This window comes from Bos javanicus, chromosome 25 (assembly GCF_032452875.1).
Source record: "Bos javanicus breed banteng chromosome 25, ARS-OSU_banteng_1.0, whole genome shotgun sequence".
Classification (NCBI taxonomy): domain Eukaryota; kingdom Metazoa; phylum Chordata; class Mammalia; order Artiodactyla; family Bovidae; genus Bos; species Bos javanicus.
Genome location: NC_083892.1, coordinates 33,578,416 through 33,714,104, shown reverse-complemented (window position 1 = coordinate 33,714,104; position 135,689 = coordinate 33,578,416). Strand labels below are relative to the sequence as shown.

General features: G+C 46.5%; 4 protein-coding genes, 1 long non-coding RNA gene and 1 pseudogene across 10 annotated transcripts; 3 read left to right on the top strand and 3 right to left on the bottom strand.

Annotated features, from left to right (window-relative positions):
• The first annotated feature begins 35,907 nt into the window (after positions 1 to 35,907).
• Positions 35,908 to 38,027, top strand: FZD9 (frizzled class receptor 9). Its single transcript, XM_061401921.1, has one exon. The coding sequence runs from the start codon at positions 36,127 to 36,129 to the stop codon at positions 37,894 to 37,896; it is 1,770 nt and encodes a 589-aa protein (XP_061257905.1). The 5' UTR covers positions 35,908 to 36,126; the 3' UTR covers positions 37,897 to 38,027.
• Positions 38,028 to 42,048: 4,021 nt separating this feature from the next.
• Positions 42,049 to 98,395, bottom strand: BAZ1B (bromodomain adjacent to zinc finger domain 1B). The gene is made up of 19 exons (XM_061401920.1): positions 97,919 to 98,395; positions 87,253 to 87,369; positions 84,753 to 84,897; positions 81,072 to 81,273; positions 77,748 to 77,869; positions 75,561 to 75,758; positions 65,817 to 67,518; positions 63,793 to 63,931; positions 63,169 to 63,302; positions 61,446 to 61,551; positions 60,626 to 60,724; positions 59,486 to 59,663; positions 57,441 to 57,623; positions 51,137 to 51,284; positions 49,956 to 50,103; positions 48,046 to 48,158; positions 45,668 to 45,813; positions 44,429 to 44,532; positions 42,049 to 44,174 (listed from the first exon to the last, which is right to left on the bottom strand). The coding sequence occupies exons 1-19, from the start codon at positions 98,023 to 98,025 to the stop codon at positions 43,817 to 43,819; spliced, it is 4,449 nt and encodes a 1,482-aa protein (XP_061257904.1). The 5' UTR covers positions 98,026 to 98,395; the 3' UTR covers positions 42,049 to 43,816.
• On the top strand, positions 51,280 to 62,326 carry LOC133238620 (uncharacterized). Its single transcript, XR_009733581.1, has 2 exons — positions 51,280 to 51,390; positions 62,130 to 62,326. It is a non-coding gene; the product is annotated as an uncharacterized LOC133238620 (long non-coding RNA).
• On the top strand, positions 70,197 to 72,406 carry LOC133238619 (large ribosomal subunit protein eL42-like; annotated as a pseudogene).
• A 3,890-nt stretch (positions 98,396 to 102,285) lies between the features above and the next one.
• On the bottom strand, positions 102,286 to 120,126 carry BCL7B (BAF chromatin remodeling complex subunit BCL7B). Of its 4 annotated transcripts, none has more exons than XM_061401914.1 (7): positions 119,868 to 120,083; positions 116,704 to 116,779; positions 107,117 to 107,212; positions 106,801 to 106,897; positions 104,452 to 104,622; positions 103,598 to 103,677; positions 102,286 to 103,352 (listed from the first exon to the last, which is right to left on the bottom strand). In XM_061401914.1, the coding sequence occupies exons 1-7, from the start codon at positions 119,957 to 119,959 to the stop codon at positions 103,260 to 103,262; spliced, it is 705 nt and encodes a 234-aa protein (XP_061257898.1). In that variant the 5' UTR covers positions 119,960 to 120,083; the 3' UTR covers positions 102,286 to 103,259. The 4 variants fall into 4 exon arrangements, with proteins under 4 accessions (XP_061257898.1, XP_061257899.1, XP_061257900.1 ...); XM_061401915.1 differs by lacking the exon at positions 119,868 to 120,083 and adding an exon at positions 119,433 to 119,680; XM_061401916.1 differs by lacking the exon at positions 107,117 to 107,212 and having other exon boundaries at positions 119,868 to 120,126.
• Positions 120,127 to 124,372: 4,246 nt separating this feature from the next.
• Positions 124,373 to 132,061, bottom strand: TBL2 (transducin beta like 2). 3 transcript variants are annotated; one of them, XM_061401911.1, is made up of 7 exons: positions 131,854 to 132,061; positions 130,208 to 130,338; positions 129,765 to 129,949; positions 128,987 to 129,138; positions 128,541 to 128,667; positions 128,042 to 128,194; positions 124,373 to 127,805 (listed from the first exon to the last, which is right to left on the bottom strand). In XM_061401911.1, the coding sequence occupies exons 1-7, from the start codon at positions 131,981 to 131,983 to the stop codon at positions 127,343 to 127,345; spliced, it is 1,341 nt and encodes a 446-aa protein (XP_061257895.1). In that variant the 5' UTR covers positions 131,984 to 132,061; the 3' UTR covers positions 124,373 to 127,342. The 3 variants fall into 3 exon arrangements, with proteins under 3 accessions (XP_061257895.1, XP_061257896.1, XP_061257897.1); XM_061401912.1 differs by lacking the exon at positions 131,854 to 132,061 and adding an exon at positions 131,379 to 131,823; XM_061401913.1 differs by lacking the exons at positions 130,208 to 130,338; positions 131,854 to 132,061 and having other exon boundaries at positions 129,788 to 129,877.
• Positions 132,062 to 135,689: the final 3,628 nt, after the last annotated feature.

The following is a 135,689-nucleotide window of genomic DNA, read 5'->3' as shown; positions in this document are numbered from 1 at the left end:
GATCACATTCAAGCCAGAAACAAACCTCGGGGTCACCGTGTTTGACTGTCCCCTCTTGCCCTCACTTCCCAAATCTCACCCATCATCACATCCTTTGGTTTCTGCCCCCTCAGTATTCTAAAGGCACATCTAGAGCCGCATAGAGCAGACTCCTGCCTTCAGCCTTGACTCCGTGCCTGGGGGAGCAGAGTGGGAATGCAACCACCTACCCACAGCATCGGAAGCAGGAATGCCACATGGCGGATGCAGGCTGCAGGCTCAGAGGAGGGGGAAGGGAGGCGGGCGCACACTGAGCTGTGACAGATGGAGGTCAGCAGAGGAGGAGGGAAGACCACGCCCGAGTGTGGGGTTCAGGAGCAAGTCAGTCCTAGGTGAGGAAGGAGGGAGGGCGCAGGAGGGCAGAGGGAGGCTGGCCAGTGTGGCTGGGGGGCTGGCTGTGGTCAGACACAGCGAGGCTGTAATTCATCCTTATTATGCCCCTGTGACTCTGGATGCTGCACTCAGCAACGAAGCCTCAGCTTCCTTACCCGACACCTGGGGTATGGTGAGGATCACCCCCGATCACGCTTGTGCAAATCCTCCATAAACAGTAAGGAGGCCAGACAGGCGTAAGGCAGCCCAAGGCCAGAAAGGGAAGCAGTGAAGGTCACAAGGACCAGGTGCAGGGCTCAGGCTTCACTGTTGAGGTGTGGTGAGGATATTAGGTGGGAACTCTCAATTCCAGCAGACAGAGGCCAAAAGAGAAGAGATTGGTTGTTGTCATGGGTGGCTCTGTCTGCAGCAGAGCTGGGCCCTGTGGGGACCCAGGAGGATGCCTGTGTCTCTCTGGGTTTTCCTGTTTCTCTCTCCCCATCCCCCACCCACTGCATCTCTCACCTCCACTTCCCTCTTGGCACTGGGGAGCCTGTGGCCACCACAGCCTCACTTCTCTCAGGCCCCAAGACCCAGAGCCTCCCTGCTGGCTTTCACAGCAAAGCTTTGACTTCGGTCAGATGGGTCACTGCCCATCCAAGAACCAATCAGGCAGGTGGGTGGCGTTCTTTGATTGGCCAACAGCAGTCTGCCCTCCTCCTGTGTTGGGGTGGGAGCCAAGTGGTGGGGTGGGTTTGGGAGGGAAGGTTCACAGGAGCCAGGCTGTAGGCCAACATAACCTCTCCCCCTGCAGGGTGTCTTGGGGCTTCTGAATAGAGTTGATTAATCCTCCTGTGAAGGTCCGGGAGGGATGAGGAGGGCAGACCTGGGCAGTGGCCAAGGGGGCCTGTCTCATAGAGGAAGGCCCAGGCACCCCGCAGTTCTCAAGCTGTTCTTGCCTCTCCACAGAGCCTCTGTCTTCAAGCTCACAGGAGTCTTGAGAAGTAGGGAGGGCTGACGTGGCTGTGACCGAGGTCAGGGTGAGCAGCTTTCCCAGCATCCAGGGGAGTAACGGTCCTGGACTCGCAAACCATTAGGCTGTCCTCCAGGGAGAGACCTGTGTGGGAAGCACACAGCAGCAGCCCTGGGGCCAGTAGCAGGCATGGACCCTCTCTCCCCACGCCAGAAAGAGATGGGATGGGAGAGGCTCACACTGGGTGAGGGGCTGCAGGAGCAACACGCAGAGTCTGCTCGGGCCCAAGAGGGGCGTCGAGGAAGGACCAGGTACCAGTCGTGGGAGGCTGGCGCAGGGATGATCCCAGGGGGCTTCACGGAGGCGGCTGCCTGGAGTCCACTGAGCGCCCAGGATGCGCTTGGGGCTGGGATGAAGACGCGCAGCCCGGGAACCAGAGGGGCGGCCCCAGCGAGGGCGGCGGGCCGTGGTGTGGACCAGAGCGCTCGGACGGGAATCCCCGGGCCCCACCTGGGGTCTCCGGGCGCGCAGGTGAGGTTCCGGCCAGCAAGCGCGCCGCCTGCCCGGCCCGGCCCGGCCTCCTCCGGCGCTCTCCCTGCGCGCGGCCCCGGGATCCCCGCCGCCGCCGGGCGATTTGGGCGCGTCAGCAGAGCGGAAACGGGGAGCGGCGCCAGCCCGGGGCGGCGGGGACGCGGCCTGGCAGCGGCCGGCGGCCCCGCAGGTTCTGTTCCGCCCGCGTTTGTGTTGGCAGCTGCCCGCGGCGCGCGGCCGGGCCGATGAAAGGGCCCTCTGTCTGCGCCCCAGCGGCCCCGCTCGCCTTTCATTCTTAATATAATCTTCACTTCATTTTTAACCGAGCAGAGGTTCTCTTGGAATTCTTCCCCTTCTTCCAAAAATACATGTGCGTGTGCCTGTGCGTGTGCGTGTGTGTGTGTGTGTGTGTGAAGTTCCTTCACGGTGAAGGTCGGGATTGTCCCGGGGAAGGGAAGTGCGAAACCCGAGGCGGATTCAGAGCGAGACACAGAAATGCCTTTCTTCCCGAGCAGGGGCCTCTCTGGGGATCGCCGCCTCCGCTGGGGTGTCCCCCGTCCCGGCCCTGGGGTCTGGAGCGAGAGGATGCGGTTCCTTCTCCCACGACTGTCCACACCCCAGCCCGAAAGAAAATGGGCTGTTTGGAGGCGAAGGACAGTGGGCAGGGGGTGGGGTGCTTCTCCAGGGGTCCCTGCCCAGAGCTGGCCGGAAATCACCGTGGTCAGGGGTAGCCAACACGGACTATCCTCCCAGAAATGGGTTCAAAGGAGACAGGGCCCCTGGGTTCGGGGTTCTGGTTGGGCAGACTTTACTCTGCACTGAGGTCTGCGGAGAAACCGAACAATGACTGGAAAGCTGTCTCCAGCCAGCCCTCCATTCACCTGGCTGGGCAGATGGGGAACATTCTAGATTTTTCCTAAGGGAACATTCTAGACTTCACCAAGGACTGCCATTTGGAGAGGCTCCCACTTGAAGCAGCACAGGGCCAGGGCTTTTGATGCATGTGTCCAGGTTCTGGGCATTAGGGATGGTCATCCATACAGAAGAGAGACTGAAGGCTTAGAGAAGCCAGGTGACTTACCCTAGGGCCAGGAGCGTGAGCCTGCGACGGCCAGAACTGTGGGAGCAGGTGGCAAGGATCCTGGGTTCGCCCTTCTGTGTCAGTGTTTTGAGGGCCAGGAAATTTTTATTCCAATTCTTAAAAAAAAATTAATTTGTGCTTATATTTGGACTTGTGATTTGAGCAGTATAGCAGATTATATAACCTGAAAACTAGCCTGCCTTAAACATCTAGGAAATCTCAAACAAAAACAGAAAAAAAAAAAAAAAAAAAACCCACCACCAGTATCCTTTTAAGTCCAAGAAATTAAGAACCAAAAGGAAATCTCCAAGAGCTAGAAATGAAGAGGGTGACAAAGGTAAATTGAGCAGAGCTACCCTAATGGAGGGATACAGGAGCAGGGAGGGCACAGGCAGAACGCGGGCGGGCGGGCGGGCATTCAGAGAAGGTGATGCTGGGGGTCTCCCCAAAGTGGGCTTTGAAACAGAGACCTCAACTAAAGCTGGGCCTGCCTGGGGCTATGCCTGCAGTGAAACAATGTGCTGGGCCAAAAAGGAAAGGGAAAACAAGACCTTTAGGCACAAAAGGACAAGAGGAAGTTGGTCTGTGTCATCGTGGCTGGTAGAATATTTTTAAATCAGCCTCCTGAGAGTTTGTCACCAAAAGCCAGTGCTCTCGCAAGTTTTAGATTCGGAGTGATTCTGCCTGTTAGCCTAAAACTAAGAGAGTAACTTATGTTACATGTAACCAATGTTTATACATTGGTCCGAGGCTTAGTAACATCTGTGGGGTACTTAACAGAAACAAATACAAGACCTGCTCTAAAGAGCAGGTCCTCAAATGAGGTCCGCAGGACTCTCACAGATAAAGCCCTGATGAAGATGAGTGCATAGTGCATAGGAGAAAACTCAACCCCAGTTACAAGTCTGGAGATGCAAAAACAGCAAGATTAAACACCCAAAACCAATCTGATAGACACTTTAAGCATATTTTGTTTGTTTTTTTGACCATGCCATGTGGCATGTGGGATCTTAGTTCCCGGACCAGGGATCAAACTGGTGCCTCCTGCAGTGGAAGCATGGAGTCTTAACCACTGGAGCTCCAGGGAAGTACAAAATAAACATGTTTAAAATGATAAAAGAGTAAAAAACATGAGCAAAAATTATACAAACATAGAAGTATAATATTACTTCTTGTTTAGTTGCTCAGTTGTATCTGACTCTTTGCAACTCCATGGGCTGTAGCACACCAGGCTTCCTTGTCTTTCAGTATTTCCCAGAGTTTGCTCAAACTCATGTCCATTGAGTTGATAATGCCATCCAGCCATCTCATCCTCTGTCACCCCTTCTCCTCCTGCCCTCAATCTTTCCCAGCATCAGGGTCTTTTCCAGTGAGTTGGCTCTTCACATCAGGTGGCCAAAGTTTTGGAGCTTCAGTCCTTACAATGAATATTCAGGACTGATTTCCATTAGGATTGACTGGTTTGCTCTCCTTGCCATCCAAGGGACGCTCAAGAGTCTTCTCCAGCACCACAATTTGAAAGCATCCATTCTTCGGCGCCCAGCCTTCTTTATCACTTTCTTACTTTTATTATAAAATTCCGTTTTCCTCCACGTGGTCTTGCCGCTGCATCTCCCATCATCAACAAGTAGAGTCTTTTCCTCCACCCCTTTAATCTAGGCTTCCTTTGCAACTTCATTTGACCAATAAAATGTGGCAAAGTGATGTTGGTTCTGAGCTTTGACCCCAAGAGGCCTCGGGCACTTCCATTCACTCTTTTGAAAACCTTTGTGAATAAGCCCAGAGTAGTCTGCTGGAGGACGAGGGGCAATGTGAAGCAAAGAAGTGCAATCCTAACTGAAGCCATCCCAGACCAGCGAGTCCCTAGCTGACAACATATGCATGAGTGAGCTCGGCCAAGACCAGAAGAACCACCCAACTGAGCATGGCCCAAACTGGTAGCACAAAGAATCATGAGCTAAATAAATGGTTGTTATTTTAAACTCATATATTTGGGGGTGATTTGTTATTTACACAACAGAAACTTACTGATACCGAGAGTGTAAGAGACATGAATAGAATGAGAGGCTCTGTCCCACATCTGAAAGGAGTTTCACAGTGGAGGAGAATAGGCAGATGGTGGAGAGGATGTACTCAAAGAGATAATGTCTACAAAATTCCGTTTGTGGAAAATATAAATCCTCAGTTTCAGAAAGCACTGGTTCCAGTAAGATGAATAAATTCAGAATTGCATACATCACTATGACACTGCCACACACAATAAAGAAGATCTTAAAGACAATCAGAGAGAAAGACAGATTTCATTCAAAGGAATGACAGGGACACTGCCAGGAGATGTGTTAATGGCAGCATTAGAAGTCTGAAGACTGTTTCAAAGAGTATCTTCAAACTACTGAGAGAAAATAAGAGTGTATCTAGAAATTCTCTAGCTAAATCATTATTGAAGAGCAAGGATAAAAATAAGATATTTTTTTACAGAGACCAAAAGAGTTTACTATTAACAAACTTTTTACAGACTGACTATATATCTATATAAAAATCTGTGTCCTATATATCCTGTGTAGCATATACATATCTCCTGTATACGGTGTATAACCCAGGATGAAATGGTAATAAGAAAGAAGCAATGATAAACAAAAACACAAATAAAACTTAGTGTGAGTAAATTTATTGATAACAGTAACCAATCTGAGGGTATAAAAAGATGTGATTGAAGTATTAAACACCATTTAGGTGACTAAATATTCAAACACTTGGAAATAAACCAGCTTGAATAATTTATGGGCCTGAAATGCCCACTTCATTCTGTGAGGCCAGTATTACCCTGATATCAAAGTCAAACAAAGGCATACAAAAAGGAAAACTGCAAACTAATATCCTTTATGAATGTAAATGAAAAAAATTCTCAGTAAAATGCAAGCAAACAATGTAGCATCATATAAAAAAGATTATACACCATGACCAAGTGGGATTTATCCTAGAAATACAAGAGGGGTTCAACAAACAAAAATCGGTCAAAATAACTCAAATGTATAAAAATATATGAACTAAATTGATAAAACTCTTATAAGAAAACAGGTAATTTTTTTGACAATGGTTTCTAAGAATGACACCAAAATCATGAGCAGCAAAAGAAAAGAAAAATAGATGAATCGGACTTTATCAAAAGTAAAACCTTGTGCTGCAAAGGATACCATCAAAGTGAAAAGATAACCAACAGCATGGAGAAAACATTTACAAATCGTATCTCTGATAAAGGATCCATATGCAGAATATATGAAGACCTCTAAGGAATACCCTGCCGCTGCAGTGATCAAGACTGCATTTTCACTGCCGTGGCCCCAGGTTCAATCCCTCACTGGGGAACTAAGAGCCCACGAGCCACATGGTGCAGCAAAAAAAAAAAAAAAAAAAAACAACAATGAATAAATCAACAACCCAGTTTAAAACAGGCAAAGGATCTAAATGGATATTTCTCCAAAGCAGACATACAGATGGCCAGTAAACACGTGAAAAGATGCTCAACATCATCAGTCGCTAGGGAAATGCAAACCAAAACCACAAAAACCGCTTCACACCCACCAGAATGGCTATGATTTTTTTAAAAAAGAAAAAAACAGTAAAAGGATATGGAGAAATTGGACCGTCATACATGACTGTATGGGAATGTAACACGGGGCAGCTTCTGTGGTTACAGTGACCTGTTACCTATGATCTAGAAATCCCACTTTTAAGTGTGTTACCAAGAGAACCGAAAACGTGTTCACACAAAAGTACATACATAAATATTCATAGCAACATTACTCATGATAGCCAAAACCCAGAGGCAAAACTGATGCCTGAAGAAATAGAAAGGCTCAATAGACCTAGAGTCATGAAATAAATTGAGCTGGTAGTTTCACATCTTCAGAAATAAAATGCTAGGTCTAGGTGGCTCTAGGCGATTTCTTACAGGTATTCAAGGAACGTAAAGGACAAGTCATGAACAAAATACTCTGGAGAAGAGAAGAAAATGGGGTGCTCAACTGACTCTTTTTACAAGGCTGTTATAGTATTGAACCCAACATCAAACAAAAACTGTAGGAAAAAAAGGAAATTATAAATCAGCCTGTCTTAATAACATAGATGCAAAAATCCTGAGCAACTTTAGCAAATTAAATCCAAGTAAAGACATTATGACCAAGTTGGAAATTATACCAGATATACAAAGGTTGTTCAGCATTCAGTTCAGTTCAATTCAGTTCAGTCGCTCAGTCGTGTCCGACTCTTTGTGACCCCATGAATCGCAGCACGCCAGGCCTCCCTGTCCATCACCAACTCCCGGAGTTCACCCAGACTCACGTCCATCGAGTCAGTGATGCCATCCAGCCATCTCATCCTCTGTCGTCCCCTTCTCCTCCTGCCCCCAATCCATCCCAGCATCAGAGTCTTTTCCAATGACTCTACTCTTCACATGAGGTGGCCAAAGTACTGGAGTTTCAGCTTTAGCATCATTCCTTCCAAAGAAATCCCAGGGCTAATCTCCTTCAGAATGGACTGGTTGGATCTCCTTGCAGTCCAAGGGACTCTCAAGAGTCTTCCCCAACACCACAGTTCAAAAGCATCAATTCTTCAGCGTTCAGCCTTCTTCACAGTCCAACTCTCACATCCATACATGACCACTGGAAAAACCATAGCCTTGACTAGACGGACCTTTGTTGGCAAAGTAATGTCTCTGCTTTTCAATACGCTGTCTAGGTTGGTCATAACTTCCCTTCCAAGGAGTAAGCGTCTTTTAATTTCATGGCTGTAGTCACCATCTGCAGTGATTTTGGAGCCCCCAAAAATAAAGTATGACACTGTTTCCCCATCTATTTCCCATGAAGTGATGGGACCAGATGCCATTAGAAAGATCTATTAATATAATTCACCATGTAACCAGATTATAGGAGAAAAACCAAATGAATGTGATAAATGCAGAGAAAGCGACTGATAAAATAATACCCAGTTATGTTTAAGAAACAAAAACAAAAAGAACCCTCTCAATAAACCACAAACACAAGAGCATTTCCTTAATCTGAATCCCTGTTTTTGGTGAAAATGTGGAATCAACCTAAGCATCCATAAATAAGTCAGTGAGTAAAGAAATTCAAGTATTTTCCCCGTGTGACAAAATTTTACATCACAGTTAACATGACAGAGTAGAGCTACATGTGCCAACATGGATAAATGTAAAATACACTACTGGTTTTTTTAAAAGTGTCTTTATCTTTTAAAGATACACATTGCAGTTTCTACAGATGAAATTGCACGATTTCTGTTTTGCTTTAAAATAATTGAGGGGAGTAACAGAAAGTGATAGGGGTTTTTATGAAGTACATGTAGCCATAACTGATCGTGTGGAAGCCAGGGTATTGTGTCCATGGGGGTTTTTCTATTTTCATGGGGGTTCTTTAGCATACATTTGCAAAAAAGTGTGAAAAGAAAGCAAGTTGGAAAAATGATATATTCAAAATTACAGTATTTACACAGTTTAAAAGCAAGCAAAACCATACTTTATAGTGATACATATTTATATAGTTAGAAAGAAATTCATGGGAGTAACACAAAATTCAGGAGGAGAAGAGGGAAAATGAGATGGAGAGATTTATACAGAGAACTTCAACTGGTTTTGTTTTATTTCTGAAGCAAATAATACAAAATGTGCAGATTTAACAAAGCTGGATTGTATTAACTGTTGGTTATATAATTTTTTTCTGAATCCTTTTCTGAATGCCTAACACATTAGTTAAAAAAAAATTTGGCTATTTACAAAGAGCAACATGAATACTCAGATGTACTTTATTACTAATGTTTGCACAAAGCAAAACTTATTCCTAAAGGTTAAGTCAATAAATGATTGTTATTGTAATTAAATAAATTTGACACTATAAAAAGTATACTAATAAAGTACCACTTCCATCTGTTCTGCGTATTGAGAAGCTCACACAAACTTTAAAAAAATCTTAACTAAGGGGAGTTCCCTGGTGGTCCAGTTTTTAGGACTTGGCACTTCTCACTGGTGGGGCCCAGGTTCAATCCTTGGTGGGGGAACTAGTATCCTGCAAGCCATGCAAAAAAAGAAATCTTACTAGGGAGTATATCATAAAACAGCTGAGATATAATTGACAAAATATACAATTTAGAGTATTCAACTTGGTAATTTTTAGTATATTCATTGTATTTGTGTATGTCAAATATGTACAATCATCACAGTCAACTTTAAAACATTTTGAACACCACACAAAAACCCAAAACAACCTTTTAACCTTTAGCTGCTGCTGCTGCTAAGTCGCTTCAGTCGTGTCTGACTCTGTGTGACCCCATAGACAGCAGCCCACCAGGCTCCCGTCCCTGGGATTCTCCAGGCAAGAACACTTGAGTGGGTTGCCATTTCCTCCTCCAGTGCATGAAAGTGAAAAGTGAAAGTGAAGTCGCTCAGTCGTGTCCGACTCCTAGTGACCCCATGGACTGCAGCCTACCAGGCTCCTCGAGGCATCCATGGGATTTTCCAGGCAAGAGTACTGGAGTGGGTTGCCATTGCCTTTTCCTAACCTTTAGCTATCTCTCCCTTAACCCACATCTCTCCCAAACTTAAGTAAAAATTAATCTACTTTGTGTTTCCTATACATTTGTCTGTATTAGACATTTTATATAATGGTATCACACCTCATGCATCTTTTTTGTAACTGGCTTCTTTCACTGAGCATGTTTTCAAGATTCATCCATGTTGTAGCATGTATTAGTACTTCTTTCCTTTTTATGTGTGTGCAAGCACTCGGTCGTGTCTGATACTTGGCGACTCCATGGACTGTAACCCACCAGGCTCCTCTACTAGAGTGGATTGCCATTTCCTTCTCCAGTGGATCTTCCTGATCCAGGGACTGAACTGTCTCCTATGTCTTCTGCATCAGCAGGTGGGTTCTTTACCAGCTGAGCCATCGGGGAAGCCTTTTTATAGCTGAACGGTAATATCCTTATGTATGAATCGCTCAAATTTTGTTCATCCATTCATCATTTGATCTGTTTCCATCTTTTGCTTACTATATAAGGCTGCTATAAACATTCATATACAGATATTTCTGTGGACATATTTTTTCATTTCTCTTGGTTCCATACCTAGAAATGGAATTGCTGGATCATACGGTAACTGAATGTTTTAACTGTTTGAAGAACTACCAGGTTGCTTTCCAAAGTGACTGTACCATTTTATATTCCCTCCAACAGTACCTGAGGGTTCTGATTCCTGTAGAGCCTCATTCAGACTTACCTGATTTTTTGGTTATAGCCATGCTGGTGGTGTGAAGCGGTACCTTGTTGTGTTTGGGGTTTGCATTTCCTGATGACTAATGATGTTGACCGTCTTTTCATGTGCTTCTTGCCATTTGTATATCTTTTGAGAAATGTCATTTCAGAGTCTTTGCCCATTTTAAGATTGGGCTATTTGTCTTTTTATTGTTGACTTGTAAGAGTTCTTTATAATTGTACATACAACTCCCTTTTCAGATATGTGCTTTGCAGAAACTGTCCCATTCTGTCATTTATTTGCTAGTGAAGCACAGATTTTTAAAAATTTTGATAAAGAACAATTTTCTTTGTTGTTGTTCATGCTTTAATTGTTATATCTAAGAAACTGTTGCCTAATCAAAGTCATGAGGGTATATCCCTATGTCTTCTTCAATTCTGAAAGAGGTGGGAATACCAGACCACCTGACCTGCTTCTTGAGAAACCTGTATGCAGGTCAAGAAGCAACAGTTAGAACTGGACATGGAACAACAGACTGGTTCCAAATAGGAAAAGGAGTACGTCAAGGCTATATACTGTCACCCTGCTTATTTAACTTATATGCAGAGTACATCATGAGAAATGCTGGGCTGGAAGAAGCACAAGCTGGAATCAAGATTGATAGGAGAAATATCAATAACCTCAGATATGCAGATGACACCACCCTTATGGCAGAAAGTGAAGAGGAACTGAAAAGCCTCTTGATGAAAATGAAAGAGGAGAGTGAAAAAGTTGGCTTAAAGCTCAACATTCAGAAAACTAAGGTCATGGCATCTGGTCCCATCACTTCATGGCAAATAGATGGGGAAACAGTGGAAACAGTGTCAGACTTTATTTTTGGGGGGCTCCAAAATCACTGCAGATGGTGATTGCAGTCATGAAATTAAAAGACACTTACTCCTTGGAAGGAAAGTTATGACCAACCTAGATAGCATATTGAAAAGCAGAGACATTACTTTGCCAACAAAGGTCCGTCTAGTCAAGGCTATGGTTTTTCCAGTGGTCATGTATGCATGTGAGAGTTGGACTGTGAAAAAAGCTGAGCACCAAAGAATTGATGCTTTTGAACTGTGGTGTTGGAGAAGACTCTTGAGAGTCCCTTGACAGCAAGGAGATCCAACCAGTCCATTCTAAAGGAGATCAATCCTGGGTGTTCATTGGAGGGACTGATGGTAAAGCTGAAACTCCAACACTCTGGCCACCTCATGCAAAGAGTTGACTCACTGGAAAAGATTCTGATGCTGGGAGGGATTGGGGGCAGGAGGAGAAGGGGACAACAGAGGATGAGATGGCTGGATGGCATCACCGATTCGATGGACATGAGTTTGAGTGAACTCCAGGAGTTGGTGATGGACAGGGAGGCCTGGCATGCTGCGATTCATGGGGTCACAAAGAGTTGGACACGACTGAGCTACTGAACTGAACTGAACTGAAGAGATTTATCCTTTAGCTCTCATATTTTGACCCATTTTGATTTAAGTTTTATATATGGTGTGAGGTAAGGCTCCCCCTTCAATCTTTTGCATGTGGCTCTCCAGTTGTCCCAATACAAGTTGTTCAAAGTCCATACTTTCCCTGTTGCATTGTCTTGGCGTTCTTGTTAACAGTTGACCATGGATACATGGGTTTGTTTCCAGACTCTCAATTATGTTCTGCTAACCTACATAATTATTCTTGATTACTTTGCTTTGTAGGAATTTTCATAATCAGGAAGGAAGGAAGTTCCCCAACTTTTTTCTTTTTGAAGTATTTTGGCTATTCTGAGTCCCTTGTATTTCCATATAATTTTAGGATCAGCTTGTTCATTTCTGAAAAGGCAGTTAAAATTTTTATAAGGATTGCATTGCATTTTTACAGTATTTTAACAATATTGTCTTCCAATCTATGACTTAACACTGTTATTCTGAATATCTTCATTTGCTCTGTGGATATAAGTTTCTATTCTGAGTCATTTCCTCAGCCCAATACAGTTTTGCTCCCACCCATCTCCTATATGCTGTTATTGGCAAAAATATTGCATTTCTGTATAGCCCCAACAATGTATTATATACGTATTATTTTATATTATTGCTTTTTAAGTCAACTCAGAGGAGGCACATTCCCTTACACTTCCATAGTTTCGTAATTGCCTTTACTCGTGTGCTTTTTCATGTGAGTTACTGCCACTTGTTTCGGTGTCACTTGCTTTCAGCCTTAAGAACTTCCTTTAGTACTGCTCATAAGGCCGTCTGCTAGCAACAAATTATCTCAATTTTTATTTATTATGAAATGTCTCTATTTTGCCTTGAATTTTGAAAGAAAGTTTTGCTGAGCGTTTTGAATGTTGTTCCAGCACCTTCTGACCCTCATCATTTCTGATGCGAGTCAGCTGTTGATCTTGTTGCCGGTCCCTTGAGTGAAGAGCTGTTTCATCTTGCAGTTTTCAAGATTTTCCTCTTGTATTTGGCTTTCAGCACTTACACTATCACGTGTCTGTTTGTGAATCTACTTATGTTTGTCCTACTTGGAGTTTGTTGAGATTTCCTGAATCTATAGATTAATGTTTTCAATATAGTTGTAAACATTTCAGCCATTATTTCTTTGAAAAAAATTTCCTGCTCCTTTTTCTCTCTCTTTTCCTTCTGACATTCCCGTTACACGTATGTTGGTGTATTTAATGATGCCCTACATTCCTCTGAGGTTCTGTTCACTTTTCTTCATTCTTTTTTACCTCTGTCCTTCAGACTGTGGAATCTCGATCATCCAAGTTTACTAATTCTTCTTACAGCACAAATCTACTGTGGTGCCTCTCTTCTGAATTTTTTCCTTCTAGTTTCTGTACTTTTCAGCTCCAGAATTTCCAGTTGGTTCTTTTTATAATTTCTGTCTCTTCATTGATATTCTTTATGTGATGGCTCATCATAGCTGCTTTACTTCTTTTATTGTGGTTTCTTTTAGTTCTTTGAACATATTTATAATGGCCACTTTGAAGTTTTGTCTGTCAAATTCAACATCTGGTCGTTCTCATAGGCAGTTTCTGTTACTTGTCTTTTTCCTGGCGTATGAATCATACTTTCCCATTTCTTTGTATGTCTCATATTTTTTGTTGGAAACTGGGCATTTTAGATAATATTGATATATTGTAGCAATTATGATCCCCCTCCCCTGGGTTTCATTCCTGTTATTTGCTTGTTTATTTCTTTAGCGACTGGACGGATTATTTAGCAAAGTCCATTCTACTCTCTGCCATTAATGTGGAGGCGCTGATATTGTTCCTCAGGGAGTGCAGCCTTGGGCGTGCCCACCGTCACCCTGGAATGACAGTGGTTTGGGCAGGGCTCTCCTTAACTCTCTCTTTCCCTGACCAAGCCCATCTGCTGAGCACCACTAATTGCCACTTAATTGCACCATTGTTTTCAACAGTGCCCTGTGGCATAAACTGGTCCTAGACCAATCCAATCAAATGTGGACTCCTTTGAAGGGATCCTTCCTGAGGTCAGGGTTTGAGATTTTGCTTTGAACCCAGAAAGGCTCCTTACAGTTCTCTCTCTCTCTGGTTCTCTCTGACAAACTAACTAGCCTACATCTCCAATGAATCTACCAATACCCTCCCAGTTGCCTTCCACCACCACCTCCACAGGTCGGGAAGCAAGAGTTAGAACTGGACATGGAACAACAGACTGGTTCCAAATAGGAAAAGGAGTCCATCAAGGCTGTATATTGTCACCCTGCTTATTTAACTTATATGCAGAGTACATCATGAGAAACGCTGGACTGGAGGAAGCACAAGCTGGAATCAAGATTGCCAGGAGAAATATCAATAACCTCGGATATGCAGATGACACCACCCTTATGGCAGAAGGTGAAGGAGAACTAAAGAGCCTCTTGATGAAAGTCAAAGAGGAGAGTGAAAAAGTTGGCTTAAAGCTCAACATTCAGAAAACTAAGATCATGGCATCTGGTCCTTTTACTTTATGGCAAATAGATGGGAAAACAATGGAAACAGTGACAGACTTTATTTTCTTGGGCTCCAAAATCACTGCAGATGGTGATTGCAGCCATGAAATTAAAAGACACTTGCTCCTTGGAAGGAAAGTTATGACCAACCTAGATAGCATATTGAAAAGCAGAGACATTACTTTGCCAACAAAGGTCTGTCTAGTCCAAGCTATGGTCTTTCCAGTAGTCAAGAAAGCTGAGCACTGAAGAACTGATGCTTTTGAACTGTGGTGTTGGAGAAGACCCTTGAGAGTCCCTTGACAGCAAGGAGATCCAACCAATCCATCTTAAAGGAAATCAGTCCTGAATGTTCATTGGAAGGACTGGTGTTGAAGCTGAAATTCAATACTTTGGCCACCTGATGCAAAGAACTGACTCATTTGAAAAGACCCTGATGCTGGGAAAGATTTAAGGCAGGAGGAGAAGGGGATGACAGAGGATCAGATGGTTGGATGGCATCACTGACTCAAAGGACATGAGTTTGAGTAAACTCCAGGTGTTGGTGATGGACAGGGAGGCCTGGCTGCCGTCCACTGGGTGGCAAAGAGTCAGCTACGACTGAATGACTGAACTGAACCACCTCCACTACTGTTGAAGGCACCTCTAGGCTCGAACTTCTCCACACTTTGTTGTAAATGAGGTCAGTTCCTTTGGGAAGACATTGGGAGCTCTCCATTCTGTAGCCTGCATCTTACCAGCAGAATCTCTTTGCCATAAACTCTGAAGCTGGGACTAGGGACAAGGGTGTACTCCTCTCTGAATGACACCCATGCTTTAGGGGCTGAGTGCCCAGTGGAGGAGGGAAGGCAATAACCTCAGGCTTTCTTGGCTTGCCTTTCCCGGGTTGGAACCTCTGCCTAGCCAGGGCAAGGGGACTGGGGCCTAGTATTCTCAGTGGTGCCATGCCCATGGTAGAGTAGGGGCTGAGAAGAAGGGAGCTCCCATTTCTCGGCAACATTTGCCCAGAACAAAACCTCAAAAACAAGTAACTGGGGACAGGCTGAGAAATGCTGAATTTTCAGCCTCTTCTGGGAAGATGACCTCTGACTTGGAGCTGAAGGGAAAGGACCTCTGTGTGCTATGTTGCATCAGCCTGGAGTAGAATTTCCATCCTGCTGAGCTGGGGGGTGGGGGTAGGGGGAGATCTTATTCAAATACCACAAACTCTGCTCTTAGCAAGTTTTAGTAGAGTTTCTTGAATAAATGTTTATTCATTTGTTATAGGCCTTTAGGGCCATTTCCAAAGGGTGCCTGAGTGTTGTGATAAGCAAAGGCCTCCTCCTACCGGCAGTGGATAGGTAGCATTAGGGAGACATATTCCTTTACTCTCTGAAGCCTCTGAGTTTTTGTTAGGGAGTTTTTGTTACTGCAGCAGACCTAGCTTAATGGTTTTCAAGTTTGGGCGTGCGTTAGACTCCCCCCAGAGGGCTTGTTAAAGTACAGAGTGCTGGGCCTCATGCCCCGAGTTTCTGATTCAGCATATCTGGGTTGGTGCCAGAGAATTCACATGTCTAGTAAGTTCCCAGGTAAAGGCGAGGCTGCCGGTTCAGGCACCACACTTTAAGAACTGCTGTTCCAGCTATCCTTCCTGATGAACAGGGATAAATAGTAGCACGATACAGCAGTATTTACCCCACTGCGGAGTTGTCAGGAGCATTGCGTTAACATCTGTGAAGCACTGAGAATAGTGTCTGGCTTCCAAACAGCCTTAGTCTTATGATTAATATGTCCCAAGGTTTTTCTCAATATAAGGATATTCTCAGGTGTTAAAATTTTAATACTGTTTGCCTTTTCACTGGAATAACCCAGATGACTAGATTTTCTAGCATTTTCAGCTGTCTCTTTTTATTGCTTCTTGGTCCACTTGTAGCTCAGGCCAATTGCTGAGGAAAGACGAAGTCATCCAGACAGGGTTGTTAACTAGGCCCCACCATCTTGTCTGCTTTTCCAAATTGGTGCGCCAGCCCCTGCCGATCCGAAGGCCACTCTGGTCCTCTCTGGGAACAAAGGTGCTCGGCTTTGTGGCCGCAGGGCCCCTCTGTTCCCACAGGGCTGGACGAGGGAGGGCCAGCAGCACCCGGGACAAGACACCAAGCTAAACCAGGTCAGGAAGGAGGCGGGGTGCATGTTTCTGCTGCTTTTTCCAAGCCCTTTTCCAGCTGCATAAAGAATCCAGAGGGTATCCGTTGTCTAGGAGGCTGTGACCCAAGAGGAAAAGGCAAGGGCAGGTCCCGCTGAACTCACGAGAGGGAACGTGCTGGGGCTGCCACAGGACTAATGATGATACTTCCCACTTTGATGCCTAATGTCTTGTCATCCTCCCAGTGTTCCCGGGAAGACCCTGGGTCAGGCACCAACAGGGGCTGCAGCCAGCACTCGACGCCACGCGCCGTTAGTTCACTGAATCCTCCCCACAGCAGAGCAGGTACCATCACTGCCCTCGCTCTATAGATGAGGGAGCTGCGGCCCAGAGCGGTTAGTATTTTGTCCAAGGTCACACAGCTAGGTGAGGGTCAGAGCCAGAATCTGAACCTGGCTGGTTCTAGAGTTCTCGCCCTTACCCCTGTCACTGTGGCGCTGTGACATTCCCTGGGACAGAAGTGCTGTTTGGACAGGATCTTGGCCTGCCATGCCCCTGCTGTCCCCCAAGTCTGGAAGGGCGCCTTCCCCGTAAGCGGTACTCCATCAACACTTGTAGAATGAGTGAAAGAGTCCCCAGTTTGGAGCCGGTCCGCGGAGGCTGTTCAGTGGACATGTGCTCACCAAGTGTCTGCTGTACAAAGGAGGCTCAGAGAGGAGGAACTCCTCTGAGGTCTCTCCGGGCATGGTGCGGCTGGAGCCACGGCCCTGGGCTAATGAGGTGGACTAAGTACCTGCAGTCTCTGCCAGGGTGCCTCGGCACCCAGGGCATGGCCAAGTCCCACCAGGCAGAGGCCGCTGCCCAGGAAGATGGGCAGGGCTCCCAGGAGGCAGAGCCCAGTGAGGAGGAGGGGAGGGCACCCAGCCACGCCCCTGGTCTGGACCAGACCAGTCACCCATGTCTTGGACATCACAAGACAGAGATGCTGAAGGCAGCTCTGTGACAGTGCTGAGCTTGGACACAGGAACCTGGACCCCGGGTTGTGAAAGAGAGCCTAGTTCAGACCCCGGTGATGGTCACCTGCGGGGAAAGTTGGCTGTGCGGACTGATGAACTATGCACACAGGCAGCTCTTCGCAGGCAGGTTCTTCCCGCCCTGGGCTCCTCCCAGACCCGAGCCCGGTCTCATCCCTGAGAAGGTGGCCTCTCGCTACCCCCAGCCCAGTGGAGTGGATTTCCCAGAGAGAGGTTGGGATGCTGGTTGGGTGCGATCATCCACCGAAGGGTCACTTCTGCTGACCCAGAGACAGCTGGAGAGCTGGCCTGCCAGCGCAGGAGTGGTGGAAGGAGGCCCGCCCCCGAGTCCTGCCTCTCACCCCCGGGGCGCCAGTTTAAAGTGGTGGGGTGCATCAGAGCGGGGAGTCCTGGGCTTAGGGCAGGGGCAGTGGGCCTCAGAGCCACGGGGTCTGGTTTAAAAGGCAGCCCCCCTCCCCAGCCGAGAGTCCATGCCCGGGAATCTCCATCGTAAGGAGCACCACAAGGTGCTCTGATGCAGACTCCTGACTGCCCTTTGGGGCACACTGGCTGGCGGGGCTCCCCGCAGCTGCAGGCCTGGTTCAGGGCCGAGCCCCTCCTTTCCGTTCCATTCCATCAGCAGGCAGGGAGTGGAAGCCCTTGTGCTGATCTCAGGTGCTGATTGGGGTCTTCAGCCTACGTCCCCTGCCACTGACCCTTATTCCTCCTCACCCTCTGCCAGGCTCTGACCCTGTCCCTGTCTTGACCTGGCCGAGGACGTGTGCCGTCCCCTCTGTGGCTGGCCTGAGCCAGCCCCAGAAGCAGCAGCCTTGGTCTGGTGGGCAGGGCTTTGGGGGGCCCACCGAGGAAACCTCCACCTGGGGCATCCCCTCCGTGGAGACGAGGGGCAGGTGGCGAGCCTGGAGCCCAGCGGGGAGGAGGAGTGGAAACTTCGTCCCGATGACCAGAGGGTGGGGCCGGGGGCCGAGGGCTTGGCTGGGCCGGCGCTGTTCCATGCACAAGCATGTGCAGGATGCCACGGGGCTATTTTTATGCCTGTCAAGGAAACAGTGTGATTTATGGGAGGCCTGGCCCCCTTCAGGGCTGTGTTATAAATACACCTGGCCCCGAGCTCTTGTTCCGTTGGAGGGGACGCTCAGCCCCTGTCCTCTCTCCGGCCTCCCTCCCCGCCTCCCTGGGCCCTGTCCACGCGTGGCCTTCCTGGGGACGTCCTTCCCCATGCAGCTGTCCCCTGTGGTGGCCCAGCTCTTCTTGGTCACCAGGGCCTCCATGTAAGCAGGTTTTTCAGATGCTTTTCAGGAGTGACAGTTATCTGCAAGCTCCTTTGATGAGGGGACGAGAAGGAGAGAGGCTTCAAACTTGGGGTTCACGCTGAAAGGTCTGGGTCTGGGTAACAGGAATGGGCAAGGGGCACAGGTAGGAGGGAGCTAGGCTCAAGAACTCTGCCTCTCTCCCAGCATGCAACCATTTGCCCAGTGTCCCCTCCTGGAAGGCAGCGAGCCAGATGGAGCGGGGCCTCTCTGGCCCAGGACTGGTCCCTGCCCACCTCCTTCCTTCTGCTGGAGATAGGCAGACAGTGCCCTGACATGGTCCACTTGGTTTTGGGCAAGTCCCTCAACTCCTCTGACCTTCAAGTTTTCCTTCTTGAAGGAAATGGACACAAAGATGCCTGCCTGCTGGATTGATGCGTGTGAAATTCAGGCCAGCCGGGGCGGACAAGGGAGTGAATATTCAAGCAGGTGGCCCGCGTCTGGCGTCATGCCCTTCCTCTCAGGAGCCCTGGTCCCTCATCTGCAAGGGCACAAAAGAATCAAGTGATGAGAGAAAGCCCACCCCCACCCCCGTTCTGCCCAGGGGAAGCGGGGGCGGAGACAGGGCTGCTTCTCCACGAGCCTCTGGGCCTCAGTTCCTTCGCTCTTGACAAGCAGGACTCATTCAGTGCAGCATCCAGTCCAGACCAAACTTGGCCAGGCCTGGTCCCCTGGCAGAGGCTGAGAGCTATCAGGGGCTCAGAGTTCATCTAAAAGTACCGGTCAGACACTGCCCCAGTAACGCCGTGTAACAAACCACTCAAGTGTTTATTTCTTGTTTGTGTTTCTACTGGACATCTGGGCTTGGCTCTAAGCCCAGCTGGGTTCCAGATTCTCCATGGATCTCTCAACCTCCTAGGACCAGTGGGCTGGCCAGGGCATGTGCTTCCTATAGCTAAGGCAGGAAGCCCAGTGGGGCAAGCGCTTTCCAAACCTCCGCTTGTGTCTGCTTACGTCCCATTGGCCCAATCAAGTCCCATGGCCAAGCCTAACCTTGATGGGGTGGGGGTGCACCACCATCTCCCAGGGAGGAGAGTTGGAGGGGAGGGAGTGACTGTTGCTGACTGATGATCTAGGGAACTGACTTCCCACCCCTGCGCTGCATGGTTTTTGTGGATGTAATTTGGGGCAGGGAGAGAGAGAAGGCGCTGACTGAGCGCGACACCTCCCAACTCAGCTCCACCCAGAGCCGTGAGGATTCTTGCAGGTGGGCAGAGTGGCAGGGGAGACGCTTATTCACGGGCTTCACCCTTGTGCGTTTCTGAGTCACGTCTTTTGGTCAGCCTGGGGGAGACCAGGATTTATTATGAAGGCAAAGAAAAAGGGGACACGGGGGCACCTCTGACGTTCAAACAGACAATTCTGCCCTCTTGAAAACAGAGTGAACTTAACACCAATATCTTCTGCTGTAAGTGACCAGGGTCCAGGCTTGGCAAACAAATTTTCCATAGAGATTATTATGAGGAAGAGGATCCCATCAAGAAGAAGGGGCGAAGTCTTCCTGGGAATCGTGGGAGAGGAAGTGTCTGGATTGGGCGTCCTGGTTTGGGGTCCCCCACCCTGGCTTCCGCCTGGAGGGCAGCTGTGAGGGATGAGTGGAAAGGGGCCCCCACGGGAACTCGGCTATGTTGGGGCAGACACGGGTGGCCAGCCTGGTCAGGCCGGGGACGCCCTGGATGCGGAGTTCTCCAGGTCCCTCCCTGGGTCCTGCGGGAGGAGCCCTGGGGTAACAGCCAGAGGGGTCAGCCTTGGGGACAGCTCACAGACACGGGCAGGCACCAGCATCAGCCCTGGGCAAGCAGGAGGCTGGACCCTTCACCGCCCGTCCGTTCCTGCATCCAGGTCACCCTCTGACAGAGAAGAGATGTGTGCAAAGTGCGGTTCTCAGAGAGGCGGGCTTTGTTCTAGTACACGCGATGCCCGCCCGCCGCACCCCAGCCTCCAGCCCCCTGCACCACCTTCACGCTGCCCTGCAGAGTAACTGCGCTGGCATCATCATCCTCCCCCAGAAGACGTCTGAGAGCCCCCTCTCTGTCGTTTGACGCGTGCGCCCATCCCCTTGCCCCTGGGGCTGAGGCCCCTCCAGGCAGGAGCCCCTCCCACCTCCAGCCCTGGCTGCAGCTGGCAGTACACTTCCTTCCCCCTGGTCACAGCCCTCCGAGGTGGCGCAGCTGGGACGGGAGCCCGGGGAACTGCCGCCCCCACCAAAGCCCTTTCCGCCGTCAGCTGCCGTCTCCCCTGCCCGGGAATCCCTGCCGGGGGTCCCTGGCTCCTGGGCTTCCTCTCTGGGGCAGCCCCTGGCTGAGGGTGGGGACTTGGGGGCGCAGAGCGGCCCAAACCCTCTCCTGAGTCCTGCTCCCCCAGGGGTCAGCAATGCTCAGGGGGTGCAGACCAGGCCTCCCCATCCCAGCCCTGCGGCCACAGACCAACTGGCTGTGGGGTTGGGGTGAGGGGGGCAAAACCCCCAACACCCCGCTTTCCACCCCAGGCCTCAACTTCTCCGTATTTGTTTATTTACCTTGGAAAGAGCCCCGCAGCCCAGGCAGGAAACGGGCCAATTCCAGGAGGCTGGGCTGGGCTGGGGAACAAGGAGCCACATTGTGCTCCGTGCCCGGCCGCTCCCCACCCTGGGCCTGCGAGGAGCCCAGAGAGGGGGACCAGCGTGGGGGCCCGGCAGGAAGGGGGCGTGGGGCCGAGGGGCTGCCAGTGCTCCGAGCCAGCCCGCCCATGAAAGGGCTTCTGTGCAGGGGTGGGACAGGGGCTGCTGGGTCCCCACCCCACCAGTGAGAGGATGAGGCGGGGATGCTGCTGGGGGGATGGCCCCTCAGCACCGCCTAGAGCCCACCAGGCCCCGACCTGCCAGCCCCAGGTGGAGGGAAGAGACCCAGGAGCTGCCTGGCCCTGGTGCCCCCAGCTTCTCATGGGCAGACGTCACTCCTCAGTTGAGGGACGGCCTGCCCTCGGCCTCCCCCTCCCCTGCCCAGCTCCTGCCAGGCAGCTGGCCCAAACTCAGGTCTCCCTGCCAGGCGGGAGCCAGAGGCTAGAGAGTCCTGTGGTCAGAGCCCGGCTGGGTCTGATGAGACCCAGGCTGGCAGGTGGCTTGATGTCGTCATGGGGGAAGGTGGGGGGCAGGGGGCTGACCCTTCCCCATCCCTAGGCTCTTCCCCATCAGCAGGCTGGTGTCCCTACTGGCCGATCTTCCATTCATTCATTCATTCAATACATGGCTCCCTTCCGCTCTCCTCCTGTTGCCCTAATTTGCAGAGACAGCCTACTCCAAGCACCCCCCCAGGCCCCCCCAACCCCCCATCCCAGGATGCTGGTGAGAAATGCAGATCTGATTATGTCACTCCCGCCTCAAGGTCTTCAGAGACTTCCTGCTCCTTCCTGGATAGAGGTTCACAGGCCCTTTGAGCTCAGCCTCACCTGCCCCTCAGGTCCATGACCACCAGTGACCAGGCTAGTGGGAGGAAGGGGGAAGTGAGGGGGTCAGAAGCCAGATGGATCTCTCTCACCCGGCACTGGGGGAGAGGGGCTCTGGGTGGGCCTGTCCTTCCAGCCGGAAGGGAGTCCGAGGGACCTCAGAACGGGGATGAAGACCTGAGACCAGAAACGCGCTCAGCTGTCACTTGGCCAGCGCCTCCACGTCCTTCCAGAACCGCCCCTCCCAGCTGAACTGCCAGCCCCCACCCCACCGAGGGCACCGCTGTCCCTCCCGCCCTGCTGCCCTCTCGGCCGACGCCACTCGTGTGTATCTTCATCTGCAGGTGGGCAGGCTCGATGTTGTAGAGGTATCACTTCCCCCCAAAGTCATCTGTAAACTTCAGTGAGTTAATCTCTAAATCCAGCAGGATTTTTTCTGGGACTGAATGACAGAGTTCATCTAGAAGAGAAAATGAGGGAGGGGAGCCCAGACAGCCATCAAAATAAGAACAGAGACAGGGAACCTGCCCCCCTAGTAGAAAAGCAGACCGCACGTTTACCGCAGTGCTCGAGTGGTCCCTGCACGTTTATTTCCTGCTCTCGCCGCTAATGCTGTGGTGCCCTTACCTATGCCAGACGCTGTCAGGAGCTGCTTTTCCTCCTTGACCCCTTGACCCTCGAATTAGTCACAGGGGACAGCTAAGGAAACTGGCTCCAGGCCAGCCTGGTCTGCCCCAGGCCCTGTTCTAAGCACTTTGCCTCCAGTATCTCATTTAATCCTCACATCAGCCCCCTGCCGTAAGTAGTGTTACTAATTCAGTCCAGCGATCCTATGTGTGTGTGTGTATATATGTATATATATATATATATATATATAATCGAAGTGCATGCATGCTTAGTCATGTCCGACTCTCTGCAACCCCATGGACTGTAACCCACCAGGCTCCTCTGTCCATGGCATTTTCCAGGAAAGAATACTGGAGTGGGTTGCCATTTCCTACTCCAGGGGATCTTCCTGACCCAGGGATCAAACCCACTTCTCTTGCGTCTCCTTGAGTCAATCTGGCAGGCAGATTCTTTACCACTGTGCCACCTGGGAAGCCATATATATATGATTTTTTCCTTTTGCTGTGCTGGGTCTTCGTTGCTGTGTGTGGGCTTTCTCTAGTTCTGGCAAGCGGTGGCTATTCTTTGTTGCGGCACTGGGGCTTCTCATTGCCGTGGCTTCTGTTGTGGAGCACAGGCTCTAGGTGCCTGCAGCACTTGGGCCCTAGAGCTCAGGCTCAGTAGTTGTGGCACACAGGCTTATCTGCTCTGTGGCATGTGGGATCTTCCCAAACCAGGGATGAAACCTGTGTCCTCTGCATTGGCCGGCAGATTCTTGATCACTGTACCACCAAGGAAACCTGCGACGATATATTACTGCTATAGAGAAGATGGCCCACTGAGCTTCCAATGGGAGCAAGACCCATCAAGTGAAAAAACGGTATAGAATGACACCTGCATCTTTTAAAGGAAACACAGGAAAACTCCTAACCCATGTACACATGTGATTAGGGATGTACGAGCACAGAAAATTGTCTGGAAGGAAAGGAAATGAGACCCACGTCGTTAACCTCCGCAAAGGGGAGAAGGATGGTGTCTCTCTGTTCACTGAACCAGGAGAGGCAAGGCGCGAGCTAGGAAGAAGCTGGAAGATGTGAGGAACCATAGGAACTACAGACATTCTTTATTCACAACAGCAAGGCAGATATGCTTTACTCTCCAGGGCCTGAGGCAGCAGCAAGGAAGACAACGTTAGGGCTTCTCGGGTGGTGCTTACATGGGACAGTCAAGTAAGCACACCACGATGGGCGTGCACAGTGCCACAAACGCTCAGCTGTAGGACGTGCGAGGAGTGGGGTGAGAGAGCCTGACCCCCGCCACCTGGCCGATTGCTCATTCCCTGCAGATGGGACTTTCCCTCTTCGCCTCATATATTTCATGGCCCTTTTCCTTCTTAAATAGTAAAATACGACACACAGAAAAGTACACAAGACGTCAGTGTTCACATTAAAACTTGTCATCAAATGAACACCTGGGTGACCCTACCCACTGAGGAACTAGAATGCTGTCAGCCCCTAGGAGCTGCCACCTGCCCTTCCCAAACCTGCCACCCCTGCCCCGACCCCACCTCCACACCCTGCCCGATGCTTACGATGGTCGCCTCTTTGCATTTTCTTAACACCTAACCATAACTATCAATCTTGTTTAATTTTGCCCATTTCCAAACTTTGTATAAACAAATCATGCTTTCTGTTTGGCTCAGCATCCTTCACTCAGGAGTATGATTGAAAGGCTTGCTGTGTTGGTGCCCGTCGCTGCATTTTGTTGCTGTGTAGATTCTTTCTTGATGTACTCTAAAGAAAATTTATAATGAAACAAGAACAGGATGATGTAAGAGAAAAAAGCGGAGAACAAGAAAGGGCTGTTGCAAATTAGAAATATGATAGTTAAAAGTGAAAAGGAGAAGGAGAAATAAATAGTAACACAAGCTAGAAAGATAAAGATGACGAAACTTCCAAGGAACCCACTAAAAAGATCAAGGGGTAGATGTTAGATGGAAAAGACGATTCGAGATGAGCCCAGGAGCTCTAGCATCCACCTCAGAGGCCTGTGCACTGGGCCCCGTGGGCACCACGCCGGCCTGCAGCATTTCTGGGGGCCCACCAAAAGACTCTCTCTTAAAACTGAGAAAAAGGTAAATCAATTTTACGTCAGAAAGTGTTTTTATAAATAATATATTCATCCTTGTACTAGCGTGGTCATAAAATACAATTTTTAAAAATTTACTTTTATTGGAGGAAGGGACCCGGGAAAGCACAAGTGCCTGAAGCCCGTGAAAATCACAATGCGGCCCCGACGACCGCCCAGCTTCAAGCGGCAGCCTGAGTCGGTAGCTCAGCCCGGGTCCTGGAGAGCAGAGCGGAGGAGCGTGTGTGCGGGGACGGGGTGAGAGCACGCCGGGGCGTGGGCCGGCCTGACGGAGCGTGCGTGCGGGGAGTGGGTGAGAGCACGCCGGGGCGTGGGCCGGCCTGACTGCGGCACCGCTGGCCTGCAGAGCCCGGGGCCGCGCTGGGCAATCTACCCAACCCTCCCGGCAGTCCTGAGATGTGGGCATGGCCAGAGTGTTCCCTCAACTGCCGGGAAAAGTACAGCCCAGAGAGGTTGGGCAGAGTAGCTGAGGTGACAGCTGCTAGGCCGCGGCGTCCAGAAACTGTGTCATCGCCTCCCATGGCCTGCACACCTCCAAGATACACTCGAGGTGTTCCCTGTGTGAGCGCCTGCAGAAATGGTAATAGCAGCAACAGAAAAAGACCTGTGGGCAGGGGGCTGGCGGAGGGGGGATTCTGTCCTTCACTGGAAAAAATCTCCCCCTTGCCTCTCCCCACTGCACACCTAGGGAAAGCCTGGACTGGGGCAAAGGCCAGGAGAAGCCGAGATAGTTAGGGACCCATCTGCCCGTGTGAGCTCCTGCTGCAGCCCTCAGTGGAGAGACCCGCGAGGTCTCAGACACACTGCCCGGGCCGGGGAGCAGCGGACCCATCTGGCGGGCTGACCTCAGAGAGAAGCAAGGCGGGCCACAGGCCCAGGGTCAGGAGGCCAGGGAACCAGCTCCACCTGACAGCCTCCCAGGGCTCAGTCTCCTCCTCTGTAAAATGGGGGCAAACGAGGTCATGGGGGTGAAGGCCTCCCTCACCAGGCACAGGGACTGTGCAACGAAAGGAAGAGGAGGCCGACTGTGCCGTGGAGAGCTGGGCTGCATGAGGGGGACCCTGAGGGCAATATCCACACCTTTCCCTCCCACATCCACCCTTCTTAGGGACGACAGGTTCTGGGGAGGGTTAAAGGTCACCCTCCGCATCCGACAGGTCTCACTGGGCTCTGCCCTCGCCCCTTGAGTGGCCTGGAGCCAGGGCCTGCGTCGGCTGCAGGTTTGGAGGGAGAGGAAGGGAAGGGAAGCATTCCAGAATATGCTAGGGACAGCTCCCCTGGAGCCTCCCCCAGCAGTGTCAGGGCAGGGTGATAAGCTGAGGCCACGGTCAGGGCCCAGGTATCCTGGAGGCACGTGACCGCCCCTGGGAGGAACCACGGGGGCTCCCACCCAGCCAGCAGCCTCAGATAGGGTGGGGGTCCCAGACCCTCCAGGCATCCCCCCCCACACACACACACATACACACACACACACCTCTGGGAGCAGAGTGAGGCCCCCAGTTCCCGGGAGAGCCTGGGCTCCGTCTGGGGCCCCAGGCTGGGCTGGGCGCAGGGGTGGGGGGTGCCGGGCACAGGGGTGGGGCCGGCAGAAGCCAGGCTGGGCCTCTTTCCTCCCAGCTCGGCAGCTGAGGTTATTTTTTTCCCCTCGGCTGCTGCTGAATTTCTCTTCGAGTTGGATAAATAAGAAGCAGGATCCAAGGTCAACGAAACAGGAGCCCAAGCGGCCGCACAAAAGCAGCTTTCAGAAGTGGCAGGCCCGTCCCAGCCGCAGGGTGACCACAGCGCCCCTGCAGGGCCGGGGGGCATGCAGGATGGGGCTCCCCGGAGGTGGGGGTGAGCCCCTGGGCTCGCAGACACCACACTCCTTCCCAGCAGCTCCCCTGGAGCCCCGGCCTCACACGCCTGCCGCGTCTCCAGGACCCACACGCTTGTCCCTTCTTCTGTCCCAGCCCGCCCCCAGCAGAGCCCATGCGTGTCCTTTGCCCCTGACAGCACGCTGCGCAGGCCGTGTAAAGCCCTCCCTCCCTTAAACCTTCCTCCCGCGGCCGGAGGGTCAATCCCGGCTTTCCGGCCCCTCGGCTGTGGGCCCCAGGAGGCTGCCTTGTTTTCTCTCCAAAGCTTTTGCAAAGGCTGTTCCCTCTGTCTGGAACACCCCCGTCTCCTGCCAGCCTCCCCCCCCGGGCTACGTGATGCCCGCCCTGGCTTCTCTGCAGCCACAGACACCAGCTGACCCCAGAGTGATGACCACTCATCACCTGACCGTGAGCACACAGAGGGCAGGTTCACCTCGGGCGCCCAGAGCCCAGCCCAGTCTGTGCTGTGAGGGCACAAAGGAGGTGCCCAATTAACGTTTCCCGTTTCAGATTCCCATAGCGTCACACTAGCCTTCCACATACAGAAACTAAATGCAGACTAATCTGTAGTGACAGCAGTTCGTGGCCACCTGGAGAGGTGAGGGAGGGGACAAAAAACTTTCAGAGGGGAAGAATGTGATTTTTTTTTAATCCAATGCTGTCACTTGCCTGAAGCGAGTTTCTTCCACCCTTTCTAAGCCTGTTTCCTCATCTGACATTTAGGATAATAACCACTTCATGAGGTGTTATGAGGATTAAATTGAGATGTAAATGAATAATAAATGGTAGTTTTCTTAAGCTCATGTCATACTATACTGGCCATATATTAATACATATACAAGTTATTAACATTTTATTAGGGACTTCCCTGTAGCTCAGATGGTAAAGAATCTACCTGCAATGCAAGAGACCTGGGTTTAATCCCTGGTTGGGAAGATCCCCTGGAGAAGGAAATAGCAACCCACTCCAGTATTCTTGCCTGGAGAGTCCCATGGATAGAGGAGCCTGGTGGGCTACAATCGAGGGGGTGGCAAAGAGACAGACGTGACTGAGCGACTAACACACACACACACAACGTTTTATTAATAATGTACAACTTCACAGTAGGAGAGTTGCATTTTAACTAGAAGATATTGATTATCTGGATCAATTGTGATGATTTCCCAAGGATATCCTTATGTCAAAACTCATCAAATTGGAAAAAAAAAACACCTCATCCAGTTGTGCAGTTTAAATACATGCAAGCTAATTGCACATGTTAAATGTGTGCAAGCTAATAAAGAGTGTTAGTCGCCAGTCGTGTCCAACTCTCTACGGCCCCATGGACTGTAGCCCACCAGGCTCCTCCTGTCCATGGAATTCTCCAAGCAAATATACTGAGTGGGTTACCATTTCCTTCTCCAGGGATCTTCCCGACCCAGGATTGAACCTGGGTCTCCTGCAGTGCAGGCAGATTCTTTACCATCTGAGCCACCAGGAAAAGTGCACCTCAGTAATGTTGTAAAACAATTCAAAGACCCATTGAGCCATCAAGTTCTCAGACTCTACGCTGTGCAAATAAAAGCACAGGTACACTCAGGTCAGGGGGTTGTTTTCTGTAAAGGGCCAAATAATAAATGTTTTGGGCTTTGGGGCCATTTGGTCTCTTATCATAACTCCTCAGTTCTGCAGGTATAACTGGAAATCAACTATAGAGTCTACATAAACCAATGAGCATGGCTGTATTCCAATAAAACTTTATTTATAAAAACAAACAGCAGTCCAGATTTAGACTATGGGCCACAGTTTGCAGTTCCTGACTCTAGATACATCTACCCATGTTGAGATCATAACAGCAACAACCTAATTATCTATTCATGGGGGACTGGCTGAATCCTTCATAATAAACCACCACTGTGGAAATCAAAATAACTATTAAAAATGATGGGGTGGATCTTGTGTGTTGACCTGGGAAGACATTCATGAGAAATTATTTTTCAAATTTTTTATTGCAAAAAATGTAAAAATATACAGAAAATTTAAACAAAGTTCATAGTGACCACCTGAATGCCCACCATGAGATTCTACCATTATTTTACTACACTTACCTTTTATCGTCTCCCCCATGTCTCCATGATAGATTCTTAGGTGAGAAAAATAAGATGTAAAATGTACAATATTAATTCATTTTCAATAAAAGAAAAGATCAGAAAAAGACTGCACTATGTATATTTATGTTTGTAAAGTCTAGAAAAAACTATTAGAAGAGATGCCTGACTTTTTTTTTAATTGAAATATAGTTGATTTACAATGTTGTGTTAGTTTCAGGTGTGAAACACAGTGATTCAATTATATAGATAACTATATATCTATAGTTATAGCTAGTTATATAGCTATAGTATAGCTAGTGGAGGTGATGGAATTCCAGTTGAGCTATTTCAAATCCTAAAAGATGATGCTGTGAAAGTGCTGCACTCAATATGCCAGCAAATTTGGAAAACTTAGCAGTGGCCGCAGGACTGGAACAGGTCAGTTTTCATTCCAATCTCAAAGAAAGGCAATGCCAAAGAATGCTTAAACTACCACACAATTGCACTCATCTCACATGCTAGTAAAGTAATGCTCAAAATTCTCCAACCCAGGTTTCAACAATAAATGAACCATGAACTTTCAGATGTTCAAGCTGGTTTTAGAAAAGGCAGAGGAACCAGAGATCAAATTGCCAACATCCGCTGGATCATTGAAAATGCAAGAGAGTTCCAAAAAAACATTTATTTCTGCTTTATTGACTATGCCAAAGACTTTGTGTGGATCACCATAAAATGTGGAAAATTCTGAAAGAGATGGGAATACCAGACCACCTGACCTGCCTCTTGAGAAATCTGTATGCAGGTCAGGAAGCAACAGTTAGAACTGGACATGGAACAACAAACTGGTTCCAAATAGGAAAAGGAGTGCGTCAAGGCTGTACATTGTCACCCTGCTTATTTAACTTATATGCAGAATACATCATGAGAAACGCTGCGCTGGATGAACCACAAGCTGGAATCAAGATTGCCGAGAGAAATGTCAATAACATCCGATATGCAAATGACACCACCCTTATGGCAGAAGGTGAAGAACTAAAGAGCCTGTTGATGAAAGTAAAAGAGGAAAGTGAAGAATTTGGCTTAAAGCTCAACATTTAGAAAACTAAGATCATGGCATCCGGTCCCATCACTTCATGGCAAATAGATGGGGAAACAGTGGCAGAGTTTATTTTTGGGGGCTCCAAAATCACTGCAGATGGTGACTGCAGCCATGAAATTTTTAAAAGACACTTACTCCTTGGAAGGAAAGTTATGACCAACCTAGACAGCATATTAAAAAGTAGAGACATTACTTTGCCAAAAGGTCTGTCTAGTCAAGGCTATGGTTTTTCCAATAGTCATGTACAGATGTGAGAGTTGGACTATAAAGAAAGCTGAGCGCCAAAGAATTGATGCTTTTGAACTGTGGTGTTGGAGATGACTCTTGAGAGTCCCTTGGACTGTAAGGAGATCCAACCAGTCCATCCTAAAGGAGATCAGTCCTGAATATTTATTGGAAGGACTGGTGTTGAAGCTGAAACTCCAATACTCTGGCCACCTGATGCGAAGAGCTGACTCATTTGAAAAGACCCTGGTGTTGGGAAAGATTGAAGGCAGGAGAAGGGGACAAGAGAGAATGATATGGTTGGATGGCATCACTGACTCAATGGACATGAGTTTGCATAAACTCCAGGAGCTGGTGATGGACAGGGAGGCCTGGCATGCTGCAGTCCATGCGGTCGCAAAGAGTTGGACATGACTGAGTGACTGAACTATATAGATATAGATATTCTTTTTCAGATTCTTTTCTATTATAGGTTTTTATAAAATACTGAATATAGTTCCCTGTGCTATATAGTAGGTCCTTGTTATTTATCTATTTTATACATAGTAGTATGTCTTTGTTAATCCCCAGACCTAATTTATCCCACCCTCTCCCTTTTCCCCTTTGGTAATCATAAGTTTGTTTTCTATGTCTGTGAGTCTACTTCTGTTTTGTAAATAAGTTCATTTGTATAATTTTTCCTCCATTCCACATATAAGTAATATCAGATATTTGTCTTCCTCTATCTGACTTACTTCACCTAGTATGATAATCTCTAGGTCCATCCCTGTTGTGGCAAATGGCAATATTTCATCCTTTTTATGACTGAGTAATATTCCATCATGTATATAATATTCCATCATGAATATAATATTTCATTGTGTATATAAAGAATATATATATCTCCATTCCTCTGTGGATGGACATTTAATTTGCTTCCATGTCTTGCTATATTATAGTTAGTGCTACTATGAACATTGGGGTGCGTGTATCTTTTCAAATTAGAGTTTTCATCTTTTCCATATACACGCTCAGAAGTGGGATTACTGGGCCGTATGGTTATTGTTAGTTTTTTAAGGGACTCCGTGCTGTTCTCCACAGCCGCTGCACCGATTTACAGTCCCAACAGCGCAGTAGGCTTTCCTTCTCTCTACACTCTCTCTAGCGTTTATTATTTATGGACTTTTTGATGATGGTCATTTTTAAAAATTAATTAATTAGTTTATTGATTTTTGGCTGCACTGGGTCTTTGTTGCAGCGCACAGGCTTCTCCTCGTGGCGGCTTCTCTGGTCGCCGAGCACAGGCTCTAGGGCGAGGGCACAGTAGTTGTGTTGCACGGGCTGCATGTGGAATCTTCTCAGACTAGAGATCCAACCCGTGTCCCCTGCATTAGGAGGCTGATTCTTAACCAGTGGACCACCAGGGAAGTCCCTGACGGCCATTCTGACCAGCATGAGGTGATACCTCCTTGCAGTTTGATTTGTGTTTCTCTCATAATTCAGGATGTTGAACATCTTTTCATATGCCTGTTCGCCATCTGTATGTCTTCTTTGGAGAAACGTTTATTTAGATCTGCCCATTTTTTGGTTGATCTGTTGCTTTTTAAAATAATTTTACCTATTTATTTTTGGCTGTACTTTGTTGCTGTGCGGGCTTTTCTCTAGGTACAAAGAGAGGGGGCTGTTCTCTACCTGAGGTACCCAGGCTTCTCACTGCGGCGGCTTCTCTTGCTGCGGAGCACGAACCTGCGGGCATCCAGGCTTCGGCAGCTGCAGCACGTGGTTCAGGCTTCTCACTGCGACGGCTTCTCTTGCTGCAGAGCATGGACACGCGGGCATCCGGGCTTCGGCAGCTGCAGCACACGGTTCAGCAGTTGCTGTTCCCGGGCTCTAGAGCACAGTCTCAGTAGTTATGGCACACGGGCTTAGTCGCTCTGCAGCACGTGGGATCTTCCTGGACCAGACATCAAACTTGTGTCTCCTGCACGGGCAGGTGGATTCTTTACCTCTCAGCTACCAGGGAAGCCCTCTGTTTGTTTCTTTTGGAAATTCAGCAAGAGGTACTTCAACCCCTGATACTGATTACCTGAAGGCAAGGGTTCAGGGGAATTAGTTACGGAAATTTTTTAAATGCTTCTTTAGTGAGAATGGAACAGTCTAGTCCAGCCCTTGACCTCCCAATAAAGGGACCCTGAGTCGGATCCAGGGCTGGAGCTTGCCCTGGCCTGGGTGAGTGTGTGCACACACAGTTAACTTGCGCCCAGACCCACATGCTCTGCACGCACACGCTGGCGCCCACTGCTGTCTGCCCGGGCCACGGGGCCCCCCGCCCGCCGCGAGCAGGCTTGTCAGTGTTGCACCCGCTGGGCCCCTCATCACCATCAGCAGCCCCTCTAGGGGTGTCCTGGGCACTGGAGGAGGTGCGGGATGGCCCTCCTCCTGGTTCCTGCTTCCTCACACAGACAACTCTGTCCCCCAAGGCCCTATCCTTCCCCAACTTCAAGCCCCACTTGCATGCAGCCTCTTCCAGAAGGATCTCCGGTCACCTCCTCCTCATGACATCCTTTTGATTCAACAAACATTTACGGGTGCCTCCTCTAGGCTAGGCACCAAGACACCCAGGAGCAGGGCCCAGCCCCCTGACCTCCAGAAACTCTCAGGTTTGTGGGGAGACAGGCATGGCTATGGTGGAGGCAGGCACCAGGGCCGTAGGGCAGGAGGAGGCATATCAGAGTCAAGCTGGGGAAGGGCCAGGGTGTGCCCAGTGGGGGTGAGTGATGGCTATGATCAGGGAAGGGTGGTAGCAAGGGCCTCCGGGAGCGTGGGAAGACTAGAGGGGTGGGGGTGGGGGACACAGGTCAGGAGGGTGTTCCCTCCCACTTGGGCAGGGCAGCTCACTGGCGCATAGCCAAGGGCCCCCAGGAAGGGAGTGTTCTCCCGCAGGAGGAGGAGTGAGGAGGGGTCTGTTCCCACCTCACCGACTCTGGCCCCTCTGCCCAGGGAGCGGGTGTGGGGGTGGGCACTGATGGCAATCACCCTCCTCCTGGTCCCCTCCAGTCCTCTCATAGTCTCCTTTTCAGTGAGTGCTTGGTGTATTGTTCCGCCTTTGTAAAGAGGGGGATCGGGTGACAAAGCAGGGTGGGTGGGCAGGCGGCCCAAGAGGCCTCTTCTCTCCAAGGCAGCATCTGCATGGGGGAGGGGCTTTTCCACAGCCCCCCACCTCTGACTTCCCAGGAGCAGCTGTTGTCATGGTGACAAGCCTGGCATCCCATGGCTCCTGGGGCGTCCTCCCCACTATGGCTGCCAGAGGAAGGGCCCCCGGCCTCTTCTTCACCCTGGCTGGGGGCAGAGGCACACAAAAAAACCTGGATCCCAGACCAGTCGTAGCAGGGGGAAGCCTCCAGCCTTCTCCGCCTCTCAACCCGGCTGCCCCGCAGCGGGGCAGCTCCAAAACCCCAGCTTCCTACAGACCCTGTGAGGTGGGGGCTTAGCCCATGCACCACTCTCATCCGTGCATCTGTGCCTCCTTGGGGCAAGACACAGAGAGAAATAAAATGTCCCTAGGGTCCTTGAGCAGCTGCTGGCATTGGGGCAGAGTGGGGGATGAACGGAAGGCTAACAGCATGTGAGTGTACAAGTGGCAACGGTGAGTGGGCCAGGACTCTGGGCCCACAGAACAGAGCCTCCAGCCCTGTCCCCGAGAGCTGGGGTCCGCCCCTAGGAAGCTGGTGTGCCCAACAGCAGAAAAGGGCCTTTGGGCCAGGGAGATTGAAGGTATGGCGTGGCACAGGTTCCAAGGAGTTAGGCATGGCAGGAAGGGAAGAGGTTGGTGGGGGCTATACCTGGAAGGGCTCTTGCTGCCCATCCCCAGGGGCATGGCCTTCACCCTGGGCCATGGGAAGCTGTCACTGGCATTTTGGGAACCTCCTTGACCAGAGCATCAAAATCAGGTCCTTGTTTCAAAGTTACCTATTTCTGTGCTGCCTCTTTGGGACGATCAGGAGCTTGCCACTTCAGCTGTCACAGCCCAGGTGGGCTGAGGACGTGTCTCATGCTGAGAACAGGGCTGGCTGCATCTCCACAGAGTCCCAACCTCTCGGGTCCTCCTCCTCCCTTCCCTGCTCCAGCGCTGCTCCAGGGGAGGTGAGCACCAATTACAACCACTGCCCCGGCTCCATGCTGCACACCGCCCCCGCTATGTACCAGGCTATCAAGCAGGGCCAGTCGGGCAGGTGCCCTTGCGCTGGTGGCAACAGGCAGCCTTATGCAGTGGAAGAGCCTGAATGCCAACCCTGACCCTTGTGAACTGTGTATTCCCAGGCAAATGTCTTGAGATTTCTGAACCTCAATTTCTCATCTGTAAAATGGGCACAGAATTCCTTGCCTGGCTGTTGTGAGAGTTTAAAAGTTCACTGTGTAAAGCCCCTGGCCCGGGGCCCACCTGGCTCACTTTAGGTCTTCGACCAGTTTCCTAGGCCCCCTGCAGTGCAGGTCTCTCCCTCAGCCCTTCATCCACTGAGCACCCCTGAGCAGCTGCTGGGGCTGGACCAATGCCAAGAGCTCACGTGGAATCTGAGTCTTCCAGGTACATCTAGGCCAAGCGGGTGAGGGCAGATGGGGTGGGCTGGGGAGGAGGGAGGCAGTTTCTAAGGGAACTCCAGACCAGAACAGGGCCCCTTGGGTGGCCTCCTGGATGGCACTTGGGTTTCACCCACAAAGCTACCTGGGAACCGTGGTGGAACCCTGTCTGGGCAGAGGTGGGAGGGCAGAGGGCCTTTGGGGCCCCAGGAAGCCCCCGGCAATCCCAGCCTCTCAGAAACACCTTCCCGACCTGAGTGGGGATGAGGGGTGTTATGTGGGCAGCTCAGGGGTCACAGTCTCAGACCCCACTCACTGGCTGTCACCTGTTACCAGCAGGCTGAGCCTAGGACTGCCTTGATGGTTCCATCTGTGCAAAGGGAAGAACTGGCCTCTCTCCTCCCCCTATTCAGGTCCCGCCATGGAAGCAGGCTGAGCAATAGTCTGGTGGCATCCTGACAGCTGTCAGGTTTAGGTGAGGCGGGTGTGAGCTGAACTGAAATGTTCCTCGGCTGTCACTGTACTGGCCCCTACTCTGCAGGCGCAGGAGGGAGCAGGGGGCTCAGGGGAGAGGGATGGCGGAAAGCCGCAGGCTTCCTGGGCAGAGAGGAGTTCTTAGGGGAGACCCTGTACCAAGGGAGTGCAGAGGAGGGGAGGGGGCAGAATGAGACTGGGTTTTCAAGCAGTCCCGAGGTGTCAAGGGGGCGGGTGGATTGCGAAGAGACCATGAGTTCAAGTGCGCAGTGTGACGGGTAAGCAGCCCGCGCGAGCCACAGGTGAATTCATTTTGACGGGATTATCTGCCTGTTTTACAGAAACGAAAACAGGCTCAGAGCGAAGGGCCCAGAGCCACATGCTACTAGTGAAGAGGCGGAGAGGCTGCGCTCGAACTGCCCCAGAGTCCACGGTCGAGGCGTCCCAGGAGTAGAAGCCTTAGAAATGGTCCCGCCTGGGGAAAAACGTAGGTGACGCGGTACGGGGTGGACAGGGAAATCCTCCGGCTGACTGTGCTGTCCCGGAGAGAAGTTGGGCAGCAACTCCTCAGAAAGGGTAGAACAGACTGTGAGCGGGCAGACGAGGTCACTACTCGTACACCCCGCCCCGCCAGACCGCGCCCGGGTTGGTCCTGTCGTACAGCGCAGCTCCGAGGCGCGGCGCCTTTAAAGCCCGGTCGGGGGGCGTGTCGGGCGCGCAAAGGCCCCGCCCTTGGGCGTGTCCAGCAGGCGCCCCGCCCCAAGGCTTGTACCCGCGGCCCCGGGAGGCGGCGCCTGCTCCGGCTCGGCGGCGGTTCGAGTAGCGGCGGCGGCGGCGGTGGCTCGGCGCCTCCTTTCCCTCGGGCGGCTTCTCCGCGCGCTGCCCAGGGCGCCCGGCCGCGCAGGGACACACGCGGCCGGCTCCGCTATGGCCCGCACCCGGCGACGTGGCGGGCGGGCACGGGGGCGCCGGACGGCGCGGCCCGAGTGAGGCGGGGCCGCCCTCCCCGCCCTCGGCCGGGACCGCCCGGGATGGCCGTGCCGCCGCTCCGCCGGGCGCTGCTGCTGTGGCAGCTGCTGGCTGCGGGCGGCGCGGCGCTGGAGATCGGCCGCTTTGACCCGGAGCGCGGGCGCGGGCCGGCGCCGTGCCAGGTGGTGGAGATCCCCATGTGCCGCGGCATCGGCTACAACCTGACCCGTATGCCCAACCTGCTGGGCCACACGTCGCAGGGCGAGGCGGCCGCCGAGCTGGCCGAGTTCGCGCCGCTCGTGCAGTACGGCTGTCACAGCCACCTGCGCTTCTTCCTGTGCTCGCTCTACGCGCCCATGTGCACCGACCAGGTCTCGACGCCCATCCCCGCCTGCCGGCCCATGTGCGAGCAGGCGCGCCTGCGCTGCGCGCCCATCATGGAGCAGTTCAACTTCGGCTGGCCGGACTCGCTGGACTGCGCCCGGCTGCCCACGCGCAACGACCCGCACGCGCTCTGCATGGAGGCGCCCGAGAACGCCACGGCTGGCCCCACCGAGCCCCACAAGGGCCTGGGCATGCTGCCCGTGGCGCCGCGGCCCGCGCGGCCCGCCGAGGACGCCCTCCAGGGCGCCGGCGGCACCTGCGAGAACCCAGAGAAGTTCCAGTACGTAGAGAAGAGCCGCTCGTGCGCGCCGCGCTGCGGGCCAGGCGTCGAGGTGTTCTGGTCGCGGCGCGACAAGGACTTCGCGCTCGTCTGGATGGCCGTGTGGTCGGCGCTGTGCTTCTTCTCCACCGCCTTCACCGTGCTCACCTTCCTGCTGGAGCCGCACCGCTTCCAGTACCCGGAGCGTCCCATCATCTTCCTCTCCATGTGCTACAACGTCTACTCGCTGGCCTTCCTCATCCGGGCCGTGGCCGGGGCCCAGAGCGTGGCCTGCGACCAGGAGGCGGGTGCGCTCTACGTGATCCAGGAGGGCCTGGAGAACACGGGCTGCACCCTCGTCTTCCTGCTGCTCTACTACTTCGGTATGGCCAGCTCGCTCTGGTGGGTGGTGCTGACCCTCACCTGGTTCCTGGCCGCCGGCAAGAAATGGGGCCACGAGGCCATCGAGGCCCACGGCAGCTACTTCCACATGGCAGCCTGGGGCCTGCCAGCCCTCAAGACCATTGTTATCCTGACGCTGCGCAAGGTGGCGGGGGATGAGCTGACCGGGCTCTGTTATGTGGCCAATATGGACGCGGCGGCGCTCACCGGTTTCGTGCTGGTGCCCCTCTCCTGCTACCTGGTGCTGGGCACGAGTTTCCTCCTGACTGGCTTCGTGGCCCTCTTCCACATCCGCAAGATCATGAAGACCGGGGGCACCAACACGGAGAAGCTGGAGAAGCTCATGGTCAAGATTGGGGTCTTCTCCATCCTTTACACCGTGCCTGCCACCTGCGTCATTGTGTGCTACGTCTACGAACGCCTCAACATGGACTTCTGGCGCTTGCGGGCCACGGAACAGGCCTGCTCGGCGGCCACCACGCCCGGCGGCCGGAGGGACTGCTCGCTGCAAGGGGGCTCGGTGCCCACCGTGGCTGTTTTTATGCTCAAAATCTTCATGTCCTTGGTGGTGGGTATCACCAGCGGCGTCTGGGTGTGGAGCTCCAAGACTTTCCAGACCTGGCAGAGCCTGTGCCACCGCAAGATGGCAGCTGGCCGGGCCCGGGCAAAGGCCTGCCGGGCCCCTGGGGGCTATGGCCGGGGCACCCACGGCCACTATAAGGCCCCCACTGTGGTCTTGCACATGACTAAGACAGATCCTTCTCTGGAGAACCCTACACACCTCTAGGGACACAGGCCTGCGTGGGGCAGCTGTGGCCCCCTCCTCGGCACTCCCTCCGGAGGAGACAGCTGACTAGCAGCTGCCCAGCTGTCAAGGTCAGGCAAGTGAGTGCGAGGGGCCGAGGAGCAGGGCGGGGAGCCTCCTTCAACCCTCACTCGTTGGGACCCACTGAGGCTACTCCCCTGTCGCATAGTGCAAGGGGGTGGGCCTGGCTGCGTCCCCACCGGGACCTGAGGGAGCACGTGGAGAGCAGGAGGGGCAGAAGGGGGTGTGGTCCAGCAGAGTTTATTTAATGATGTAATTTATTGTTGAGTTTCTCTGGAAGCTGTGACTGGAATAAACCCCCGTGTGGCAGCGCTTCGTCTTCTGTGGACTGGAAAGGGGACGGTAGGACGGTGAGGGCTCTGGGGGAGCCTTCCCCTGCGAGCGGAGCTGGGAGTGGGTAGTCTGGCTTTCCGTCAATCAGGAGAACATCCTGCCGGGGAAACAGCTGTGTTTTGCAGGAGCCCCAGATTCTGTGGGTGGGTGTGTTCTCTCGGCTCCTTTCAGTGGCCTGCTTGCCTGTCTGAGCCCTGGGTTCCTGCTTCCCAGAGTGAGACTGGGATGTCTGCTGGGAGAAGTCAGGGAATCCCCTGGGATGACACGCCCCACTCTGGCCCCAGTGAGTCTGGCCTGTTTGGGAGCTGTGGGTAACACTGCTCTCCTCAATTTGCGTAAAAAAATGAGGGCGTCAGCCTTTCTCGAAGGCTCCCTCGGAGGCTTAGTGTCTGCTCCCACTGGGTGGCTGGCCCCTCCTGTTCTTCCTTGCGCCTGAGGGCCGGGGCCCAAGACAGTCCTCACTGCTGTTGATGTGGCCGCTCACTCCTTGGGGCCCCAGTCAGGGCATCCCCTAACCCCCGTCCTTCTGGGTGGAGATGGGGCTGGAGTGTTACACGGGCATCTTGGGAGCAGGCACGGGCAGACAGCCCTGGAGAAGGGTGGGGATTGGGTCCCCAGCTCCTAAAGGGCTGTGGAGAGACTGGAGGTGCTGAGCACAGCAGTGACAAAGGGGGCAGGTGCGTGCGCATGGCTCCCTCCACAAGCAGCTCCCACGACCGCAAACAGAGAGAGGAAAAGGTGCTGTGCTGATGTACATGCTGGGGTGGCCCTGGGGCTGCCGGGACCTGCGCCACCTCCTAGTGTGGCCATCCCGGAAACCCTGGCACTATCTTAGGCTGGGCTGTGGCCGCTGTGACTCCAGCCAGGGGAGAGCCTTGGTTCCTGTCCCTGGTTCAGCGGCACTGACAGGAGGCCCCGGGGTCCAGCCTGCTGCCAGCCAAGGGGAGCCCAAGGCCAACTGCTTCATACAGTAGGACTGAGCCCCCAAACTCAGGGCCTCTCTGGCCAGAGCCCTTCCTGCCCCAACCACCAATCACAGGAACAAACGGACATCCAGTGGAGATCAAACAGATGGTGTCAGCTCCCTCAAGAGATGATGGAGAGAGGGTGGTCCCTCCCCGAAAGAACAGCACTGACCCCCCGAAGGGGATTTTGCAACCCTTACACTACGCTTCATGCAGGTGGAATCCTTCCCGCCCCCCTCAGTCCTTCCATTCTCATAGAGCACAGACAGCTAAGTCCTCATGTCCTCATGCCTGCTTTGACCAGCAAAGTCAAGTGACCCAAATGTTGCACCTTTTCCGGGGAAGGTCCATGACTGAGAAACAGAAGGAGCTTATTGCAGGTGAGGGGGCCCAAGCTGGGAGCGAGAGGGGCCGTGGCTGCACTGGGCTGGGCTCACAGGCCTGCAGTCGGGCGGGGGCAGCAGAAGCCACAGGAGGATTCTGAAACGGGAGGAGAAAGGCAAGTGATGTGTATGGGCCAAGGGTGGATGGCAGAGCGAGCATCAGGAGTGGCGCCGGATCACCCAATCCCTTGCCAGTCAGGGCACAAGGCGGGTGGAGGGCACTTGGCTGTGTCCTGCTCAGTGGAAACAAGACTGACTTCCAGGACAACTGGGACCGGAAGGGGAGGCAGTGTAACCAGAACGGACCCCAAGGGAGCTTTGCTTTGAGGCTAAGATGATTCACAGAGGCCAGGACCCAGGAAGGAGAGGAGGGCAGGCCTTGGCAGCTAGGGCTTCTCAGCCTGGGAGCTTGGGATGACACTAATGAAAACTCCCAGACCCTGAAGGACAGATACAAAGGAAACATTTGACTCAAGACCTTTTACAGAAGCCCTCCATCTCATCCTCCCCTGTCCATTTTCAGACAAGGGCAGTGCCTGAAGGCCTTGGCTGGCTCAGGAGCACACAGCCAGGGAGACTGGCCTCCAGAGGTGCTGTGACCTCACACCACGGATTCCACTGGGGCGTTGGGTGAGATGGACACGGTGGGTGTTACAATCTAGGGCAAATTCATCCAGAGGAACCTGCCCCGTGGGGGGACCTCTCCCCATCCCCAAAAAGAGACTCTAGAGCCCGAGAGAAGTTCCTCAGAAGCCGTCACCCTCCAGCCTGCACACTGCGTGTCCCTGCCACTTCCCTCAGGGGCCTGGCAGCCCCACACAGGGCCCCTCAGAGCAGCATATCTGTGCGTGTGTCCACACCAGCCGAGCCTGAGCTTGTTCGTGACGGAACTTGTGAGCTCAGATCGCAGTCAGCAGAAGTTCCTGGGAAACAACGCCAAGTTCCCTGGAGTCAGCAGGGGGAATCTTGACTGAGGTCAGACTGAGCGGTCCTGGGGGTCAGCAGCTGCCCTCACTCCCTGCTCAGTGCCCCGGGAGGAGGATGCTCCCAACAGTCCTGGTGTGAAAAGGCCTGGGCATCCTGGGCAGGGGTAGCAATGAGGAGTGACCTCCTCCTGCCCGGTTTGAGCGTCTGCCTCAGGATCCTGCTGAGGGGACCCTGGCTCTCAGGGAAGTGGGGGCCTGCTTCCCTAGTGAAGCACTGCCTGGAGTAGCTGCACTGGAATCCAGTCACCACCTGACTGCTCCCTGCCCCGGGGACAGGGTGTGAGAAGAAAGACAAGCAGGCAGGACAAGGGAGAGGTCTCCCTTGATCGCCAGTGTAACGGTCAGACCGGTCTTCAGGAACAAAGTTGTCTTGTCTCCATTTGCAGTAGTCAAGCCAAATCAGGCATCTCCCCCTAGGTCATAGCCTGCTAGGGACGGATGGGCTGGGCTGGTGGACTAGGATCAGGACACAGACCCCAGATGAGGTGACGGGGCCCCAGAGGCGCTGTCCTCGTGTGGCCTAAGAAACCACCCCAGAAACAGGACTTCACAGATGCGGGTGAGCTGGGGCTGCAGGGACCACTCAGAGGTGTAGCACAGCTCCTCCAGAGCCTGAGGGCTGCTCAAATCCAGCCTGACCTGGGGGCAAACCACTTCCTCCCTGTGGAACTGAGACTCCCACAGCACTCAGGCCTGGCTCACTGCCCACGCTCACCATGGCCACAGAGGCAGGCAGTGGCAGAGCCCACACCCAGCGCTTAGGTCTCTCCTCAGATCTCGTCCTGTTTTTACCTTCTGCCATCCCTGGTGCAGCTGGTCAGGAACTGGTGGTCTCGCTGCTCTGTCACTGGGGTCACGCCGTGGCCTTCAAACCCTGGGATTCCACGGGCAGGTTGCCAGCAGTGACCTACTCGAATCAATCAGTCTGACCAAAGACAGACTCCCAGCATAAAATATAAATGAAGGCATGAGTAAAACAAGACTGGCTACACAGTAAAACTGCTGAAGCTGAGTAGGTCGGAATTTGTCATAGTTCCGCTGTGCATGTTTCAAGTTTTCCTTGAAAACTACTGTAAAATACCCAAAGCTTCCCCAAAATTAAGTCCTGAAGGACCACAAATTCCCACAGTGAAGCCTTAAAAAATTAGTTTCTTCTAATTCCTAGAAGTTTCCAATAGAATTGGGTAGGGTGGGGTGTGGGTTTGAGATGGAGACAAAGCCAGGAGAGGCTTGAAGGCCATGGCTTCGATTACCCAGGGCACCAGAATGCTGTCCTGGAAGCAAAGAAATCCAGTAGATGGATCTGACCTGTGGTTAAAAGACCGTAAGCCAGAGGCCCTCTCCTGAAGAACAGCCTCCAAGAGCCCAAGGGAAAGCGCGCTCGGGACGTACTGCTGTCCACTAAGACCTCCAAGAGCACAAAGAAAAATTCACCAGAGTTGTCACTTCTTTATAAACACAAGTACATAATGTTTATTTGAAAGTCCAATTTATTACAAGTTTACCCTTTAATAGGGCCCTTCCTCCTTAAAGACAGTTTAAAAAACAACAAGTAACTGAGGTGTCACTGAAGTGGGAACACAGAATTCTCACTGTTAACAGAAACAGACTGGCTCTAGGGCAGGAGGCAGGGACGGTGTCGGTGCGGGGCTGTGATGCTGGAACGCCAGCGCTGGCTCCAAGCCCAGGGGAGCCCAGCCGGCAGCCCCTGGGCAAACCCCGAGGCGGCCGGGGCACGGGGCCCACACCCTGACGTTTCACTTTAACAGGCTTTAGTTCTGCGAGCTGCAGTCCCCTTGGTGGACTTCTTTTCCCTTCATTTGAATCGGTCTGGAAGCGCTTAGATGCTCACGTTTTCCAAATTCAAAGTTGACAGAAAAGAAAATTAAACCCTGTTCTGCGTTTTTTATCAAAATCTGCCATAAAAGGGAAAGAAGACACAAAGGTTGGCCTAAACGTGACGACTAGTGCTAGACTCGCTGCGGGAAGGGCCACAGAGCCCCCCCCCGCCCCCGACACTGAGCGCTGCGACTTGGGTTCTTGGGGTCCGAGTCTGAGGCCAGAGGAGCGCGGCAGGGGCGCTGCACACGGAGGTGGCCGAAGCGGCCGCCAGGGCGGCAGAGGGACCGCCCACGAGCAGGTGGTCCCCACCGCCGGCCCCGCCAAGCCCCAGCCCACCTGCTCTAGAGAGAGGACGGGCTGAGGGAAGCGACCGGCAAAGGAAAGCAAACACGTTATCATAGAAATCGTACTGTACATGTGCCAAAGCGAGATGACAGAGATCTTTTTACAAGATGTTCTTTATACAATATCACTGCTGAAACAAGCAACCTTTAATAACTAGAAAAGTCAATTTAAAAAAAATTAAACATTTAAATTCTTCCTGCTTTTTCTTCTGCTCCCCTAAGAGCTTGTCTGGTGTGTGGGTGGGCTGGGCTCCAACACCCCTCTGCCAGACCCATCAAAGGAAAGGTTATACGCATGGTTACAAGCAGGGCTCCAGGCTCTGAGTGAAGTGCCTTAGGTTTTGTTTGAGGGGGCCAGGGGCGGGGAGAGAGCTGTCACAAAGAAGGGGAGGGGTACTCAGGAATGGCTGTAGGACATGTCCCTTTACTCTGCCAAGATCAACTCAACAGACCACAACTGTCTCCTGATGCTGGTGAACACAGAACTCTGTGGCACTCACTGATACTGCCACCTGAGAGGCAGGGCGGGCGGGCTTAAAGAAACAGGACTGTGTATAAATATAGATTTAAAAAACCGACACTACCTCCCCAGCTGGCCTGATTACCCTTCATCCTTCTACGTAATGTAGTAACCCCTCCCCTGGAGACCAGAGGGCTTGGCACTGCTGTGGTGGCCAAAGTGGGAGGGACCTTAGCAAAGAAGAAAGAAAAGGAATTGGGTTCACGAGAAAAGCCTTGGACTCCTCCTGGAAACCCTCACGAAGGGGGATTAAGGCCACCTCTCCCCACAGGATTTCTGGGCGAAGACCACCGACCCAGCAAGAGGCTCTCCAAAGTGCGCTGCTTGATTAAGGCCCATGGAGAGTTCTGGAGATGCGTGTGAGCTCGGGTGACAGGCATTCCCGGGCTCCCCCTGACCTCCTCCCGTCCACGTTTTCTCCAGCTTCCTCTCTCGCCTCCCTCCCCCCTCCCTCGCTCTCTCCCTCAAGTCCCCCCGACCTCAGCTCCCTTACCAGGGCCCTGCCTCTCTACTTCTTCTGTCTTCGTCCCCTGGACTGTCCAACGGGCTCTGGCTCACTGTCCCCCTCATCTTCAGCAAGCCGGTCGGGAAACTTCTTGCGTTTCCTACGAACATACGGGTGGCCAGGAAGGTGTTTATGCAACAGAGCCACCAGACACTGTTCCGTCTTCACCATGCAGCTCAGCACGTGGCTGCCCCGGCAGTTGTAAAGCTCAGCATTGGTAAACACTTGCTTCAAGTCAGCAAGAAACTCCTGCACAGAGCGGTAGCCCCCACAGGAACATTTGCTCTGCATTGTCTGGAAGTCCATGGGGTGGGTGATGATGTCATAGTAGTCCTCAGCCTCATCTCTGGTCACGGGCTCCCTGGGAGAAGAACCAAATGGAGAGGTCAGCGCAGCCTTGAACCAGACAGAAACCTGGTTATCAAACCACGGACATCATCAAACGTCTCACCAGAATGCCGAGCCCAGCCCACCAGCAGGCAGGCAGAGCGGGGGTGTTCACTTGTGCTCAGAGTGGACTCTGCCAGTCTGGAAGGTCACTTCCCCGCCTGCCACTAAGATATGTCCCAGGGGCTCAGCTCCAAGGCTGGCCCACTCCCCTGAGCCCAAGCGCACCTGAAGGGCCAGCTGAAGCGGTATTTCACTATCTTGTGGAGGATCTCTTCACACTTCTGCAGTTCCAGGCTTTGCCTCCGGGAGCTCCGTTTGGTCTGAAGTACCTGGAGCCAAAGAAAGAAGACACTTTATTGCAGGTCTGAGAGCAGAGTAGACAGGACAGAAGACACTTTAAAAAGTGTTTTTATATCTGCTTAAAAAAGCAAAGAGCAAAGTTTAGTTGTCTTCTTGGAACAGAGAAGATGGTCAAGATCATCTGACTCCATCCAGAGAGCGCTCTAAGCGGTGGGCATTAGCCCACCCGCCTCCTCCCTGGTGGACAGTGATCAAAACAGAGAACAGGCAGCAGTGGCCGGGTCCCAGCAGCCCTGACGGGGCCAGCTAGAGAGGGTCACTGTCCCCAGGAAGCTAGCCGTCTGACAGCAGGTGGACCTGGGATTACGGTCACGCCGTGGATGAGTTTATACAAGCAACTGCAGAATGCCAGGTGGGTTATGGGGACCACCTGAAGTCAATTTTGTGGGGGTGGGGGTGTCTGAGGGAAGAAAAGTAAGAGTTCTCGTCCTGGCTCTCCTGAGAAGCCGCTAAGAGGCTACAAAGAAAGGGGTAGGCTGCCCCTCCACGTGGCAGGAATAGGTGTGCGCACTCAGCCAGAAGCACAGTTGAAGGGATCAGGGCCGGGCCTACAGGAAGGGCGCCCAGGGTGCCCGCTGAGCGTCCTGATGGCTTGCTTTAATGCCCCCAGCCCACCTCCAACTCCAATTTGATCTGTCAAGCTTTTTGTTCTTTAAAACTCAAGTGAAATCCAAAGCAAGACTGCTAAGATCACACTGGCTGGGGAGCAGAGGGGAGGGTGCATCCCTCCCGTGACAACTGTCGGCAAAAGCCCCGAGTGAGCGAGGCTCCGACATTGCTGACATTCCCACCACAGAGACCCAGCCCCGCTGAGCCCCGGGAGACACATGGATACTATTTTAAAGTCCTTAACGAGTCGCAGGCTGCCCGTTAACTAGAGGAGATGTTTGCAGGCTGCAGTAGCGGAATGCCGGGCATAGCTGCTCCCGGGGGCCTGCTGCCCCGTCTGCCTACAAGCCCATCCATCTGCCTTATGAGTCTCCAAAGTGGGGGGCGGGGGAGGGAGCAAAGGGGCGGCTCCACCTGTTGCCTGGTGAATTCCTGATGCTGGAGTGGGGGTTACGAACCTGAGATGCTAGAGCGCGGAGGAAGAATGATTCTTACCAGCTCGTCCACCTCCATGTCATCTGCAGGTGGAGCTTTCGGCCGAGCCCTCCTGGCGGGATGCGGCTTCTTGCCTGGCCGTCGGCCGGGCCGTGCTGTAGGGGGGATGACACCCTGCTTGCCCCGGACAGTTTTGCGCGGTCTCACTGAAATTAAACACATGCATTCAGAGAAGAACTGAAGATGAAGGGAGCATGCCCACGGAAAGGGTGATGTTCTGGATGAGCAGAGCGGTGACACCCTCACGTTGGCGGGGGGTGGGGCTCATGCCATCCGTTTCCTGTTCTCTGACCTCACAGGGCACATCAAGGGCAGCGGCAGCAGATGACGAATGGATGGATGTCTTTCATTAACTGCCCAAGACCTTTGAAGAGTCTCTTTAGAAAGCCAGTTCCTTCGGTACATGCACCCTCTGTCCCCACCCCATCCACAGGGAATGAGGGCTGGAAGGAGTCAACTGTAAACTGACTCACTCGGGAGACAAGGCCATTTGCTGATGGGTCTGCCTGGAATTTCTTCAGCCCAAGCTCAGCCTGAGAATGCATGTATTTACATGAGAGATGGAATCTGAGTGTGGAACAGATCCTGTTTCCTAATTCCCAGAGTTATCCTATACTCACCACCACAGTCTGCTCAGTGAAAAGCTGATACTTATGTGAAGTCTTCCTCAATGAATCCAACTTAAGGCTTTGGTTTCTAAAAAGCACAGACAGTAGTAGGCCAGGCCACTTCCACCAGAGCCCCGCCCAGGACCCCCCGAGAGAGAAGAGCAACTACAAAGGCACAGGACTGCCCGCTTCTCAGTTTACAACAGGCGCTCACCGTCAGAGCGGCCAGCGCCTCTCAACACGTCCCCGAGAAACAAAGCCCCGTCAGCGTTAGCTCGAGGCTGCTCATCTAAGCAAACACTTCCCTGGAAAATGGGGAGGGGCCCTGGACCAGAATTAAGGGCACACAGAGGCGGCGTTTGATGTTCTACTTCTAGACCAAGAGGACGCTTCACCAATCATCTTAGGTTTTCTAAGTTCTGAGACTAGGTGAGGGAGAGAGGAAGAAGCTAATGCCAAGGATGAAACACAGGATGCACGGAAGAGCCAGCAGCCCAGGGCCTTGAACTGCACTAGGGAACCACATCTTTGTGCCCTAAAAGGCAGAGCAGACAAGAGGCTCTGAACCACCAAAAACTTCCTGGATCCTTTCAGTAGATGAGGTCCTAGAAACCTGGAGAGGGAACAAGTCCTTGGAAAAAGCAGTAACTTCAAAGTGGAAGGAAACCATTACTTGGAAAATAAACAAAATCAGTACATGGTTACATCCAGAATCCATTCACAGACAAGGAAGTATCCAGATCAGGACCTGGGCAGTCCTCGGCCATGTCTGTGTAACGCAGGCTCAGAGACCCCTAGTCTCCTTCCCTCAGATACCTGAAAAGTCATGCCTTGTGAACAAGAGGAGCCCTAGAGGAACGAGAGGAACACAGGTGTCCCAAACCAACCCTCTGCAGTGTTGGGGAGATGGAGATCAGGGGCACAAGCCCAGAGCCCTCGGGTTTCGGCAGCACCGATACAGTAAGGACCGGGCCTGGCACGCAAGCCTTCTCTCCCAGCGCCAAGTATGATCATGGAGGAGCTTTTTCCTCCTTCAAAAGCTCATCAGAATCTTGTAGCTGTATTAACCTACAAAGAAAGGTATATTTTGCAGGAAAGGCTGCCTGTTAAAAGGCTAGACTGTAGGACTTAATGGTTTAACGAATAAAAATGACCAACTCTCAAAGCCTCATGAAAAATGAACGTGAGAGAATGAGTCAACAAGGTGAGGGTAAGTGACGAGACCTTTTCCCTGCTGACATCTAGTGAGAAACAGATCTGAACCTAATAACTATGCCCAAACCATGGGGGGACGTCTCCTCTTTTCAGACTAGCAACTCTGCAGCCCTGCACACTACTGGGAGGAGAAAATCACTGTCACCAGAGGACAAATGCCTTCTCTCAAAGGAACACCGCACCAGAGGCCAGAGAAGGCAAGGGACAGCAGCGGCCTGGACTCCCATTGCCGCAGCCCCGCAGGAGGGGCTCAGAGCCAGCAGACCTGTCACAAACACACCTGGGCCCGGAATGCCAAGAAATCGTGGACCAAGTGGCTTGGCCACAGTCTGATGTTCTGAGACCAAGCCACCCAACCTCCTACTAGGCAGGCAGTTAACTGGCATCTTGAAAACCCATTTGAGCTACGGCAGCAGAGCCAGCCCACTGCCACAACACGGAAAATGGCACGCTGGTGGTGTTGGGCATCTCTCGCCAACCCAGGTCAGCTGAGAAGACAATGAGGTTAACTAAGAAAGGAAACCAGATACTCACGTCAGGAAACCAGATACTCACGTCGCAAACCAGCCACCTCATAATCCTCTTCCTCCTCCTCCTCCTCTTCTTCTTCCTCCTCATTGCTCTCGTCATCTTCGCTATCCTCAGAGGCAGACTCTTCAGTGTAATTCCTGTGGGAGAAAATACTTGTAGAGACCATGGATCCAGGCCAAAGGGGTCCAAAGACAGGTAAAGTCCCACATAAATCATGGCAACCTTCCCCCTCTTCACAGACGAGACAGATTTCATAAGGGGAGGGAACCTGAATTGAGGCCAGGACACGAAGCAGAATGAAAACCTAAGCTTTAACCGCGTGTCTCCTCTGCCAGGCCCCAAACACGGTGGCTGAAACATGAATGGCAACAAAAAACCAAGACCCAAATGCAACCCCACCCCTGGACACACAAAACCGTTCCTTCTGTCTCACAAAAACAGCCAGATAATGTAACATTTCAGGTATAAAAGCTGTCCCCAGTGCTGGGGCGGACTGAAAGGATAAACAGCCCAGACAGGTGTTACTCCACCTGGATGCCCCCTTCCAGGAGCTGCAACAGCTTGCAGATGACCGAAACATCAAAGCACTGGTAATCCCAGCTCAGAACAGCTGGTCCAAAGCCCCACCGACTCCAAGCGGTGGCCTCCCCTCTCTAAGTGTAGCTGGAATGGAGTGAGAAATAACCGAGTAATGCTGTTAGGCAGGGCTGGGATCAAACAGCTCTGTCCTTTCAAAGAGACACCAAGCCAGAGTGCCTACATGCTGCTCTTTTACAACTTCAAATTTCAACGTGCAAAACAACGGTATTAACTTTGGCAAGTGTCAGGCGTCTCCTCTATGAGGCCCTGTGGCCGGCCTCACTTGGTGAGGGTGAAGGGCACAGCTCCACCTCTCCTCTCAGGGCAGGAACAATCCCAAGGAAGACAGCGAGCTGGGGAGAAACTGACAAAAAAGGCGAGATGCACCAGTATTCCACTTTATAGACATCAGAAGCCGAGCTGTTACACAGAGGAGAAATAATCCTAAGGATGTAATAAGCATGCTTCCAGAAAGCAGTGCAACTTTAGGTAGGCGGAAGGCAGTTTAGCCAGGCAGGAGTTCTGGGGCCAGGGAATAGGCCCTCTGGGAAGAAAACACCAGAGGCAAGGATGCCCAATAAACAGCCTGTAACAAGCACACAAGAAGGGAACAAGAGTTCATAAAATTGTAAGCTAGTGCTGTGTAAGAACAGTCTCAAAAGTTAGTCCAGGGACTTCATTCTAGAGGCAGTGGGAAGACCACGGTGTTTCAAGAGGATAGTGATGTAAGCAAATCTCTGTCCTTTGTAAACCATTCTGGTATCACCACAAAGCTGGAAAGAGAAGAGGGAGGAAGATATGAGGTCGAGTTGAGAAGCCACTGGAGGAAGCCGGATGAGCGATGCAGGAGGGCCTTATGACAGCAGGAGGCTGACTTGCAGACATCTAGACACTGAATGGATAACATTTGGCAATACAGAGACAGGGGAGGGGAAGATGTCCAAGCTGACACCCAAATTCTAACCACGCCAAGGAAGGAAGAGAGTAGGTACAGGTAAGGAAAGTAATAAGTTTCATGACTTTTAGCAGCAGGTGGCTGCAGAAGTCATCAGAAATTAAGAAGTGGGCAAAGTGGAAATAAAAGACAGAGGGAGATATGTTATTTGAAAAGAAGGGATGACCAAGAAAATATAAAACATGGCTGGTAATGAAAACTAGAAATGTCCACAATGAGAAAATTAAATCAGAGCCCTTTGAGCACCACTCCCCGACCCACTGCAGTTCCTTAAATAAGGGGGTCGGCACACAAAAGATGAACTTAAAGCTCCCCAGCTCATTCGGTTTAAATAACTGAAGCTCAAGCACAACAGCTACTTATCAATTTATTTGTTTTTAAAAGAAGAAGAAATTCTCACCTGCCACGGGAGTTGCGCCTGGCAGTAGCAGGCTGGCAAGCTGGGCACTGCCACTCACCATCTGGTACTTCATAGAGGGCCGGCCTCAGACAGAACAGGTGGAAGGCTTTATTACACTCATCACATAAGATCAGCTTGTCATCCTCACCTGCAAGGAGATAACATGTACAGCACATGGGGAGCACGGCCACAGTCAGTGACTTGTAAGAAGGAGCTGCCAGCCTCAGTCAACCCGACAGAAGACAAAACGTTCCAGTGCAGTGCGACCCCGTTTTAAAGAGCACAGTCATCTTCTGAAAGCAAATGCAGTATTAACTAGACCACAGGTGATTTAGGGTTTGGGGCTTCTAACTTACATCCCCAAATCGACTCAGGGCTAGAATAGATGGTTAACATTCACTAGGGGGCAGCAGAAACTCAAGCACCAGCAGGAGATTTCACTGCCCCCTCTCCCACTGAGAAATGAACCCCCAACAAAGTACACCTTTCTGCCCTCCTTCCTCTGCCCCGACCAGACAAATGCGTCCCGATTCATATCTATTATGGTTTGGTTCCCTTACATTTGAAAATACACCAAACCAATTTAAATGATCGTTTCCCCCTCCAACCTTCAGTTTTTAGAGCAACTAAATGATTTTAGAGAGGTCTTTTCATCCTTGGAAAGTATATCCTAACCTGTCACACCACAACTTTAGACACTGAGAAGTCAATCACTGAGGGGCTTTTAGAACATAACGGGGCTCCTAAAAGCTCCAGCATTAAACAGTCCCACATGCTTCGCTCTGCAGGATTCCAAAATATAAAGTCCAAACTTCCTTCTTCATAGCGTCCAAATACTGCCCCCTACTGGCAGCACCACAGAAGAGTAAAATTCAGATTTTAAATTTGGGTTAAACTAATTTTGCTCCTTAGAGAAAACTTAAAGCTTGGCAAGATCAACTGTTCTTATTTTATACTCAAAACTGAGGCACAAAGGGGCTGCTCTGATTTGTGGGCATTCGACTTTAAAGACCAGCATTTTATGGACTCTCAGAAGGTGAAATCTGTCTCCCCACATCTAAAAGCTGTGTGCACAGAACTCTCTAGGGAGAAAAGAACTTGGAAATGGAAGCCCAAGTGCCTAATACACTCAGATAAGCCACTCTGACTTAAATATACCTTTCTTTCTGATTTAAATATACCTTTCTTTCGACAAACTTTGCATCGAGCATTTTCAGCTGACATATCCCATTTGATACAGGCATCAAGCATCCCAAGTAGAACATGCATTCTGGAAAAAGTCTGAGCCTCGCGGATAGCTGTCTTCCATTTTTCCAGAGCAGATGCGACCTAAACAGAGACCAAAGCAGGCCAGCATTACTACAGTGACCGCAAAGGCACAGGATATGGGCCTTTCACAGCACACTGACAGAGCACACGCTGAGAGAGGGATCAGGTAAAGATACGGGAGAATCCCGAGTGTACTCACCTTCTAGGGCCCCTCCGGTCTAACCCATTTCTCTTACAGAAGAAACCAAGGCCTTAAAGGGTGCAAAAAAGTTCCAACGGGCACACAAAGAATTTGGTGGCGGGGGGCGGGTGACTAGAGACGAGTCTCTTCTAGTGAAATCCACTTAAAAGACTCAGTGTCATTTAAAAGCAGAAACACTGTGTAAATAACGCTAGTACGCAGCAATGTCATGGAGCTAACAAAACTGTGGTCAACAAGAGTATCACTTTCTGCACCAGTATGTGCCCCGATCCCAGATACAGGGCCTAGAAATACCAGTGATATGAGTCGTTCTACAGTCCTTAAAAGTATGAAGCACAGATATGTGACATTTCTCTTGACTTGATCACCAACTTCTAACTGAAGTGACAACTGTAAAGCGCTGGAGGTTGGTCTGATTTCATTCTGGGCAGTTACTCAGCATAACCCACTGTCTCCTGACATCATCAAAAAATGGAAATTAATGTAGTATTAGCAAAAGAGTTGTGATGGAGAAAAATACAATTAAGAACTTTCAACCCTCTCAATAAAACACACATTCTGAGGCGGAACAAAAACACCATTTTAGAATAACTCATGTATTTGTACTGCTGTTTTATTAATTGAAAGGCGATTTTTTGCAGACACTTTCAAAGCACTTAGAAAGCCTAAATGATTAAATGGCATGATAGACGGCATCATTCTCAACAGTCAGACAACACAAGAACTGGACAAGGTGACGCTCAGGCAGTCCACCAGGAGCCGAGAGCCTTGTGGAGGTCATTCTGCTGTCAGTCATGACTGAACTGAAGTCAGACATGCTGGCTACTTTCACAGCCTGGCTAGCTCCAGCTGACTGACACCACCCCTGCTGGGTTTTACTGCCCTGTCCTAAGCAAAAAGGCCTATTTCAAGTAATAGTCTCCCTCCTGTAAGAAAGGCCGTATGGCCTTTACACGGAAGGCCACAGGCTTAAAACAAAGCTGCCGAGGGAAAACAACAGTTGAGCTCCACACTGCCCTGGTGTGCAGGAGGAGGGAGGGGAACAAAGGCTGTCTTCTTCTCACAGAAACCAGGAGCCTTGGGTGTAAGTTTATGAACAACAACGGTAAGTAACACAAACACACCACAAACATCTATTTAAGAGGCTGCTCAAGTTCTAGTGAAAACTGACTCATTCCTTACTCCAACTTGCAGTGCAGATATTTCAACATCTGCCTCTGAAATACAATTTCCTTCCTTCCCTTTTCAGAGTGCCTCAGCAGGATGTAAGATATACAATCACGGCTGCCTCGCTGGTCTTCAACCCTAATGTAATGAGAGCTGACGTGTGGTACCAGAGAGTCTCCTACTGTAGTGAAACTGAAATCTTCTTCATTCGATGGAATATAAATTTAAGAATTTTAGGTTCAGTTCCTAAGAGTGTTATTGAGAACAGCCAGGGAACAGCTAAAATGGGCTTTGGTGTCCTCTAGTGGTCAGATGGACACAAGTTATCAACATTTAAAAAACATTTCCTATAAATTATAAAATCTGAGCACCTAGCACATGTGGCCTCATTAAAACAAACACACCAAAACACTGGAAGAGACCTTGAGAATAAGCTTATTTAAACCTCATTTTAAAAACGGACTGCTACTGCTAAGTCACTTCAGTCGTGTCCGACTCTGTGCGACCCCATAGACAGCAGCCCATCAGGTTCCCCCATCCCTGGGATTCTCCAGGCAAGAACACTGGAGTGGGTTGCCATTTCCTTCTCCAATGCATGAAAGTGAAAAGTGAAAGTGAAGTCGCTCAGTCGTGTCTGACTCTTCGCAACCCCATGGACTGCAGCCTACCAGGCTCCTCCGCCCATGGGATTTTCCAGGCAAGAGTACTGGAGTGGGGTGCCATTGCCTTCTCCGAAAATAGACTAGAGATATATATTAATAAGTTCTCCCTATTAAACGTATAGTCAATGGCTCTTCACATATCTGCAGAGGTTTACAACTATCAACATAATCTTAATTTTAGAACATTTTTACCACCCAAGAAAGACTTGCCATTTCCTATCCCTACCCTAACCCACAATTCCCTACCCTATCCCACCACTTCCTCAGCCCGAGGCAACCACAATCTTCCTCTGCTTTATAGATTTAACTATTCTGACGTTTCACACAGCATGTGGCCTTTTGTGACTGGCTTCTTTAATTGAGCATGTTTTCTAGCTTCATCCATATCCCAGCATGTAACAGTACTTCATTCCACTTAAACTGCGGAGTAATACATCCATGTTGTTTATCCATTCATCAGCTGGCAAACACTTGGATTGCTTCCGCTTTTTGATTATTCTGAGTAAGACTGCTATGAATGTTTGTGCACATCTGTATGAATGTTCATTGTTTATTTTTCGTGAAAAGAAAGTTTGCCCAAGATCTCAGCAATCTGGGCCAGGTCTCCCGATCCCCCATCCGGCGCTGCTGGCATTTAAACATTAGGTCCTGTTTTATCCACTGTGTTATTCATCCAGACCGGCCTTGTCTTGAGTTTAGTTCAGTTCAGCCGCTCAGTCATATCTGACTCTTTGCGACCCCAGGGACTGCAGCATGCCAGGCTTCCATGTCCATCACCAACTCCTGGAGCTTGCTCAAACTCATGTCCAACGAGTCAGTGATGCCATCCAACCATCTCATCCTCTCTTGTCCCCTTTGCCTCCTGCCTTCAATCTTTCCTAGCATCAGGGTCTTTTCCAATGACTCAGTTCTTTGCTTCAGGAGGCCAAAGTATTGGAGTTTCAGCTTCAGCATCAGTCCTTCCAATGAACATTCAGGACTGATCTCCTTTAGGACTGACTGGTTGGATCTCCTTGCAGTCCAAGGGACTCTCAAGAGTCTTCTCCAACACCACAGTTTAAAAGCATCAATTCTTTGGCGCTCAGTTTTCTTTACAGTCCAACTCTCACATCCATTCATGACTACTGGAAAGTGCATAGCTTTGACCTAGACGGACCTTTGCTGGCATCAAAGGCCTTGTCTTCAACCAGCCTCTAATTTCAAAAACAAAAACAACTGGCACTCAACATTTTAAAGAACATCTTAGTCTCCTCCCACTGCACAAAATTCCAGTCTAGAACATTAAATAAAAACAAAAACCACATTATCCAAGACTTAAAAACAGATCAACAGCAGCTAGATAAAGGTTTTACAGTCAACACAGCGCCATCATGTCAATGCTCTGTCTTGCAGTATTGCTGGGAAGCCAGACACATTATTCTGATGAAAAAGTCAAATTCTCCAACATATTTAAGCCAAGTTGGGCCCTAGTTAGAAACAGCAGAAGTGTATATAACAAAATTAAGGGGAAGCCAGCTTATGGGCAAGCCACTATTAATTCCCTTTACCTAACACTAAAAAGACAACATCATAGTTTGACAAGAATATAATGAGGCGTCAGACCATATTCTTCCATAAAAGAATGTTTATAATGGAAAAACAGATAACCAGCTTGTCAAGACAAACGCATCCAAAGTAAACAGAGAGCCTAACAGAACCCAGGATTTCGCCCAACTATAAAACATCTTTCCCACTGAACGCCAGAAAATGAAATAAACATTAAATAACTGAAATAATTGACTACCACATGAAGGGATTTAAGAGATAATCTACTTTCACAAAAAAGGAAACTGAAGCACAGATTAGAAACTGACATTAGCTCAATGCAGCAGCCTAGTGCCAGCTGAAAAACCCTGGCCCGTGCTAAGTGGAAACCTTCAAAGCAAAGGACAGTGGAAAATTTCAGAGCTGTGGCAAGGCTGACCTTCGGTGGGGAACTGCAGGGCATAATGCCATTTTAATGGAGAACATTGTTGAACTACTTAGTCGGCAACCTAATTGATTTTCCAAGAAACTCCTCCATGTTTTCCATTTGTGTGCTATGTGTCTGGGCCCCAAGGTTAAAAAAAGTGCTCATATTTTCCTCCCCAACCAAGCTAAGAATCGTCTCATATGACAAACTGAAAAGATGTTACTTCACTATGGGGTTGAATACTAAAAAGGAACTTAATGAGAACGCTATATAGCTACTAGTTCCCAATGAGAAGAAAATAAATAATATGAGTAAAGGAATGGCAAGGAAAGATCACATCAAGGAGGAGACTGTTCTGAATAGAACTGGGTTAAAAACGAAACCCATGAAGCATTCAGCAAGGCTGAAAGTATGCCTAATGAGAAGAGATTCAGCAAAGGAGAGTATGAGCTGTCTGATGTCTTATTTCACCTAGAGGTTACCTGGATGCTGTATTCCTGTAAGACAATGACATGTGTGTGAAAGCTGAGTCTGTGTCATGAATTAATAGTTTAAATGCTGTATTCCTGTAAGACAACGACATGTGTGTGAAAGCTGAGTCTGTGTCATGAATTAAGTTTAAAGTTTATCTAACTTAGTTCACTTTATCTAATCTTAGTTCTCTGCTCACCTCTCACCTAAAATGTTTCTTGTATCATATATCACTCTCGGTCTTAGGAAGAAACTTGGGGGCAACATGACAACTGTGTACAACTCCCAGAGGAGCTTCAGAGAGTAAACTCCTTCCATGTCAACTCAGAGGACGAAACAGGGACCAGTGGTCAGTGATGAGCAGCAACTCCAGCTCAGACTAACACTGCGCCCACCCCTCTCCACAGCCTGATTAATTTCTACTTGTTCTTTAAAATCCAGCTAACAGGTTCTCTCCTCTGGCAAGTGTTAAGTGGCCCTTGGATCCCTCACAGGCGAGCCATGGACTGGTCTTCCTCCATATTCGTCACACTACTCTAAGCATCTCTCATACAGGTCTTGAGGGCAAGGACTTCTGGCTTCTACTTATCACCAAAACCCCCAGACTATTCAAAGTGACCAGCAGAGGCAAGCCAGTCCCAGCCATTATGCAGTGGAATACTTTCCCTTGTTTTCACTTTTCTCCCTCCCCTCCTCTCTCCTTGCCACTTGCTTCAAGCTTGGTCAAAGAAGACAACCTTCCCTGACAGAGGAGGGTCTTTCTTTGCCCAGCGTGCACAAGTAGTTGTGTTCCCTGAACAGAACCTCCAGACAAGCTCTACAGGCCCACAGCAGCATTAATCACAATAGTCAAAAGGTGGCAGTGACTCAAGTGTTTGTTGATGGACCGATAAGCACAATGCGGTCTATACATACAATGAAATATTACTCAGTCTTACAAAAGAAGGAAATTCTGGCACATGCTACAACGCAGATTAACTTTGAAGAAGTTAAACCAGTCACAAAAGGACAAATGTTGTATGATTCCACTTACATGAGATACCTAGAATACTCAAATCCATAAACACAAAAAGAAAACGATAGCTGCCAGGGACTTGGGGAAGGATGAAGTGGGCAGCTTAGTGTGCAATGGGCAGTTTCAGTTTGGGAAGATAAAAAAAATTCTGGGGACAGATGGTGGTAATAGTTGCAGAACAATGTGAACGTACTTAATGACACAGATTACACGTAAAAATGGCAAAGTTGTTCATTATGTATATTTTACAATTAAAAAAACATTAAAAACCACCACCTTTCAAAAAAGGGCTTCCCAAATGGCTCGGTGGTAAAGAGTCCACTTGCCAATGCAGGAGACACAGAAGATATGAATTTGATCTCTGGGTCAGGAAGGTCCCCTGGAGGAGGAAACTGCTTGGGAAATCCCACGGACAGAGGAGCCTGGAAGGCTGCAGGCAATGAGGTCGCAAAGAGTCAGACATGACTGAACACACACCCAAACCCCTTTTAAAAACGGAATTTGCTTTGGTAAAGGTAAAAGGTGTGTGTGTTGGGGGTTTGGGGGTGTCTAACACAGTATCCAGCACTGTAGGCAGGGCTGTGCTCCACAGACCAGTTTGAAAACAACATTTGGAGAAAGGGATAAAGATCAGACACTGGCTCAGGGAACAGTGTTTATGCAGCTACAAGGCACAGGGTTAGATAATTTTAACAGCAGATTACATACTTCTACAGTCATAAAATGACATCTTCATTAGCTAAAATACCTTTGCTTCCTCTGCCATTTTTTTCTCTTCATCCACCTCTTCAGTCTTGGCTGAATCTTCGCTTTGGAGTTTTCTTCTCTTCTGCTTGGGAGCCATGAAGCCTTGGAGAAACTTCTTTATGACACTGGCTTGAAGGGCAATCACACATTCACCAAAATCCTTCAGTTTCTCTAGTGAAATCACCTACAGAAAACGATTTCAAGACTAGACTGAGTGAAAGGCCAAGAGAAAGATGAAAGCAGACTATCCTCAATTAAATTCAAATCAACCTAAACTGAAACTGGTCACGTAACATTAATTTAACTGGGTGCCTCAGTTAAATGGAAGGCTTATACATTTGAAAGTAGCCAGACTACTTGGATATCCCTGATGAAGGGACCCATGAGATGCTGAAACTTGCTCTACTTAAGGAAGTTACTGAGCTCATTCATTCACTCAGCAACCGAGTGCCTACTAAGTACAAATGAGTCTCAAGGCAAAGAAGAACAGAAGGAAAGTAAAAATTTACCAACCCACTAGCTTACAAACTCTAAGCCATTAATACGTTTTAGATGACGATCTCATCGAAGCCTCACATTGATTTTATGAATGGAGAAATATAAGCTAGATCACTTTGATCCAAATTATGCTCTACCTTCTCAGTCACACAACACATGCCGATTTAAAAGTACCCTTTTATAACTACGAAGAGAATCAAAATTTGGTCCATTGGAGAAGGGACTGGCAAACCACTCCAGTCTTCTTGCCTTGAGAACCCCATGAGCAGTATGAAAAGAGAAGAATGATGATAATCCAATGCTAGCAAGGTATGGGTCTGGGTTTGGCACAAAGTAGGCAACTGATAAATACTTGCTAAATAAAAAAGCAATTACAATATTTGAAACTGGCAGAATCCTTTTGGTTGAATAATTCCTATTAAAAACCAAAACAAATTTGAACAATAAATATGTTTCAATCCTATTCCCAGGGAATGTACCAAGAACTCATAACAGAGCTAATGAAAAAAAAAGTTACATATATAAGATGATATTATGATTTGCTGATTCAAATAGCAAAGAAAAAAACAGAAGCCTGACAATAAAAGATTTACCATATCAACTCCATGGCTTATTATGTACACCAAAGTGATACAAAGACTAGAAGAAATGGAAAGTTCCTATAAAGGAGGGAAAACTGGGGGGGCGGGGGGATCCCCAACTGCTCATAAAAATCATATAACTATTAACACATATAATGCATATTTAAAAATTTGAAAAGACTCACCAATATTGATGTTTGGAATTATGTGGATTTCATTATTTAAAATTAACACAAAATTAGCCTCTCAGGCTCCTCTGTCCACGAAATTCTCCAGGCAAGAATACTGGAGTGGGTAGCCATGCCCTTCTCCTTCTCCAGGAGATCTTCCCAATCCAGGGATGGAACCTGGGTCTCCTGCATTCCAGGCAGATTCTTTACCATCTGAGCCACCAGGGAAGCCCCATAGTAATAACTGATGGACAGTGTTTTCCAATCTTTTCTCCAGCTTTGATACCTAAACTTATCTAATGTGGGACACAGTGTCTCTTGAACTGGGTCACCTGTAACACTTTAGGGTCCTTCTGAGCAGTAAGTATACCTTCACTGAAATTACCTATTTAGCAGCATGAGTGTTGCCCAACACAAGATTTACTCCACTGAGGTGATGAGGTTAGAGAATGGACAAAAGCGGGATACACAAACGTTTCCTACCCTAAAGCACAGGCATCACGTGGGAATGGACAGGTTAAACAATGTTATGACTATGACTTCAGGACTAGTCTTCTTTCAACTTAACAGAAAAGCTCTTTTTTAACAAAGGTTCTGAGCCAACTATTAGATTTTTCTGGAAACCAGCAAATGATGAAAAGGGAAAAAATACTATATGTACACAGAGAACTTAGGATTCCACATGTGTCTTTCAAAATAAACATATGATCCCCAGGGTCATCTAGGGAAGCCAAGAAGAGTATCAGGGAACAATTCCAAATTAACAGACTTCAAGGGTATTTTCCTGATGGTCTTACCCGAGCTTCGAATTCTGAGGTTTCTTCCACATAACCAAGTCCTCCCTTCTGTAACCTTGTTGCAACTTCAATGAGATCACTCCGAAGAAAGTTTAAAAGCTCCTGGTTGCCATCACAGGATTTTAGACCTAAATTTGGCTTCCGGGCCAGATGAATAGAATGAATAATGTCCTGGTACCTAGAAAAGTTGAGAGAAAGGGGAGGAGGAATAAAGGAACTTAAAAAATGATCTACAGATTCCAATGACTTGAATGACATGTTTTATTTCTACAAGACTGATTTAGATCTTTTTAGCTCTGCTTTTTAACAATCTGTTTCTTAAACAAATCTCAAATTTATTTTTCTTGACTCTTTAGAAACACACTGATTGTATTCTGCACATGGTAATTCCAGTATCTTGTGTGTTTCTTTACCTCTCATTTATGATACCTTATTTGTGTGGATTTTTTTAAACTTTTTTTTTTTTTTACCATGAGTTTCTTAGAATTGTATCTGTGGAAATTCTTTGAGGCCTGGTTTGAAGCTGTGCTCCTCCAGAAAGAATGTTCATTTGTACACTCAATTCCCCCCACCCGTCATCCCCTGGCAACTACTAATCTATTTTCTGACTATAAATTTGCCTACTGTGCATGTCTCACATAAGTGAAATCACACACTACATGCCCTTTTATGTCTGGCTTCTTTGACTAAGCATGATGTTCATCTATGTGGCAGCATATTTCAGCACTTTGCTCCTTTTAATGGTTGAATTTATGCATACACCACATTTTGTTTATTCATCCATCAGTTGATAAAATTGAGGTTGTTTTCATTTTATGGCTATTTTGGATACTGGCAGAATACTTCTGAATACCGACCGATGCGGAACGGTGTTTACAAGGCTACCTAACTCCAGTGAAGCTCTCGGCCTGGTATGTGGCACGTTAGTGAAAAACCCTGCTACCCTGTATCCACATGCTTTAATAGCCTAATTTTCCAAATAATTATGAGGTGTCAAGAAAATACCAAACAACATAAGAGGGTTACAGGCTTTTAAAATTTTACTTAAGCTTTTATGGCTAAACAACGACCCCCCCACCAAAGTATGTATAATATCTAATGCAGAAAAGAAGATGTGAAGAGCAAGATGAAAACCCTTACCTCTTCTCTAGTCTTTCTTTAAGCTGACTTTCTCTTATTCCCTGAGGGTGAAGGCAATTTAGCAACTCATCCAGTTCCTTCTGACTATCACATAAAAACCTGCAGGGGCCAAAAAAAAAGCTTGTTAACTCTGTGTGTGTGTGGGGGGGGGGGGGGGAGGGTGGAATCAAACACTATGGTGGTGGGAGTGGGAAAGCAGAATTCCAACCTTGCTCAGAAGTAGAAAAATTTACTGTTGCCATAAGACCTAATGTTAACTTTATCCCAGGACACTGGAGCCAATGTTTCTGCTAAAATGTAATGAGACAAGTGTACAAATTCACGAAGTTCACTCTTGTCCCTACCCCTTTAAAGAGTAAACTTATATCCAAAACCAAAGGTGAGCACAACCAAAGCAGCTGATGCGATCACAAAGTAGAAGGGACCCTCTCCAAAACCTAGTTCCCAGCTTAAAGCAGAACAGGCACACAGGAAGATTAATGGCTGTATTTATAATTATTTACTCTTTAATAGAGATGAAAATCCTGCTCTATTCCCAAGCAGACTAAAAGGCATTTTCAATGCTATATAAGATCTGTCCTATAATATAGTTACATTACAACAGAAAAATAAATTCTAAACCTTAAAGCAAACAAATATATTCTTATAAAAAAAAAAATCAAGTCTGCTTTTAAAGCAATGAGCTTACATATCCAAGAAATCAGAGTCACACAAAACGCTCTCAATAGTGAATAACTAACTCACTGGTGTCACTGTATCAAATATTTCCTTAACACTGAAAATGAAGAAGAAAGAGCAGCCAGATGAATGCTCACATTACCATAGATTCTGTCCTTGTTTGGGTACAGTGGTCTCGACGGCAATCTCTGCTGCTGGGCCGTGGTGCATGTTCGTGCTTACATTTTTGCCTAGGTTTGCTTTCTTACCTAAAAAAAATGTACACGTTAGGCTGAACACAGCAAGTAACTCCACTCCTAGTTTTAAATCTAAGCAGTACACAGACACTGCCTATTGAATATATCCACATGTACAACAGATGCTAATTTCTCTTAAACATCTTACAGACAGCACAGTATCTGAGATAGTTGCTCTCTAGACAGCTGAACAGTTGTACAGGTCAAGGTTTAAGAGTATCACAAGTTAGAAGGGAGAGAGACGACTAAATATCTCAGAGCACATACATAATCTGCTCCTGGTACATGACGCTGTTCGGCACAAAGGTATCTGTGGTGAAGTAGACACAATTGAAATATATCAACTACTACTAGTTTAGCCCTGGAAGTGGCTGCAAATGTCAAACAGGATGAACTTTTTTGTAATCCAGCTTCTGTACCCGAATATATGACATTACTAGACAGACCTAAAGCCAGTACTTGAGGCTTTACCTAATCCTACAATTGGTTCTCCTACAATTGGTTCTCCCCGCTGCTCCCCTTCTCCCACTTTAACCTGCACATCTTCCCTGCAACATTAACACGTAACCTTGTTGTGTCTTTTCCATCAGGGAGTTCTGAAGAAACCCTGCCATGCTGGAACTAGACAACAGGAAGGAACAACATCCACCAGGATGCTCTAGAAGTGAAGAAATATGGATGACAACCTCCTCTCGGGAGAAACTGTAACTGTGGGACTGAATTTCTAAAAATAGCCATTAATTTTCTGAGACACATAATAAAACCACAGTCCTTCATCCCCCTGGAATCACTCTCAAGTCTGAAGATTCTCACTTCACAGTTGCTGCTCTCACCTGGATATTTACAAAGTCTGCCCAAACTAGATTTTTCTACTAAGAGCCACATTTGGACACACAACGTAATTCAACATGAAAAATGCCTTGAATTCGAAGTTTAGGGATATACATTAATTTCATTATTTAACAATTTTGTGAGTTTAAAATCTGGATTATGAGTTTCTCTAAAATGAAAGAAAACACTTTTTAAGGAGCAATTTTCATTAGGTTATTATAAAGTACAACTGGAAAGAAGCTTATGGATCATCTAATGCAATGGTTCTCAACAGAAAGCCAGGCTGCCTCTTAGGGGACATCTGGCAGTATCTTGTGGCATGTGGTTGTCACTAACAGCATCCCATGGGCAGAAGTCAGGGATGCGGCTAAACAACCTACAACGCATAAGACAACCTCCTGCTACCAAGAATTATCTGGCCCCAAACGTTAGCAACAGTGACGCTGAGAAAATCTGATCTAACCATCTGGTATTTTTAAATTTAAAAAATTTTTTCTTTTATTTCTTAGGAAAAAAAAAAGAATTACCTTAATTCCAGCCTTTGAAGTACCTACAAAGAGACTCCCAAGGAACAAAGTTTGAAAACTACTTGTATAAATATAATACCCAAATATCCTAATACTCAAGTTTTACAAAGCTGGTAATCAAGTTTTCTTCCTTTTTCTAGGCATTTCACATCTTCCCACCTCACTCAAATAATTCTACCTAAGAAGATGATAAAAGAAATTTACCAAGTGAAAAAAAGTGACAAAGGAAAGACGGTCTTGAGCAGGATAAATAACTAATAGATATACATACTCCGGGGACAGTAGTCCTCATCAGGAGAGTCTGCGTGGTCTTTCCGGTGATGGCTGAATCGGTAGTCAATGCTGTCATGGACCCAGCCTTTCTCAATGAACAAACCTGGAACTTCATCTGAGAAGAGCCAGTATCTATAAATCACAACCAAATGTTAATATAATAATAAAACACCGTGAGCACAGGATAACTTCCTTGTTGAACAAGATGATTACAGAATGTCATTGAACACTGAGCAGATACAAACTCTAAAGCACAGCATACGAAAATTTGAGGAATTTGAGATTCACTTCCTATCTATAATTTTTATAACTACTACTATTTCTCTGCTTTAGGTTCCACACAATGTACACAGTTAAAATATCTTACTATTTTTAAAGGATTATTAGGATTACATTTCTCCTACCACAATTTAAGCTTCCTATCTGTTGAGTCTTCAAGGATAAGGTCATGTCTTATCTAGATTCATAACCCTAGCAGTTGGCCCAGTAATATACAAATAAATGAGCGATGAGCAAATCTGTGTCCAATATCCACAAAAGGGGAAGCCTGTCTAATCTCAATACTAACTAGCAACACTATAACAGCCCTAAGAGATGATAAAAATTGAATCTAATAACTTACCTGTTATGGTTTCGATCTGTGCCAATTGGAGTCCTCCGCATGACTAGCTTTGCCTTGGCGATCCCTTCCTGGAACGCCTTCTCGGCAGCTGCTTTGTGCTTTCGTATTCGTTCTTCTTCAGCTTCGCGCTCTAGTTTCACTGTTGAAGGTAAAAAGAAGCAATGATTAAATTTTTTTTCTAGCGAATCTTACAAATTTAAACAAGGAGTGAAAAGTGCCTGGTATAAAGCAGATATTCATCAAACCTTCATTTCCTTCTCTTTATCCTGACCTGTTGTTAAGAAATAACATGTAAGGCAGCAATTTCTATCTGGTCCTTCTATGGTCTTTGAATTTTGGTGACGTCTCAGCCATCAACTCAGTGCAAAATCTGTTTTCTCCAAAACTTAATGTCTTATTAATTTTATAATAAATTCATTTTACTTTATTGACAACTTTAAATGTAACCTTAAAACAGTCCTCAAGTGGAATTAATTGAAACATTTTCTGACAAGACTAGCCACAGGATCCTCAAAATGATCAGGATGAATAAGACCAGAATAGTTATTTCAAAACACAAAACAGCACAGTATATCAGTGCTGAGGAATTTAGAAAAAAAGAACTGAGAAAGCAAGAGCAGGGAAGCATTGGCAGATAATAGCAATTACTGCCTACTTAATACAATTTATCAAGTTATTCATCAAGTTAACACTGTCAATGATGAAAAAATTTTTTAATCCATTTACTTGTGGTCATTCCTAAGTTTATTCTATCTAGATAGAAATCTCCCTCAACAAAGAAAGAAGCCCAGGAATTTTGCCTTTTAAGTTTTTCCACAACTGTCACAAACTTTGATACTATAAATAAGGTATTGCTATTTACAATGCCAGAAACCTTACTGCTCTACTGACTGTAACACCTACAATGTAGCAAGAAACTGGAAAATGCATCAGTCTAGAGATGTTACTTTAAAAAATTAAGACAAATTTCATCTATTTAAAACCAATACAGGGAAATTCCTAGGAGGTGCAGCAGTTAGGACTTGGCACTTTCACTGCCGTGGGCCCTAGGTATATACACCCATGAAAAATGAAAACATATGTTCCCACAAAAACTTGTACAGCAATGCCTATAGCCAGAAGAGTAAAACGAAACAAATGTCCATCAACTAATAAACGGAGAAACAAAATGTGGCATATCCGAATAGTGGAACAATATTTAACCATAAAAAGGAATTAAGCATTGAAACACGCTACAACCTGAACCTTGAAACCACAGTTAAGTGAAAGAAGCCAGTCACAAGAGACCACATATCAACTCCACTGGTATGATGTAACAGAGCAGGCAAATACAGAGACACAGCCATGCGAGCGGACTGCTTAGGACTGGGCGGGATGGGATCACGGGAACTAAAGGGCATGAGGTATTTTTTTGAGGTGATGAAAGTCTTCTAAAATTGACTGTGATAAAGACTACACATATCTGTGAATATATTAAAACAATGAACTGTACAATAAACATGGATGAGATGTATAGTGTGTGAATTATTTTTTAATAAAGCTGTTTTTTTTTTAAGTTCAGACTTAACGGTGCTAGGAAGCCCCCGGGTTTTATTTCCTTACATCTTAATAAAGGAAAGATTAATATCTGAGGTGCCGACCAAACTGAGGGCTTCAAATACCTTGTCATTCAATTGGTAGAGCAATCTTGAGCATATGAGGATAAGCAACTTGCTCAAAGAACCATATAGCTAAGTCAGAGGTGGGGTGTAAACCCAGGATGGCCCATTCCCAAGCCGTACGTTGTTTCCAGCACGTCTCCTTGTGGATCTGGTCCTTCACTAGAGCCGGAAAAGATGCCACCATCACACCAATCCAAGTCAAGCTGTGCCTGTCAACCAGAATGCCTGGTTGAACACTCCAGCAAGACTCTTACTCACGGAGGAGGATCTGGGTTATCACACACAAAAATAACTGAACAGTTGTGACACATGAAGACACTACCATGACACCTTAGTGACTTCCGTCTTTCCACAAGATTTTACCTTTCATTTCTCTCTCCTGAATCTCCCGCTCCTTCTTAGCCTGAATGGCAAGCAGTCGTCTGCTCTTCACAGCACTGATCATGTCTTCAGCTTCCGTATCTACTTGGGGCTCAAACTTGACGACTTCTTTTTTCCTGTCAGCCTTGCCCAGCCCATTCTCCTCTTTTCCATTTTCTTTGTTCCGGGCTTCCATTTCTTTCCGCTTCTGCTTCTCTGCTCTCTTCTTATCATTCTCTTCCTTCAGCACAGCGAGCCTCTCCTTCCATAGCTCTGCAGACATCTGCTGCCTGGTCTCCATGTGGTCCTGCACGGAATACGTCATGAGAATCCGGTGGCAGAGGGCTGTCAAGATCTGCAGTTTCTCTTCTGATGTGAGTTCAAAAAATTCAGAGGTCTCCAGCTTTTCTAGGAACTCATCTTGGACCTCATTGTCCTCGAATGACGCAGAGTCTTTATTGTCGTCCGCGTCTGAGCCCTCGCTCTCTTCCTGAACGTCAGATTTGCGCAAGCAGAGCCGAACCAGCTCTGACACAGAATGCAGGGTCAGAGGGATTTCCGACAGCTTCATTCCCAACTCACCATAGTCTTCTGCTATTTCGTCTTGTAACAAGGTCTGCAGGAGGATGACCAACACTCTATTCAAGTATAAAAAGCCACCCTTCTCTGCGCTCAAGGCTTCCATGAGGGACACGGCAGTGATGGGATACTGGGCATCTGGTAGGAGTAACCCGGAGTAACAGCTCAAGAACTCCACCACCATGGCCACGTCTCCAAAGAGTGTGTTGGGCAGCCCCTCGGGGGTATCTACCAATTTAAATGTTGGAAGGGTTTTGCCAGTTAACTCTTGGTCCTCGTACCGCTTCTGTTTCTCTAGTCTCTCGAGCATTTCTTTCTCCCTCCGCTCCTTGGCTTTCTCCTTCAACTTCTCTTTCAGCTCCTCTCGTTTCTTTTTCAGATATTCTTTGCGCTGCTCTTCAGACATAGAAGCCCACCTCTTTTTGTGCTCTAGAAGCTCGAAGCGTTTTTGAACAATACTCCGCAGTTCTTCCGGGAGACGCGCTCTGTCTTCGCTGGAGAGGAGACGAGCTGTCTTGGAGATCACGCACGACAGAGCGCTCTTCTTGTCCTCCCTGTCTTTGTTTTCTTTGTAGTATGCAATGAGGTGCAGGGCGGCGGGAGGCAGGTGTTTATGAGGCTTGCTAGAGGACCTGGGGGTGCCCCCGGAATTCCGCGGGGCTCGAGTCACCTTCTGAGTGCCTTTGGCCATGTCCAACAAAGTCATCTGCTTCATTTTGGTTTTAGGGGTCTTCAGGCCCTTCTTGGGAGATTTCGAATTCCCTGTGGATTTCTGTCCGTTCAAGATGCCTTTGCCTCTGCCCTTGGCTTTCAAAGGTTTGTCACTATGCTTCCCAGACTTCTTGCCAGGTGGGCCTTTCTTAGGAATGTGAAAGTTAGCATGTAGCTTGTTGGGCGACATCATCTTCATCACTTCCTCCAGATGCTCCTCTGGAGATTTGGAATTCTTTGAGTTCTTCACTTTGAGTGGCGAGCCGTTCAAGGATTTCTTCAGGTGTACGTGACACCATAACTTAGGATTTAGTGGTGAACTGAGAGAAGAGTTGTCTGTCTTGGATTTCTTTGAGGGCTTCCTGTCTGGAGATCCAGTATTCTTCCTCTTAGTAGATGGGTTGAGAGTCATATACTAGAATTTAAGAACAGAAGCAAAATTAATTTTAAAACCTAATTTAAAGAAATACTACTTAAGCATCCTAAAGGCCCTCTTCCCATCCACTCAGGTAAAGCTACACATTCATTCTCTTAATGGACACTCCATCCCTGAGAAAACAAAGCCATCAATGTTAGCTAATATTTTATTTAGCCTTCTCCACACAAAATTCTCCACACCGAGACTTAAGAATCTATACTCCAGGATGTCCCTGGAGGTCCAGTGGTTAAGACTCCATGCTTCCACGGCAGGGACACAGGTGGGATCCCTGGTCAGGGAACTAAGATCCCACATGCCATGCCGCATGGCCAAAAAAAAAACCCTATAATATTAGGCATTTCTGGTATGAGACTACTTTCTTACATATAGATTTTGAGCCTTTCAATACTTTAAAGAAATCTGTGAACTCTTTCCCTGGAAACATAGAAAAATTATGTACACAATTTCAGAGTCCATGGGACCTAGATTAAGGACATCTGATCTGGATAATGGCAACATCTGAGAAATTTTAATATTTACTGCTCGAGACAGATTTGGATTTTTATCCTTTAAACTTCTGTTACAACTGGTGGTATTCTGTGCTTAGGATGAGAGAAAGTATACCATTTAAGTATTTTTGTTTAAATTCAGAAGCATATTTCCTTATTAAGAGTATCAGTAAGTATATTAACAACAAAACACTGTTCATAAATAGGAATCCCTCCCGATTCCTGGCTTTCGGGCTCCCCACACCTCAAGAACCCACTCCCATGAATACATTATTAACTACAAGTCTGATAAATTTTCAACCTCATACAATTCTCTCCTTGATTATCCTCTCACATCTTTCAAATTCACTCCCTTTAGCACCCAACGCCACAATCCTTCAATCCCAGCAGAACCATTAATTCATTAATCCATTAATTCTATAACATTTTTACCAATCTCACTTCTTCATCCTTTACCTAGATTAAATTCCAGTCAGCCATTCCAATCAACCCTGCATAAATCTACAGTTCCCTTGCTCTATCGTATCTAGTTGGTCCTAGCCTGCATATGTTGAGCTTAAACGTAACTAGAATAAAAGACACAAGGACAGTGTGTGGACCTACTTTAGATCTCCAACTTATTCCAATTGTACAGAATGACTTAACAGGTTAGAACCCAGTCAACCTGTCATGATACCACTGTTTCTACTTAAGTGTTTATTAAAACAAAAACACTGTTGATTTTGATGCTTTGAAAGGATATAATTACAAAGAGAAAAGCCTGGCAGTTAAAATAAACTACATGAAATAATAACCAAGCAATGAAAAAGTACCATCAATTCAAAAAAATTTTACTGTTTTAAGTGATTAGGAGAAAGACTAGATAACCCCTAGAATCCTTGATTTCTATTACCAAAAGCAGTTAAGCACACAGAAGGCACTGAGACACAGAAGAGTGTAACTTCAAGTTTCTGCCTTTAACAGACTAACTTGTAAAGAACCAGGCTGGAGGCAGGGGAGCAGACAGACTCGGGGGAGATGAGACCACAGGCAAGGAAGCCACTGGAGACCATCAAGTATGAAATCAGGACCCTTGAAAAGCCAACAGCGAAACGGCTATGGTGAAGCAAGTCTCAGTGATCATACAGAACACTTATGCTCTTGTTAGAAGTAAACAAAACAGGTACAGTAAAATTTAATAAGCTGTACTATAATGCCAAATAAGATTTAAACATCAAGGATTTACGATCATCAGAGAAACAAACTCACAGACCCTAAGTCACAGAAGAGGTAGAGATACAGTCTGTAATGAACGAGTGGGCTATACTTAAGCAATCCTTCTGGCTAAGTTCTCTAACTTTAAAGGCCAATCTGCCCTTTAAGAACTATAAGCAATTACAGGTTACCATCCCCCAGCAGGCTGTTTTCATTCCTTGACCAAAACTAGATGTTCTGTTCCCCAATTATCCTCAGTATGGGCTGATAAAAAGGTTTCATAGTTTATAGAATATATACATTATCTGTGACTCAGGGCACATTTTCCCCAGAGGCAAGAATTTCCCACTTCTAGTTCCCCATAACTCTTGTTTCAAAATGTTAAAAACAATAAGCAAAGGTAACATGTAAGTTGTGGGCGGAATAGCAACAAAACTTCAAAAAAAAACAATATTTCAGAGACCACCCTACAAATCACAGACTAAGGCCCAAAATTACCCTGGCAGGGATTAAAGATAAATACGTGCTTTCCAAAAGCACATATCCTACTTCAGCTAGACTTGGAAAATCTTTAGAGTATAGACATAACAAACTGATGCTTTGTCTAATGTGCAGGATAATAGATTATCTCTAAAGTCATTCCAAAAATTTATCACTAAAAAGGAGATGAGTATGAGACTTCATTTTTACTGTTTTTAATAGATATCTTTTAATAGGATCTATGATAATTGGGCCGCTTTTTAATTTACTGCTTACATGTTTATTCAAAAAGCCACTCAAGCATAAATTTCTTCTACTTAGAAGCACTGTATTCCGCAGAAATGATTATGCAAGAAAGAGCTGGGAGGATGGCTTAGCCATGAGATGGTCCAGCAGCCCATTTTTATTTATAAGGTGTGTTTCTTTGCCAAGCCACACCATGTGTGTGTGTGTGTGTGTGTGTATATATATATATATGTTTTTTTTTTTTTTCTTAAAAACGAAAGAAATTAACTCACCCAACCCCCTCCCAAAAGGCCGGCTCCCCGCGTGAGCAGTCCTTCAGTAACTGGATCATCTCAGCATAGGGCATGCTGGGCAGCCACAGCCAGTGGGAGCCGGCATGGCTGGGCTCAGGGGGAATCTGAAAAAGTATAAAACCACGTATGTGCTAAGGGTCTACCCTGTCCCCCATTCAGCAAAAGTAATCTACTAGAACAGTGCAAAGAGAGGGAGAAAAGAATGGGCACCTGGATTGGCAGTATTATAGCTTTTCTGGCAAAGGCCCTTCTTAACTGATAAACAGGAAAAAATTATTTATGTCTCAGGAACATAAGAGGCTATACAATTCCATAATTGTGTCTATAATTCCACACTTGTTCCCTGTCACCTGGAACAAACCACCACCATAAATAAGGAAATCTAATAAGATAAAAATGAATAAACATATTTATAGCAGCTCATTCAGATTCTAAATTTAACTTAATAGTTAGCAGTAAGAACCCTGAATTAGAACACTTTGGCAATCTACATTCTGATTCTTATTTCACTCTTCTCATTTGCCCAAGGAACCTGTTCGGAGCTTCAAGATAACATTCACAGAGTGGGTTCCTCTTGATTTCCAGATGCTTTTACTGGCAAACGTGTGAAATGTGTTACTATAAAATAGTTTTAAGTGCTCTGAAAATCACTTTATTTTTTTAAAGTACTTCAGCTCTAGTCTCTAATTCATAACCAAACTTTATACACCAAAATTTATTCAAAGAAAAATTTTAGGACTATAAACACTTGAAATTTCAGTTATTAGAGATAAGAAATATCTTCTAAAACGTACAATAATTAAGTTTCACTAGTAATGAGACAAAATTACACCACATGCCTTCTGATATGATTCACTGAGAAGAATACAACAACAATTCTGTGGTATTTCTAAGCATGAGGATATAAACTCAAACTGAGGAGCATTATGCAAAATAATTGACTTGAATTCTTTAGAATGTCAAGGTTTTTAAAAGACAAAGGAACTGAGATTAGGGAAGACTACAGAGACAGTTAGCAAAATCGGAGTTAAAGCTGTGGCTCACTTCTTCCCACACTGACAGCACTCTCGCAGACATGGTGACCATTCCTAAAACCAGTTGGACTTTCTGTGGTCAGTGCCAGAAGCACCAGCCCACAAAGAGACACAGTCCAAGAAACGCAAGGAGTCTCTCTATTCTCCAGGGAAAGAAGAGTTACAACAGGAAGCAGAGTGGCTATGGTGGACAGACTAAGCCGGTTTTCCAGAGAAAGGCTAAAACCGTAAAGAAGATTTTGCAGAGGCTTGAATGCACTGAGCCCAACTGCAGATCTAAGAGAATGCTGGCTATTAAGATACATGCATGTTGAGCTGGGAGGACGTAAGAAGAGAAAGATCCAAAGTGATTCAGTTCTAAGCTTCTTATTTTGTTTTATTATGAAGATAATAAAATCTTGAGATTATGGCCATTTAAAAGAAAAAACTCTAGATCAGATAACAGTATTGCTTTGATGCTAATTTCTTGATTTTGGTAATTGTACTATAGTTATTAATAGAAAATATACTTGTCTTTAAGGAAACACATATCCAAGTATTTTGCAAAATGGCGTCCTATCTTATAACCTACTACAAACGGCTCAGAAAAAAAATGTGTGTGAAGACAAAAAAAAAAAATGTGGTAAATATTAACATTCAAGGAATCTACTTGAGGAATACACAGAAATTCTTTGTAGTATATGTCAGTTTTTCTTCATGAAATTATTTCAAAATAAAATACTTTGTAAATGTATTAAGAATCATATTAAACCAGGCTTCCCTGTCCATCACCAACTCCCGGAATTCACTCATACACACGTCCATCGAATTGGTGATGCCATCCAGCCATCTCATCCTCTGTTTCCCTTCTCCTCCTGCCCCCAATCCCTCCCAGCATCAGAGTCTTTTCCAATGAGTCAACTCTTCGCATGACGTGGCCAAAGTACTGGAGTTTCAGCTTCAGCATCATTCCTTCCAAAGAACACCCAGGGCTGATCTCCTTCAGAATGGACTGGTTGGATCTCCTTGCAGTCCAAGGGACTCTCAAGAGTCTTCTCCAACACCACAGTTCAAAAGCATCAATTCTTCAGCGCTCAGCTTTCTTCACAGTCCAACTCTCACATCCATACATGACCACTGGAAAAACCACAGCCTTGACTAGACGGACCTTTGTTGGCAAAGTAATGTCTCTGCTTTTCAATATGCTATCTAGGTTGGTCCTAACTTTCCTTCCAAGGAGTAAGTGTCTTTTAATTTCATGGCTGCAGTCACCATTTGCAGTGATTTTGGAGCCCAAAAAATAAAGTCTGACACTGTTTCCACTGTTTTCCCATCTATTTCCCATGAAGTGATGGGGCTGGATGCCATGATCTTCATTTTCTGAATGTTGAGCTTTAAGCCAACTTTTTCACTCTCCTCTTTCACTTTCATCAAGAGGCTTTTTAGTTCCTCTTCACTTTCTGCCATAAGGGTGGTGTCATCTGCGTATCTGAGGTTATTGACATTTCTCCCGGCAATCTTGATTCCAGCTTGTGCTTCTTCCAGCCCAGCGTTTCTCATGATGTACTCTGCACTGAAGTTAAACAAGCAGGGTAACAATATACAGCCTTGACGTACTCCTTTTCCTATTTGGAACCAGTCTGTTGTTCCACGTCCAGTTCTAACTGTTGCTTCCTGACCTGCATACAAACTTCTCAAGAGGCAAGTCAGGTGGTCTCATATTCCCATCTCTTTCAGAATTTTCCACAGTTTATTGTGATCCACACAGTCAAAGGCTTTGGCATAGTCAACAAAGCAGAAATAGATGTTTTTCTGGAACTCTCTTGCTTTTTCCATGATCCAGCGGATGTTGGCAATTTGATCTCTGGTTCTTCTGCCTTTTCTAAAACCAGCTTGAACATCAGGAAGTTCACGGTTCACATATTGCTAAAGCCTGGCTTGGAGAATTTTGAGCATTACTTTACTAGCGTGCGAGATGAGTGCAATTGTGCGGTAGTTTGAGCATTCTTTGGCATTGCCTTTCTTTGGGATTGGAATGAAAACTGACCTTTTGCAGTCCTGTGGCCACTGCTGAGTGTTCCAAATTTGCTGGCATATTGAGTGAAGCACTTTCACAGCATCATCTTTCAGGATTTGAAATAGCTCAACTGGAATTCCATCACCTCCACTAGCTTTGTTCGTAGTGATGCTTTCTAAGGCCCACTTGACTGCACATTCCAGGATGTCTGGCTCTAGGTGAGTGATCACACCATCGTGATTATCTTGGTCGTGAAGACCTTTTTTGTACAGTTCTAAGGTTTACAAGACCACAAACACATGCCTATCACCATATCAGGCTCTGCTCAGATAACACTAAAAAATTCTACTTTTCTAAATAATTTTTCTCTCTCCCACTTAAGCTCTCCCCGCCAGTCCTTTCCTAACACTATTACGCACAACTTGCTTCCTCTCTCCAGACCTCATCTCTCTCTACAGTAGTTGTATTCAGCAGCCTCCCAAAACACTAAATTCTACTAAACCAAAGACAAAAAAATTTTTAACCTATTGCTTTTGGTTCTGATTTTAATGTGTTACTGAAGCAAGCACAAACCCATTGCCTTTGGGACAGGCAGATCACAAGTGATCAACTTTAATTCTCCATGAATTATTTTAAATTTCCTTTGTATCAGGAAAGAATCCAAAGTACTCTTTCATGGTCTACTTATCTGTGCCTTAAGTATATTCTGTCTTGGCTGTGATGCCAAGAAGTTTTTTAAGACAGCTGATTTTATAAAAAGGAAAAAGAAACATACATAAACTCAAAAAAGAAGGATCAGTGAAATACCAAATAATATTGGGGAATAAGAAATTACTCTTTAGAGATGCAAAATACATAATAAGATAAGTATACGCTCTTAATTTGTAGACTGGTTATCTTACATGACTCCCCATTTCTCTAAGTAGAATCACTGTCTTCTTACGGCAGTTGTCTAAACAAGCTTGTACTCCCTAGTCTCCATCTGAATTACAGCCAAATTTCATTAAGTTAATATTTTAAGCCCTCATTAGAAAATTTCAGAATAGCCAGTTTCTTCAGAAATTGCTTTTCAACAGATAAATTCCTGGAATTCTAAGTCTCTGGCTCCTACAATAAGTGTGGATCAGTTTTTTTGTTCTAATAAAACCCAGAGACCTTTTATGTTATTCATATTATTTGAATCACTAAGCTAAAATACATAAAATACAACTGTAAAATTTTAAAAGGAAAATATTTAAGGACTTAAAAGATTCAAGAGTCTTAAAACTCATTTACAGGTGATTTTATATAGAATTCTTTATCTTTGCTTGATCATGCTGGCCTAGAATAAGAAAACATGGTAATGCTAAACCATGGTTGGAGGTCTTTTCCAAGGTTTGAAAAAATATATATATTTCTCAATATACTTTTGCTAGCGATATCAACATAAGATGATTGACATAATTTAGTTCATGACTCACTTGTAAGATATCCTTAGTTTTTCATAATTGTAAGGAAGATATAAAAAGAGAAATCCTGAATTCTGACTTAGTTTTAATGCACCAGCAGCCCTCTCCTGATCACTTTCTGGCCCAGAGATCAAGATGAAATATCAGTATGTAAATAAGTAATTTTTATCAACAAAAGGAAATAAATACCCTCAAAACCCACATTTAAAAAATATTACTGAAGAAACCCTGAGATGGAAAAGGCAATAAGAAATCCAAGGCCAATGTCTTAGCTTCTGTCATTTACTTTCTGCTGGTTCTAATTAGACTAGTCTCAGTTTTCCCATCTGGAAAGTAAGATTAATACAGATATACCATATAACTTCATCAGAATATTGTGAAAACCCAGTGAGATAAATAAAGGGAAAAAAAAAACAGAGGGGAATGTTAGATTTTCTACTAATTCTTTTCAAAGATGTTAGTATATTTGACCTTATCTGACAATACAAATATCAGCTTTCATTTTTAGCAATCAATTTTCAAAATATTTTCAACACCATACCTCATTCCAAGAAAGATCTGAGACAAAAAAGCACATGCATGTAATGTTTCTTTGTTTTAATTATGCAATCACAGTAAAAATAAGTCACATTAGAAGAGGAGATATTCAATGCAACCTCTCTCCTACCAACCCCATTATCACCACCTATATGAAACAGATACATGTGAAAAAATTTTGAATTCATTATTTAAAATTAGAGTTTAAAATCTACTGTAAATCTAATCCTATTGGAGCCATCAGAAAAAATAAATTCATTTAATAGTGTCCTATCCTTCTGTCCAAAATTAAGGTGCCTTACCTTGTATGGATCAAGCAGAAAGTCACTGAATTTGCTAGGCAGGGAGTATTTCTTCACTAATTCATCTTCTACCACCCAAGGCGCATTTTCACCAGTACCAGCCCGTAACGCATTGTGCCGTATAAAGTATCGAAGTATCTCCTTATTTGGTGGGCGTTCTGTACGAATCAAGCTGTCTGCTGGCACATTACTGATGATCTAGATTAACAAAGAAAAATAACTCATTACTGGGGTCAAAAGCAATTTACCAATGAGAACAAAGATCTATACTTTCTCCAGAGAACTCCTAATTCCACCTATACAATAGGGTTATCACCTTTTTCAGAGACAGAAGGTTAATATATCTCAATTTGTCAACATGTATCGAAGTCTGAAAAATGCGTCTATCCATTGCCCACAGTTCCTCTTATTAAGAACTTAGAAATAAATGGAGAGTCATCATCAACTGCTTACAAAAGGCAGGGGGTGGGGAGGAAGGGAAAATACATAAAGGTATATCCATAAAGGACTCATGTTTCAAATTAAAATATCCACATAGACACTATGCAGACAACGAGGCAAAGAGTTTCTCAACCAGGACAGTTATAGAATCATCCAGGGTGCTATTACAATGCAAATGCTTGGGCCTCATCCCAAAGCTACTGAATCAGAAGAATTTGTGGTGGTGAAGTCTGGAAATCTGCATTTTTAATAAACTCCCTTGGTGACTATCATACGTACTTAACAACCTGAGAATACTGTTTTGGAAGAAAATTTAATGATACTCATACAGTAAATGAAAAAAGCAAGTTACAAAATATTGTATACAGAATAGTCCCATTTTTGAGAGTCATTTAAAGACTAACCACCCATTAACCACATCTATATTCACCAATGATCATCTCTAAGTATGGGATCAGAGATATCTTTTTTCTTATTTGTATTTTCTATTTTTCTATAAAACCATATTTCACAGTAAACCATACTTACTACATGTAAACCAAACTATTTACAATCATTAATCAGAAAACAAACGTTAATTAGGGAAGTGATTGAGACTTGCTAGCAATGTTTTAACAACCCACCTTGCTGAATGGGACATAAAACATTTAGTAAAATAAATTGTATTTAACACCCAATTTTAAAATATAAAGAAATCCTGATAATGCAATTAAGTCTTCAGATCACTATCTATAAAGCAAACGATTCAAAATGAAATAAGACTTGTCAACTTTTTGACGTGGGGAAAAGAAACAACACTCTAAAAGAGGCTTTCTCAGGCCTCAGCTCCTTCTTCTATTAAAAAAACCAGTGTACAGCTGCCTTCCACACCTAGCTGCCCCAAAACTTTCTAATAAGATATCATATGTACAGAAATACCAGTACCTGAAAGCCACATGCCATGTTTCATGAAATCTAAGATGTTATTAATGAAAGAAAGACACATTATGCACCACAAAGAAAAAAATTATTGCCAACTGATATTAAGATACATCCTGATTCCAAAAGATACAAACGGCTATATATAAAATAGGTAAAGTCCTAACGTATAGCACAGGAAATTGTATTAAGTATCTTTTAATAAACTACAATGAAAAAGAATATACATATATATATATGTAACTGAATCACTCTGCTGTACACCAGAAACTAACACAACACTGTAAATCAACTATACTTCCATTAAAAAAAAAAAGGATACATCCTGAATCTGGGCATGTAAAAATATGGAAATTGAACATCTCAGCATCAGTACTACATAGTACTAAGTTACTTAAACGGTATTTACCATTTTAGATGATTAGCTCCACAGATTCCTTGTAAAAGCACTGGTTAGAGTTAACTCAGTTTTTGAGCTTATTTTATTACAAATAGCTCTACTTTTAATTGGGAAGAGCTATTTCCTCAGGAAGTCCAAAACCACTGGAAACAGATTATTATTTTTTTCAGACAACTGACTTTGAAGCTCAAACGCAAATTACTCTTACACTCTAATAATTCCTATTAGAAAGGAAAAAGCATGTGCTCTCCTAGGAAAGAAAATTCAATTTAACTTAAAGTCATAATTACGAAGACCAGAAAACCACTCAGAATTTGTTGTAGAAACAAATTCATTCACACAGCACATCTATGAGCAAACTAGCTCTTGGGCCCTTCCTCACACAGCATTCATTCTGTGTAAGAGGCTCAATACAAAGCGCCACTAACCTTGTCCTCATCCTGCAGCTTCACATCGTACTTGTGGGGCAGAAACTTTGGAGGAGCCCATTTCCTCTCTCCTTTTTTTAATGAAGTAGGAAGTTTTCGTGGAGATCTGCGTGCTCTGTCATCTAGTCAAATAAACAGAAAATTAGTGGGAAAAAAAAGTAATTCTTTTAATTCTGCCCATTCATTCATTAACAATAACTTTACCAAACACGTACTCTGCAACCAGGCACCGAGTGATGGGACCCAAACATAAACTGTAAAGCCTTTACCTCAAGTAGCTAAAGTCTATGGGAGAAGTCAGTAATAATTACAAGGAGGAAAATACTATAATAGAGGTTGGTATAGGAAATTACTACAGGGAGAAAAATACTCAAAAAGAGAGAAGTATGAATTTAGCCTGGAAGATAGGCAGAGAAGACCTAGAAAGAACATGACCTGTTCAGAGACTACAAATAATGAGATACGAGTGAATATGATCTACATTATAATTTTTTTTAAACAAATCAGATTACAGGATTTCCCTGGTGGTCCAGTGGTTAAGATTCCAGGGGGCACAGGTTCAATCCCTGGTCAGGAAGCTAAGATCCCACATGCCACCTAGTATGGCCAAAAAAAAAGAAATTAGCCTAAAGAGGTAAGTAGAGGTTTATAAATTATAATGAACCTTGCACAACACTTAAATAGATTGGAATTTGTCTTACGGGCATAGGGAAACAAAGGATTTTTGATCTAACTAACCAGATGTACATTTTGGAAAGAGAACTAATGTGAAAAATTAAGAAGAGGAAAAAGACACTTTCAGCAGTCAGAAAATGAATAAAATGGGAAGGTGAGACTGAAGACAGGAAATCAGAAGATATAATCGTAAACATCTGAATTTATGTATCAGGAGTGGTGAAGCGATCAGCTGAGACGACAGACCTGGAAACCAACTAGATGTGGGAGATGCTAAAGGCTTCCCAGTGTTCTGCCTTAGAAACCAAGCAGATGTGTTGAAAAATGAAAAGGAGACAGAACAAAATCATATGAAAACAAACAAAATCTAAAGGACAGCAGTGGGGAGAGGAAGCAAACAGAAAAATAGTGGGAGAAAAAGGAGACCCTGATATTAAATAAACTAAAAATGAGAGTGACCAGCAGTGTAAAATATGAAAGTAAATAAAGCACACTAAGAAGCAAGCAGTGGATCTGGCCGTCAGGGGTCACCTAAAACCCGACTAGGGACAGTTTCAGGAGTAAAGAAGCACGAGTTAACACGTGAGGATAAACTCATGGTCCAAAAGCGGCGACAACACTCTCAAGAACTTTGGCTTGAGTGAGTCAGTCAGAAAGAGAACAGGGTCCAGGAAAAGGACGTTTTGCTTTTGGGAAATGGGACTTCATTTATAAGTTGAGAATAACCATTCAAGAGCACTGCAGTGCAGAATAATAAAGTTAACCCAATCCTGAGAAAGCAGGAAGGAATGGAATTCAGAGCAGGTATTGTGACCAAGAGGAAGGACAGTTCTTTTCTGATAGAGGAACACAGAAATTCATAACAGTGAGGTTAAGAATACAAAGCTGAAAAGTTCCTGCCTAATACATTTCCCCCCATAAAGTAGAAGGAAGACTACCTTGTAAGAAAACATTTTGAATACTGGAATTTGTCTATCATATTTCTGTGGAAATGCAAAACATTCAGAGTACATTGTAACATTCTTTGGCCCGCCTACTTCGGCCACCTGATGTGAAGAACTGACTCATCTGAAAAGACCCTGATGCTGCGAAAGATTGAGGGCAGGAGGAGAAGGGGACGACAGGATGAGATGGCTGGATGGCATCACCGACTCAATGGACATGAGTTTGGGTAAACTCCGGGAGTTGGCAATGGACAGGGAGGCCTGGCATGCTGCAGTCCATGGGGTCTCAAAGAGTTAGACACGACCAAGCGACTGAACTGAACTGAGCCCGCCTACCATTCTTTCCAAAGACTAGCAGTAACATTATATCCCCAAACTGAAACCTAAACTAAGGCATGTAACATCCTAAAAAAGAAGCCAAAGTCTAAAACTAGGGGTTCCTAAGTACACAATGCTTAAGGAATAAAGCTCACAGCTGTAACACATTAGTGGTATTCTGATGATCTGATTCTGTGATCTTTTATTTTTGGCCTAGCTTGGAGGGATCTCAGTTCCCCCGATCAGGGATCAAACCACTGCCTCCTGTGGTGGAAGCACAGAGTCCTAACCATTGGACCATCAGGGAAGTCCCTTTCAATGATCTGATTCTAGTAGTGTTAGAGGACGTATCATCAGTCAACACTTAACCAAAACACTTTTCAACCTCAAGTCTTGGGTATGTAAGTAAAACTTCAGTATCAAAAAGAAGGAAAAGAGAAACTGAAAAACACTGATATCAGCATTAATAATACAGAGTGAAAAAATTGAAGCATCAACAACTGAGGTGGACGCATTACAACAGTCTCAGAAGTTTCCTTGGGACAAGAAAAGGACATCCCTTTAAAACCATCTGCACACGCCCAAAACATAAGGAGACACAAAACAGAATGGAAGCATACAGCATATGCTCTAATAAAATGCTCTAATTCAAACTTCATAAGTTACATAATGAGGTAAAATGTGATCCTCTGACAGTCAAGAGGAAGAAGCTCAACATACTCAAACCCTGTCAGTACTCATATCTTCAGAGATAGAAGAAATCTATTCCAGTTAAATTCCTAACTGACACAGATTTTTTTAAAAGGGGGGAGGAAAACCTCAGAGGATAAATAATTTTCCCAATGTGTAATGTCTCAATTCTTCAACTTTCAAAACATTATGTTAGGTCTCCAGGTCCCTACTTTTAGACACCATAGTGCTTCAGAATTCTGGCAGTTCCCATCTGAGAAGGAATGTGAGTTACAGATAACAGACAAAAGGAAGTACCTCAAAACCATTGCACTGGCTTGCAATGTGAAGAAGAAACAGGGATTAGAATTTATCCCTCCTACTCAGATCACCCCACTTTCAAGCCTATACAGATAATTCCAACTTAAAGAGAAAAAGAAGGCAAACCTTCTTTCCCATCTTGAGTAGCTTGATATGTGCACACAGATTTCTAAGCAACTAGAGGAAATGACTTCCAAATCCCTTAATTGTGAAAGGAGATTTAAATCCTGAGTGACAGTATAGGTATGTTTTCCAAAGCATAAACAAACAAAAGCACGTCTATCTAACAACAAAATTCAATTACAAACTGAGTTGCTAGAGAACTCAAAAAAGATTTGTGCATAATAAAATAAACAGAGTAGCATAGCTCAATGAGGAAAGACAGTATCATACATACTAATACTCTCTCTCCTTCCTTCTTCTTCTTTCCCAACTGCCTCCTTCTTCTGATGGTCCTGAGCGATTTGGCTAGAATTCTCTTTGTCGCTTGAGGGAGAGTCACAGGAGCCATCAGATTTCTTCTCAGTGGCTTCTTCATCTACTTTCTCCAAAGGATGAATCTTAACAATCCTCACTTTGAGCATTTTTTCCTTCCCAACCTATAAGAAAAGATAGGAGAGAGTCAAAGATAATAATTAAGAACTATAAACCTAAAGGTAACGGTGATACGCATTCCACATCACCTGACCAAAAAAGTACACAAAAACTCTAAAGGAGCCAAGTACAGTGATTTTTTTTCCAACCTTATTTCCCAGACCTCTAGTTTGAAATAGGACATCTTAAAAAAATAAAATGATCACCATGTAGTTCATAATTCATGTACCAACGTATTAAGGCCAAACCGTAACTACTATACAAACCTGATATGTGTAAATAAAGTTCAAGAATTTCCATTTTCTAAAAAAATAAATTACATACGGATATCCAATTATTCCAGAACCATTTATTGAAGACTATCTTTTCTTCACTTTAATTACCTTTCCACCTCTATCAAAACTCAGCAGACTGTATGTGTGTGTGCCCACGCACGCATGCGTGTGCATATGTGTCTATTTCTGGATGCTGTTCTGTCCCACTGATATATCTGCCTATAATTATACCAAATTATACCATCTTAATAAGGTTCAAAACCAGAGAGCATCAGGATTCTACTTTTGCTGTTCTTTTTCAAAGTTGTTCTGGCTAGATTCTTTGCATTACAATCACTCTGAAATTTTTTATCCAATCTGACAATCTCTATCTTTTAATTGAAGCTTTAAAATATTTATCTCTGGAGAAGGAAATGGCCACCCACTTCAGTATTCCTGCCTGGAAAATCCCACGGATGGAGGAGCCTGGTGGTCTACAGCCCACTGGGTTGCAAAGAGTTGGACACGACTCAGCAACTTTCACCTTAGAACATTTATGTTACATACAATTATAGATATGGTTGGAGAAGGCAATGGCAACCCACTCCAGTACTCTTGCCTGGAAAATCCCATGGACGGAGGAACCTGGTAGGCTGCAGTCCATGGGGTCGCGAAGAGTCGGACATGACTGAGGGACTTCACTTTCACTTTTCACTTTCATGCATTGGAGAAGGAAATGGCAACCCACTCCAGTGTTCTTGCCTGGAAAATCCCAGGGACAGCAGAGCCTGGTGGGCTGCTGTCTATGGGTTCGCACAGAGTCGGACACAACTGAAGCGATTTAGCAGCAGTAGCAGCAGCATAGATATGGTTACATATTTTCTATTTAGTTTCATCAAAACTAAAAATGTCTGCTCTTCTAAAGACACTGTTAAGTAAATCAAAATACAAGTCCTAGATTGGAACAAAAAAACATATATATAGCAAAGGATTTGTATCCAGAAAATACAAATAAGTCTCACAACTTAAAAACAAGAAAATAATCCAATTTAAATTAAATTTTAATTTTAAAATGGAGGAAGATTTGAACAGACATTTCACCAAAGGAAACACAAATAAAAGGTAGCAACAAGCAGAAAAGGTGCTCAACATTATCAGTTATTAAAAGAGAAAATACTCAAGAATAAAAACCCTAGTCAAAGGGCATATTGTATTCAATAATGCCAAAGCAGTTACCGAAATAGTTAGCAATGGATGAGCAGCTCCACAGTCTTGTCAAAACTTGGCATTATTTTAACTTTTCTTTATTCACTAATCAGATGTGTATAAAATGATCTCACTGTGGTTTCCATTTGACTTTCTGGATTCCTGATGAATATAAATGTCTTCTCATACGTTCACAGACACACCTCTCTCCCTCTTCTGGAACTCCTCCTCCTCCACCTTGCAGTATTTTCCTTTCACCACTCCAAGTCCATCTCAGTCTTCTCGACCTTGCTCTGTGCTTAAACAGGCTGATCTTAATGAACTATATCAAAGGGCTCCTTTCTCCCTAGGTTTTGAGGAGTTCAACCCATGGGGAGCATAAGCAGAAAATCACAGGGTGAAAGAAAGCTGACACCAGGGTGACACTGGCATCTCCTGACTATCAGCCTCAGCAGGCTGGCTGCTTCTCGCTATACCAAAGCACTTTTCTACAATTACATCATTCTCTCCTAGTTCCAGTAACCTTCCCTTCCCCTCATTTACTTGGAGTTTAGAAGCAGTAAAGCCTCTCCACTATTGACTGCCATGAGGTACTTAACCTTTCCTTGTTGGTTTTCCTTGACTTAGATCAGACTGTGATCTGAAGTTTCTTTTTCAAACTCAATTCAATTACACCATTTGAATAATACCATCTGTTTCCTGCCAGAACACTGAATGATATAAAGTGTGTGATTAAAACCCAATGATGATTCCACAGACATTACAAATATAAAAAGTAGCTGGGAGATACAGGGAGTCAAAGTAAACTGAGGAAAGAACAAGAACTTTGGAACCAGACAAGGACTTACTGGCTACTGCTGGGTTAACCTAAGCCATCACCCTCCTCCTTTTCTCCCTCCTTCTGAGGCTTCAAAAAAAGGGAGAAAAAAAAAAGGGAGTATTCACTTTCTTAGCCCCCTTGTGGCTGAAGATGGTTATGTAAGCCATGGTATAGTCAATAACATGTAAAGATAAAAGGGAATGGGGAAGAATATGCTTCTGATAAAGATTTTCTTACTATGCTTAGACAAGCATTTGCTTGCTCTGAGTAGTCACAATTTTACAATCAAGAGGCAACGAAAATAAGGACAAAACCAAACACACCAAGAACAGAACAGAAAGGCACAAGGACAGCCTCTACACCAAACTTGGAATTGCCCGCTTCTAAGACTTATTATGTGAGATAATCAACTGTCTTCACTGGTTAAGCTGATGCTGCCCAAAACGGCTGTCCCCCAGGTGTTCATATCATCACATCCTGGAGGTGTTAGAACTGCCAACTCTCAGGTCCTACCCTAGATCCTCCATGTAAAGTCTAAGGGGACAGGGCCCAAGAATGCATATTCATAAACCCTCAAAGTAATTTTATTTAGGCTAAACTTTGAGAAGTCCTGGCCACTGTCAGTCAGCTATTTCATTACATACTAGTACACTGTATCAACCTGAACAAGCTATTTAAACATCTAAGCCTGTTTACCGCCTCAGCCTTTCTGTGCAGATTCTATAAGATATTATATAAAGCAACCAGCCCAGTATCCAGTACATACAGAACTTCAACAAATGAATCTTATTTTAAACTTTCAAAGGACTATGTAGGGATTGCTTTAGTGTTATGTAAATAGTTTACCTATGACTTTAGTAAACCCTTTAGTAATAGTAATAGTCACCCTACCTATTTACTTCAGTGATAGTTATCCTCTAGTAATGGGCTGGAAAATTAAACAAACTTATACAGAAAGAAGTCAACTCAACCACTGTTGTAGGGAAATGGAAATCTTTTGCCTTAGATTCCATAGATTTGGACTAAAAATAGCTGAGTCTTTTACATAGTTCTAAAACTTAGTGATTAAAATACTTAAATGTTTAAAAATATATTTGATACTATTACGTAAAGGGGACTTCAATATTACTCACAAAGAAATAATGTTGTCATCTGGTTAGTGAATCAAATCACATTAAAAAAATAAGTAAAAACAGGCGCTCACCTCAAAGTCACACTCTTCTCCCACTGCGTATTTGGTCATGATCTCCAACCAAGCAGTATCCACTAGCTTCTCTAAGGAGGCTGTGTTATGGTGAACCATTTCCAGGACAAGTTTCTCATACCAGGCAGGGAACTCCTCCTTCAAACTAAACAAACAAGTCATCAGTTTCCAAGAAAATGCGGAAAAGACTATCCAGAGAGTTATTCGGGTCAACTGCAAAAGTCCTTCAGCACATACAGGCAAGGCACTGGAAAATACAAAGATTATTCATAGAAGTAAATATAAACACCTCACCCTGTCCTCTGCAGCCAGGCACAGACTATCCTTCAAGTGTCACCTTCTTCACTAAATCTCGTGGAGTTTTCCCCAGCAACTCTAAGTTAGTCTTGCTAACCTCTGAATTCCCACTGTACTTTATTTCTTTGTGTGAAGGAGAGCAATTTATTTTCATCAATTCTCTGATCTGTTCCTAACAGCTGTCCACCTGATTGTCTTTGGGTTATCCAGGTACATCATCATATTACAAGCAACAATAACTGATCTCCCCCTTACTACTCTTTATTTTCTTTATTTGCTATAGGTTAATGGTTATCATCTGTCATTCGAAGAGAACTTTTATACACCCAAAAACACATCCAGAAGGTAGCATTATCTTTATTTTGTAAACAGCAAATTGTACATGTTTTTACAGTACAAACGATTGTGCCTAGGCACTGTGATGAATTTTAGCATAAATCAAACATGACACCTGCCCTCTAGTTTACAGGCTACTATAGGTGTCAGCAACAGCCTATGAGCCAACTCCACCCTGCTACCAATACTTTTTTTGGTAAATAAAATTTTATTGGCACCTAGTCACTCCCATTCATTTATGGTGTTATCAATAGCTCTTTTCACTGTACAACATCAAAGTTGAATAGTTGAGACAGAGACCATATGGCCCACAAACCCTAAAATATATTAACTGGCACTTTACAGAAAAGGCAGGCCAACCCGGAATCTAGTACACTAAAAAGGTATAAACATAAATAACGCTAATTCAAAACGGAACAACGTCAGTGACCCAAGCAAAGAAACAGGCACCAGGTTAACAGACTTGACTAATTATTAATCAGTGATGGAGCCATTACTAGAGCCCAGGTCTCAAGTGAAGATAGTGCTCTGTTACACAGGCAAAAGAGCAGAATGGTATTCATTACTAAACTATATGCTCTCTGTTTATATACTATTAAGAGAAGTCAATGAGAAGTCCACAGAAAACGTTTTTACTCTGAATTTCCAAAAGGGTATTGTTTCTCTATAATAACTATAAATAGTTGTCTCACTGTATCTCACTGTTCGCTGAACCCGTGGTAGGCAAGGTGTGATGAGGGAAGCTGGAAGAAAACTTACGGAACCATAGGAACCACAGACATGTTTATTTTCTCCGGGTTGGCACAGCAGCCGTGAGGCAGCCGTTCTGACCTAGTGGACGTGGCCATAATGAAGCTGCAAGGGCTTTTCACGTGGAGCTTATATACGTTTACAGAACAAAGTGGCCTGTGCCCAAGCAGGGACCCATCGTGATGCGCATGCGCAGTGCTGTAAGTATTACTCTCAGCTGTTACAGAAGCATGTATTTACAAACCGTGGGGTGAGAGCGAGAGAGCCTGACTACCACCACCTTGGCTACTTTGCGCTTTCTCTACACAGAGCATAATCTTTAAAAATTATGAATCAGGGACTTCCCTGGTGGTCCAGTGGCTAAGACTCTGAGCTCCCAGTGCAGGGGGCCCAGGTTCGATCCCTGGTCAGGGAGCTAGATCCCACATGCTACAACTAAGACCCAGAGCAGCCAAATAATAAAATTAAAAAAATAAAAAATTATGAATCCCCATACTGTACACCTGAAACATATAAAACTGCATATCAACTATATTTCATTTTCAAAAAAAAAGTAGTGTTTTATCATCCCTAGTTCCTACTTATTTTTGCAAGCATCTGTTGTCTAAATTCTGAGTATTTTCTTTGAAAGGATACCCAAATACACCCTTTGAACACACACAGAATTTTTTAAGATACCTCATTTAACCATCCCACTCAGGTAAACTATCTTCAAACTGTGTATTTATTTTCAATAGCTGCTATAAATACTGTCTTAAATTTCAAATGACCACAAAATACAGAAAATCCTTTGCTAATTTGCTGCCTCTGTATTACTTCTAGATTATATCAGCTTCCTTTGCTTAGAACCACATTCCCAGAGTATTTATAAGGGAAAAGTATACAGGAAGAATATTCAAAAGCCTGGTACATACCTAAGTTAAGTGTACGCACAACTGTATATCCCACATACTGTGTTACTCACAAAATGACAAGAGGCAAGACACCAGTACATCAATACAATGCATTCCAATTTACACCCCATAAACTTAAATACAAATACGGTTTTGTGGTTAACAGTCCCCTTTTCCTCATCATGTGAAGACAGCGTTAGAAGGGCAGTGCTTCTCCTACTTACAGTTCAGCAACCTCCTGCTCCTCCTCCCAGGCCTCCTTGTGCGTGAGCTGACTGCTCCCGGTACTCTTACACGTCCAGATGCGCTCACTGTATCTTTCCAAGCGGGCTTCATACTCTCTGTGAGCAGTGGCTCAGGAAAACGATACTCAAGCAACAGACAGACTAATCCACAAACTACTTATCATACATGGAAAAAACCACAGTATCCTCTCTGTAATGCATAGCATAAACTGAAGTCAAGAGTTTTCAGCTGGCAAATCCAAGCAAGATGATTAACACTATTCACCCAAATTTCACTTCACAAGACTCCCACAGAACTAAGAATTATAAGAAAAGAATTAAGGCAAAATAAAACCCAAGAGATAAGGAATAAGAATCTAAGGTATGTGAAATTCACAACTCAAATGAAAGAATCAGTTCCACAGTAAGATAAAATGGCTACACCAGTTTCCCAGGCAGTTGGGAATAATAACCCTGTACACACGGTCATGATCCATTTACTAATAATCTTCCAGTCTACCTTGGAAACACTTCTTGATTCTCCTGGGTTTAAAAAATAAATACCATAAAATCCTAAAAATAATTCTGGCATAGTAGCACCCCACTCCAGTACTCTTGCCTGGAGAATCCCACGGATGGAGGAGCCTGGTGGGCTGCCGTCTATGGGGTCGCACAGAGTCGGACACGACTGAAGAGACTTAGCAGCAGCAGCAGTATGTATCCAGAGTTATGTTATCTCCAGTAACACCACGTTCACAAGTCATTTACCAGTACTTAGCCCATCTTTGTGAGGGAGAGGGAGGAAGAGATCATCCAACTAGTGCCTGTACATGGGAACTTTCCACACCACCCCAACTGGAGTTCATTATCAGCCAGCCACATTCCAATTCAAATGACAGGCAACTAATTTACTTTTATGCACAGGAGAAGATGCTATGCAGGAAAACTGACACCACAACTAGAGAATTAACTGCCAATCTCTGTACTTTCCAAGTGACAGTTTCTATAATGGTTGAAATAAAAAGTATTTAAACAGCTCCTCTTGTAATATTACTGAACAACTAAACAAATAATTCATTTTTAATATAAAGGAGATTCTTGGTCTTCTAGGGCTATTATGAGTTAAAAGAAAAATGACAGGGATAAATCCACAAATAATCCAAAACTGTAGTTTTAGTCAATAAATAAGTACCTTCTCTCACTGTATCATTCTCTGGATCTGCCAAAAACAAAACGTCTCTTTTTCCTCAGGGGGGTGATGATAATATTTAAATGATTAAACTATTAAAACAGAGTACCAGTGAAAACCAGGAGTCAGACTTCCATAGAGCCCTATGCAAATCCAATCACTGAAAATCTATAAAATCCTATGGTGAAAATGGACTAACACGGCTTCCATAGGGACAGTAAATCACCAACAAAATGGGTTTGTTTTCTGTTTCTCTATTTGCACCTGGGGAGGGGAGGTAAAATAAAAACAATCAGTAAGTGGATTTATTTAAACATTCAAAAAGCTTAATAACATTCTAATACATCATTCGTCTACACTGAAGAAATGTACTGCACCATCAGAGAGAATATGAGATTAACAAATATATCCTAAAGAGAAAGCATTACGTTTTTATTACTGTTACTTTCAATAGTTGGAATAACGTGCCAAGTCCATTCTCCTCAGACTAAAACCCATATGGCCAATAGGACTGCTACCACCCAGATGCCTCAGTGATTCCTCAAATCCAACTTTTTCTAAACTCTCACTACCCCTCCACTCCTGCTCAAACGTGCTCTTTAACAGATACTCCCAATCTCACTGAATGGTCCAAGTCAGAACTCAGGGACTCATCCTAACCTCTTGAGCCCCCTTACTGTAACCACTTACATACTTTTCAGTTCAGTTCTTTCTCTCCCATAACAGAGCCATTCTCCAAATCCAGCTTCTGATCCTCATTTCTCAAGCAGTCATAATATTTTAAAACATTTAACTGGCCTCACTGGTAATCTTCTTCTCAGGTCCTTTGTGCTTCTCACGCTCACATCCTTTTTCTCCCCAGTCTCATTTGCTTTTAAACCCATTTCTTCTGATTTAAAAATCTCACTTGCCCTCAGGCCCCTTGAAATGCAAACATGTTACAACGGGAAAAATACTCTGACCCCCCCACAGAACTGAAAACCTCTTATCAAGATTTTATTGGGTTTTATTTTCTAAGATTTTTATTTTCAGAAGGAAAAAAAAAAGGAAACTAGTTTCAAACAGTATATATTCAAATAGCAAATACTGATTGATTATGGTTTTTCAAATACAGTAATGACAGTCCCTTCTACCCTGATACAAGTCTTTCCCACCCGCCTTTGAAAATCTTTATCAGTACAGCATTCTCCTTCTGGGTGGCCTCATCCACTCCCATTAACTTCAATTACTATCTACAAATGCTAATAACTTCTATCAGCAGCTCAGTCCCCTCTCTCTGAACTCCAGGCCCATATATAGATATATACTAGCAACACATACATCTCCATTTGGAGAGCCTCAGCAATTCAACGTAAGAATGTCCAAACTAAACACTTCATGACTCCACAGTCAAAATAGACAACTGATCCTCTTCTAGGTGAAACCCCACATCTCAGACTGTGACTCAAACCCAATTACATTGCAGATGGGACTTGAACCCAGTTTCCCTGCTGAAGTCGCACACCTGGTCTCAAGACTTAATGAAGCTCAGGTTCTTTAGTATCAGCACAGAAGGAATTCAGCAAGAAGCAAAGCTATAGGCAAGAAGTAGATTTATTAACACAGAACACTTGCGAAGGATGCAAGCAGTCAGGCTCTGCCCTAAGACCTAAATGGGAAAGCAGGTTTATTTAGGGAGACACACACTCCACAGAGTGGGGCCATCTCAGAAGCTGAGAGGCCCTGAAATACGGGATGGTTAGTTTTTAATGGTTTGGGTAAATTCATAGGCAGTAGTAGGAAGATTATTCCAATTATTTTGGGGAGAGATCAGAGAGAGAGAGATCAGTCACTCAGTTGTGTCCGACTCTTTGCAACCCCACGAAACGCAGCACGCCAGGCCTCCCTGTCCATCACCAACTCCTGGAGTTCACTCAGACTCAAGTCCATCAAGTCAGTGATGCCATCCAGCCATCTCATCCTCTGTCGTCCCCTTCTCCTCCTGCCCCCAATCCCTCCAGGCATCAGAGTCTTTTCCAATGAGTCAACTCTTCGCATGACGTGGCCAAAGTACTGGAGTTTCAGCTTTAGCATCATTCCTTCCAAAGAAATCCCAAGGCTGATCTCCTTTAGAATGGACTGGTTGGATCTCCTTGCAGTCCAAGGGACTCTCAAGAGTCTTCTCCAACACCACAGTTCAAAAGCATCAATTCTTCGGCGCTCAGCCTTCTTCACAGTCCAACTCTCACATCCACACATGACCACAGGAAAAACCATAGCCTTGACTAGACGGACCTTTGTTGGCAAAGTAATGTCTCTGCTTTTGAATATGCTATCTAGGTTGGTCCTAACTTTCCTTCCAAGGAGTAAGTGTCTTTTAATTTTATGGCTGCAGTCACCATCTGCAGTGATTTTGGAGCCCAGAAAAATAAAGTCTGACACTGTTTCCACTATTATATATTAATTATATATTCCACTATTATATATTAATATATTCCCCATCTATTTCGCATGAAGTAATGGGACCGGATGCCATGATCTTCGTTTTCTGAATATTGAGCTTTAAGCCAACTTTTTCACTCTCCACTTTCACCTTTATCAAGAGGCTTCTTAGTTCCTCTTTACTTTCTGCCATAAGGGTGGTGTCATCTGCATATCTGAGGTTATTGACATTTCTCCTGGCAATCTGGATTCCAGCTTGTGCTTCTTCCAGCCCAGCGTTTCTCATGATGTACTCTGCATTGAAGTTAAATAAACAGGGTGACAATATACAGCCTTGACGAACTCCTTTTCCTATTTGGAACCAGTCTGTTGTTCCACGTCCAGTTCTAACTGTTGCTTCCTGACCTGCATACAGATTTCTCAAGAGGCAGGTCAGGTGGTCTGATATTCCCATCTCTTTCAGAATTTTCCACAGTTTATTGTGATCCACACAGTCAAAGGCTTTGGCATAGTCAACAAAGCAGAAATAGATGTTTTTCTGGAACTCTCTTGCTTTTTCCATGATCCAGCGGATATTGGCAATTTGATCTCTGGTTCCTCTGCCTTTTCTAAAACCAGCTTGAACATCAGGAAGTTCACGGTTCACATATTGCTGAAGCCTGGCTTGGAGAATTTTGAGCATTACTTTACTAGCGTGCGAGATGAGTGCAATTGTGCGGTAGTTTGAGCATTCTTTGGCATTGCCTTTCTTTGGGATTGGAATGAAAACTGACCTTTTCCAGTCCTGTGGCCACTGCTGAGTTTTCCAAATTTGCTGGCATATTGCGTACAGCACTTTCACAGTTAGTCCATTCTATTTTGGGGAAGGGGCAGGCATTTCCAAGAACTGGGCCACCACCCACTTTCTGGCCTTTTATGGCTCAGCCTCCAAAAGGTCTTGGTGCCTGTGGGAGTCATTTACCATATGCTAAAGTATTACAAAGAGTATATATAATGAGATTCAAGGTTACTGGAAGTCCAGGCTTCTGCCACCTTGGGCCTATTTGGTTCTAACCACTTTATGTCCTCAGGGGATATGTCTTTTAAGGGTTGGCCAGGGCCACCCTCTTCCTTCCAGTCTCATAGGGTCCTCTATGTCACAGTCAAAGCTAGGGTTATTCCAGTAGTCATGTATGGATGTGAGAGTTGGACTATAAAGAAAGCTGAGCGCCAAAGAATTGATGTTTTTGAACTGTGGTGTTGGAGAAGACTCTTCAGAGTCTTGGACTGCAAGGAGAGCAAACCAGTCCATTCTAAAGGAAATCAGTCCTGAATATTCATTGGAAGGACTGATGCTGAAGCAAAACTCCAATACTTTGGCCACCTGATGCGAAGAACTGACTCAATGGAAAAGACCCTGATGCTAGGAAAGACTGAAGGCAGGAGGAGAAGGGGACGAGGGAGGATGAGATGGTTGGATGGCATCACCGACTCGATGGACATGAGTTTGAGCAACCTCCAGCAGTTGGTGATGGACAGGGAAGCCTGTGCTGCAGTCCACGGGGTCGCAAAGAGAGAGACACGACTGAGTGATTGAACTGAACTGATGTCACAGGACACCACTAACCAAATGATAACCAAAACATAACCTGACTCCTCCTCAATCAATCACCAAATCCTGACAAATCTACTTATTTCAGAAATTCACAATCTGTACTTCTCTCCACTTCAAGGGCTAGTGAATTTATTCAGACAGCTGTTGTCTATCTAGTGCTGAGATGACTTAATCACCGGTCTAGTTGCCACTGGTCTCGAGGCTACAGACCCATTCTTAACCATTCTCAACGCTGCACCCACAGTAATCTTCCTAATCTAAAAGCCTGCTTCTTTGCTTTTCAAATTCTTTTAACAGCCTCCACTAAATTTAAGGCAAAGTCCAAATTCCTGTCTACCGCACAGCCCCATTTGTGTACCTCATCACTGCCTCTCGCTCCTACTTTCTCACTCCAGCCATATGAAGCTGATTTCTATTTCTCAAAAGCGGGAATTCCCTGGTGTCCAGCGGTCAGGACTCAGTGAGTTTCATGCCATTTGCCCAGGTTCCACAAGTGCAACGGCACAAAAAAATAAAAGGTTTTAACATTTTTTTAGTAATTATTTTTTTTTCAAAATCAAGAACCATCAAACTCACAAGCTCTTCAAAAGATGTAGACCTCTTCTTCATCTAACTGTTTTTTTGTTTTTTTTTTTTTGCTGCGCCATCCGTCCTGTGTAGGATCTTAGTTCCCTGACCAGGGATTGAACCCATGTCCCCTTAAGTGGAAGCACAGAATCTCAACCACTGGATCTCCAGGGAAGTCCCCATCTAACTCCTAGCCATCCTTTAGATCTCAACTTAAAAATAACTTTCCCCAGGAAACATTTCCTTAACCCTAAAATGTGGCAGACAGTACTATTCTTTCCAAATATCCACTCCAATCCATAAGAGGATTTTATCAATACATCTCCACCCACTACCACGTGGCTTGAAACGCCTCCTGGGAAGAGGAAAGTACATCACCCCGCCATCACCACCTTGGGTCTGACCACATGACTTGCTTTGACAAATAGATGGAACAGAGGCCACCTCCAGGAAGAAGCTTAAAAACCCATCAGTTTCCTGTTGTTTTTTCTGCCACCAGAAAAAGATGCTGCAGATAAGGGACCACTCCTCTAGCCTGAATCTTGGAAAATAAGAAAAACGTCTCTTTCCTTTTTTTCACCCATTTTCCTTTTTTTCAAATGTGGCCACTAGAAAAAATTTAATTACATGTGGCTCACATCACATTGGGGCTTCCCTTGTAGGTCAGTTGGTAAAGAACGTGCCTATAATGCAGGAGACCCAGGTTCAATTCCCGGGTCAGGGATCCCCTGGAGAAGGAAATGGCAACCCACACCAGTATTCTTGCCTGGAGAATCCTGTGGACAGAGGAGTCTGGCCGGCTACAGTCCATGGGGTCAGAAGAGTCAGACACGACTTAGCGACCAAACACCACCACCACCACATCACACTGGACAGCTGCCAAGTCTCTTCAGTTGTGTCTGACTCTGTGTGATACCATAGACTGCAGCCCACCAGGCTCCCCCGTCCCTGGATTCTCCAGGCAAGAACACTGGAGTCAGCTGCCATTGCCTTCTCCCCATAGGACAGCAGTACAATCCTAATGCTTATTATTTAGGAATGAAGTTCCTCTGACAACACAATTTTTAATTGACTAGTTATTCAAATTAGATTAATTTTAAAAGTTTAAAACTGAAATTTCTACAACAACCCCTATCATGAGGTACTTTTAAGTTTATATAATTCTTTTCTAGTTATTCATTTGACTTATGTTTTGTTTTTTTTTTTTTTTTAAAAAAGGAGGGGAAAAAAAAAAGCCTATCAGAAGGATATTGAGTCAGCTGCCTCTGAATCCTATTTCAGATTTTAGGTTACCAAAATAAGTCACTCACTCTCAAATAACCCCTCAGGGCAAATGCCAATTGAAGTTTTTATGTTCCAGCCACTGCTGTACTTATAATTGCAGACAAAATGTCAAAGCAATTCTCCAAAGGTTGTGTACGCTATAAATGATAAGATATTTTCAAATCCTAGACTAACTCATTATGTATCTCTCTTTTCAAGAGTTTAAGAGGTACCTCCTTACCACCATATGCTGCTTCTTTGTTCTCTTTAGCCTTTTAAGTATGGTTTCTTTCAACAAAGTACTTGATAGCCTGAAAGGAAGCGGCCCAGAAAAGTATGGAGGTTAAATAAGTATAACTATAACCCTAGGAGTTCTAAGTGAGAAGACAAAGCAGCAACACAAGGTTCGCTTTTTAGCCTGTTTTCTCTCTTTGGACCAGCCTGTCATTAAGTTAAAAATAACTCTAATCTGGTAATAACTTGTTAAAGAAATTAAATTATGAAAATCAACATACGAGTTCAGTATTCCAACTGTCCAATAAAATCCTGTCTTGCAACTACTATTTAACCCCAGCTCTTAAAATGCTTGTCATGTTTTTGTTGGCAAATTAAGTTATTCTTACCTAGAGCCAGAATAACTGTATATTCTAACAGCTTCTCCTAATTATACCATCTAAAATTTCTCATACTGATGCTACTAAGGTTATGAATTAGTTTCTAGGCTTTAGAAACTAGAGTAGTCAAAGCAATACAAAAAAAAAAATAATAATCTACAGCAGGCTGCCTCCAGGTTCAGTTCCTCCCTAAAATCCATCTTGACTTAAATATAGTCAATGCAGACTTCTACTGTCAAACAATCAGATCAAGAAGCGATTCTGATAAAGTTAACTTTTCCAGGTAAGATCTAGGCGCTTGCCTGTAGTAGTACTCTCCTGGGAAGCAATGTGCCATAGATTTAAAGGTACAGTACAATAATCATCAATATACAACCCAGTCATTAAATGTGTGTGCATCATTCACAATTATCCCTGTAAGTTTAATGAAGACATACAACAATGCCTTCAAGAACACAATGCTCACAGCTTTAAGTCAATAAAATACCATACAAATTTGCTACAGAACATACATGCAATCCAAAGGGAGGAATTAGGAGAAAATTAAAGTATGAAATCCTATTAAAAACATAATTGTAACTATAAACTTAAAACTGAAAAAACCAACACTTCAAATGCAGCAGTTACCCAACCACATCCTCATTCTCCTCTATGAAATCACTAATAGCCTAATAAAAAAATATGCCAACCAGCCAACCACACAGTACGATAGTTTAAAAACCATCCTCAAAGTACTTCCACTCGTAGACATTCCCAAGGGAGCAAGTTCTCCCCAATAGGTTAACACAATTTATGAACTCCTTTGTTAAAAGAGTTCTAAAAACTGGTAGGGGAGATTTTAAAGATGAAGAATTTTTATTAAATACACAACATTTTAAAAGTTACACGTATCAACGTATCAGTGTTCAACTGTCATCATTAAAAGAAACACTTCATATATACCATTATATTTCAACAATTTCAGTAAATGATACGAAGAAACCTAGGCTGCCAGTTCTAAGTTAGCTATCTACAGCCATTTTTTTTCTTAAACAGAGCTCAGGTCCTATTAGACTCAGAATGTGTCTCCTCCCTATTGCAGTTTCTTATACTTCACTAGAACCAGACGTGAAAATCAACATCCAGTAATATTCGTGTGAATAACCATCAACTGCTCAAAAGACATGTGAAAAGGCTATAGTATATTTCCACAAGTAGTTTTTTACTTCACTGATGTTTTGGAATGTTATTTAAAAAAAAAAATTCCGGCACTTTTAGAATAATGCTGTGTTTGGGAGAGCTGGAGCACTTCTCCAAAACAATCCTCCCAAAGCCCTAATAGGACAAGAAAAACCAGATTACCACTTCAACCTCTCCCTTAAACACACTCTAACTTATACCACAGGCTTCCCCGGTGGCTCAGTGGTAAAGAGCACACTCACCAATGCAGAAGACACCAAGAGACGGGAGTTCGAACCCTGGGTGGGAAGATCCCCTAACGAAGGAAATGGCAAACCATGCCAGTATTCTGGCTCGGGAAATCCCATGGACAGAGGAGTCAGGCGGGCTACAGTCCTTGGGGTCGCAAAGAGTCGGACACGACTGAGCCACTGAGGGCACACACACACACACACACACACACACACATCTTGTGCTACCAGCTGGAACAAACAGTGGATTAACATTATTAAAAGCGAAGGAATAGCATTCCATGTTCCTTTTGTGATCTACTTTCAGGCATGAGGTACCAAGAGCACTGGATTCTCCTCCTGACTCTTACCATTTACAAGCGTGTGATCTCAACTGTCTGGGCCTACCAGGCATACCCAGGCAGGGGAACCCCACCATCTCCAGGATCTAGTTCCGCTCTGAGGTACTCTGGTTGCATTTCTTCGAGAGTCTTCCTACAGCACGGACTCATTTTCCAAGTCCCTTCCTGCACCTAATATCCTCAAACTGCACTGAAAACAATCCCATAAAGCACTACATTAAAGGGAGGATCAAAGACAAATATAATCAAATGATATGGCTCACACTCGCACTTCCTTCTACACGGAAGCAGACACTGCTGAGAAATCAAGTCCTTTCAAAGGGAAAGCGGTGATAAAGCTAACAGAAGCCTTCACTCTTTAAGCTTTCTGTACACTAAAGGATGCTAGATTCAAAAACCTTTTTTACGGTTAAGATTCAAAAAGGATGCATCTGGCATCCATAAAAAAAAGAGAGGTACAAGTTTAGCTAAGAGAGTTGACAATAAGCTTGACAGCAAGAAACCTTAAGCAATGATTAGGATGCCTCTCATTTAAAACATGAGCCTCGTGTTCCTACAATACAACATTAAAACTGCAAGCGTGTCTTTGAAAAACGCTGTTTAAAGATAAATACCGATATTGTACACCGTCAGAATTCCAAATCTGTGCAAGTCCGGGGATAGAAGGCATCGGCTCCTCCAAGATAACTTTTTTACTGTCTTTCCTCTAAGTCTGGAAATTCATTCTTGATTTTGATCCCGTCAGTTCATCAGCCTCCAGTCCACTCGGAAGGAGCAAAACACAAATGTCCCCGCAGAGATTGGGGCAGGGGGAGAACCCAATCGCTCCTTCTACAATCCGGATCACGAGGCCGCCCAAGTACGATTTCCAAAACTTAAATGGAAGGTTTAATTTTAAAAGAAAAAAGCAGCAGCAAAGGAAACCCCATTCATCCCCGGTACTTAGGGCCTAACGCCAACCCCCGCTGGGAGTGGGATGGAGGGTCGCTCCTCCATAACGAGGCCCGGGGACAAAGTGCGGAGCCGGGGGAAGGATGGAGGGCGCAAGGCTCGGAGGCGGCCCGAGCCCGGCCGGCCGGCCGGCCCGCCCGCGCACCCCCCCACCCCCACCCCCCACTCCAGGATCGGCGGGCCCGGGGCTCCGGCTCCGGGTGCAGGCCCGCCGGCGCCGCGCTGGCTGACAGCTGCCACCAGCGCGGGGCTACGCGGCCCACCTCGCCCCACCCCATCCCGCGGGCGGCCTGGCCGGCGCTGCTGGAAAAGGATACTCCCGGGTGCGGAAGGCCTCCTGAGTGTGCGCGATCGTGAAGAGCGGCTCTTCGCCGGGAAGCGGCTTCACCAGGGGGAAGGGCTTGCGGCCCAGGAGCGGCGCCATCGCGGCGAAGGCAGCGGGGAAGGCGGCGGCTCCTCAGTGGACCCGCGGCGCAACACTAGGCCGAGCGGCCCGGAGCGAGCGCCTGGCTCCCGGGGGTGGGGTGGGGGAGGGGAGGGGTGAGAGGGCGGCGCGAACTCGGTTCCCTCACTGCTGGCGCCGCCGCGCTAGAGCCATGGAACGGGACCCACGGGCACAGAACTCCCTCACACACTTCCGCGCCGTCCCGAAGCCTCCGGCCAACCTTCTCTACGGGTCCCCGCGTTCGGCAGTCACGACTCGTCCTCAGCTGCACCGGAGGAAATTATTGAAAAATGGCGGGAGATTCCCCTCCACCCCCCGCCCGGCCAGCGCGCACACTAACTTGCTCCCCTGTGGCGCCGGTGGCGAATGCTCCAATAGGCGGAGAACTGGTCAGCACCCAAAATCTATTGGCTCAGAGGAGCTGCCGCTCTGCGGTTGGGTCCCGCCCCCTTCCCGGGCCGCCTAGTTGGGTTGCAGCTCACTAGAGGGCAGTATGAAGAGGTGAAAGGTCACGTTATGTAAGCGCCAGTGACAGACGCGCGGGCCTCCGGCGGCGGAGTTGAAAGTGGGGAAAAACGGGGAACCGAAAGGCCGGGAATTCAGAGAGGTCAGGCCAGAAAAGCCCTCTAACATGTACTGACTCTGCGCCATCTGTCACCGAAGGCGACACCGACATCCGGGCACCACTGTCCGTGTGGTGCGCCGGAGGGGGGAGGGGGAGCGCGCGGCCAGGGGCTTTGTCTTTCCACTCGGGCTCCGCCCCCTTCTTAAAGGCACCGCGTTCGGCCACGCCCGGAGATGCGCGGGTGGGGCTCACGGAAGAACGGGTTGGCGGGAAGTAACCCGGAGACTTTATCGGCATCGGTTCTGTTGAGATTACTTGCGGTTCAGGTTGGGTCCCCGTAAAGTTAACTTCTAGACGAAAGTGGGGTATTTAGTATAATGCTTGCTTCTAGGAGTTTGCTGGAAAGGATAATATAGAAGCTTTGTTGGAAAAATATATTAAAGGACATGCCTATTAAAGATAAATTCATTCACTCATATAGTCTTTTGGGGCAACAGGGGAAGAAAATAAGACAGATACTACTGCTCTGAAAAAAATAAGAGATAATCACCGTTCTATGTGATGAATGCTTTCATAGGGTGCAGTAGGAAAACAAATAACCGTGCCTGGAGAGTGAGAACGTTTGAGCTACTCTAAGTAGACCACAGTCACTCAAAATTTGTTTGCCCATCAAGTACAGTCAGAAACACACTTTTTAATCATTCATGCCTATTAAATTGTTTGTTGTTCAATCGCTAAGTTGTATCAGACTCTTTGTGACCCCCTGGATTGCAGCACACCAGGCTCCCCTGTCCTTCACTATCTTCCAGAGTTTGCTCAGATTCATGTCTATTGAGTCGGTGATGCTACCTAATCATCTCATCCTCTGTCACCCCCTTCTCCTCCTGCCCTTAATCTTTCCCAGCATTAGGGTCTTTTCCCGTGAGTTAGCTCTTCCCATCAGAGGGCCAAAGTATTGGAGCTTCAGCATCAGTCCTTCCAATGAATATTCAAATCTGGTTTGATCTTGAAGTCCAAGGGACTCTCAAGAATCTTCTTGTTTACTACCTTGGTTCAAAAATCTTGGTTCAAAAATCTACCTTGGTTCAAAAATCAAGAACATGTCTTTCCAGCCTAGACAGGAATAAACTGCTAGGTGTCCCTGAATGGCAACATGCCAATGCCAGACCTTTTTCTCTTTTCTTCTCACCTTAAAGTGAGAAGGATCATTGCCAGTAAAAGGTAAATTCTCATTTTTCTACTGAAAAATGCACAACCTAAAAGTTGTGAATTATGTTTTATTTGGCAGACAAAACCAAGGACTTAAGCCCGGGCAACAGTATCTCAGACAGTCTGAGAGACTGCTCGCAAGAGGTAAGGGAGGAGCCAGGATACATAGGAGTTTTTGCAACCAAAGCCAGGTAGTCAGAACACGGAAAGATGACTGGGATTTTTGTTTGTTTTTTTAAAATATTTATTTGGCTGTGCTAGGTCTTAGATGCCACATGCAGGCTCTTTAGTTGTGGCCTGCAAATTCTTAGTTGAAACATGTGGAACCTAGTTCCCTGATCAGGGATCAAACCCAGGCCCCCTGCTTTGGGAGCGAAGAGTCTTAGCCACTGGACCACCAGGGAAGTCAAGAAAGATTACTGTTAATTAAAAGAAAACCAAGTATCTCAAGTTGAGGAATTTAGTGCTTTCCTATGGATGGGAAGATGCAAAAGTTCCAGCTCATTGAAATCTTTCCTTTGATATGCACCTCCACTATCCGGGGCCAGTATCCTGTGCTTTTTCATCCTGAGTTTCTGGGGAGGGGTGTTGAGAGTGGACCTAGATGGCAGGCATCCTGTTTCTATCCTAAGTTCCCTTCCTTCGGCCGCTGTAAGGTGATGGCTTGATGCCTGCAACATCTTTGTTTACTGATGTGGCAGACAACATTTTCCCCCCCATTGATCTAAGTCAGATGTCAGCTCTTTGAAGCCCCTTCAGGCCATCTAGCAGTGAAGAGAGCTTATCTCCCTTCAGTAGCCATTTCTTCTAAGAGGATTAGGAGAAACCTCAGAGGCCATGGCATTTGAGCTGATTGTGAAGAGAAGTTGCAGCTCACTAGGCAGAAAAGAGGGATGGACATCCTAGGCAGGAGCAGCAGAGCAGACGTGGTAAATTCAGGGCCTAAACACAGCGATCTCCAGGCAGATAGTATCAAGAGAGAATGGCAAAGGCAAGTTCTTGTTCTGCCACAGCATGTGAGGGTTGAATGGGAGTGACCACGTGGAAGGGAATGGCAGGAGCGGTGATGGGGCAAATGGTCAGCAAGGTCGGTGAAGACAAGTGGCCGGACTTGAGAGGCACAGACAAGGTGACTAACGGGATGGATGCTTGCAGGACTAGACACCTAATGGTAGACTACACGCAGAGTGAAAACTCCAAAAACACTGGGGGGAAAAAAACGGGGGGCCATTTTTGGTATTTGCAAAACGCACCCAGTTGCACGTCAGAATGGGCACCAAAGTCATTCCAGTGCCTGTGGCCGCTGTGCACCGACCCCAGCCCTGGTGTTGGTAAAGCAGAGACGTGGTGGGAGGCGCAGGGATGGGCTCGGGCTCAGCCCCAAGAACTGGAGGCACCCTGGAGAGCCATCAAGAACAGCTGGAAATCCTGCCGGAAGTGGAAACTAGAGGTGGGGCTTTAAGAATAGAGAATGTCAGCTGTAGCTACACGAAAAGGAGAGCTGAGAAGTGGCTCTCCAAATAAAGAACAGTGCTTACCTTGCAGAGATGGGAGTTATGGGTGGTGGTTTTTTTTTTCTTTCATTATGTTTTCATGTATTTTTGCAGTATGTTTTTCTATAGTGATATTTTCATTTTAAAACAGAAAATAATAAGCTTTAATGTGACTGTTGCTTGGCAGTTGTCCTCCATTTCTGACTCCAGTTTAACACTCGTCTCTCACTGATACAGACCTAAACCCTTATTAGACAGTTTCAGCTTCTGTCACTTTTTTTCATTGTGTGATGCAACTTAAGAGGATATAGTTCCCTGACCTGGGATCAAACCTAAGTCCCCTGTAGCGGAAGTCTGGAATCCTAACAACTGGATGGCAAGGGAAGTCCCTACAGTTTCAGCTTCTGGCTGGTCTTTTCCGGCCTGTCCTGTTGGTTCCTAAACCTCGGAACTTCCCAAATCCACTGTCTTTTATTATTTCCCTTCCCTCCATCACCTTGGGGGAGGGGCAAGTGGGAAGTGAGGGCTTAATGGGTACGGGTTTCTGCTTGAGGCAATGAAAACATTTGGAGCTGTATAGTGGTAATGCTTGTGCATTGCTGTGAATGCACTTGGTGCCACTGAACTGTTCTTTAAAATGGTTAAAATGGTAAATTTTATGGTTGTGTATTTTACCATAATAAAAAATTTAAAAAAAACTTAAAGAGTCAGCCACCTAAGGACCTGGAGCTGTGGGAAACACATCCCATGTACATAGGGTTGTATTCTGTGTACACCGGGGCAGAAGTATAACTCCAAGGACATGACAACCTCAAACAGAGTCTCCAAATCATTTTCACTGAAGTCACTCTGTGGGAGTCAAGACAACTGGCAGGGCCCAGCCCACAGTGACTTCACAAGCACTCAGCCACCATCACCACCAGCCCCTGCCCCCACAACCCTCAAGAATGACACACTCAGCTGCCAACAAGACATATTTCAAATAGTTTAATTTTAAAAATATTCTATTCAGTGCTAAAATATGTCTTCACTCACCGTTGTCCATTTCCATTTTCTTAAACTTTTTTGAAACAAAAAATAAAATCACAAGGTTCGATGAAACATGCAGATTTCGAAGAAAAGGGAACTTTCTAGAAAGTCTGGGCTGAAGGAGTACTGTGGGGATGAGTACTGTCAGAACCTCAAATTCTCGCTGGGGCAGAGTCTGCGGCAGGAGAGCTGGGGACCATGGCAGGAGGCAGGGGGATACTGGAATGAAATGTCCAGGTGGAAACAGCTGCGAGTATGTGCGTGTTTGTGTGTGTTGGGGGAAGAGGGTGGCTACAGTGGGGGGACAAAGGACTGTCAGCAGCCAGAGAGCCCACGAGAGGCAGGACGGCCTCAGGAATGGGTCCAAGTGCCAGGATAGCATGAAGTCTAGGTGGGACTTTTCTGCCGTCGTGTGGAGTTAAGCCCTTCCCTTCCCTCCAGAGTCCACTCAGGCGTTCTCCAACAGCAGCCTACAGGGTCCCTAGCCCTATGGGCAAGTCCATGAATCTACAGTCTCCGTTCAAGTTCAAGTAAGCCCTCGGCACGCTCTTCTCTGGAGGGTGCCTTCCCCCTCTCTTTCCTCTTGCAGAAGCACCAGCAGCTCAGTCCAGAGGCTGTGGAGCAGAGACTGCTACTGGAGGTGACAGATGATCCTGAAGCGGCTGAGGCGCCAGCCTCCTTGGGGTGCAAAGAGGACAGGAGTGCTCCTCTTCTCAGGACCAGGCAGACACAGGTGCCAGGGACAGGAAGATGATGCTACGACCCCAGGTCCCGCGTCCGCCTTCCAGCCCAGAAGGCTCTGAGGTGCAGGCTCTGGACCCCGGTGCTTGCCCTTACCCCAGCAACACAGCACAGCCAGAACCAGAATGCAATAAATAGAGGCATGGGGCCTGGAGGTGAAGGGCGCCAGGGTGGTGCTAGCTTTCCGACGCTGTCTGCGGCACTGCAGGCTGGTCCATACAGAAGCGTTTCAGGGGAGGGGCACTTGAGTCTTCCTCTTCCTCAGCAATCTAGACGCAGCCAGAGCATGGAATGACAAGGCATCCCTCGGAAGCAGACCTCCCCTTCCACTCTAATCACAACCCCGACTGTTTCACAGATCACAGGACCTCTTCTCTACCTCCTAACCTTCTAACCAGCATCCCTCACTGCCTCCCAACCCCCACTACATCCCTCCCATGCTAGAGAGCCAGTGAACATCAACAGAGCCCTGATATTTTCCTTAGAAACTATGAAAACCAAAGCACCTCCTTACCTGTGTCTCTAGAGGAACTGGTTCTTCCTTCGTGAGGGTCGGAGGTTCATCAGCAACTTCTGAGGCAGGCAGGGAGGGCTCTGAAAAAGCAAGTTCAGTGTAACGCAGGGCCTGCTGGGACAGGAGACCCCCCCAGGTTGGGGGAGTGTTCCTGAGAGGCGCCTTGGTGAAGGGGTATCCACTGGTTATAGAATCAACATACGTTCTAAGAAGAAATTTGCAGAATCCAGTACAAAGGGCACTAACTCCGAAGTTAGAAGGAATGAAACAAATCAGGCAGTTCCACCAGCTGTGGGATCGTGGCCAAGCAACTGAACTTTTTAAGACAACTTCCTCATGGATAAACAAAGACAACAGTTGCTATTCCATGAGGTTTTTGAAAGGAGAATCATGTTTGCTGTTTTAGTCACTAAGTTGTGTCCAAATCTTTTGTGACCCCATGGACTGTAGCCCACCAGGCTCCTCTATGGGATTTCCCAGCAAGAATACTGGAGTGGGTTGCCATTTCCTTCTCTAGGGGATCTTCCCAACCTAGGGATCGAACCCGGATCTCTTGCACTGCAGGCAGATTCTTTATTGCTGAGCCACCAGGGAAACCCAAGACTCATACCAGGCCTCAAATATGAAAAGTGCCTTCCTTGAGGAGAGCCTGGCACTCAATCGTGTTGCTGTTTCTTTCCATCATTCTGTGAAAGGGGAAAATACAACCATTTCCCAAAAGAGCCTCAAACAACGGACAAACAGCTTGAAGCTGCCAGCTCTGAGGCACCGTCTCTAACCAGTGACTCTTAAGAAGATCAAAAGCAAGAGCATGGCCCCTCCAAGACACACATCCTGGGCCAGGGAAGACTCACCTTCAAGGATCTCTTGGCCCAGCGTGGGGGGCTGGGAGTCGTCTGTGCGGAAGTCAGAGGTGTGCGCAGGGCTCAGGGACTCGCTCTGCTGGGGGCTGGGGCTCGAGTTGGTGCTGCTGTCCACCTTGAGCTGATAGACATCAGACACAGAACTCTGGTTGCTGTTTTCATCTGAAAATCAAACATGACAAAGGCAATGGCTGAGGCCGGTCACGCTCGAGGGGGACTCAGTACAGAGCCAAGGGCCTGGGGTCTCTGCAGACAGCGTGGACACAGCTGGGCACATACCGATCACAGCTGCAAACAGCCCCTGAACCAAGGGCAGACATTCCCAGGGCTTCTGCACATCGCAAATTACCAACAGAATCTAAATTGACCAATTTAAGTACATGTTATTTTATGACATATATTCTAAGCACCACCGGATGAAGCCAGAATCTTTAAGTTTATGCAACATTTATATGTCAGGGAGATTAATATACGCATATGAGTCCCTTCTTTAGTATCCACTAATTATAGCTGGGACCTGGTATTTTCTCACAATCCAGTGAATGGAGGGACGTGGCTCTGCCTCTGAACCTTTCTCACAAGAGGGGTAGAAAATAACTGTCTGTCTGCCATTCTCAACTATCTGAAGGAGGGTGACAGGGTCTGGAGGTGGTCAGCTCAGGCCTTGCACCTGCCCAGGCTCTGCCTCACTGCCTCATGGACCACTGGATCCCACCTGGGAAGCGCTGTTGAAGGCTTAAAGTCACCACCTAACTTAAAAACTGACTCAACAATTCCTTCCTCTCCCCCACCTCCAGCAGCCAGTCACCAAATCAGACCTGTCCTACTGCTCTGATGCCACGTGTGTCCACTCCTTCCTCCCCACTGCCTCAGCTCAGGCCTGGCCTCTGGCAACAGCCATCCAGCTGCCCTCCCTTGGGTCTCAGCCTCCCCGCCGCAGACCTCACACCACTGCCAGGGTGAACTTTCTAAACCCTTCTGTGGTTCCTGCTGCCCACTAGAGGGCCCTATCACATCCTAAACACTGCTCTCGAATCTCCAGGCTCATTGCCTGCCGTTCTCCCTATGTATCCTTGGCTCCAGCCAGGTCGGACCCAAACCTAAGAGCAGCTACCAGCACCGTGTCTGGTATGACGTGCTCCTTCCCATCTTCCTGAAAAGCCCCGATGCCTGCCAACCGGCAGCTCAGGCATCCTCTCCTCTGCAGAGCCCTGGGTCCCAGGCTCCCTTGGGTGGGCACGACCACCCCCTCTCAGGCTCCCGCCACTTGCTGTGCACACCTGCGTTTACTATGTTACACAGTGGTCTCCCTCCGTTACACCCGGTGCAGGCAGGCTCTGTGGCTCACGGGTCCTTGAGTCTCCAGCACAGTACACAGGACCTGGCACCCGGCAGGAGCGCACTAAAGGTTCAGGGCATGAAAAGGGTGAGACGGTGGCCAAGCTGAAGAAGTGGAGCCTCCCATGTCTCCCGGAGCCTTATGCTGTGGAGACAGCTCACGCGGCTGGAGGACTGTCCCCCTGTAGTCTCTTCTGTACCATGCCAACCGTGGGGTAGGGGCAGTTAGGGCAGAGGGAAGGAGGGGATACCTGGCTGTTCCCAGTCTAGCTCCAAAGAGAAAACTGTAAGCCTTTTCTAGTCTTCATCCTGCAATGACCACTATCTTCTACACTAAAATGGAAGTAGCATTTTATTACACAAAATAATAGAGTTCTGTCACTTCTCAGCTTAGGTAGATACTTTTCTCCTCCAAGTATCAGTTGCCTTAAATCGGGACGATGGTAACTGCCTGGTTTATAACCCAGGCTGATGCAAATGTAAAAAGGAGACACTGCAGTGATAGTGTTCCTAAGCAGGAACTGCCACACAGGTAGAAAAGGTCGCGCTCTCAGTGCAGTGCTGACTCAGGCCGGACGTCTACCGAAGACTGGCTTAGGAGGCGGAGCTTGGCCTAACTGTAGACAGACAGACAGACGCCCCAGCCTGGGGGTGGAAGGGGGAGGCGCCCCTCTGAACCGCTCTCATCATATGCACAGTCTAAAGAACAGAGCTTCTGATCCAGAAAACCAGGACCTACCACCGGTCCTCACTTACGAGTGACTAACTTTAGACATGGCGCCTCGCCTCCCTGAGCCTCAGGTTCCTTAACTGGAAAGTGAGGAGACTCGTCTGTCCTGCAGGGTTACTGTGAAGTCGAAATGCAAAGACTTCTGTCAGGTGCCCAGCAAGACACCAGCAAAACCGTGGGCACTGAAATGACACACAGGCTAGTCTTCGGATTACTGATGGGTCATCTAAATATTCATTTTCCTGCAAGAAAGACATGAGGATGCAACTCACCCTGGAATTCAAGAAGGAGAGAGGAATTGGCTGAGGCATCAGAGGGAAAGCCATTAGGTTCCCGGGCTGCGGAACTGTTCGATTTTGACTTTTCTTTCTAGAAAAGGAAAAAAAGAGGAATATGACAGAGCCAAGCAGAAGACTCACAGAAAGAGAGAAAGAAGGTGCTGAGACACCACAGAGGTCTGGATTAGGAACATGAGGAACAACGGGGGTTTTAAGACCCAAGGAATAACAGGATCTGGACAAGGTGTCCCCGGGCCTCAGTGGCTCTATCAGTAAAATGGACCCTTCCAGCGCTAATCTCATGACTCACAAGAAAAAGGCAGCTATATACATCTGCTTCCACTGGAGTTCTCTGTGGGACCCTCCTGCTTTCTGCCCTGATCAGAATGCTCTGCTCGATCCTTCCCTACATGGGTGAGAATTACAAAATACTCATTTGAGCAAAGATCCGTTTCAGGAGCACAGCTAGGGGTAAAAAGTGAAAGAAGAAAGGCCCTTTGACTGGACAAAGGAAGGAGTCACTTTATATGTGATGTGAGCAGGGACAGGACAAGGGGCCCCTCCAAGCTCTACTCCTGACCAACCCACCCCATCCACTTGGAGTGACCTCCCATGTCCACCTCTGCCTTCAGGCGGGATGCAAGTCACATGGGTAGGGGAACCACAGTGGAAGGTAAGCACTAGCTTGCAACACACCAGCCCACAGGAAAGGCAATCACCAACCCAAGCATTTGCAAATGAGAGCATCCTCACAGCTGGAATTTCAAATCTGGACAATCCCAAACTTACTAACCCATACTTCACATACTTGTCACTTTATCGTACATGCATTGTACTAGTAACACAGCTTAGTTTTTGTGAATACTCTCAATCGTAACTCGGCAATAAGTCAACTGTACATATATATGTATGTAGTCCTTCCCTTCTGTTTTATATGCAGACATAATTTTAGCGCAATTACACTTTACCATTTAACTACAGAGGCTACCTAAACATGACTTTTACTGGCTGCATAATATTCCCGGTATCATACTCACTCAATCACTACTCAACTAGTGGACATTTAGCTTTACCTTATTTAGGACTGTGTTTGTTTAGTACTAGTAGAAATAAATCTACAATGCTTAACTTTTATTTTTCCTGGATTATTGGCGAAATTCACACCAAAAAAAAAAATTCTTCTAGATCAGAAAGTATAAACATATTTCTCTTAAAATACCCTGTGCCTCCCTACTCTCTACTAGAAGGCTGGCAATACATTTGGAGTATGAGCGTCACAGCACCCATGCCAACTTTTGGTCTTACTGTTATTTTTCCCTGATCTCTCCTTAGTTCAACGACTCTGTGCTCAGATTCTGTGCTCACGTAAAATATGCATTCACTGTAAGAAATTCTGAAAATACAGGAAAAGAGATGAAAATCACCTGCACAACCAGAGATGCCCGAACATAATTGTATCGAAATGGACCACGATTCAATCTTATAACTTGCTCCCCACCCCAACTCATCATATTAAAAACATTTTTCTATGCCACTGAGTAGTCTTTCAGACCATCTTTTAAAAGGGTAACAAAGCTGTACAATATACAGGTGCACAATAACTTAATTCTTTACAGCTAAGATCTTCATTTTGCTTGCAATTTTTAAATACCACGAACAATACTGGAATACTCAACACTGCAGATGTACCTTGTACACATCACGATTACGTCCTGAGGATAAATGTCTAGAGGTAAAACTTCTAGATCAAAGGCGTAAATATTCTGAAGGCTCACACACACACACTCTCAGCTTTACTGAGGTATAACTGACAAATAAAACTGTACAATATTTAAAGTATATCCTGGGGTAATTTGATATGTGTATATATTGTGAAAGGATTCCCAACATCTGGTTAATTAAGCTTTTTAAGTATACATATATGATCAACCTGTAGAAAGTTTGTCCCAGTTAATTCTCCCATCAGCAGTGTCCCACTCCCTTACATCCTTCACGTATTCTTCTCTACCAATTTGATCATTTTCGATTTTTCCTAACCTAACAGGTCTATGCTAGTACCTTTGAAGCTGGCACACTACCACAAACCAGTGGAAGGTAGATAAACCAATGGACCTCAGGGTCCAGCTCAGAAACCAATACAAACACTGTGAGAAGTCCTTCGGAGAGACAAAGGGAGCTAGGTCCTGGACAAGCAGAACCTGAAATAGCAAAGGGGGATGTCCCCCAGGTCCAGTGGTTAAGATTCTGCACTTCCTATGCAGGAGGGGCAAATCTGATCCCTGGTTGAGGAAGTGAGATCCCATATGGCACAAGTGGAAAAAAAAAGAAATAGGAAAGGGCCAGGGGCTTCCGTTTGAGCAATGGGGAAGGGGGCGTCGGCACAAGAGATCGAGCAGCCTGACCTGTGGCCTGTATGGTACTGGCATCACCAGAGCCAAGGGTAGATGAAAAACAAAGGGTGGCCCCAGAGCCCCTCTAACTTTCACCCACCGGCTTCCATGGACTTGGCAAGGATGGCTGCTCGCAGATAAAGGCAGCATGTGGAGACTGGTACTAGAGAGCTCCCTGGGAGACAGCGGAAGATGAGAGAGGGGCAAAGGGAAAGGCTGAACCCCGAGGCTAATCCCATCCCCTCAGCTATTTAGAGGAGAAAGCATGGAGCTTAGGCTCACGTTCTCCCCTCGGTTACATGCTTCTAGCCAACACAGCTCAAAGTCGAAAGGAAAAGATGAGTGCACAGAGAAAACTAACCAGACACTGGAGGAAAACAGACCCATGAAAGAATTAACAGAGCAAGCTATGCCAGGGAAAGTGCACTAACAGGACAGAAGAACTTAAATAGAATATGGCAACTCTCCTCAGAAAGACAAGGATGACACGGGAAAGTCGTTCTGAACCACTGCCAAGGATATTTGGTATGAGCAATGAAATTGTTCAAAGTAAAAATTAGGTGAATGAGTTTATAAGCAGAAATAGATAAGAGCTGAAGAAAAGATTAGTGAGCAAAAACTAGATGAAGAAGTCAGAATATACAAAGAAAGGATAAAGAGATGAAACAAACTAAAAGTTAAGAAATAAAGCTAGATGTCAACATTACAGGATATTCCATTTAGGGAGTCCCCCGGTGGCCCAGTGGTTAGTCTTTCAGGGGCCCAGTGCTTTGACCAGGGTTCAGTCCCTGGCCAGGGAACTGAGATCCCACAAGCCACACGGTGTGGCCAAAAAAAGATGAAATTCCATTCAAAACAAAGGACAGGGTAGGGACGAAAGGGTGGGGGGAAGGGGGCGATGGAGACCAGAGGCTCAGAGGAAAAATACAGAATTTTATAAGCTTTATACATTGATATGGAAAATTAGTGTAAGTCTTATTAGGTTGGAAGTTGCCAATAAAAAGATTAAAAATAGAACGCAAAACTTCCAGATCAGCATAAGAAAATCTGTCTAGTCATCATGAGGTGAAGAGGAAAAAAAGAAAAGCAAAGTGTATTATGACTGAAATCCTTGTCCATAAAAATAGAATTTTTAGGTGGTCACACTTTCCCAGCCTTTCTGGTGCCTAGACATGCCACAGTTATTATGAACACTTAGTATATACATCTTAAGGAGACTTCTGGAAAACTCCTTAAATTCATGAAAACACTATATGCCAACCCTTCCACTCTCTTACTGCCCTGAACTTGAATATGCTGAATGATGACTAGAGCTCGAACTTGGAATATAAGGTCAAACACGAACAGAGGAATGGGGAATTATTTAATGGGTACAGAGTTTTTTACCTCTGCAAGACGAAGAGTTTCAGAGATGGGTTATACAAGGTGAATGCACTCAACACTGCTGAACTGTCCACGCTGCAGAGGTTAAGACGGTAAACTTCACGACATGTAATCTTACCCCAGCAGAAACAACGTAAAATGAGTAAGGCCACTACTCCCTTAGAAGTAAACTAAAAAGAAAAGGAGAGAGGGTGCCGGAAACCTGGGTCCCTGGGGACTCTTAGAACAAAATTACCACACCAGTCCGGGACTGCATACTTCTGTTTCTCTAAGAACAAAATAACGGCTTTAAACCACTGCTATTTTGAGTTTTCCCTCACGCACAGCTAAACCTAATCCTAATATGCCCAATAAGCAGAAAAATGTAAAACGGGGAAAAACAGTATTACAAGACATACCAGGCAAATACAAATCAAAAGAAGATGGGATATAAAGTGTAGTATCAGATAAAACAGAATGTGAGGTGAGAAAGGGACAAAGAAGGATATTACATACTGGTAAAAAGAGGAACAGGTCAAGATGACGTAAGAATCATAAACATACATGGATCAAAAATAGCGCTTCAAAGTACAAAGGATAACTGACTCATAGACCGTGAAAGATACGAAGAGCTGACTCATTTGAAAAGACCCTGATGCTGGGAGAAATTGAGGGCAGCAAAAGGGGACGACAGATGAGATGGTTGGACGGCATCACTGACTCAATGGACATGTGTTTGGGTGGACTCTGCGAGTTGGTGATGGACAGGGAGGCCTGGCGTGCTGTGGTTCACAGGGTCGCAGAGTCGGACATGACTGAGCGACTGAACTGCACTGAGACCATGAAGAAGCAAACAAACCAACAATTTCACACACTCTTTTCAGAAACATACAGAGCAAACCATACAAAGATGAGCAAAGATACAGAAGATTTGGATAACATAACAAATCCTTCAATTGTTTAATTTCATATCGAGAGTATATATCTGTTTTAATTATAAGTGAACTGTCCACAATTCAATTACAGATCAGATCACAAAAAAAGTCCCAGTAATGCCAAAGAACAAATACCCTACCAATTCCATACAATCAGAGCACCAATTTTAAAAGGACAGCTTTCAAAAACCTCACACATCTGAAAACTAAATATCATTCTATTAAATAACCTTTGAGTTAAAGAGGAAACCAAAGAGAAACCTATGAAAATCTTACAGCTAAATGACACCATCATGATATCCTGACACTCATGTATGTCCAAATCTGTGGGAGATAACTACAGAAGTGAAATGGACTGCAAAAAAAGAAGCAAAGAAAAACAAGAAAAAGAGTGCTAAGTGTTCAACCCAAGAAGTGGAAAAAACAGAATAAAACAAAAAAAGGAAAATAACAAGGGCAAAAATTAATCAAATAGAAAACAAAGCAAAATGAAAGAAAGATGAACAAAAATTACACGAGGATTCTTTTAATAAAGGTTTTAGGACCATGTTACATGGGAAAAACAAACAACAAATGTGAAAAAGACAAAATAACTACCAAGAGGCTTTAAAGTACAAAAGGACATTATAAATGACTACACAGCAGCACAACTGAAAACCTATCAGTGCTCGGCAGCAGGGCACTGCTGGCCTTCTGGACAGGCTGACTAATTCTTCACTGCATAGGACTGACTCGTGTGTTGCCAAAAGCTTAGCATGGCTGGCCAACCAAACAGTGCCTTGCCTCATTTCTAAACACTCCTGGGGAAGTGGGTAAGGGTGAAGACTCAGCACTGTCCCCCATTAAAGAAACAATCCCCTACTTGAAATGGAAACATTTTTTGCAAAGACACAAAACAGCAAAATAAGTACAGAAAAAAGGAAAACCTAAATACATCAATCACCACGAGAGCCACTGTAATGATAATCAACACCTCTCCAGCCACCAAAGACCCAGAAAGTACTAAGGTAGGGCCTTCATTTTATGCAAGTTGTTCTAGAAATCAAAAGAGGGGAAACTAACCTAATTTGTTTCAGGATGCTGGTGTAAACAAGGTAAAGATAACATAAGAAAAGAAAATTACAGACCAATTTACAAACCAGATGCAAATACCTCAATTATTTGTGAACTGAATGTAATATTATGAGAAAAAAAAGAAGAAAGGCATGTCCAAGTAGAATTTGTCTTAAGAATGCAATGGTTCAAACATCAGAAATTCATCATTTTAATAGATTAAAGGACGAAAGTCCCATGAACACTTAAGTAAACACAGGAAAAGCAGCTGGATTAAGTCCAAATTATCTATTCATAATTTTTAATAAGCCTCAGAAAACTAAAAAGAGGAGGGAATTTTTCATTCTGGTAAAGACTATCTTTCCAAAAACCTACAAGAGAGAAAACTCACCCTACATGAAGACCACACTAAACGCATAGTAAATAAATCTAGCATACAAACACAACAAAAAAATGGAAAGCTCAAAAACAAAAGCATGTGAATACAGCACACAGGGATGACGTCACATACCAGTGGAGAAGGACAGATTATGGAGTGACCAGTATTAGGGGCAGTGGCTCATCACATGAAGGAAAATTAAAATTAGATTCTTATCTTCACCATTTAAAAAAAAAAAAAAAACCTACACGGATTAAAGGTCTAAAAATGAAAGTTAAAATTAAAAAGCTAGCAGAAGATGCAGAAGTCCTCTATAACCAGGAAATGGAGAATAATTTTGAAACATCACCCTGGAAGTAAAAATCAGAAGGAAAAAGTTAACTTGACAGAAAAAAATTAAAGGCTATTACTGACAAAGTTATCATATGCGACATGTTAGACAAAGACAACTGCCATGTACAAAACTAATACGAGTTTCCTGTATCTATAACATGAAAGAATCAATGCAAATCAGAAAAGTAAAGACAGGAAGTCCAGTATAAGAATAAGGAAAATTTAAGAAATCAGAGGGGAATTCCCTGGTGGTCCAGTGGTTAGTAGGACTCCAGGCTTTCACTGCTGAGGGCCTGAGTTTAATCCCTGGTTGGGGAACTAAGATCCCACAAAGCCACACAGCCATAAAAAAAAGAAAGAAAGAAGAAATCAGAGAAGAGGAAATCTAAATGTATAAAAAGGAAATCTGAAGAGATAAAATTATCAATCTCCCTAGTGTTCAGAGAAATATAGAGTAAACAAAGAGATACTACTTTACATCCACCAGACTAACAGGATTTAGGAATTAGGTGCTCAGTTCAGTTCAGTCGCTCAGTTGTGTCCGACTCTTTGCGACCACATGAATCGCAGCACGCCAGGCTTCCCCGTCCATCACCAACTCCCAGAGTTCACTCAAACTCCCGTCCATCGAGTCGGTGATGCCATCCAGCCATCTCATCCTCTGTCGTCCCCTTCTCCTCTTGTCCCCAATCCCTCCCAGCATCAGAGTCTTTTCCAATGAGTCAACTCTTCGCATGAGGTGGCCAAAGTACTGGAGTTTCAGCTTCAGCATCATTCCTTCCAAAGAACACCCAGGACTGATCTCCTTTAGAATGGACTGGTTGGATCTCCTTGTAGTCCAAGGGACTCTCAAGAGTCTTCTCCAACACCACAGTTCAAAAGCATCAATTCTTTGGCGCTCAGCTTTCTTCACAGTCCAACTCTCACATCCATACATGACCACTGGAAAAACCATAGCCTTGACTAGACGGACTTTTGTTGGTAAAGTAATGTCTCTGCTTTTGGATATGCTATCTAGGTTGGTCATAACTTTCCTTCCAAGGAGTAAGCGTCTTTTAATTTCATGGCTGCAATCACCATCTGCAGTGATTTTGGAACCCAAAAATTTAGGTGTTAGATGATACCAAATGTTGGTGAGGATGTGGGAAACAGGAGGTAACTATCCAGGGCAGCCATTCAGGAGAGAGATCTGGCCACATCGAGTAAAAACAATCAGGTATGGGACTTCCCTGGTGCTCCTGTGGCTTAGAATCCACACTCCTAATGCAGGGGGCCCTGGTTTCAATCCCTGATCCAGGAACTAGATCCTGCATGCTGCAATTAAGACCCAGCACAACCAAATAACTAACTAAATAAATATTTTTAAAAATCAATCATATATGGACAGCCAACAACAGAGCAATCTCACTCCTGGGCATCTAATCCAGAGAAAACCTCTCACAAGTCCTCAAGGAGAATGGATGAAGGCTGTTCACCACAGTCAACCAGGCTACCCAAGAAAGCTGGCAGCAAAACACACAGACCCGTATCTATACTTGAAACGCAACAAAGGTGGTTCTACAGAGCAAGAAGAAACGAACAGTCTCTTCAAGTGGGAGCACAAATGCATACCCACATGGAAAAATATGAAATTGGGCCCTGACTTCAAAATACACAAAAATCAACTCCAGGTATATTATAAATGGGAACAGAATAACAAGCTTGTACATTATATGGGAAAATATCTTTGTAACCTCAAAAAAGGAAAAGATTTAAGACATTTAAAAGCACTATCCAGAAAAGTACTTTATCTACATTAAAATTAAAAAAAACTTCTGCTAATCAAGCCTGCATAAACAGAGGGTGAAGACAAGCCATGGAATGGAACAAGGTACAGACAGTGTTCAATCAATAAAGAATATGTGTCCACAACACAGAGAATCCCTACAAGTTGCAAGAAAGAGACCATAACCAAACAGACTTAAACTGGCACTGCCTAAAAGAGGAAATCCCAAAGGATGCTGAAAAAGTTCTCCATCTCATCAGTAATTACATCCTTAATCACCATATCAAAACCAAAATGAGCTACCTTAATACATCAAGTCCAACAATACCAACTGTTGATGAGGGTTAGGAGCCGTGAGAACTCTGGTATGTCTGCTGGGAATATACAATGGCACAATCACTTTGGCATTCCTGGTATACGTCAAAATACACATATCCTAAGACTTGGCAATTCTACTCCTAGGAATATATTCTAGGAAAACTCGCACACATGTTGACCCGTATACAAAATAAGAATGTTCACAGGAGCTTTGTTCCTGTTATCCCAAACTGGAGACAATCCAAATATCCATCTACAGGAAAATGGATATTAATAAATTATGGTACAGTACTCTAACAGAACTCCATACATCAAGGAAAAGGAACAAACAGCTCCAAAGACAACATGGATGATTCTACAAACATAACACTAGGCAAAAAAGTCAGACCCACAAAAACAGATACTTTGTGATGCTGTTTATATCAAGAAATGTGTAAACACACATGACTAAAGAAGTAGTAAGTTTCAGAGGCTGCTGGGGGAGTTAACAACATCTATCTTTTGACATGTGGTTTTTACAAGGGTATTAGCTTCATATTTTTTTCCCTGTATAGTACATTATGTTTTAGATACCTTTGTATGCATTTTATAGTTCAGATCTTTTAAAAACAATTAGAATAAAAAGAGGGGGAGAAATCTGGGAGTTTATCACTCAGGGAATGTATTGATAGATAAATGTGGTTACTGCACATAAGAGAATATAATGCAAGAGTAAAGATAATAATTTTATTTACAATTACAGAAACATGTTTGAGTTTTCACACAAAAAGACAAAAGAGGTTTACAGCACAATGCTATATATAGATGCAAAGTTTTGAAAATACAAATATGAAACAAAGCTGTGTATTTTTCAAGAATATACAGATGTACAAATAAAATCATGGAAGGGGAATTAGAAAGGCATATATACATACAAAACACATCTAATATGCTACAGTGGGCAGCAAGAGTCCATAAACTTTTTCTTATGAGGCCAATAATAAATATCTTGGGCTCTGCAGGCCATTAGATGTTATGGCCTACTCAATGCTACCATTACAAGTCAAAAGCCACCACAAATAAGGAAACCAGCGGGCACAGGCGTGTTCAAATTAAACTATATGGACACCCAGGGAACAGGCCTGGGGTGTAGTTGGTCAAGCCCTGGAAAAGAGGAATGGGTTAAGAAAAGGGAATAACGGGGAGAAGGGGGAATCTAATAAAATGAGAGGCTTTGCATGGACCAATGACAGACGGGTCCCTGAAGTATTTTCAACTCAATTCTGGGGAAATATATCCCATAACAGCTAAGAGGCAATCAAAGAAAGAAAGAAAGAAAGAAGACGTTACCTTTTTGTTGTTTTGATTTTCTTCCACACTTACCTCCTTGCTGTCTGTCACAGGAACCCACTTAAATATCCTAAGGGACGTGTCACCCACAGTAACCCACTTCTTCTCCCTAAAACAAAGACACTTCTCAGAACCGATAAAATAAAACAGATTTTCTGATCAGAACTTGTGCTTTTCTACTTCTCACCAGATCATGTGGTCAACCTTAAATGCTTCATAAACTGTCAAATCCTACTTTACTTTTCAAGGCAAAATCACCCTTTCCAGAAACACTTCACTATCGAATTCCTTTAGCCCCGAACCTTCCACCTGTCACCTCTGCTCACATGGTGTACCAAAACCATTTTTTTCCTCACAGACTACAGTAGTATGGAGTATGAGCACATTTTCAAACTCAGGTATCCATCTTGCATAACTTCTTCATCTCCCCAAAATTAATTCAATCCCACTGATTTTATAAAGTCCTATTATAAAATAGGATATGTAAAGATAAAGGATATATAAGATAGTGTCCCTATCTTGGGAACTCATAGCAATGAAAGATAAGTAAAGAAATCATTGTAATATGTGAAGGCGGCAAGAAAGAAGGCTGAAAGACCAGGATATTCCATGGAAGGCAAAACTCCGTGAAACTCTGGGTGCGTCAGTTGCTCAGTGTGTCCGACTCTTTGTGACCCCCATGGACTGTAGCCCACTAGGCTCCTCCACCCATGGGATTCTCCAAGCAAGAATACTGGAATGGGTTGCCATTTCCTTCTCCAGGGGAATCTTCCCAACCCAGGGATCAAACCTCTGTCTCCCACATTGCAGGCAGACTCTTTTATCATCTGAGCCACCAGGGAAACTGGGTTGAAACACAATTCCAATAACCAAGGAACAGGACACGATGCTTTCAGCTAACAGAACTGAGCCTTACACTGGCTTTTGGAAGAGGTGAAGGCCAAGCGCCATGGAAAGATGGCTTTAAGATTTCATTTTACAGAAGAGGGTACTTTTGAGATAGGCCTTAAAAAAAATGAGTAGCTGTTCTCCCCTCCCCACACATACCTGGGGAGGGGAAGGCAAGTAACATTCTTGAATAAGGGTGCAGATTACGGATGGCCAGAGTTGGGGAGCCTGAAGTGTGACTTCTGAATGTTTCAAGTCCCAATGTGAGAACAGAAAAGCCAAAAAGTAACTGCTGTTATTGATGATGCTATTCAGCAAATGACATCACAAAAATATAGAGACTGTGATGTAACAGAAAGAAGAATGAACTAAAGACTTAGAAACTGGAATTAATTCCTGGACAAGCCACTCATTTACTCCTCATTTATTCAACAAGTATTGAATCTACAAGACCCTCTGCTAGGTCCTGAGCACACAGGGAACAAGATACACAGTCCTGACTCTCCCGAGCCTGAATTCCAACTGTAAACAGACACCACACAACTCATTTCAGTTAGAAACCTGATTATTAGATTTAACCACATCAAACTGCCATTTCTGCAGATAAAAAAGGCAAATATAGAGGTCTTATGGTTCAACCTAATGCCACTGTGGAAAGCTCCAAATAGGACAGGACCTGATTTAGACTGGGGCTCTTGAAAGGTTTCAGTGAGGAAGCAACTGCAGAGCAGAGCCAGGCACTAACTAGGCAAGTGGAAGGAGTGGGTAAAGGAAGGTTGCTGGGCGGAAGGAAAGGTAGTGTGGCTCCAACTGAAAGATGGCCAGCATCTTGCGAAAGAGGGCAGTTTGAGCCAGTCTAGTGAGGTATGAAGGATCATTTTTGGTCTTTATCCTAAGGACAAGAAGAGATCAATGAAGCATTATTTCCTAAGCAAAAGAGTGCTAAAAAATTCACACTTGAGAAAAATACAAAGTAACGAATGGATCAAGGAACTGGGCCAGTCCTGAAGCAGGCAGGCAGATCACAGGGAGCCGGGTACAGAGTTCTAGGTGAGACAGAGTTCCAGGTGACAGAAGATGCTTAACTGCCCTTGGCTGCAGGTGAGGAGAGAGATGGACAGAAAAGGAAGGGATGCCCAGTCCTAGGTTTCACAAAACCTAAAGCATTAGATTCGGAGGAGGAAGATCATTAACTATTTAACTAGTATTTGTGAGTCCTTAGAGATGAGGAACTTGGTCCTGTAGCAAAATGGACAAATAAACATGCAAATAAATAAAGTTCAAGGTAATGATGACCCTGTTTTCCAGGTGGCTCAGTGGTAAAGAACCCACCTGCCAAAGCAGGAGACACGGGTTCGATCCCTGGGTTGAGAAGATACCCTGGATAAGGAAATGGCAACCCACTCCAGTATTCTTGCCTGGAAAAACCCACGGACAGAGCAGCCTGGCGGGCTATATGGGGTCGCAAAGAATAGGACATTACTTAGCGACTAAAGAGTAACAACAATGACTCTAAAGGGAGCGGAGGGTGAAGGGCAGGAGGTCTTGGAGAAGGCTTCCTGGAGGGAGCTAACACCTACCCGGCTTTAAAGTTATTAGTAAAGTAAAAGTTATCGGTAGCAATCAGCTAGAGAAAAGTACTCAAGAAGTTGGCGCAAACACTGGAACTCCTGGTACAAAACAGGCGGTCAACCTGCGCCTGCAATGAACATGACAGGAGCCGTTTCCAAACAAGGGGGAGATCCTGACTCTTCTAACAGCTCCCAGGTCACCAAGAGAAAATGCCTATCCAGCTCGCGCGCGTGAGCCCATATTAGGAGAAAGACAGGAATTTTTATTCTAATGACTCCCTAGCCCCGTGGCAGGTGGCTTGCCTTAAAGTTCTCATCTAACCCAGACGCCTTAATACGCAGAGTGCTCAGTCTGGCCAACGGGAACCCCTCAGAGATTGTTGGTTAGTATACAGGACAGTTCAGAACGCAAAAGGTTCCTCAGGCATGCCCGCGCGGACCCGCAGCTAAACAAACCCCTCAGACCCGGCGTCGCCGGAAGCCGGCAGGTCCCCGCCCGCGCCGCGCTGCCGGGGGAGCAGGTGGGCGGGCCCGCGGGCCGGGAAGCCCTCTGATTGGTCGTGGCCGGCGCGCCCTCTGACCTCACGCCGACGCGAGCGGCTCCCTCCTCCCGCCTTCTCCGCTCCCCCCTCCCCCAAGCGCCTGCCGGTCGGCTCCCACCCCGCCCGCCACTTCGCCGCTGCTCTGGACCTGGGCCGGCGGCCTCCCCCACCAGCACCCTTGGGCCTGGCCCCTCACCATTTCCGCACTTTCTCGATGGCTGCCATCACCTTCTTGATGTCATCCTTGGCCCGGCTGCGGGTCTCGGCCCGGACCGACCGGCCCGACATGGCGGCGGCGGGAACGGCGGGGGCCGGGGCACTGCTCCCAAGACACCGAGAATCGCGCGCCTCACGCGCCGCCGCCCGCCCGGCGCAGCAGCGTCACCGCAGCCGTCGCCCCCTCCGTGCGCGCGTGCGCGAGAAGTGCGCGCACCCGCCCTCCCTTTGGGGCTCGAGGCATCAGCGCGCCTGCGCGCTCCGCCCCAGGTGCCCCACCCTGGGCGTCCCACCCAACAGGCCCCACCCTGGGAATCTGAGAGTCCACTGGGCTCCCAAGCGGGCCAGGGTCTGCGGGCCAGCTGGCAGCACGTGTTATGTGCAGGGTGAGGTGCGAGGCGCTGCCAGTGGGGTCTCTGGCTCTTTCCCAGGACAACATCTTAATTTTCTGGCCAGGCTGCAACCATAATCTATATTTTATGGACTGACACCAATGTTACCGAGGTTCTACACTATCCTGTACTGCTATCCTGTTTGGGGCCCTCGCTCCCCAGATACACCAATGTGCTCCAACTATAGAGAATTTCACACCTTCAGTATGCCTTCCAACGTTTGCGCACCTCTGTTCTCACCTGGAATTCTCTTATCTCTTCTTGATGACCACTTACTCTTCCAACATTCAGTTAGAATTCCAACAAGACTTCCCCCTGAGATCCTGAGGTGCCACTTTGTCCATACTTGACACTCTACATCAATGTCTCATTTGATTCAGCAATCGTTGATTAAATGATGCCTGCACTGTGCAAGTTGGCATGCAAAGTGCTGAGGACAAAATTGGGTTTTGCTTTCAAAGAGCTTCCAGTTGAGCAGACCATGCAGACCAGAAAACAAGCATTTCAAATGCCATTTTATAAATGCTAGGTTAAAGGGAAGTACTGTACAAGGTGCTATGACAACCCTGATCTAGATGAAGAGTGTCCAGAGGCATCTGGGAAAAAAATGACCTTGAAGTTTAATTTTGAGAATACAGTAGATGCAATTGCTCTAAGTCCTCACTGTGTCCACAGACGCTGTAGATGCTCAATAGATGTTTGGGTGAATATTCAGTCTTCATTGCAGCTCCCTGTCTTCCCCTGTCATCCCAGGCATTCATGCTTTCGGTATGCAGAGAGGGCCCTGAAGCAACCACTTCAAGAAACAGAAAGGAAGCAGCTGACAGTTTGCAGTGCTTGGTAGTGGCCACTTCTTTCACCTCTAGAGAAACTTCCTTCTGTGTACCCAGAGAACTGTCTCACTAACCCCGAACTTGACATAGTGTCTATGACTGTTCCCCCTCTGTCATCCACCAATATCATGGCTCAATAAGCACATATCATCTTGCTGATGAGGAGCCCAGGAATAGTGTCTGCCCATCTGAGGAATGAAAGAGCTGAACTAGTATGTGGAGGGAAGGATGGGTCTGCTAATAGTGGGATCAAAGGTGGCACGTTTCTCAAAGCCATTGATTAAAAAAACCGAACCAAAGAGCTATCTTGAGTATCTGCTACATGCCCTACAGCGGTGGACACTGTGGGTGACGCAAGGATGAGAAAAACACACTCCCTGCCTTTTAGGTGAGGATAAGGAAAGCAACAGGAAAAGAAAACTCAAGGCAGAGCATGCTAAGTGTTGTGACAGAGGCCAGCTCTCTAGAATTCTCTGGTTCTCTTCTTAGGGCCCCCTGGTCTAGGCACACAGCCCCAGGAAGTTCTCTCTCACCCTGTCCAAGTCCTGGCCAGCTCCCCCTCTGAGGTTTCTCGTCTATAGCTTCTCTGCTCCACAGCCCACTGCTCCTCCCAGCAGCATTGGCCTCCTGCGCCCCTCTCTCCTCCAGCCCATCCTGTCAGTCACCACCTTCCTCGGGCCTTCCCCACTGTGAAGACCCAGCGATTCTCCTGATTCCCGCTCACGTTTGTCCACCTAGCCCTACATTCCCCACCTACCTCCCATCGAAGCTCTGTGTAAGAGAGTGGTCAAAATGAGCAACTGCCAACTATTCCCCGAAGCCTGCACAAATGCCCTCTGTTGACATACTTCTCTTTAAAAAAGTCTCCCCTTAGGACTTCCCTGGCAGTCCAGTGGTTAAGACTGAGTTTCCAATGCAGGGGATGTGGGTCCGATCACTGGTTGGGGAACTAAGATCCCTCATGCCATGTGGAGTGGCCATTAAAAAAAGAAAGAAAAATTCTGATACATACCTGGCTGAATGTTCAGGAACTCACAATAAAATACTGTTTTTCATTTCTGATGTGTTAAGAAGAGTTTAGCTTAGTGAACTTGAAACTGCAGGGAAAAGATGAAGTGTGGTCAACAGAATGATTAACAGTGTCAGATGTGGGCAAGACGACTCCTCCAGAGGGACCCATCCTGGCCCTGCCCTGCCATGCCCCTTCCACGAGGCACAGTTGAAAGACCAGGGAGATGTGACCACCTGGTGCAAACAGCTGCCATCCCATCCACCAGACCCTGGACTCCTTGTCCAAACAGATGCAAGCCTGATTCAAGGGCTTGTACGAGCCTTTCCCCTGGGTCCATCCTCACAGAGGTGGCACTGCCACGGCGCACAACCTGAGGCCTGAGTGGTTGTTGGCCAAGGGGCGGGTGTTTGTCTCGCAGGGATATGATGGCATATGAGGTGTGGGCTGGGGTGTCCCTCGAAATGTGGAAAAGAACCCGGTGGGAAAAGGAGAGCAGCCTTGATCATGGGACGGCCACCTCTGCCAACACACTGCGGCACAGACCTGAGTCTGAGAGTTCTAAATTTGAGCGTGGCCTTTCAGGATGCTGCATCAAGGTAGGAGGGCAGCACATACTGGAGCTCACCTTACTTTATAACAGGTAATAACACTTGGACAGCATGTGGCTCTCCATCTGTATTCTTGTCTCTGGCTGTACACACGTTGGTTAAAGGAATGTATTTTATTGTGTGAATGTATTTATTGTGAGTTCCTGCTAAAGCGCTTCAGTCGTGTCCGACTCTGTGCGACCCCATAGATGGCAGCCCACCAGGCTCCCCCGTCCCTGGGATCCTCCAGGCAAGAACACTGGAGTGGGTTGCCATTTCCTTCTCCAATGCATGAAAGTGAAAAGCGAAAGTGAAGTTGCTCAGTCGTGTCCGACTCTTCGAGACCCCATGGACTGCAGCCTACCAGGCTCCTCCGTCCATGGGATTTTCCAGGCAACAGTACTGGAGTGGGGTACCATCACCTTCTCTGTGTGAGTTCCTAGATAGGCCTAAACGCAAAGATCTGGGCAAGCCTTTTATTGGTTATGTGTGTTGGGCAATTAGACTCCCTAATAATGCTGATGTCAAGGCTCTCTCCGTTGCAAGAGTATCCCAAATCAAATTGACAATCATACACAGGACTTTCTTGGCTCTTAGTAACTTGGTGTCCAGTGGTGGCAACCTCAGGTGTGTCTGGATCCAGCAGCTGAAACAAGCATCCTCAGCCTGCAGTCTCTTTGGCTGCTTTCCTGTTGGCTTCATTCTTGGGCAGGACTACACAGTTAACAACTTTACATTCTATTTACTAAGCAATTCTAGCAGAAAACTAAACATATTTTCACTTTTTTCTAAAGTCCAGCAAAGTCCAGGAGTTTGCTGATTGGTTATATGCCTACCATTCTTGCCTGGAGAATTTCATGGAGAGGAGCCTGGCGTGCTGCAGTCCATGGGGTCGCAAAGAGTTGGACATGACTGAGCGACTAACACTTTCACCTTTCATGGAGGGTCAAGGCCTATCCTCTAAAAATTGTAAAGATTCGGGGAGGTGGTGGTTCACCAGATAAACATTAAGATAGGGTTGTTTCCTGAGGCAGAAACAATAGTGAGATGGTAGGGATTGAAGGCTCAGCACTCAATGTGGGCCAGCCACTATTAACGTGAACAAGAAAATGCAAACACACTCAGACTGTGTCTGTTGAACAGAGAGCAGCTGGAGAGCACACTCACTTTCCTACTGCCCTGAACTCTGGGATCAGAATTGGAAGCTTGAAGAAAGCAAGCTTCACACAGTCACAGTCTCACAAGGCGTCCCCAGGTTTGTGTTTATGAATCATGCTTTCAGTGTCTACGGCTAATTCTGCAGTGCCAACCTGTGTCATCAGTGGGTCTCAGTCTCAAGAGCTGTGTGCTGAAACCAAGTCATGCTCACCTGGAAGACTCCCATTTCTGGAATTTTGTAGAGAACATGAATCCCAAATCACTAAGTTTCTAGACACATGGCCAACTGGGGGCACTGCTGGGTCTATAGCATACCATCACTAACTCAACACAACAGTGTGTGTTTCCTACTTACCTGCTGTAATCTCCAATTATAAAACATCTTTTAAAGACAAGTCTTATTACCTTAATTGAAATTGATGAAGACTATCAACAGACCTTCAGATGTGCACTTTTTCGCTTTAAGTATTTTTATTTTTAATGACTGATAAAAATAATCTATATACCATTTTTTTAAATTTCCCCAAATTTTTATTCTGAAAACTTTCAAACCCACATAAATTGAAATAGTAATATTAAAGTATTAACACTGCCTTCACACACAAGGATTTTTTATCAAAAAAACATAGTGGCCTCTGGGCTACATGAATATCCAGGTAACTTTCGCCATGCTGACAGGGAAGCAGCCTCATCTTTACTGAGAGGAGCTGTTTTCTGTCCCCGGGACATCTCTGTAATGACTCTTCTATAGTGTTTTCATTCATTTTATTAGAAATTCATAGCCCTGGCAAGGCATGAAGGGCCAGATTTATTTCCATTTTACAGATGAGGAAACAAACTCAGAGAGGTGAAGTGATGTGTCTGTTCAACAAGTGCCCCAGCTGAAACTGGAACCAAAGACTTCTGACTTCAGTAACTCAACATCCTGCGATCACTGCCCCTCCTGGATATGCAATCAGAGCAAAGCCAGAGCCAAGCAGGAATGCAAAGTGTCTTAGTCTCATTCTTCTGACAACCAGAAAGCGAAGCTTCCCCAGGACCCAGGTGCACAGTATTATCAGTCAGAAGTCTATTCTTAGGAACGTCAAACTGCAGTGCAGAGAGGGTACTGACATTTCTGTTAGCTGCCTGGTTCGAATTCAACACTTATTGAGCGCTTACTCTATTCCAGGCAGTGTGTGTGGGACATGGAGCAAATCTGACAAGGATTCCTGTCACATTCCAGTGGCTTAATGAGCAACCCAAAAGCTGCCAATGAGAGACTGCAGGGCTGCATCCTGCCATTAGTGTTTTGTTTGGTTCCTACAGTGCTTAACATTTTTCTTTTGATAATAAATTGCCAACTTCTGGCTTCTCTGAAATGGGCAACTTCTACTGGATTCCAGAATATTAAGTCACAGCCACACCTGCCCCTGACCCAGGACAAAGGTCCTCTAGAGATGACTTCAGTTCCCACCTTTTCCTACTGTCTTTCATCCAGACAACTGTGGCCCAACTCACCTACTTCTATTACCCACCTGACACCCCTGAAGCCAACAAATATCCAAACAAAATAATTTCAGATAGCATTAAGTAATGCAAACTAAAATATAATGAGCTAATGTGATATGACTGGTGGAAAGGGCTACTTCAGATTGAGTGGTCAGGGAGGGTCTCTAAAGTGTAACTGAAACTGAGAACTGAATTATGACAAGCATGGCAAGTCTGCCAAGAGAAGGGAAAAAAATGCTTCTAAGCAGAGGGAAGAACAGAGGCCCAAGTCCCCTTTGAAGCTGGAAATAACTTGGCTTGGTTGGAGGAGTGGCAGGGCTGGGAGAGTGGTAACAAGATCACAGGAGGAAGAACCCAGGTTTCACAGGGCCTTGTATGCCACAGTGAGAATCTTGGATTTCATTCCGAGTGTGAGGAGGAGTCTTGGGAGGGTTTCTAACTTGGGAATGATGTGATCTGCTTTACATTTTTCAGAGATCACTCTGCTATGTACAAGAGTGACTTAACGAGGCAAGCCAGGAAGCAGGAAGGCCAATGAGGAAGCTACATTATAGTGGCCCTGTAGGTGACAGTGGCTAGGACCAGGATGGTATCAGAAGAGATGGAGAGGAGTAACAGATTCAGCATTTACTGCCATGTAACCCAAAGAATTTTCTGGTGGAGTGGATGGTAATCGTGTAGTAGGGCAGAGGGGGCGTAGAAAAGGGAGTAACTGAGGAAAACTCCAATGCTGTGATTTGTTCACATGTTTATATGAGTTGGGGGTGATTAGGGGAGGTCCAAGTTTTAGGGAGAGGGAAGAATTTATTTTGGATAAATTTTGCTGAGGCTCAAGTCTGCCTAGATTCCTCATTTCCCTTACCTCTCCCATCCAAGCAGTCCTCAAAGTCCAAAAATGTGAACTTCTAAATACCCAATCTATTCAATCTATCCCTTCAACGCCACTGCCTCTGTCCTGATTCAGTCCTCTCTCTTGCCTTGACTTTTACCACAGCCTTCTCCAGCTGTGAATAAACTAACAAAAATCACTTCACAGACTTGTGTACCTTTCGTCCACCAGCCATCTTCGATGGCAGAAATCATGTCTTATTCATATTTATCTCCAGTGTCCGTGCTGCACTGGGCACAGAATAGGCCAGCAAATGTTGGATGACCTGAAAAGAGGTTCTCCTCAAACAGGATACAACCTCCTGGAAGAGAAGAGCCCTACCTTGGGATTCTGTGATTCCTCCACCCAACTTAAAGCAGAAGCAGATATGAAATGTACCATCAATCAAATCCCAGAAGCTTAGCTTTCCCAAGAGATTCAAACTGCCCTGTTTGAGTCCCAGTTTTACTCAGTAGTTAATAAATGATATTCGACAACAGATAACAGATTATGACTCTTCTCCCTTTTTCTTTCAAATCTAGGAAGGTCAAAAGATAATTATTCTCCATTTGACAAGTAAGAAAACTGAGGCACAGAATGAAATCCCGTAATTACTTCTGGATGAAGTTAGGCGCTTTGCCTGGGTTAAGATCAGCCTTTCCCTGAGCCACTCCCCAGTTCTGGAATAGGAAGGAATCTCAGTCTCCCACCCCTGCAAGACTGCTGTTTAGCACTCAGGTCTTCCCTGGGTTTTGCCTCCTTTGGATAGCAGGGTGTGTTGTCCCAAGGTCAAAGACCATGTGCTCCCTCTCTTCTAATTACCTCTCCTCCGTGCCTAGTGAAGAGAGACTCCACCCCTTGGGCCCAGGAAAAAGAAAAGCACCTTGGTCATTAGCCTGGGAGGTTGTTAAGTGGGCCAGGAATCATCACCAGCAAGAAGAGAGAGAGATCTGAGTAGGCCAGAATAGTTTCAGTGGGGAAAAGGAGAGAGAAGCTGCCATTAGGAAAATCAGGACACTCCTTTCAAAAGGCTTCCACTGGGGGAGAACCAGGGAAACGGCAGCAGTGGAGACGAGAGCAGGTCAGATCCTTCCTACTGTCCCTCCTCCCACAGTTATTTCTTCAAGGCCCCCAGGTTCTTCAGGGCCTCCTGGGCCTGCGTCAGCTGCTGCTGAAGCCTCTGGCGGGTGCTTTCGTTGGAGGCTCGCTTCAGGAGGGCCTGCATTTCCTCCACCACTGCCCGGTAGCCAGGCGTGTTGTGGAAGAGCCGCACTGCTCGGTCCCCACAGGATGCCAGAAGCCGGCCAGTGATGTCAAAGGACAAGTCACTGATACACTCCCCGTGGACCTGCTCGAAGCTCTCCTCCTTCTCACCCCGCCGGGTGTTGTAGAGATGAATACTGCTGCCGCTGGCCAAGGCCAAGACCTGGGCGTCAGGGGAGAGCGCCAGGCGGCACGGCACGGTGCTCGCTTCTTCAAAGCGGCCTGTCCTCAGCAAGTAGGGGTCCTGCTGCTTCTTGTATTCCACGTCTGTGTCCCACAGTTTCCACGTGCCGTCCTTGGAGACAGAGGCCATCCTGCAGCATGGAAAGTCAGGGCTCTAGCCTCACACACCCTGGAGGGGAGGGCGCTGGGACGCCACTTGGGACGCTAGCTGGGAAGCCAACTCCACTGCTATGTCTACTTTCTGCTGAGGGCCAGAAATCCCCCCACTGCACAGCTGCTGCACAGAATGGCTGGAGGCTCCTGGTTGCCAAGAGGGGCTGGGAGTCTTGGTAAGAAACTGGTAAGAACTCAGAGAGGATTCACTCACCTCCGGGAGTCATTGGAGAAAGCAAAGAAGTGCACGGCTGCAGAGTGGCCCTTCAGTTCAAAGGCTCGCACAACCTCCTGGAAGTCCCCTTTCTTCCCAAAGCAGACTTCCCAAACTTTTACATCTGGGGTGAAGCCACACGAGGCTACAAACCTGCCGGACAACCCAGGCTGCTTTAAAACTTAATTTTAAGGGCAGCTTTTTCTGCAGATCCACTAAACTCCTGAGAGAGTTCATAATCGTGTATCTAATAACACTGTCTTTTAAAAGTGCTTTTATACATGACCTCAGTTCATCCTCACAGCTATAAGATACACAGTACCCCTGCCCCAACCTTTTATATGCTTTAAATAAGTAGAAACTAAGGCCTTGAATCTAGATATCCTGATTCCACATGCCTGCTCCTTCTGCTACTTGAAGCTGGCTCTCTACTCTCTCCACCCTAGCCCCCAGCTCCAATCTCAGCCCACATCCAATGCCAGAGTGCCCTCTTCCTTACCTGCTACAAGGGGATATAGCAGCATATGTATTGTTCATGTGGTTGGTGTTGATGGTGGACAGCACCTGGCCTTTCAGATTCCAAATGAGGACGGTCGTGTCACTGGAAGCAGTCATGATGAACTTCCCTGGAGGTGAGGGGGCGTAACACGAGCTGAGGTCAATGACCTGATCAACTGACTTATGAAGGCCTCTGCTGCCCTTCATATCATGCTCCCCTCCCGCACCAAGGGTCGCCACAGATAAGGATATGACTGAAGACTGGCGATTACCTGCCTCTCCTAGGGACTTGCTGTGGCTCCCAGGAACTCCAGGGGAGCCCAAACAAGGTCCCTTTTGTCACACCAGAACTGAGCATACCTCTCAGGCTGCATTCACTTATTCAGTGAATATAACAGTCCATTCCCTCTTGCCTGGGCCAAGCTCCATCCTCTGAATGCCTCTCACCTGTGTCAGCGATGCCAATGTTGACAATGGGTGCCTTGTGCTTTTTAGGAAAGTCCTCCGGGGTGGCCGTGAAAGTATAGCCTCCATCGTCTCGTTTCATCATCTTGAAGACACGGAGGGTGTCTCCATTAGCGAGCCAGACGATGAATGCTCTAGAAACAGGGAGCAGACAAGTCTCTCACTCCTTCAGACACAGAGACCTGTGTGTGTGAGGCCCTACGCTAGGCAGGCTTTAAGGAGAATCAAGATCTCCCTTCAGGACCTATAGTCCAGCCTCATAACCCTTAATTCAGAATCTCTTAAAACTCCTTAGAAGGTTAGGACTCTCATAGTTCTGGCTACTTTAGCTTGTCTCTAGGGTTTAGAAAACCATGAGAGCTTCCAAGACTAATCTGGAAATCAGTCAGGCTTTGGTACTTCCCAAATAGGAACAGATTTTCCCTACTCTACTTCCTTGTAGCTGCTGCTGCTGCTAACTGTGACATCAGTCGTGTCCGACTCTTCGTGACCCCCATGGACTGTAGCCTACCAGGCTCCTCCGTCCATGGGATTTCCCAGGCAAGAGTACTGGAGTAGGTTGCCATTGCTACTTCCTTGTTAGATAGCTGCATAACCCTCCAGGGAGCCTCAGACAGTGTTCAAGTTGTCTGGATGTTCCCTTCTGCCACCACAAGGAAGACCCTGGGTCCCCCCCTCAGTATCCCAAACCAGGTGTGGGAAAGACCTAGGCCTGGGTCAGGGCTTCTGCAGGCACACCTGGGGCTCCATCCTGTCCCACCTGCAGTCAGGGCTGAAGCGCACCAGGATGGCATGGTCCAGTTCCACGTTGGCTCTCATGCTGCGGTGCTCCCGCTGCAGGAAGTCCTTTGTGCTCCAGATGCGGACGGTACGGTCGTCTGCACAGGTAGCCAGGTACTTGCCATTGCTGCTGAAGTCCATGCAAGTTATGTTCCCACTGTGGCTCTAGGGCAAGGGCAGCAGCAGGTATGAACAGGAACCCCTTGGGCAAATGCGGAAACCCGTGCAACCATGACTCAGGGACCCTGTTGCTTAGATCAACAGCAAACTCCTGATGGGACGTCAGGAGGAGATGGGACAGGGCGTCTCCCCTGATCTGGGTCAGAGGCAGGGGAGTCTGTAACATGCACAGAATCCTACAAAGGAGAAGTCTGCGGGGCCATGAGTCTTCATATATACATGCTGTGCTGGGTACCCGTGTACCTTCAGTGCTGCAGCCAGAAGGCGGTGGGTGAAGTTGTGTTGCTGAGGCTTCTCCTTGCGAATCCGCTGTTGCAGTTTCTGCTTCTTGGATTTCAAGGACTTGTCAGGTGGACATCCGTTTGCCTTTTGGCCTATAAGGAAGGGCCAGGTCAACCATCCATTTACTCGCTCAGTCATCACTCAGTGACCACCGATGACTGGCCAGGCATTGAGTGGAGATGACCCTGTCCTCGAGAAGAGAGAGGAATACAGGGGAAAAAACCAGAAGCTTTGGAATCAGAGCTGGGTATGGACTATGTCTCTATCACTGAGTGATCCTGGGGAGGCTGCTTGCTATTAGCATATGTAACATAATCATACAGCACCCCACTGCACATTAGAGAAGGCACCCTCTCTGGGCAGGCGCAGCTCAGTGGGTTCACAGAAAGGCCAGTGGGGAGCAGATTCTTAACCAGACCTCTGTAAATGAGGGATAATGTGCACTACAGAAGCTGCTGGCGCTGGTCTCAGGTTAAGTTACTTAATTGCTCTGGGCCTTGGCTTTTCTAAAAGAAAAGTTGAGAACTGGGTGAGATGATATATACAAAATGACAAGCACAGTACCCAGAACAAGCACGAAAAAAGGCTCAGAGGGAATCCCAGAGAGAACCGGGCAATGAGAGGTAGTCACCATGTGCTGAGCACGTCCCCTGTGCTGAAAAGGGTGCCAGTCATTTTTGTATAAAATAGCTAATTTAATTGAGAATCAGGACAGGTGCAAAGTGGGCATGTGTCAGATCACTACAGATGCTCCTCAATTCCTACAGGAAGAAAACTCCAGAGGCCACAGTTACAAAGGCAGATCTGCTCTCTGCTTGCCTCTCCAGCCTTGTCTAACAAGCCCACTTCTCTCCTCTCACATTACAGTCAAACCAAACACTGTTTCAGGACTCCTTGGCTTCCTGCACGTTGCTATTGCCAGGAGTATTCTCCTTCTCTTGGTCGTCCTGGCAAATCCTTACACATGGATCCTTGAAGACCCCTTCTTCAGGGTTCTTTACTTGACCCCCGCCCACCACCGACAAAAGCAGGGCTGACCACTCCCACCCGTGGGAGTACTACTACAGAGCTAGTACTAGTATTCTGATACTGATCTTTCTATGAAACCCACGACACTGTATTTTTCACTTACATTTTCGAATGTTCTTTTACCCGACATTGGACTCCCCAAAGGAAAAGACCCCAAAGCCTACAGGAGGTAGTAGGTATTCAATAAATGCTGTATGTCGGTAGACCAGAGCGTTCACAAATGGATGTCTCTGTCCCTTCCTCCTCGTTTTCATAAAATAACGAACAAGGAGCGCGCGGAAGAGTTTCCGAGCGGCCTCTCAGCTGTGCTCCGAGGGAAGGCGGCTTGGTCTCGGCCACGCAGAGAGCGCACTGCCGCGCGGGACCCAGGTTCTAACAGATCGTCCCAAAGGGGCGCGATGGGCCGGGCAAGGCGGCCCCTACTCTCGGGAAGGGAAACTTATGTCATAAGAGGAGAAACTGAGGCGGGGAGGGCAGGTCACTGACACCCCCACAAGCCCGAACGGTGCGTCGGACCCCCGAGAAGGCCGGGGAGCGAGGTCTCGCGGGTCGCCCCTACCCGTCCCCGCCACACTCACCGGCGGACCGGCCGCTCGTCTCCTCCTCCGCGCGCAGCCACCCCCGCGCTACCGCAGCCGTCGCCACGAGGGCCAGCAGCCCGAGCAACAGCGACAGCCCCATCAGCTCCGGCATCTGCGGGAGCTCCATGTCCGCAGGACCACTGCCACCTCAGCCTCTGGCCTGGCGGACGCCTGCACGTCTCCGCGGGGCCGCGCACGCACGCGGGGCGGGGCCCGGCCTCTGGCGCGTCCCGAGGGGCGTGGCCTGGTCGTTGGTGCGTCTCCAGGGGCGGGGCCATGATCATTGGGCCCCCGGAAGGGCGGGGCCTGGCCATTGAGGCTGTGTGGTCGCGGAAGCGTTTCGGGGCGAGTAATGTAGTGCATGTAGTCCAGGCTCAGGCCTTCCCTTGACTACTTTACTGATAATCGTTAGTAAAGGCATTATTCCAGCCGTCATCACACTGGATCCTTTCAAGGAGGCAAGGGTCCAAATTTTACTCCCGTTCAACAGGTGGGAAAGTCTTAGCATTGGGAAATTCAGATGAATATTTACTGTTAATGAAGAAGGGAAAGGGTAGTTCTGGAATTAGTGGGTGGCACAGCCTCAGCAAAGACGTAAGCAGGAGGATGCTGTGCGGAGGCAGGGTATGAGTAAAATAAAACGCCGGTAAGGGAATTCCCTGGCAGGACAGTGGTTAAGACTTCACATTTCCATCGCAGGGGTCATGGGTTGGATCCCTGGTCTGGTAACTAAGATCTGGCAAACCAGGCGGTGCAGGCAAGAAAAAAAAAAGTAGCAGGTGAAATTGGAAGCTTCCCAGGTGGCTCAGTGGTAAAGAATCTGCCTACCAATGCAGGAGATGCAGGTTTGATCCCTGGGTCGGTAAGATCCCCTGGAGAAGGAAATGGCAATCCACTTCAGTATTCTTGCCTGGGAAATCCCATGGACAGAGGAGTCCGGTGGGCTACAGTCTGTGGGGTCGCAAAAGAGTCAGACACAACTCGGCAATTAAACAACAAGATTGGAAAGGTGTTTGAGGGCCTTGAGTGCTAGTTCATCCCAGTAAACGGTAGCCTCTGCTAGTCATTTCAGGGTGAAATAGATCAAAATTGGTATCTTGGAGATTCTATGGGTGGACTAGTGTGTGCCAAGACCAAACAAAGATAGAAGGAAAGCCAAGAGGTGGTTGCAAGAGTCCAAGACGGAGGTGATAAGAGCCTGGACTCGGGGGTGGCCGAGTCCACCTTCCTTCAGGAAGGAAGGAAGCTGAAAAGATTTTAATTTGGCTGTTCCATGTCTTATTTGCAGCATGGGGGATCTTTAATTGCACCATGTGGGATCTAATTCCCTGACCAGGGATCGAACCCAGGCCCCCTTCATTAGGAGTGTGGAATCTTAGCCACTGGACCACCAGGGAAGTCCCTGGAAATATTTTTAACAACACACTTTCAATTTTGAAGTATAGATTCAAAAGGAGTTGGGAAAAAAAAAAAAAACAGGAAAGTCCATGGACTCTTCCCCCAGTTTCCCCCAATGGCAACATAACTATAGTGCAATATCAAAAACCAGGAAGTTGGCAGAATTTAGTCACACACACACACACAAAAAGTTATTCTGAAAGACTAATGATAGGCCAGACCCACTTAGCTGTAGAGGGAATGTTCCCAGAAACAAACGTGCTCCATGGGCCTCCCAGCCCCGCAACCCAGAACAAGTGGAAGTACCAGAGTCAGGGCTGCCAGATTCAAACGTTTCCCTGGCCACCAGGGAGCCTCTCCTGGCAGTGTGGGCCCTCAGGCTCTAGAAGGACCCTCCGAGCACAGAGGCTGCTGCAGAGACTAGAGGACAGACAGACTCACCCACAACCTCGGGTGAGGAAACAGATCCACTCAGAGAGCAAATGAAGTGGCCTCATTTCCTTCCCTTTTGTCCTTGGTGAGGGGAGAAGGGGAGACTGGCATTGACTCAGCTATGGGCAGTGGGGTGGGGAGGGCCAGAAGGGGGTTGTCCAGAGCACTCCTTAATTTGCTGTTTAGAACCGAAGGCCCAGTCCTGAACCACTTTCTCCACCACCTAGAGACAACTCGGTTCTTTTAAGAATTTCATTCACCAAGCATTTTGCCGATGACATTTGTTGATCCGGGAGCTTGCATTTCTTTGAATCTTCTCACATTCCCATCCCACAGATTAGGGGACTGATGCTCTAAGAGATGCTCACTAAGTGATTTTTCCAGAGGTGACAAAGATGAAGAGTGAACCTGGGGACACATGCAGGTCTATGACACTAATATATCGGTGTGGGGGACAAGGAGAAGCAGGAATAGGGCTCTGGTTCAGCTGAGAGTACAGGATTCTTTGACATCATGAACTCAGTTGATCCTTTAAGACAGATGATGCTATGAAATAATTTTAACCAGACCCCCCAAAAAACCCTAGGCTCTGGTCAAGTAACTTACCCCACATCAACAAGGAAGCCAGGAATCAAACCCAGAGTCCAACTAGGGTCTGCTACACTCCGAGATCCTTATCCATCTGACCTTGCCATGGGGCTGTGGTAACCGCCTTGTTTTTACCCCCAAGTGTCCTACAGCCCAACTGGAATCCAAAACCAACCCTCAGAAGGACAACTGGTGACACAAAGCGGAACGGGAGAAAACTGGGCAGATCAGGGAGGGGGAGATGGGTTCAGAAGGGCAGTGAAATTCAGCTGTACCTTTAAGGGTGGGCATTTAGAACAGGTGAAACAGGATAAAACGGAATTCTAGGAGGGAAAGTAAGGCATGAGCAAAGGTACGGCTGGAGGGGTAGCGGAGTCAGTCACAGGGCACCTTGAACATCTGCTAGAAACCTGGTCTCATCAGAGGCGAGCAAGAGCCAGAGAAGCAATGGAAGCCCAACTTCATTTTGCAATTGAAGATCCACCTGGCCTTGCTTGGTGCCTCCCTCCCTACCCCTGGCCTCTCTGTCAGGTAAAACGATACACTTCCTCATCGTTTAAGTAGCGGTTCTCAATGTGTGGGCCCTGGACCAGCATCATTAGAAAATGCAGATTCTTAGACTTCACCCCCCATCTGCTAACTCAGACACTCCAGAGGTGGGGGCCCAGCAAGCTGTTTATTTTTTAATACTTATTTTTGTTTTTTATTTAGCTGTGCTGGATCTTAGTCACCATATATGGGATCTTTTTTGCTGTGGCATGTGGGATCTAGTTCCCCGACCAGGAATCAAACCCAGAACCAAACCCCCTGCATTGGGACTGTGGAGTCTTTGCCACTGGATCACAAGTCAAGGCTCAGAAATCTGTATTTTAACAACTTGTTAGGTGATTCTGATGCCCACTGAAGTGTAAGAACCAACGATTTAAATTAACTTGAACCCCAGATGTAGGTTATTTGCAGCTCACAGACTCTATTACAGTGATTCTTAACCTTGAATATATACTGGAATCACTTAAAAAAAAAATGCTTATGTCTCCTTCCCACAGCCAGGTATTCTGATATAATTGGCCTGGACTAGACCTGCTCAAGAAGGTTTTGAAAAGGCCCAACTTATTAAGATGTACATTTAAGCTGGCGTTCTAGCTGCAAGGGATACCAGAGACTAATGCAGGAGTCTACGTGTAAAAGTAATGTTTGTCAGACCAGGGCCGTGGCCATGGCCACGAGATACTTACAAGATCAACTAGTGACGAGGGAAGGGGGCAGGGTACAACCATTAAAAAGATGACATAGCCACTGAGGATACAACAAAAACTGGTTAGAACCAACTAGACTCAGGGCAGAAGATTTAACCAACTTCCAGCGGACCTGGAGCCTCACAATACAGCTCACTCATTGAGATAGGTTAGCATATG

Bases quoted from the DNA above. Each gene is read 5' to 3' on its own strand.
- BAZ1B (XM_061401920.1), bottom strand. From the start codon at position 98,025: ATGGCGCCGCTCCTGGGCCGCAAGCCCTTCCCCCTGGTGAAGCCGCTT. The intron at 60,725-61,445 runs GTAATGTGAGCA...TGGCCCCTGCAG, and splicing joins AAACAAGGACAGAATCTATG to GTTTTTATGTGATAGTCAGA. The intron at 44,533-45,667 runs GTAAGAATCATT...CTTTGGCTCCAG, and splicing joins ACATGGAGGTGGACGAGCTG to GTACTTCAGACCAAACGGAG.
- BCL7B (XM_061401914.1), bottom strand. From the start codon at position 119,959: ATGTCGGGCCGGTCGGTCCGGGCCGAGACCCGCAGCCGGGCCAAGGAT. The intron at 107,213-116,703 runs GTAAGTGTGGAA...TCACCCATGTAG, and splicing joins CTGTGACAGACAGCAAGGAG to GGAAGGATCGAGCAGAGCAT. The intron at 106,898-107,116 runs GTGAGTCATGAG...TTCCTTTTCTAG, and splicing joins TATATAGCTGCCTTTTTCTT to AAAGAAAAGTCAAAATCGAA.
- TBL2 (XM_061401911.1), bottom strand. From the start codon at position 131,983: ATGGAGCTCCCGCAGATGCCGGAGCTGATGGGGCTGTCGCTGTTGCTC. The intron at 129,139-129,764 runs GTGGGACAGGAT...CCCTGTTTCTAG, and splicing joins CGCTTCAGCCCTGACTGCAG to AGCATTCATCGTCTGGCTCG. The intron at 128,668-128,986 runs GTGAGAGGCATT...CCTCACCTCCAG, and splicing joins CATTGGCATCGCTGACACAG to GGAAGTTCATCATGACTGCT.
- FZD9 (XM_061401921.1), top strand. From the start codon at position 36,127: ATGGCCGTGCCGCCGCTCCGCCGGGCGCTGCTGCTGTGGCAGCTGCTG.